Source organism: Amphiprion ocellaris, chromosome 19, assembly GCF_022539595.1.
Source record: "Amphiprion ocellaris isolate individual 3 ecotype Okinawa chromosome 19, ASM2253959v1, whole genome shotgun sequence".
In the NCBI taxonomy this organism is placed as follows: domain Eukaryota; kingdom Metazoa; phylum Chordata; class Actinopteri; family Pomacentridae; genus Amphiprion; species Amphiprion ocellaris.
In genome coordinates this window covers 12,058,852-12,203,030 of record NC_072784.1, presented here as the reverse complement: position 1 = coordinate 12,203,030, position 144,179 = coordinate 12,058,852, and the positions used below count along the sequence as shown (strand labels likewise).

Here is a 144,179-nt window from a genome sequence, read left to right as displayed (position 1 = left end):
GCTTCTTCTATACCTCCTGACTACTGCTGCAACTGTTTCCACAGTTTAATGAATTCTATTCCATCTTTGTGAAAGAACACAATCACATTCTTTTTTTAGGATTACTGCAAACACAATAAGATTATAACAGAATTTCACAAAACTGTTTTTGCAGGTTTCATTAAAATGGTCCTACAACACTAACTTTGAGATGGATTACATTCTTTGGTGGTACAGAACTTTTATCTCTTCTTTTTGTGACTATAAAAAACTATCTTCCAAAGTAATCAAAGTGATTTGTGTGTGGGCTGCGCTGGATAACAGAATGAAAATTATCTTTGGGCCATTCTGCCAATTAAACATAGTTTATCTCCGGCTGAGTTGGTCTTCACCTGCTGCTGGCTGCTCCTATCTACCCTGTTTCCTCCTTCTCCTCCTCCTTTCACCGCCTGATGCCTCCCTTTGTGTCACTTTGCCCACACGATGACAGGGGCCTTTTAAAAATAGCAGCGATCCACCCAGATTACAGCGTTTTAATTACAGTGCTGAAGAAGCAGTGGGGGTGTGGAGGCCTCTTCCATGACAGCGAGTTGGAAGGCAAAGCGGTACAGAGAACGTAAACTGTGCGCTAATTAGTGTCGTCTGCCATAATGAAGCTCTCAGACTGTAAGCGTCTATTAAACACACATTGTTGGCTGCGCTGCATTCCGAGTGAATCATAGTCGTACATCTGAGGCCACGTCGCAGTTGTTTTAAATATTAATGCTTGAAAATCACCTGTGGGGGGACTGGGAGCAATTTTAAACGAAGTATTACACTCAGCACCTGCAAAGCTAGTGATGATGCTCACACTGTGTGCTCACTGTCAAAATGTACTCTGAAAAGTCATTCAGAGGTCCTCTTATCACCACTTATTTAATTAAATGCATGGTTGCAACATAATTATTCTAATTTATTGATTTAAATAATCCTCTTAGGTTGCAAACATTGTCTTGATGAATTGTTTTCTCATAATAATGTTGATAATTACACCAATTTAATATTGTGTGTACTTCAATCAGAAGTTTCTGCATTAATTGATTTCAAACTAAATCAATTTAATTAAATTGGCTTAGTTTTTTCCAGCTTGAGTATTAGGGTTACAATGCCTTCAATTGTAGAGGAAAGACTAATTCGTAACACAGTTCATTGGTTGAACATATTTACACTGGAAGTTGTCAGAATTCAAAAACACTAATGAAAACTGTTGTCCATGTGTGAGAAAAACACCTACTTTTGATAAACACAGTTTCTGAAATTAAAACAGTTTTATAGCAATACTTTTTTGTGCAGCATAACCACTTTTGATCATTTGTTTTGCAGTTTTACAGAATGTTTTTTTTTTTAAAAAAAACATGTTTTCAAATGTCCTGATGGTGTGAATTTCACAATACATCTCTGATGTTTACATGCTGCCCTATTCTGATTTTTGTAGTGCTCAATGTAATAATTCACAGAAAATGCAGCACCAGAATATGTAACAAAATTTCAAATGATCCAAATTCAAAATGTCATAAAACCCAGTAATGTGAGAATTTGACAAATAATCTGCTGTAATGTCCAAAATCATGTCAGTTTGACCAGACTTCTAGACAGATGTAATTGCTCAATCACCCACACTGCCAGCTCTGTGCTTCACTGTCAGGACTATACATTCACTGTGGTAGTCCTTCCTAGCTTCACACCACATGTGTTAGACTCCATCTGAGCCACACAATTTTGTCTTGGTCTCATATGAACAAAAAATGCCTTTCCAGTATTCATCAGCTTTGTTTCATGTTATTTAGCACAAGTAAGTTAATTTAAACACAAGACGCTTGTGCTCCAAACAAGAAAGATGCAGACTCAATGAAGGACCTAGGATCCCTGACGCATCACTATACACACCAGTTAGCAGTGATTCCTAGCACATCTCTGGGGATCATCAGGTGGAAAGCTCCCTTCAACGGTGTTTTGTCTATTTAGTCCCACAACACCTCCAGGAGGCTAGGTGATGAACTCTGATTTCCCAGATTCAACAATGCTCCTACACAATCCAAACAGCACTGCCACATTCAACTGACCCAGGCCTGTTTAGGAGATGCTCCAGGTAGTGACCAGTGCCGATGCTACCAGTTAGTTAGTGCAACATGCTGAATACCTAGTGCCAACTGCTAAAAATGACAAAGAAACTATACATATAGACTCTCCAAACCTGCTAGTGCTAACTCTAAATGCTAATGCTAGCGGCAAGACTGCTACAATGTCCAAAGCAAACTTACCACTATACAAGCCAGCTCACCAAACTTGCTAGTGCTACATGCTAATGATAACTGCTAAAATACTAATAAAGTTATTTTTTCTTGCTTGAAATAGAGGTTAGTGTAGTCCAGTATCGTTCACACCGAATGAATCGCCAAAGAATCTAATGTTTTCTTTGACAACCCCTGTGCAAAGGCTAAAGACTGGTTTTCACAGCTAGGTTCTAAAAGTAGTTAATTGTCTGTGGAGTCATTTTCGGAGGACAACCCCTGCAGCCCTGATTAGTGGTACTACAACTCCTATACCTCCTGATTACTGCTGACAGTTTCTACTGACTTTTAGTTGATCTTCCTTTATTCTTTTGCATCTTTGTGGAGTCTCACAATCAGATCATTGAGGATCTCTGTTCAGTTCTTTCCCCTGTGGAGCCATGATGCAGACACAGATAGACGATCCATTGTTCTGGCGTTCACAGCTCATTTCACAACATTCATGCAGTTAAACTGATTTTTAAAAAAATCACATGTGGGCTCATTACATTATGCTTTGTTTCAGTGATCAAGGCTTTTCTAAAGTGTGTCAGCGCACAATGAAAGGAGTTCCTGCTATAGAGTCTGTTTTTATTATCGCCTTGCTAACATAGTTGTTTCTGACTGTTCATAAAAGAAAATACTTGACAAGTTAGAAGTAATGCAGTTATTGAGAGAAGATACAGTTGTGCGTTATTTGACAATTAGATGATATTTCACAGAAATGTGTTGCTGCTGTGGGCTGAATGTGTGCTTTTTACGGAGTCCAGACATGCCATTAGCACCTCTTCATAACATATGGAGGTCTGTGAAGCTATTTAGCATAAAACCAAACTAGTGATATGTACCATGTACCGTATATATCACACAAGTACACATGTAAATGATAAAAGTTAATGCCAGTTTATTTAAATTCCGATGGGCTTTTTTTCCCTGTTTCACGTGATTTGGTTGATCTTATTTTGTGGGTCTCACTCATGACAATCACTTCTTCGTTTTAACTGATTGTTGTCTCATGTTTAAACAAACTAATCTGCTTTCGTCTATGAACACCTATACTTATTTTTAATTCTTCATTTTATTTTAAGAGACGAATCACATCCACTGAGATTCACTGTTGTAAAACACAACACATTAAAAAAGCCCACACAGAGGGTGGATGCCTTTTATAGACCTTCGTCAGTTTTATTTCTTTAAATTACCAGCTGCTCTGCTTTCGGCTTCCAAATCGAGCTTAACTACACAAACAGCCTGTGTTGCACGTCGTGGGTCAACGCAGCAATCACAGACGGAGGGTTTGATGTGTTGTGTGGGTGACAGTGTGTGCACATATGTGTGTGTTTCTTGTGTTTTGGCACCTTGGCAACCTGCTACTGTGCTTCCTCAAACAGGTTAGAATTACACGCTGGGCGTCTCGTAAATAATATCAGCTGAAGCTCTCACATATGGCGAGGACAGAAGATATTTATCCACACTTTTAGCTGCATGAGCCACAGATATCAGATATTTCCTGTAAGAGCGCTTTCATTCAACTCGTGCTCGTCTGCAGCAGTATTTGTTAACTGAAGCTCTTTATCTTAAAGCAACAACTAACCTGCAGCTAAAAGCTCAGCTATCACTGATCTCAGGTCAGATATCATAACGCAGTCACTTCTATTAGCAGCAGAGATGCATTTAATGCTGTTTGGACAGATAATCTCTCAGTTTCTTTCTCCCTAGAGCTTCTCCTCCACTACACTCTAAAAAATATCACTGCATGACTTTGTATTTTAATAGAAATTAAATAATAAAGATGGAGATAAAACACATTTTCCTTTTAATTTAGTTACATATTTGAACAGAAATTTGAAAGATTATATAGGTCGTTTTTCACACAGATTTGTGTTAAAAAAATTTAAAGAAGAAAATTTTAAAGAAGTTTAGTAATTTGTAAAATATAATTTTTTTTTAAATGTACAGGTAATGAACCTCAAATTAGCAAAAAAAAAGATTTTATAAAACCTAAAACTGTATAAATTATATAAAAAAATTCTAAAAATAAATAATTACAGATACACCATTAAAATACACATTTTTAAAAATACTGATATACTGTTACTGTAACTATTAAAACAGGAAATGTTCTTTTTGTTTGTTTATTGTGGACACACTTTTAATGAACATATACATGCAAACATGCATGTGAACATATGAATGCACATGCAAATATACAAATGCACATCCAAGCATTCGAATGCATGTGTGAATGCAAATGCTAACATGCGAATGAACATAGGAACGCACATACGAATGCGCACACGTACAAACGCACGAACATCCATGCAAACTTTTGAATAAACATGAATGCACATTTGAACACACGCACATGCGAACATACATGCGAACATACAAATGCACATACGAATGTACGAATGCACATGCGACCGCACATACAAACGAACACACTCACACTTTTTTAATCATAATATTATTGCTGAGGCACCAGTAAATAGAGAAAACATGTTGTCATTGAAGGTACATCATTAAAAGGAAAATGTTCTTTTTTGATAATGTTTACAATTTTTTTCTCATTTTTCATAGCTCTTAGTACTTTGTTTCATGAATTAGTTTAGCACTTACAGTTCTTATTTAATATTTTACTGTAGATATATAATTAATGCCAAGTGTCTTGTGATTTTATTATAGATGCACCAGTTAATTATAGCAAATCATATTATCAGTTCTACCACTGTTACTGAACAGAATTTTTCATTTTTTAAGTTACAGGACAACATCTGCATATTGAGCTGCCATACTTTTTCCCTGTTATTTTATGGATTTATTTCTGAGTGTACAGGCAGATGCTGCATTTTATTCTCAGCCTGCAGGCAGGCAGCCTCATTACAGTCCGTCCTCAGCATCCTGATGCCTCCAGCTCCTTCCTTCCATTAGGCCGGTGGTCACGTCAAGGAGAGTACGGTAAACTGTCACCACACACAAACCGAATCTCCGGATTTCACCCTCGCAACTGTTCCTGCCTGTCTGTCACATTACCAGCTTGGTCGCAGGGACTCCAATATATTATTTATGGTCGACTCTTGAGCTCGGACAGTTGTATAAAATCTTGGTGCATGAGTTTGTGGGCGAGAACTTGTGGGGTAAAATCGTGTTCAAGAACTTGGGAGGCTGGTGAACAACTTATTGCAACTGGAAAGGAGTTTTGCAAGTCAGCTTTGTGTTAAGTTCAGAGGTTAGCCGCAATAAAATGTTCCAAAATGTCAAAGATATGTGGATTTTTGAGAAAAAGTTATATAAAATTGCACTGCAACTGGAAATTGTCATAGTCAACATCATAAATCATCTAACTTGACATATGGACTAAATTCTGTCTTCTCACTGGCTGGAAAAAGTGAACAGTTTATTTTGTCCACACTAAAATGTGGTTTCATCAACCACTACATTCCTCCTGGGTATCAACTACAAGCCTATAGGGTCCCAATTATTGGAAACTGGATGCTCTTCTTTGTTGCACTCGATGGCTGCTGTAATTGTCTCCATTGTACCATTAAATTTACCTGCACGTTAGCTGCCATGGTGACAGGTGTGCCAGTTTGTTTCGCTCGTTTTCTCTTATATGTCGAGGTAAAAATGTTGGGTTGTTATTATTAATGGAACCATCAGTGTTGCTGGATGTCAAAAACACAATTATTTTTATTTTGTGAAGGTATGAAAAGACACCGAAAATGATTTTTCTTCTTCCAAAATGTGACATTTTTACCACGGAGGATGCACAAAATGACAATGCGACAGAATTCAATCCACCTTTCATTACTGAGATTACAATCTTTTTATTTTTCCAATACTTCACGTGTCCATATTTATTTTGAAACAGACCCAATCCTCCTCGGCATGGATGATTACAAATCCCTGCAGAGATGTTCTGTCATTCTTCAGACTACTTTTTCAGCTGCTCTTTGATGAAAGGTTTGTGCTGTTCTACCTTTCTGGTTAAATATCCTAAAGGTGTTTTATTGAATTCAAATCAGGCAGCATACTTGTCCAGGTTGTAGTTTTTTTTTTACTTTGTTCTTCTTTAGCAACTCTTCTGATGTTGTTCTTTTGATGAATCTTATGCTGGAATGTTCCTCTTCTTCAAGCTTCTGCAGACTAGGAGTCATTTTGTCCACCAGTGTTTTGGTTTATCCATCTATAAATGTCATCACATCACCAGCTCTGTGCTTCACTGTCAGGACTATGCATTCACTGTGATAGTCCTGATAACATGCTGGACTATGTGAGCTGAGAAAATCCATCTTGATCTCATCTGACCACAGAATGCGTTCCCAACATTCATCTGACTTCTTTTCATCATGCAGTTTTGCACCGAAGAGTTAACTAGCATCTTTTTCTCGGATGCCGTCCATAGAGGTTGATGTTAGAAACTGTCTGATCTGCCACAGAAACTCTGATTTCCATTGATAACACCTGTGCCAAGTCAAAATCAGCTGCTGTCTGTTTTTCATAGCTAGACTGTGAAAGCAGGTCACTGTCTGTGGAGTCATTTTAGGAGGACGACCACTGAAGCCATGATTAGTGGTTTTATGGCTCCTTCTATACCTCCTGTTTACTGCTGCAGCTGTGTTTCCACTGATTTTTTTGCAGATATTCCTGGATCCTTTCCCATCTTTGAGAAGTCTTATAATCAGACTTTTCAGTCCTACTGGTAATTGTTTCTAATGTGGAGCCATGATGCAGGCATGCAGACAGACATGGCTCATATGTCTAAAACTGAGAAAGTTCTGGTGTTCATAGCTCATTTTACAACCATGTTCATGCAGTCAGACTGATTGGAAATCACAGGTGGACTCACTTTTGTTGCACTGAATTTACAATCACAGCATTTGTGCTATTATTTTGAAACATTTACATAATATTGCACACGAGTACCTCCTTCTTATATATAGTGTAAGAAAAGACCACACAGTCGTCTGTCATTCATGTGTCAGTCTGATCCCGCCCCACCAGCCATCAAATGTTTCAATAATTCATGTTCTTTGCATTAAAAGTTCCCAGACTTACATTAGCTGACATAATCACTGCATTATTTACCACAAAACATAACACTATGGAGTGTGATTCATTCCACATTTTGTGAAGCTACTGAATGTTGCATCATTGTGGCACCAGAAATCACTGGTGACCAGAGGCATCAATAATATTGCAAGCTTTAAATAAATATAAACACTTACAGTAAGTTTTCTGTCTACAGTGGAGTTATAGGAACTTGAGGAGACTTTCTTAAATCTCGGACAGGAAGTATAGTTATATATATATATATACATTTCATAAGAGGTGAGTCATTGTCGAATAAACTGAGTGACAAGGAGGTGAGAAAAGCGAACGTGGAACAGAACAATCGTCACCTCGGTTTGACACAACGTGGGTTAATCAGCGAGTCTCTGGGAGGGAAGAGGACCGAACAGCAGGTGATGAAACTGATAAGAAGATTGGGATGGAGACCAATACATACATGTGAGTAGTATTATCAATGAGCAGGCCTTGTAGCGCTGATGATGATGATCCAGGATGCAGCAGGTCATCACGTACAGCGTCACCATGTCGGTTCTTCATCAGGTCCTGAGGTGGGAAACAGAATTCATAAATCAGCTCAGATTTAAATACAGTACAACTGGCTTGAACTTGGGGTAACTCAACTTAAACTGGATCACCTTCCAGCCTGGTCACCATTTTGACAAGTTCGGCAATTAAAGAGGAATAAATGCTATTTTAAAGGACCCGTTTGTTGGATTTAGAGAAATCTATTCACAAAAAAATGGAATATATTATGTTTTAGCAATGATTTCACTCGTGCATAATCATCTGTAACCAGGAGTTGTTGTGTTTTCTTTAGCTGTAAATCTGTTCTTCATATATACAATGAGAGCCGATTGCGTTTCTGCAGAAGACCAGAACAAACCAACAAATTTTTGCTCTGAAGAGGGCCTTTGGGGTTTAAAAATGATTGTTGCAGCAGCTTTAACTTTTCAGTTAGAAGCTGCAGTCTGTAGCTTCACAACTAGATGTCACTGAATCCAACACTCTGGTCCTTTAATTTCACTTCCAAGTCAAATTATTCCAGTATACACTTACACAGCATCTACACATTTATGCATTGTAGAGTCTTAACCCTCTGAACTCCAAGTAGTTTCTGCTCCTGGCACATTTTCATTCACTGTGGGCTCATTTTTTACTGCAATATAAAATTCTGTACCTCTATGAAAATGTCTTCTGTGCAGTATGTCACAGTTCTAAAGCCATAAACCATTAAAATGGTGAAAAAAATAAATAAAATGGACAAAATTTAATTTTCTAGCATTTCTTGGGTCAGTATTCTGCTTTTTTAATCACACTAACAGCAAAACTGAGTTGTATAAGTGCTGCTAATTTGGAATTGGTTGAGTGCATGAGTAGGAGGATGAATCCACTGTACTGTTTTATTTTAAGATGCAACTTGAAATGTATTTTTGGTCCACAGAGACAAAAAGGTGAGAAAAAATAATTACATGTCAGTGGAAATTAAAATACCTGCAGTTTCCATTTTAGTGAGACTAAGCCCAAACTTTTCTTTTTCTTTTCTCTTGCACTGAGGATTGAAGCTGGACTTTTTTCCCTCCTTCTCCGTGTCTCAGAGGTCTCGTTATAATTCAGAGGAATGAGGTCGACCCACAGGTGTACCTGCTGCTGCCCTGTACCTGCTGCTGCCTCCGGCCACAAAGGACCACAAAGACAAATCCACCTTTTCTCCCCAACCCAGAGACGAGAGATCGGAGCTGCTCCATGTCCAGTATATTTCATATCTCCACTCATTACTGCTGGTGCTTAAAAGTTCGCAAATCGTTCAGTATCTTTAAGTTTTTGCATAAATACGACCTAAAACATCACACGAGTCCTAAACGATAGATAAAAGAGCTCAATTAAGCAAATAAATCAGCAAAATAATGGTATTTATTGAAAAAAATGACCAAGTTTTACATCTGAGTGGCAAAAATATATCATTGTGCAGCGATAAGTGCATCTACCGAAGAATTTGCGGTGACTGATGAAGATTTTGATCTCATTCCTGCACTTAGAACAACTTAAACTCTGGGTTTTATCACACAAGCTGCTCGCTTCAGGTCATTCCGGTGCATTTCTATTAGATTACAGTCGGGACTTTGGCTCATTTGTTCTTCTTTAGCTGTTCTTTGGAGCACTCAGGCTCATTCTCTTGCTGCATCTTGAGATTTATTTCACAGACACACTGGAAAAAGGGGAAATGTTGGACCAACTTGTGCAATTGAACCAAGTTTATCAACTTAAGTTAACCAGTAATATTAACACCACTGGTTTAAGTTAGATGAATCATTTGACTCCTTCTAAATGAGCATCACTGCAGCTTATTGTCATGAAAAGTAAACTTGGAATGTCCAACTTAAGTATTTTTTTTTTTAAATTGTAAAATAGAAAACATTTTGTTATTAGGCTTCGTTCTTTTCTTTCTTTTCTCAGATTTCAATGTGCAAAACTATGGCTGGGTTCTTAAAAATGGATCCTTGAAAGTATTTGAAATACACTCACTGGTCACTTTATTAGGTACAGCTTGCTAGTAAAAGACTGGACCTCACTTTTGCCTTCAGAACTTCCATAATTCTTCATGGCCACCTCATCCCAAAGGTGCTCTATTGGACTGAGATATGGTGACTGTGGAGGCCATTGGACTACAGTGAACTCATTGTCATGTTCAAGAAACCAGCTTCAGGTGATTGGAGCTTTGTGACGTGGTGCATTATCCTGCTTGGTAGCCATCAGAGGATGGTACACTGTGGACATGAAGTTATGGACATGGTTAGCAACAATACTCAGGTAGGCTGTGGTGCTTAAACGATCCTCAATTGGTACTAAGAGGCCCAAAGTGTGCCAAGAAAATATCCCCCACACCATTACACCACCACCACCAGTCTGAACCGTTGATACAAGGCAGGATGGATCCATGCTTTCATGCTGTTAATGCCAAATTCTGACCAAGTAGTTATTTGAGTTACTGTTGCCTTTCTATCATCTCCAACCAATCTGCCCAGTCTGACCTTTCACATAAACAAGGCATTTTCATCCAAACAACTGCCTCTCACTGGATATTTTCTCTTTTTCAGACCATTCTGTGTAAACCCTAGAGAATCCCAGTAGATCAGCAGTTTGTGAAATACTCAGACCAGCCCATCTGGCACCAACAACCATGCAACATTCAAAGTCACTTAAATCCTCTTCCTTCAATTTACTTCTCTGATTAAAGCAGCAGGTTGTTAAAAAAAAAAAAAAAATACAGAAATCATTACCTGAGTTTCTTTCTTGCAGCGGCCATCTTGTCCTGGAGGTAAAAGAGGAAACACACCTGGAAAGCAGCTTCTTTATTTGTTCCCTGAGTGGGCGGGACCTCAAATATGATTGGATTGGTTGAATGATAGATGCGTCCTGATTGGCCAGTTTAACCAGGAAGGAAATGCTTGCAAGTTGTCAAAGTTTGTAAATGTATTTCTCTTGCTATTTTTTTCTTCCTTTTGGAGATTTGTTTAAAAATTGCAAATAAACAGCTTCCATAATAACACTTTTTGCCAGCATGTTTGCCCTTCTCAAGCATCACAAGGCTTCCTGCACCCCTCCCTGCAACAAGATACCATTTTAAATATCCACAGTTTATGATTAGAAAAAATTTCAAGCAACTGAAAGACAATTTGAGGATGGAATAACCCTGATACGAAACCAACTCAGCCTCCTCTGTCAGTGTTGTGTGCAAAGCAAACTAAGGTGAAGCTTACTGCAGGTTCTGGCAGGTGAAGTCCCAACAAAAAACAATCCAGCCAGAGAGAAAACAACCAGATGAATCCAAAACTCAGGAGACAACTCAGAGACAAGCAGCACTGTAGGCAGGTGAACCGACAAACTGACAACAGGAGAAACTGGAGGCTGAATCCAGGTAATTGGGAGCAGGTGGAAACAATCAGGAAATCACAGAGATGGCAGCGAGACAAAGAAAAACCAACACAAAGGACAGGAAAACACAACAGAACAACAAGAGACCTGACAGCGGCTAAGACATCCAGACGGATCTTTGTTGGTCAAACACTGCTGGAGAATAACAACAGTGTTGACTTTGCTCCATTTGTGGTGTCAAAACTCTTTAAAGATGGTTTTATAACTTTTATTAAGCTTGAAAATGTCCTGTGGTGAACTTTTTACAGACTATTTGATAGATAGACAGATAGATAGATAGATAGAGAGATAGACAACTTTATTGTATGTTCCAAGTATAAACAGAAATTCATCTTTTGTCACGGCTGTAAGACAAAGTTTAAAAACCACACTCAAACATTGAAAGCACCTTCACACATTAAAAACACATTACAACAAATACAAACAAGTAAAGTCCACTAAAAACACAAATTTGGAATGGCAGCCACATTTTGCAGTTTTCACCTAAACCTGCGACGTCTTGCAGAGCTAAATGCGTTGTTGTGTGCCTTTCCATCTTCCTGCAGCTTCATCAGTGCATGTTTATCTGCATATATGCTCTTTTAAAAACTCCACAGCAGGCAAAGAAATAACAATTAAGAATTTGTAATCCATTTTTAAACCTATATATCGAATAAGACACTAAACTCAGTGTCAGCTCGTGGTTGTGTGGAATTATTTTGTCGCTTCACTTGCAATCATTTCTCATTCACATGAGGTAGCTAAAACCATCCAGTGTTCTGCTGCATATTAATTCAGGCCTGCTGTCCCTCCTGTTGGCCCAAACCGAGGGCCGCTGGGACTGCAGGAGTCTGCAGCAGGTACAAACCAACCACAGCAACACCCAGCCGGCAGCCAATTAACACGGTCGGCTGTGATGTCATCGCGGCCTCCATGACAGCGTGACAAAGAGGCGACAGCAGCGAGCATCAGCGTGATGAGGAGGAGGCCGCTTCTGTTTGTGATGATGGCAAACATTTGAGGAGACGAGCTAATCGGCTTTAGATCTGTGTAATGTTTCCTCTTTTGCTGTTTTCATAGAGAACAACAGAGGGGGATCGTTAATGTAGTCGCCAAATATGACTCCTAATGGGACACCAGCAGGGAGAAAAGATCCTTGAAAGACGATGATTCCACTCTAATGTTTGGTGTTTTCTCTCTTTTTTTTTTTTTTTACATTATTCTAGTTGTATACATTTTCTCATGTAAATAGCATTTTTATGTCTTCACATTGTTCAAGCTACAGTGTCTATAAAAAGCATTAACCCTGTTGCAAGATTTCCACTTTTAATGACTTTTTGGTAAGATTTTGCAAAAGAAAATCCACTTCCATGTCAATTGAAAACAGATTTCTTCAAAGTGATGGCAATTAATTAATGATTTAAAACGTAAATTAAGTGACTGCATAAGTATTAACCCGCTTCAAGGCAGCGTTTAGTAGATCCTGTGTTGGTTTCAATCAGTCTGAACATGTGGACGCTGCAGTTTTACCTCATTCTGCTTTGCAAAACTGCTCAACCTTTGTCAGGTTCCACAGGGATCATGAGTGAACAGAACTTTTCAAGTCCACACACTAATTCTCAGTTGGATTGAGGTCTGGACTCTGACTCGGCTTCCAGAACTTTCACCTTGTTGTCTTTAAACCATTTCTGTGGAGCTTCAGATGTTTGTTTCGACTCATTGTCTTGATGGAAAACAAATCTTCTCCAAGTCTCAGTTCTCTTCAGACTGCATCAGGTTGTCCTCCAGGATTTCTCTACACTTTGCTGCATTCATTTTACCCTCTACCTTTACAAGCCTTCAGGACCTGCTGCTGAGAAACATCATGATGCTGCCACCTCCATGCTACACAGTGGGGATGGCATGTTTGGGATGATGTTCAGTGTTTGGTGTCTTCCAAACATAGCATCTAGTCTGATGGACTAAAACCTCCATTCTGGTCTCCTCAGATCAAATAACCTTCTTCCAGCTGACTTCAGAGTCTCCACATGTCTTCTGGTGAACTCTAGTCCAGATTTAATATGAGCTTTTTCCATCAGTCTTTCTCTTTGTCTCCCATAAAGCTTTGACTGCTGAAGAACAGACAACAGTTGTTGTATGAACAGTCTCTCCCATCTCAGCTGCTGAAGCTTGGAACTCCTTCAGAGGAGTCATAGGTGTCTTGGTGGCCTCCCTCACTAGTCTCTTTCTTGCTCAGTCTCTCAGTTTTTGAGGACGTCCTGCTCTAGTCAGATTTACTCATGTTCCACATTCCTTCCATTTCTTAATGATGGATCAAACTGGACTGCAACAGATATTCAGTAACTTGGAAACTGTCTTGTATCATCTCCTGACTGATGCTTTTTAGTAATCTTTTTTTTTTTTAAATCTCTATGATGTAGTTCTATCCAGGAGAACTGATCCACCAGTGACTGGACCTTCCAGATACAAGAGTCTTTATACTACAATCACTGAGACACATTCACTGACCTCAGATGATCACCATTTCTTGGACTGTGTGACTTTTAGATGACTATTAGATGTGTTGAATTAGGCGACTCTCTTATGGAATTACTTATTTACATTGTATATTTTTAATTAATTAGTATTACTTTTTAGATATCTGTTTTTACTTTGACATGAATATGTCTATTTTTTGTAAATTCTTTTAAAAAATATTTAAATTGACCACGATTCAGTGTTGGAAAGCAATAAATGGAAAAAACTTACAATATTATTTCAAAACACTATAAATTACCCAGATTATCCAGTAGGGAGCAGCAGAAGCAGACGTTTTAAGTCGGATGGAGCAGGGATCACAAGTAAGATGCCTGTATGTAGTGTACTGTAAGTATTCACAGTGACGCTGCATGCTGCAGTCATGTATGTCCTTACATTGCATACCACTGCTGGTATGTATAGTACATGGCAAGAGTGTGACGACACTCAGATCTACAGCTGTGCAGCACTGTTCCATCTCATATTTACTGTCAACACCTGCAGGTGACAACGATAAAGCAACAAAAACTGGTGAAAAAGTGCATGAAAAATAAGTTTTCCACTCACTTTCAGGTTTGACGAAGCTTAACAGAGTGTGACCCAGTTTTTCAGCTTTACATTAACTTGCATGCAGTGGCTGTTGAGACAGCTGAGCGATAGGAAAGAATTTCAGAATCAATTCACAGGATTTGTCTGTGGCAACACACGCCATTGCAATACCCACATTCCTTGGCATCCCCTGGAAATAGTTTGGAGGTTCATTTGGAGTTTTAAACCTGGATTGTGCTGTGACAGTTCGGGCCGTGGAGCTCAGTGCTTCAGCTGCAGTGTGGGAGGGTAATTTTAAAGATAGGGAGTGAAGGCAGCACGCCCAAATCTCTGATAAAACACCAGGATTAAGGGCTCAAATGTGAAGAACGTGCCGATACGCCTGTCTCTCCACTGTCTCCAGGGCAATGCCAATGTTTACCCAGCTATTAATATCAGACCACGCGCATCGCCTATCACAAGTGAGAATGACGAGGGAGAGTGAAGGGAACAATGAGTCAGAAGGGTTAAACAGACAAATATATCCAGAGGAGAGATTTTCATTAGATGCAGGGCAGCTGATGGCAGAAGTAATAATTGATAAGTTAGGTTGAGTAAACTGTAGATTGAGGGAGTGAATCGAGACGAATGCATCCACTTCAGCTCTGCAGAGTACCAGGGAACAGTGTGTTCTGTGGAGAGCAAATACAGGAGGTGCAACATGAAAGATAGATGAAGGGTGAAGTGGGGTTCACAGTTATTTAGGGCAGATTTATCTTCTTCCTTTTAATGTCTTCATTCATTTATCTTCCTCACTGTTCTTTTTTCCATTCATTTTCACCTCCTATCCTTGTTTAGACTATAACTGTGGTTGCTGCACTTCAGTGTAGAATAGAAGTAAGTACACCCCTGTCAGAATGGTGTCTCCTCAATAACTGCCGAAGTTGAACAGTGGAACATTTATTCTTACAAACAATCATGAACAAATATTTTCAATATATTAGAATGAAAATACAGGCCGCTAAGAAGAGACTCAACGCAGCAAGAGTCCACTCATGTTGTCCATTCGGCCTAACTACTTGAACATTGTTATAAAATGAGCTGTGACCTGCAGAACTTTCTCAGTTTTGGGTGTATGGGCTACATGTCTTCATCATGGCTCCACATTGAAAAGAACTGAACAGAGGAACTGAAAAATCTGATTGTGAGGCTTTGCAAAGATGGAAAATGATACAAGAAGATCAACAAAAAAAAAAAAAACTCAGTGAAACACAGCTGCAGCAGTAATCAGGAGATATATATAGAGCCATAGTACCACTAATTATGGCTCCTCCTAAAATAACTCTACAGACGGTGACCTACTTTAAAAATCAAGCTCTGAAAAACACGGATAATACTTCAGAGGGATTATCAATGAAAATCAAAGTTTCTGTGAAGCTTAAACAATGCGAAGGACATCTCAGAACATCAACTTCTATGGACTGTATCCAAGAAAAAAAAAACTCTTGTTTGCGGTTTAGAGGAAAACTACAAAATGATGCTTTGATAAAAGACACATAAAGAAGCCTGATGAATGATAGGAGTTCAATATTTGGTCAGATGAAGCCAAAATAAATTTGTTCCACTCAGATGGAGTCCAGCATGTTGGTGTGAATCTGACCAGGACCACCACAGTGAATGCATAGTCCTGACAGTGAAGCACGGAGGTGGAAGTGTGATGATATGGGGCCGCATGAGTGAAAAATATGTTGGAAAGGCGACATTTATAAATGGAAAAAACAAAATACTGTCTGAGAATATCACTCCCAGTCTGCAGAAGCTTGACAAAGAGGAATATTCCAGCATGAGAACCATTCAAAGCACGAAATCACACAAGTTTCTAAAGAAGAAAAGTCGTAACTACGACATGGACAAGAACAAGTCGTAACTTGAATCCAACAGAGCATCTTTGGGGTGTTTTAAAGAGAAAGACAGAGCGACACAAGACAACATAAAGCAGCTGAAATAATAGAATGTCTCTGCAGAAACTAGCTATCCTCCATGCTGAGGAGGATTGAGTCTGTCATCTGTCATCTGCCACTGTGCACTGTTTCTTATTTTCTCTTTGATTTACAAAGTTGTTCTCAGCCTCCAGTCGGTCAGTGGTTGCTGTTGATGCACGACTGTTAAAATGATCCGTCTATTTACAGTAAAAGCAACAATTCTATGTGACCTTATTTATCAGAAATCTTTCTTTTTCTATTTTTTAGGAGCATTTGATGAACTAAAAGTACAGTTTACATGAATAAATTAAAACCTAATTAACAAAACTGGGGGCTGCACAGTGGCGTAGTGGTTAGCACTTTCGCCTTGCAGCGAGAAGATCCCTGGTTCGCGTCCCGGCTTTCCCGGGATCTTTCTGCATGGAGTTTGCATGTTCTCCCTGTGCATGCGTGGGTTTTCTCCGGGTACTCCGGCTTCCTCCCACAGTCCAAAAATATGCTGAGGTTAATTGATCATTCTAAATTGCCCGTAGGTGTGAATGTGAGAGTGATTGTTTGTCTTTGTATGTGGCCCTGCGACAGACTGGTGACCTGTCTAGGGTGTCCCCTGCCTTCACCTGAGTCAGCTGGGATAGGCTCCAGCCCCCCCCGCGACCCTAGTGAGGATTAAGCGGTGTATAGATAATGGATGGATGGATAACAAAACTGGTTAAACTAGTCATTTTGGCGCTGTCTAAAACCTCTTTGAGGAGCATGCACATGCCATGGATTCCTCTATGAAGAAAAAATCTATTGATGTCCAGTTTTCCTCTCCCCCAAACCCAGTAACCTCAGGCAGCTGCAGCTAAGCTCAGCTGTTATTGCTGTTGGTCCAAATCCTTGGAAACAATCTGCTCTGCTCAGGGTTTTATTTTATCATCATGTCTGCCTCCTCATTACCAAACCTTTAGTGTATCACAAAGCCTCTTTTACCCCCCTCAAAAAATGACATTTTTAACAGTTAAAGGCATCTATTTTTTATCAATTTAGTGCAATTACACAGATGTGCACTAGGAAAATCACAGAAAAAAAATATACATAAAGCTGTAAATAATGTCCCCATCAAGTCTGCATTAAAAAAAATGTTATTCTTATTTTTTATTTATTTATTTATTTATTTTTACAAATTTGTGCTTTTGCAGCATTTGGTTGGAAAATTCAAAATTCTTTTGCTGTAGTTTAAATCAGCCAAAATATAATTATTTCACAGATATTTGCTGTTATTCAAAAGAAAAATCACTCATACTAACAACTGAAAAATGGCAAATAATTTTTCAAATGTTAATATAACTAGATAATGTCAAGTTAAAACACAGAAAAAGCAGTATAAATGTATATCTTAACTGCAAAAAAATAAAAATGAAAACACAGGTCAAAACTGTACATAATGTAGATTTGAAAGATAAATTATGTACATTAAGTATTAATATAATTTGACAATGTAATTTAACACAACAACAGATTTGTTGTTGTGTTAAATTACGGATAATAACTAGCAAAATTATAGAAAAAAGGGGGTATTATTTATGCAACATGTGTGTGTGTGTGTGTGTGTGTGTGTGTGTGTGTGTGTGTGTGTGTGTGTGTGTGTGTGTGTGTGTGTGTGTGTGTGTGTGTGTATGCCAAGAACAGGACAAAACTGTACATAAAGTCCACATGTTACTAATTATTTTTGTATTTTAAAGATTTGTTATTTTGTTAATTTACATTTAATAACTAGTGAAATAGTAGAAAGAAAAGTATTAATTTACAATGTTAACCCTTAAAAATGACTGAGAACGGTCATTTTTCATCTGATTGTTTCAGATATCTACTACAACCACAGAAAATTTCTTTTTAAATGTACATATTGACAGTAAAAACAAACAGGTTATAACTGTCTATAATCTTCACATCAAAAATCTGTATATTTACAAATAGTAATTTGTTCTTTTACTATATGTGACTGTAAAATTATACTGTTTTACTGCAGTTAAATCAGACAAAAGTATTCTTATTTTACAAAATATGCTGTCAATTGAAAGAACACTCGTATATAAAGGACAGAAATAAGGTAAATGTTCCCTTTTTTGTTAAATTACAGAAAATATCTAGCGAAATTATAGAAAGAGGAATTAATTTACAGGTTATAAAATAAAACAAACAGGCCAAAACTGTCCATAAAGTCCATGTTTGTGTTTTTACATTATAAAATGTTTTGCCTGTTACCTTGCAATGTTTTACTGTATTTAAATCTGCTTAAAAAAAATCCTACTTTTACAGATTTTTGCCTCTATTTTCAATAGTTTAAACACTTTTGGAATGGTATAATTTTCCATGGTTTTAAAATAGTTTTTCTGACACTCTTGCTGCCAGATTTCCACATTTTTATTGCATTTGTTATTGTTTATTGCAAGTGAATAAAATCTAATTAAAAGATGTTTTGTGTCGCATTTGCCAAAGAAAATGAGAAAAAAAAACGATGACTTCAACAAGTTCAATTTTTATTAGTAAAAATAATAAATATCTAGGACAACAACAACAAAACATTTCAGCATCAATGCACACGATTTAAATTCATTTACATTCTCTCGGCTGCTACAGCATCGTCTCCTCTATGTGATATAAATGCCAGCAGATCAGTTATTACAGTAAACAATCAGCTTATTGGTTTTCCTACGAGTCCTTGTCTGATTGGAGCTCATGTTTTATGTACAGCTGCAGTGATCCTGCCAGAGCATTCTGTTCTCTCCACACCGATCCAGACTGGCAGGAGTTTCTGGAGATGTTTCTGACCCCGTCGACCCCTCAGCTTTCACCTTTCACCTTCCTCTTTCCATCCTTAGCTACACTCGGCAATCATTCACCATCTGTCAGCACATTTTAGGACACTTTCATCTACCTTACGAGGACATTTTGCACAAAAAAATGGTGCACCAGAGTGTCAGACGGCCTTCAAACAACCATTTCTGATACAAAAAAGTGATTCAGAGCTCCAACTGTTTCTATATACATCTGTGATCTTTCCTTCCCATCTGTCATCCTCTCCCTCTAACTTCCCCTCTTCTTCTTCTTCTTCTGTAATTCTTGTGCCTTTTCACCCCCTCTGGGCCTCCTGAGACATGGAGCGACCGAGGGCTTTGGGCGCTTTGGCGAACTCCATGAGGACAGGTTTGACTGGCGGCAGGTCCCTGGTGATCTCGTCCACGGTCCTCTTGCTGGGGCAGACGCCGTCCGGAGTGGGGAAAGGCTGGAGGTCCTCCTCGGTGTGGGGGGCTCCGCGGCCCAGCCGGACGCCCAGCTCGGCAGGGACGAAGATGGGCAGAGGGAGGGTGTTCCTCTTGGGCAGCAGCTGGTGCTCCCTCACCCCTCTCTCCACGGTGCCCACCCGGAAGACTCCAGAGGGGCAGGACTGGACCAGGGGCCGGGCCTGCCACTGCCGGGTCAGGGTCTCCCGGCGAGACTGGTCCTTCATGCTCATGGTCTGTCTGTGGAGGGTAGAGAGGAGGAGATTATGAGAAGATGTAGATAAGCTTCTCAGATGTTCTGTCGTGTTAGAGGTGGATGTGGTACCTGTCCTGAGGTTGGGTCTTGAGGCTGACGCTGTGCCAGTCGGCGCTGTAGCTCTCCCTCTGAGCTTTATTCTCCTCCCGGACGCTGCAGCTCAGCTCAGCTCCCAGCAGCACTCCATTCCTCTTCTCCATCACGGTGCAGATGGGCATCTTCTGGCCTTCAGGTGGATGTTCTGTGATGCTTCCGCTGGCTCTGTCTCTGGCTTCTGCCTCTGTCTGGCCGTCTACGCCGGAGCTGGAGGCTTTTATAGACGCTCTGCTGCTATTTCTGATCCATGTTGTCACTCTACAATCAGCGAGTGCCGACATCCGACACCGAGACCGACGTGTCTCGTTCCCGGACAGCTGGAGGAGGAGGCTTCAGGGCAACTGGGAAGGAAAAATCCCCCAGATTCTCAAAGTGTACGTCCAGTAACCTCCGTAATCGCTCCGGCCCAACACTTTCCTCACGGAGGGAGATTATGTAAACATGTAGGCGACAGGTTTGGTCTTAAGGGAGGAATCTTAATAAGATTTAGGTCTTGATAAACACGAGGGTGCGAGTGAGGCCTCCGCTAATGTGGAAAGATGCAGCTGTTTCCCAAACACAAAGGGAGTGTCAAAAAAACAAACAAACAAAAAAAAAAACAAGGGAAATGTAATTTAAATAGAATTACAACTTTAGACCTTTAGAAAATGTCTCTTAAATATACTAAAATTCAAATAATACAATATAAATATATGTGCACAATTTAAGTGTTGCTAAAAAAACAGCATAATGATTACAGTATATTGTCTCATTATACAGATTTCTTGAAGAAAATAAGGTAAATTTAAGTATATGTTCATTTTAACAACCTTTCAAAGCTTCTAAGTGAGATATTTCTATGTTTTTAGTTAGATTTTTTAAAATTTTGCTTTAATTACAACTAGCTCTAACTGTTAAATACAAGCTACATATTGCACTGTGAAAAAAATAAACACATAAATAAATTAATCTGTCATAAATGTAGAAAGTCTGACAGCAACGATGCCCGAAAAAAAGTTTAAAAAACTGTGGAATACAACAACTTTAAAAAACTAACATAAATTAATAAAATATAAATTAAAAAAACTAAAAAATGCTAAAAATTTCAACAAAGTATTTCAGAAATTGTGTCCTTAATTGATTTAAATACAGTAAAACTCTGTAATAATATGATCACACATAGTAAAAATTACCTAATGTTAGTAAAAATTGTAATTGATGATCATTTTATCATGTGCAGATTTGGGATTTTTTCTTTTGACAGTCAACCTGAAAATAAATGGGTTTTTTTAATCTGTGACTTTACAAGATATTTAAAAATAATATAACAAAAGAGAAAATATGTTTTTACAGTCAACATGTAAATTTTTCTAACTTTCTAACTGTAACTTGTCTAAATTTTGTGTGTAGTTTGTATAAATAAATGTACATTTTTCTGTGATAGACACAAAAAAGAGTTGTTTTCTTGCATTTTACAGATAGATTCTCTCAGAAAATACTTTTTTGTGGTAACTGCCTTTTGACACATATACAGTCAGGACTAAAACAGATGTCACTTGGAGATATAAAGTGAAAAGCCGGAGAACTTTATGGAGCCACTTTATTATCATCTGCTGCTTTTTTAAAATCCATAATAAAGTTCAGAAGGAGTTTATAGAACAGCTGGGCCTCCTGACAGCATCAGAGCTGCTCATTAGATGCCACCACGCTGTGCTGCTTCTTCCCCAGTGATTCATGACTTCAGTGACAGAACTCAGGTTACCGGCTCTGGACGGTTCTCTGCTGGTGTGATGTTACTGCAGATCCTCCTGCCAGTGACTCATTCATCCACAACTGGTCCTGAGATCATCACAGATCACGTATCACTCACACAGCGTCAGGAATAATGGGAGAATAATAGGAGAAAAAATTAATTACTGCCAGTTAAATATTGATTATTTTCTCTGTTTGTCATATCGAGAGACTTTATTTGTAAAATGCAGGAAATAGCCTTTTTTTGTTGATAAATCTGGTGTGAAAGTGCAAAAAAAATCTAAACAGAAATATTTGTCTATATTAATATTAATGTCATTTTAGTAAAACACACATAAATCAAAAAAGTTGATTTCTATTGTTTTCAATCTATATATACAAAAAAGAAAGACATAAAAATCTGGCAGCAAGGATGTAGGAAAAATTTTAGAATTCTGTAGCAGTCAAAAAATATGAAGGGCATTTAGTAGTAATTTAAAGAAAATATGAAAAAAATAGTTAAGCATTTTTTAAAGTTTAATAAAATCTGTGAATCATAAAAACATATATGGCAGATTGATTAAATCTATGAATAATTTGATGAAATAACATAATTATTCAGTTTTTTTAAAAGGTAGAAACTTTAAAAAAGGACAAAATAAACTAAAAATGTCATAAAATAAAATAAAAATAAAGATAAGATAAGATTAAATAAAATAAATTCAATAAAAATAAGATAAAATAAAACAGACAAGATAAAATAAAATTAAATTGAATTAAATAAGATGAAATAAGATAAGATAAAATAAAATACGATAAAATGAAATAAAAATTTTAAAGAGTCAATTTATTTAGTTTGTATATATGCATGTTATATTTAATTGATTTTATTATATTCAAGAGATAAGAAAATTTATAAATCTGCTTAAATGACATTACACAGAATCTGTAACCAGATAATTTACTGTAATTTTCCGTGAACTGTTTGGCAACTTTTGCATTAATTTTTTCCCTTTTCTTCTTTTTTGTTTTACAATATAGGATCAAGAGGTTTGATCAATCAGTCAGTCTTTTCAACATTCCTTTGAAATTTGTGCAAAATGATATTAAATCTGCAGCTGTTTAATTTCTTACCTCTGTTCTTTTCCTGTTCAGTGTATTTAAGGAAACAGGTTAAAGCTATTCTCACTTCGCTCGTCAGTTACTTTACTTTTCTTTCAGCAGCTTCTCAGCAGATTAACGCTGCATTTGTGAGATCGCTCAAAGTCTCACGGAGAAAAGACCGTTACGACATCCTGACAGCCACAGAGGACATTTCAGAAACTAGAGTTAAAAGTCATAGTGTCAAGATCATCGACACTGAAAATACAAATCTGTCTTCTTTATTTTACAGGTTTCTTTTCTGTATCTTTAGAATAGACAGTTCATGAATTCTAATGTATGGTGTAAAATAATTTTAAAAGGTTCTGTAGCTATAAGTAGCCATAAAATTTGTATTTTTCTAAAGAAAAGCGATTTGTTTTTGTTGGCATAAAACAATATTATAAAACTAATTTATCATATTTTCACAGATATTTCCATTTATTTATTAAGTGAAACAGGCTAATTTGAGTTCAGTTTGTGACTGAATCATTAACAGAAAAAGAAGCACTAATTCTGTAATATATTTATTATAACATTAAAATATTGATAATTTATATCTAATGTGAAATAACTTTAAGTTGTCTGTCTATTTGCTTTTACATAAAAAGACAGAATACAAATTTCTTGTAATTTCACAAAAAATCTTTTATTTTATTGAATTTATAAAATAAATAAAATTAAGTAAATAAATTTCTAAAATGAGGTGCAGTTAACAACCCATATCTGTAATAAAAAACATATTTTTTAATATCTTTTCAAGAAATTCTTTTTTTAAATAATAAATACAAATTAATTTCACAAATATTTAGTTTTTATTCTATAATGTAACTGCTATGTTTAAACTTAACACTGTACATGTGTTTGTATAATTAGACATAATTAATGAACATTTTCAGAGAAAGAGGTTTTATTTACGGAATTTGATTGTTTATTAAATGCAACATATTTTTGCATAACTATTCTATAATAATTATATAATATAATCACTAATATATACATCACCATAATTTTTTTTACTGTTATTATCATCATCATAATTTTTTTATTCTATTATTTAAAAAATACTTCAGTTTAATCTGTGATATACAGAATTATTTCTGTCAAATAGCTGTAAAAAAATGGTATTTTTTGTTGAATAATATACAATATAAACAGTCCAATTTTACAGTCAGATGTTCAAAACTGCAAAAACAATTAATTACAATATTTAACAATTATATTAATTAATTAATTAATTAATTAATTTGTTATTATTATTATTATTATTATTATTATTATTATTATTATTATTATTATTATTATTATTAATAATAATAATATTATTATTATCATTATTATTATTATTATTATTATTAGTAGTAGTAGTAGTAGTAGTAGTAGTAGTAGTAGTAGTAGTAGTAGTAGTAGTAGTATTAATAATAATATTATAACAATAATAATATAGGCAATTTTTTCACATGGAATTATGCTTCATTAAACATTAAATAGTCCAAAAATATGCAATGTCATGCATGTAAATTTAAGGCTAGTAATTGTATTGCAGTTAAAGAAATTGATTGTATTTCTTTCAGATGCTTGTTTCCATTATTTTATATTGTTTTCTGGCACCACAGCTGCTACAATATTACTTTTTTTAACAGTCAATTTCTCTAGCAGTGCACTTCCAATGAAAACCACAGTATAAAACACAGAGTGATGTTTGAAATCTGAAATTTTGCTTCATATTTGTGCATCCACAGAGTGTAAGTTCCCCTGGACATGAGCCGGCCTTCCCTCCGTGGTGTTTGGGGTGACTCATGCTATGCTAATGAAGCCAAGGCTGTGTGAAGGTGAGCGCTGATGAGGTGACAGTGATGGTCCCCCCAGCAGGACCAGGCTCGGCCCAGAGGAACTTTATGTTGCGTAACATTGAAGCCACAGCTGCTGCAAAGTGACATTTAAATGAGCTGCCAGCCACAAAGAGGCAGCGAGTGGGAAGGTGGAGGACGCGTGCAGGAGAAAGAAACCCCGTCAGGAGGACGTAAATATGGTAAAATATTGGAAGAGGAGAGTTGGAGGAGATTAGAATAATAAAAATGTGAATAAAAACCGACATCCAGAATTCTATAATGTTCAAAAACTGTAAATATGGTGAAAATAATTATGTAAAATAATGATATTTTAGCTAATTTAAAGGCAGTAACCTAATGTTTATGGTCACACTTTTTATAATAAAATACAGATGTTTGGTGTTAGTCACAGTTTTGGCCATTTTCTTTTTATAGTTAACATGTAAATTAATGCTTGTTTTCAGTTGTAATTTAAGTAAACATGAAAAATCTGTAAAAAGCAGTTGAAAAATTTTTTTCTACTTTAAAATCCTTAATATAGGTAATTTTTCTTAAAATAATCTTTTTATTAATTTAAAAACAGCAAAAATAACATAATTTTACTATATATATATATATATATATATATATATATATATATATATATATATATATATATATATATATAGTTTGATGTGGACATCATTATATATATATATAAACATATATATACATATATATATTTGTGATTTTGCTAGTTGTCTGTTACTTAAGAAAACTGTGAAAATCTTCAAAACGATTTAAAAAAATATTTTTTGCTGATTTTAATACAGTAAAAAAAGAAGTGTAATTTTACATTTAAATGTTCATAACTGTTAAAACAAAAAAAAAGAAATATAATTATAATAATTTTATCGAGCAAAATTTGAATATTTATGGTCAGATGGTCAATAACAGTTAAATTATTATTTTAACATTTTTTTTTTCAAACAACAAATACCTGTAAAATTATGGATTTTTGTTTCTTGTTTTTGTTCTTTGGTCATTTCAATGCATTTAAATGTTCAGAACTGTTAAAACAAAAAAAATGATATCATAAAATGGAAATAATTCTTTGGTCACATTAAAAGAAGAAATTAACATTTGTACAAAAAAGATTTTTTTACAGTTAGGATATTTCCAAATAACAAAAAATTGTAAAATTATGATTTTTTTTTGTTGTTTTAAACACAGTAAAAAATACTACAATTTTACAGTTTAATGTTCAATACTCTCTAAAAATTTTCTAAATTATAAAATGATGATAATTTGATACATAATAATGATTTTTTTTGTTCATCTGAATAAAGTTGAAATAGTATAATTTTACAGTCAAATGTTGTGGAAGAACATTTGTAAAGCTGCAGGTATTTGATTTTGGCATTATTTACAGTTTTAGCTCATTATTTTTACGGTCAGCATGTACACTAATGTCTTTTTTGTTGTGAATTGACTAGATTTAAATCTGTAATTTAACAAAACAGCAATTTGTTGCAAAAATTACAGTTTATACAACTTTTTTGCACTATGTGTGGGCACTTTTAGCCAAAAAATGAAGATAAAATCATTCAGATTAGCCGGAAACAAAGTGCTTTATTATCACTTCGGAGAATCTGAGGGAAAGTGAACTTCCTACTGAACCCTGGACATCATTTCTCTTCATATCTGCACAGTGGCGTCGAGTGTTTGCAGCTATTTATGTGTCTCCATCAGGCTGTTCTAGCATGTGCAGTGTCCCTCTTACATAACAACAACAACAACAAACAGCTGATCACCAAAAACACCGTCACCACCAGCCATGTTGCAACCCGGTCTGTTCCCAGAGGGACGCTGAGCTGCCGGACAGGCTGCACCAGAACAGGATTAGTAGACCGGAGCCATGAGAACACATCCGCTGGGCCACGTGAAGGAGCCAGAACATCCCTAAAGTCCATTTTTAAATAAAACCTGCTCCTGTGCCAAAGTAATCTTAAATTCAACACTGCAGAAGTTTCCTTCACAGACACTCATTTATTCCTTGTCAGCTGTGTAATTTTAGCATCACTTCTTGACATGCAGCAGCAACACGTGACAAAAAAACCCTTCAGGCCGGGACTTTATTTCATTTTCACACACAAACTTCCACAAACACGTGCACAACTTTCACATTTTCCAGAAAATCTCTGCTCGCCTGAAAAGTCAACTCAGCCACATGTCCGAATGGTTTAAAGGCTCGACGTACTGTTTCTTTTTTTTTGGAAGAATTTGAGGCCGAATGCAGATTTTAAAACGACACAAACGCTTTGTTATTTATTCGCTACGGATCGTGTGATCAAATGAGGCTGATAATCACAGGATGAAAATAAAGAGTGGCCCCGCTCAGGAGAACATCTGAACCCTGGAGGTTTGCAGCAGACAAACAATGAACAAGGAACACAAACACATCTGCAAATCTGGAAACCCAATGAACCCCTTTTGGATTTGAAACCAGAGGAAACAGGAAGGACTGAAGCTGTGGGGAGGAAAAGGAGAAACTTGGAGCATCTACAGATGCTTGGAGGCGGCAGAGCGACCGCTGCCTCCTGCCTGCCGTCTGGTGTCGCTGCAGGAGCTACAATCAATCAGTCATGTTCCCGTCGTCTCTCTCGCTCTCGTCCTCTTCGCCTCCTCCGTTCATGGCCTCCACCCGGGCCAGCAGCAGCGGCAGGTTGATGGCCAGGCCCGGCGTGTCCTCGTCCGAGTCGTCCCTCGGAGGGTAGAAACGCTTCGCCTTCGCCAAGAAGTCTTCTGCGATATCGAGGTACAGGAGGCGATCCTTTGGAGATCAGAGAGAAAGAAGTCAGAATGTGGGCAAAGTACTAGACTGAAAACAATCCTTTGAGGGAGGAAAGAAAGGAAATTTGACCTACAACTTACTGACTTGGCAGGGAACACATAAAACAGCAAAAAGAAAAGCTAATCTGGGTTTGTGCAATGAAGGACTGGAAGAGGATTAACTGAGGAAGCAAAAAGGAAACAGGAAAATAAACATGGCAGGAAGAGTACAAAAAAGGTTAAAAACAAAAAGATGGTACAAAATAATACCACTTAGTCTTTTCCTGGCACATATCTACCCTGAAAGTAGCACCAAAGTTCAGTTTTGTCAGTATGCGTAGAAAGAATGGCACTAAGTATGTGTAAGTTGGAGTTGTAAAGGGGATAAAATCTGGAAAAAATGAAAAGGGTGCCAGAAAAAAACACATTTAAAAAAGGTGGAATACTGTTCTTTTCAAAAACTGTTAAAAAAAACAATTTACATGTAAATTTATACTTTTTAACATTATTTTACTAGATATTATCTGTAAAAGAAAAAAAGAAAAAAAATCTATTAAGAAAAGCAGAAAATTGTTCCAAAAAATTACATTTTCATTTTTAACTGTGCATGATACAAATAAATCACATTTGATTATAACAATTACCAATAATGACTTGCCATTGTTAGGTCCTTAATATTAATTTTTCTTTCAAATTATGGAAAATATCTGTTTAAAAAAAGCATTATTTTATGGACACACGTTATAGAAAAACTAATTTGTAAAAATCCAGATTTCCAACATTCACTTGTAGCATGTAAATGTAATAGTTTTAATTATACTTTCAGTGACAAGTGTCTGGAAAATGAGGTTTTGTTGTTGTTGATTTACGTACACATCGGAGAAGAGAGAAGGAAGTCAGAATATCAGTGTTAAAGGAGAATAAATTCTTTCTGTTGCACCATAAAGTGCAAATTGGTGAACTGAAAACAATCCTTTGAAGGAAAAAAGGAGAGATAAAAAAGAATGGTGCTGCTTAAACAATGAAGTACAGCAACCCTGAAGTTAAAGCTAGAGATACGCAAGTCTAAAAGTGATTGCAATGTAAAAACAAATTCAGTTAAAATCTGGCAGCAATGATGCCAACAATACTGCAAAATTAAAAAAAAAAAAAAACTGTAAAAATGATTAGAATAACAGCAAATATCTGTAAAATAGTGATATTTTAAGCTGATTTAAATACAGTAAAACTGTAACTTAATGGTCATACATTGTAAGAGAACAAATTGCTATTTGTAAAAATACAGATTCCTAACATTATTTATAGTTTTAAGTCAAAATGTAGTATATATGCATATTTTTTTCTGATGATTTGGGGTATTTATCATCTATAATGTGTCAAAACAGGAAAAATCTGTAAACTAGCATTTAAATTTTTTTTTTTTTTTACTATTTTAAACCCTAAAATCTTAATATACATAATCTTTCTTTCAAACGACAACAAATATCTGTAAAATAATGTGCTTTTTTTCTACATTTACATACAGTAAATACAGTGTAATTTTGCAGTTAAGTGTTCAAAACTGTAAAGGCAACAAATTAGAACATTTTAAAATTATATTATAGAATTATTATTTACAGTCAGCATTTAAATGAAAGCTTTTTCTCTGTAATTTTACTAGTTACTATCTGTAATTTAACACATCTGGGAAAATATGTAAAACAATAGCTGAACATTTTTTTAACCATTTTTAAATCCTTATTATACAGATTTTTTTTCTTTCAAATAACATCAATAGCAGTAAAAATAATGATACATTTTGTTGATTGAAATGCTGTAAAATCATGTATTTTTACAGTTAAATGTTGTAAAAGAACTAATTACCACTTGTAAATTAATTATTTACAGTTTTTTTGTTTATACAGTTAATCTGTAATATGACAGAACTGGGGAAATCTGTAAAATAGCACTAAACTGTTTTTTTATGTTTAACTGTACAGTTAAAAGACATTTTTGCACTGTGTTTGAGCATTTGTAGCTAAAAAGAAGAGAAAAGTGAAAAAAACAAACACAGATTCGCTTCTTTTTTCCTGTTCTTTTAACTTATGATCCCCTCAGATTTATTTTGTGAAGCCGATATGGAACCACTGGACTATAAAAGTACCTCCACCAGCTTTGCACATTATTCTGGTCCATCCAAATTGAAGAATATGTCATTGTGAAGGCAAAATCCAGGCAAATAAATGACATTCAGTATTTGTAAGTGGAGTCAAACAGCTGTGGCGATCTATTATTATATGAGCTTTACTGGCCAAATTTGTCCCTTGCACCTTTCAGCCTGTAAAATCTGCTTCCCAGGGCGTGTGTTTGACCCTGAACTGCAGGTCAGAGGGTGAAATGTGCTATTTCAGGGTTCAGCTCAGAGTTCAAGGCTGCTGCAGTTGCCCCTGACACTCCCTCCTCACCAGGATGAACAGATATCTCTCCGGCGGCGGCTCTCTGCTGCTGAAGAGGGACGTCTCCGAGTGCAGGGTCTGCAGCATGGAACGTGCTGCCGTGGCGTTCCGCATCCGGTCGTGTGAGGCGCCGGCGGACACGTTCAGCAGGGTGTCAGCCTCGGCCATGAAGCCTGGAAGAGACGGAGAGCGACGTCACCGTCCGAAGTTCAGAACCAGTCGGACGTCTGACCTGTCCGGACTCACCTAAGTTCTCCAGGATGGTCTTCCATTTGTCTCGGACTTCTCGCCGTGTGTCTCTCATGGCCTCGATGTCGACGCTCAGACGACGATAACCCTGAATTAGAAAAAGGAGCGTTAACCTTCTGAACCCACGTTTTTACTCACCGTGGGCTGATTTTTCACTGCAATACAAAGTCCTGCACCTCTATGTAAAACAGAACAAACATGACTAAAAGTAGAAAGGATTCACAACTCTCTTCTGTGCAGTTAGAATGTCATAGATCATTTTTAAAAATCCCTAAAACAAAATTGAATTTTTTTGATTCATCATTTTACAAAAACAGAAAAAACTCGGACTCAGCATTTTAATCACTTTGCCCACAGGTGATAGCAATACTGGACAAAAAAGTACTGACTCCATGTACAATAGATACTTTATAACTTACGATTTTATCTGCTAAATGTTGCTTTTGAGCCATGCTGCATTTTTTAAAATTTTATTCTATTTTCCTCGCAATCTCTCCTCTTTGCTGTATGGAAACGCTGCCTGCAGCTCAGCCAAAAAAATCTCTCAATTTTTGTCACATGACTGTTGGTCACAATTGAGTCACAAAAAGCTTCACAATTGCACCAACTGTGAAGCTTTTTTGCACCAAAAGCAGCAGCAGATTTTATTTTTTTTTTGTGGAATGTAGTTACCCCAAACTGACAAAAAGTCAGACATTTTACTACATATGTTTTTACAAATATGGCGTTTTTCACACTGCTCTGAACATAAAAAAGACGTTTCACCATGCTGAATGTATCTTCCACAACTTGCTCCTCTGTTTACTGTTTTTGAGCCATGCTGTATTTTTTTTTTTTTTTTTTAATTCTATTTTCCTCGCCATCTCTTGTCGTTCCCTCTGTGCTCTATGGAAACACTGCCTGCAGTGCAGCCGAAAAAAAAAAATCGCTCAATTTTTGTCACACGACTGTTGGTCACAATTGAGTCACAAAAAGCTTTGCAGTTGTACCAAAAACAGCAGAATTTTTGTTTTTTTGCAGAATCTTCTTTGCAAGAATGATGTATTTTTGGTGAATTTTTACACTAAAACATGTAGAATGAAGAGATTTTGATAAAATATCATGCCTTTACAATGGACTTAAACTTTTTAAAATTATTCTGTTTAGGGTAAGTAACAGCAATTTTGCACCTTTTTTAGTAAGCATCAATCAATTTGCACTTTCATTGTATCTATCAGCAATTTTGGCTCCTTATTTCTTCAACTAAAACAATTTGCACATTTATTACATGTTTCATTGTAAGCGTAAATGAACTTTATTTTCTTGAACAAAGCTGCACATCACACATAATTTGTTCGATAAATGTTTCTTTTTTAAAATTTTTTTGTTTCTGGCTCTGATAAATGGTGTGGCTTTCTTTTAAAGAGCCATTTTGGTGTTCAGGGGGTTAAAATCAATATTCCTTTCATTCGTAAGAAAAGTTCCTGCTGTGTTCTCACTGGACAATCTGACCAATGACGACTACCTTTTGCACTTATTTAACATCACACCTCTTATGTAATCATCTCTTTGCATCAGTCGGCGTTACCTGTCAGTGCATGTAACTGATTTCCACCTTCAACTTTATCCAGATCCTGAGCCTCACATACCGTGGATCCCATGCGGGTCTTGTTTCTGGCCTGCAGCAGCTGGTAAAGCGCCCGGTCGTCCTCCCTCTCCGAGTGGCTGGGGTCTCCCGGTTCGCTCCACAGGTTGGTCTCTTCGTCCCGACGCTTCTGGACCTCACGGTTAAAATATTCCAGAGGGTCCTGACTGTGTGGATGACCAACAAACACAGTTACAACACATTTATACATCGGTTACAGGCATTTTCTGGAAGTTCTAGACATTCTCGTGCACTAAAAGCATCTTACGGTACTAAAGGCTGCTTCTCGTCGTCGTCGTCTTCATCACCGACGCAGCAGCAGCAGCAGCACTGCAGGCAGAACTTCCTAAAGCCCGAACCCATCTGTTAAGGTGTTAATGTCAGATAATCCAGAATGAAGGTGTGTTTTCGGGTTCTTTGGATGGTCTTCGTCGTGTCTTCGAATGATGATCTTCAATGATTCTTTAGAGATGGGACCTGATTCACAGCCCGTATTTCAAGAAAGGTTTGGTAAAACTGATCTAAGAGGAACAAATAAACAAATAAAAGTTGCAAAAAGTAATTTTCAGCTTCCCATTTTCCTCTCCACGTCCAGCAGAGGTTCGTCCTCCAGGGCCTGAGAAGCTCAGGCAGATGCAAGCCCAGAAACTGGAGCTTCTCATCAGCTGTGCATGGAGGACAATGAAGGCAGTGAACCGAACGCTTTCTCATCGATTATAAAAAACTCATATTCACACGCCCATCGTCTCAGAAGACAGTCACAGCACAATCATGTGAGCTGCTCTTTCCCTTGTTTTAAGTATTGTGTTTAGCCCCCAGGACAACACATCTCCTCGATAACAGCGAGTCTAATTAGAAACCCCGTACCCAATCCACCATGGCTGGATTGATTCAAGGATTATTTCATTTCATTCCGCGGTTATTGTGGTTACTGAATTGTGAATCTGTATTAATGTGTGAACAACAATCTTCAGAAGCTTTCATGTTTGTCTCTGAGGGAAAAGTCTGCTGAATCATCGTGAAAGTATGGGATAGCATGACGTGGCCTCCAGCAGCTAGCTTAGCTCTAAGGAGTTCAGTTGTAGCTTTCTTTTGCAGCAGTATGGCCGTCACGCATGTGACCAAGCCTGCGAGTCACAGGGTCTTACTGTTCATGACATAAATGCTCCCATGATTCAATGCAGGAAAGTACGAGTGTAGAAACCGCTGTGAATTGTTAACTAAGAGTCATTCAGTGTGGCTGAGTCAGTGGAGGAGAAAAAAAAAAAAGGTTTTACAACAAAAAAAATTATATAACTGAAGTGAGCACACTCTTATGAAATACCAGTTAAATGTCAAACAATTTGTTCAAGGAGCTCCACAAAGTTGAAAATCAGATGCTTTTTTTCTGTTTATATAGTTTCTGGCTCTGATAAATGGAGCTTATATCTAAGCTCAACAGACGAGTATTTCCACAAACAAACAACCAAAAACTACTTCAGGAGACTCCAGAGTTGAAACTTGACGCAACAAAAGTGAATACAGCTGTGATCGCTAACACACAGGTTAGAAAACCTAAAATCACTGAAACTTAACTGAGCACACCTGTGATTTCCAGTTGTTAAAAATGCGTAAACATGGTCCTTGAACTAGATGTGAACAGAAGGACTTTGTCAGTTTGGACCAACGGGCTATATCTATCATCAGGTCTGCAACATGGCTCCACATGGACAAGAACTGCCAGAAGAATCAGATTGTGAGACTTCACAAAGATGCAAGACAATCAACTAAAAATCAAGAGAAACACAGTTGCAGCAGTAATCAGGAGGTACAGAAGGAGCCGTAGTACCACTAATCACGGCTGCAGTGGTCGTCCTCCTACAATGACGCCACGGACAGTGAACCATTTTCATAATCTAGCTGTAAAAAACAGACGGCAGCTGCTTCAGACTTATCAGAATGCATAGAAAGAGCTATAGTACCACTAATCATGGCTGCAGCATCCATCCTCCTAAAATGAATCCACAGACAGTGAACTACTTTCACAATCTAGCTGTGAAAACTGCTTCAGATTTGGCACAGCAGTCAACAATAGAAATAAGAGTTTCTGTGAAGCCGACACAGCGTGAAGGTCAACTTCTACAAATGACGTCCAAGAAAAATGCCCCCTGCTTTCTGTTTGGTGTAAAATTGCGAGATGAAACTTTGCCAAAGAACATGAAAAGATGCCTGATGAATGTTGGAAGAACATTCTTTAGTGAGAAGAGACCAAGATAAAATTGTTCAGCTCAGATATAGAGTACCACATGGCTGAACCTGATCAGGACTACCACAGTGAATGCACAGTCCTGACAGTGAAGCACGGAGGTGGGAGTGTGATGGTGTGGGACTGCATGAGTGCAAAAGGTGATGAATGTCTGCGATGTACACTGCAGATACAAGAAATTTAGAGTAATGAAGCTAAATCTGTGACACTGTAAATTCATTTTTTATTAGACATAAGACACTGGTTAAGACTCAGTAAAAACTGTTGGTCAGTGGTGATGGCTTTAAATTAACATGTGACGAATGACTTACACTCAAAAACTACTAAAGAAAACGGTAACTTAAAAACTCTAAGCAGGCTTCATATGCATGTAGAACACCTTCATTTCAAGGCTTTAAGCACAGATTTAAGAGCATGTAATAAAGCAAAAGAAAAGGCTGATGTGTAATGTTAATGCGATAAAGGCACAGAACTATTGATATCATTAGTTATTTTCATCCGACATTCCTTCTGTACAGTGAGTAGATAAAATCAGTCCTGATAAATGATCCTGGTTATCTGTGTGTTTTGGGCTTAATGAAGACAAAAAATCCACAGGAAAAATTCCTCAAGGCCATGTGGATTTCGCAGCTAAAACACGGTCCTTTAAAGAATGAACCGAGTTCTCTTGGAAAGCACAAGAAAGGCCGACTGTCTCTACAGTAATTTGAACCACTTTGCGTTTATAAACCATGATTTTCTTGAGGTACATTGCGCTGATATGCAGAATTTAATACAAAACCTAAGCTGGAGGCATGATTTAAACTATGAAAGGCTCCATAAATGGAAGAAATGAAACCAAAACTTCATTCGGAGAAGCATGGCAGGGCCTGATTGGGGGCCAGTGTTGGAGATAATGGTAATTACATCAGTACAGTAATAGCGTTTGATGACAAATAATGAGCTCAGCTATTTTACCACAAGGCCACTTGAGGTTACTGGCACAAAAGAGAGCTTTTTGAAGCAAACCGCGTCCTAATTTATGAACATAATCATCAGGCTAATGTGCGTCCTGGTTCGATCTTCTGTCTGATCCCAAAGTGCAAAACAAAGCAGTATTTAAAACCCACAGTAATACTTGGTTAAATGGTAGATTTTTGCACCGAGGCCTCAAACCAGACGCTTTTTTCACTGTGAGGCTCAGTGGTGTCTTCCTCCAGTGGTGATCAGACAGCAGAGCGCCTCCTCCATCCATCACAGTGTAGTAGAGGAGAATAAACAGTGTGGTTACAGCTTTTACCCATTCAAATTAAAATATGGCTGTGAAGTGTGGGCAGGGCGGGTGCAGTGAAAACTCAAGAATACGTAATAATCTAAATGGAAAAGCAGCAGATCGGTGGCAGCGAGATAAGGCTCAGAGAAACAGCTGCTTCGGACGTGCAGTTTTTTTTTTGAAACGATTCAGACAGATGCTGCAGTCAGAAGTGGCTCCATTTTCATCCAAGTCTTCAATAAAGTTCTCACCGCAAAACAGATACAGGTCCAACGCGAAAATATGCACGTGATCTCGCTTTTAAAAAGTGTAGTTTCACGATAAGGAGGAAAGTCTTTTAGGATTCCTCGTCTCTTCTTGTCTGAAATGTGTCACGTCTCCTGCTCCGAGGAGTGCAGTCGTCTCTTCCCTTCAGCTGAGGAAGCATCAAGCGGCCGTTTTCGAGCATCCAAAACCAAAACCAAAACTAAAAAAAAACCAGTAGTGACACTTCCCAACCGGCTGCGGCACTGTTTAAAATCTCTTTAAACATGGTGGTGGTGGCGGGGGTGGTGGTGGGAGCGCAGAGAGGGACGCAGGTCGGCGATACGTTGGCGTAAATGCGACATGAATTCAAACATGGTGGCGGCCAGACTCTGGTGGATGAGGTAGCGAGGCAGGCGGCCCTGATGAGACACAACATACCAGCGTTAAATGTTGTCTGCCTTCTTTAACTACTATAAATGCATGTTTCGCTTGATGCAAAAAGCCTAATTTTGTAGTGTCATTATGCTCATACTTGTTATCTATACTGACGATATGTTCATCTACACACTGTTTGAGTTTTACTACTAGCTACATATGTAGTATATTTAATGCCAGAGCCGTACTCCATAACAATGAACTATGAATCTGTTTCATGTTGGCTTGTGCTTTGTATGTATCATCTATCTTATCATGCATGTGTCCAATTGTGTGTTATATGTTCCTTGTTCCCCCTCTACCTCTTCTGTCCCTTTCAACCCGCCGGCCAACAGCAGATGGGGCCCCACATAAAGAGCTGGGTTCTGCTCAAGGTTTCTTCCCATTAAAAGGGTGTTTTTCTTGCCACTGTCGCCTCAGGGCTTGCTCTGGGGGTTCAGGCTTATGGGTTCTGTAAAGCATCTTGAGACAATCTGACCTGTAATTGGCACTATATAAATAAAATTGAATTGAATTGAAGTGAATTGAGTTTGATCAAAAAGTTAAGTGACTGTTTCTGTTGTGCCACTGGGGCCACTGTGCTCTTAGGAAAAAAAGTTAGTCTGGAGCCCTGATTTTAATCTGAAAATACATTAATTTTGTCTCCAGTCTTTTCCTAACATGACTACAATAAATTGGGTGCTGGCTAAACTTCTCACTTCCTGAACATTTGTCATATTGACACTAATGTCACATTTGCTCAAGTGGAAGCCGAGCGTCTTTGGCCATTACGGTGTGGCCTTTCTTTTCTACATACGGAGCACATTTTAAACACCAATACCACAGTTGATCTTGTTCATTTATTGTGGGAAGCCAAAGCTGTAATTGCTGTTAACATCTGTTGAATTTTTTAGCTCCTGCATTGCATTCATCGGCAATACCAAATGTAATCAACTACGTTTAACTGCCTCAGAATGTACCTGCAGACCAGCAGACTGGATTGCTTCTCTCATCAGGCAGATGATCAAATGATCCTAATGATCATTGGGCACTTTCACAAAAGCGACCACATGAAATTTTAACTCGCATACTCTCAAAAAGCAGCAGCATATGTGACAGTTCTGTTCGCAGTCTGAAGCCCTGTCTACTGTAACTTCCTGAAGGACAATCAACGCAAACAACAACAACTGGGTGCGCCATCATGGCAACGTGCAGTTAAAATGCATGTGTTTTTGTGGTCATGACAACTGTGGCTCTTCGTCTGTCCGAATCAACAGCTTTAGATCAGTGCAACTTCTCCAAAAATGAAATTCAAGTCGAAGGTTGGGCATTTTGGTGGAGGGAATCTGTCAAACACTTAAGATGGTGCTTGAGGGGAACTTCCAGGAAGTTTTAGGAGCAAAGTATCGCTGCACAAAAAGTTTATTTTAAAAGGAGATCACAGCTAAATGTAAATCAGGTGCAGTGTTTTGCTTTTTTTTTTAAAACAGACTCCACTGAATTTTTTGGTCACACCTCACACATGAAACCTGTAATTATATTTGATTCCATTTGGTCTATTACCATTTAAATTTTATGCATTCTGTCACTACTTGCAGCTGCAACAACCCCTTTCTTTACTAAATGCTGATTATTCAAATTTGAGCAATTTTCATAACAATGTTCTATAAAAAGTAACTGCAGCATGTATTTTCTCACCTTCAAGTCTGTGTTGAGGACCCAGATGAAGGTGCAGATGGACGGGTTGCTGCTGGATTTGAGGACCACAAATCCTCCAGGTCCATTTTCTCCCCTGAGAGCAGCAATAAAAGCGAAGACAGGAAGTTAAACCAACACAACTGCCCTTTATCAGATCGATATGATGCTCTAATTTACTGGATCGGTGACAGGAGGTCCAGCTGGAGGCATGGCCTGACCTGACATAGCGGCCGCACGGAGGCTTGGCGTCATGGTCGGTTGCCATGCCAGCAGACAGGTAACAGTCTCGTTTGCGCTCCACTCGCCGAACGTTAACAAAGTCCCTAAAGGAAGAAAATCAATCCAGGAGTCAATTTACCTTATTTCAGACCTGAAGTCCTCAGAAAGAAGAGATAAAGACAAGACCAGAAGGAAAGATGACAGTCAGAGAAAGCCACATATTGAACGGAGTTGCTGGCGTACCTCGCAGACACAACTCCGCCTGCTGCACCAGAGGAAACATCATATGACACCAGAGTGTTGTCATCGATCCTCTGAAGGATCTGAGGCACAAAGCAATGGGAAGATTTAGCAGAGCGCAATTTAACTGAGAAAACTGTCCAAAAAGTGGCAGAAAGTCTTGTCACCTGGCAGACAGAAACAGTTTTGTTCCACTGAACCATCTTCTCTGGCTGAAGAATCACTTCCTGATACACGAGCTCAGCAGGACACTGCATTAAGGCCTGAAAAAACACAAAACAAGGCTGTAAGTTTATCTGGAAAGTCCGGTATGACCTGCAAAAAACAGAAAAGAAGTAGGAAATGTGCCAAATATGCATTTAGTACAAAACACCTTGATCTATTTCCCCATCGTGTTTATCAGAGATGATACTACGATTACCAGAACTGTTTTTTTCTCTGTTGTTCAGGTCACGACTCTGGAAGTTTTTACCTGTAATGGCTGTTTGAAAGCCAGCATGTCTTTATGGTTACAGTCCTGCTGGAAACTCCCTTGTCATGTTATACAGAATTTACTTCCACATCTTAACAAGGAGTCCATTGTTCAAAGACTTACTGGACTGCTGGACTAATGTTTACACACATAACTATAGTTCAGGAGTTTCCATGCACTCTATGATGACTGCAGCTCAATATATTATATTATCCAATCAGTCAAATCTGTATTCAGTCATTAGAAAAAAAAACATGAATAAATCAATAAAAGACTACACCATTTATCAGAACCAGAAATTGTAAACACAGAAAGAACTGGCAGATATTCAACTTTCCAAAGTTTTTTTGAACATACATAATATATGGTTTCACCCAGAAAAAAACAACCAAAATCAAAGGTTAAAATTTAGCCAACAAGTGGGAAATTTTGAGGAAAATAAAATAGGAAGTGGTTGGAAGATACATTCAGCATGGTCAGAGCTGCTATACAGAGTATTGTGAAAACACAGAGTTTGTAGAGGCTGTAAACGTTTAAATATCTATAGCATGCGGAGCCACAACTTCATTCTAGGGTCGGTATCTCCTGTGGACACTTGGACAACCTCATGCAACTTCAGGTCGCAGCTGTGCCACTGATGGCAGAATTTTGGGGATTTTACAGAATGTGATATCAACAAAAAGTACATTTTTGGTAAATTTATCAATAAGTCACGTAGAGAAAAACAGATTTCTATGAAATATCTTGATTTTGAGCTAAGATTTTGTTAACTTTCCTGATGGAAAAGCAAGTCTTAGATGAACAGTTCAAGGACCATTCAAAAGTTGAAAATTTAATAGTTTTCTAGGTTTTTCCGGTTTGTAGCTCTGACAAATTGTGTAATTATGGCAATTATTTCAAAGATAACATGCCTTGTAAACTTGCTGGTGGGTTTTGAGGTTCAGAAGGTTAAAAAAAAATAACAATACTCATCTGTATTGACCGAAATTACACTCAATAAAACTGAGGTGTTATGCGAACATTTTTAGCAAATAATTTGGCACTGCAAAGGGTTAATGAGGAAAGAAATGCCCACCAGGGCACATAACTCACACGTCACTTGCATAATATGCAAGACCAATGCCAAGCACATTCCAGACAGGAAAAAAACAAGACTGAAATAGGTTTCGCAATAACCTAAGTATGTCTGTAGGTCGAGGTCAGAGTCATCAATAACTTATAAACGCAGCAGAAGTGTGTCAACAACACAAAGTTAATCTGTGACTGCTGTGATGGTTTTGTGTCGGCCTGGTTTATCATCTCCAGCATTAAACCCACAAGATGCAGTTACAATCACTGAATAAAGAAACCTCCTCTAACAGCCTTTAATGTGTGAAATCCTTTAAAAAAGTCTCACTGGTTTCTAATTCCATTTAACACACATTATTTCACCACTGCTCCCTCTAGAGGTGGTTAAAATACATGCAGCTGCAAGAATACATGTAATTCCGTTATGGCAGAGTGCTAAGCAGTTGATTTAATGTGGCAGATGTAGTAAAATAAATCTGTCCAGAGAGGCTAAACACGCCAACAAAATCTGTATCAACGCACAAACATCAGCTATTACATAACCCGTCTAAACAATATGACAAAATTTAGTCTCATGAGTTGAAACATGACACTTCTGAGTCACTTCTGGAACACGCTATGTTATGTTGAGACACTGAATAATCGGAGGAATTTTTGTACCTTGAGAATGAAAGTCTTTCCGTGGTAGGGAATCTCCAGAGTGTACACAGAATCTCCCATGTCCTGTCATCAGACAAAAACAGTCAGGATCAGGAGACCGTTTCGCACCATTTCAGTCAAACAATAAAACGAGAGTACTAAGGTTTTTCTTTGGTAAATAAATATAGTAGCTCATATTTACTTTATTGACATTAAACGCTGACCTATAGATAAACTGAAACCACCCCTGTGGAGAAAAATGTTGCATGCCGAGTTTCATTGCAGCTTGGATCTGTTTCCAAGTTGCTAACAAACCTGCTAGTCTAGTAAATACCTGAATGAATATCTGCTTTGTTGTTTATATGCAAAAGATTTAATCAAAGCTGCAACAAAGACATGACTCAGATATATGGTAAAATTCATACTTTGCAGTAAATAAATTTGTCTCTCAGTGCTCTCTGGTGGAGAAACTGGTGGAGTTTATACTTTATCATTTGACACAAACACTGATATGTCTTGAATGAAACAGCACTGATTTCTATCGCTTTCAGATTTATCAAGTCACTATCAAACTCTCATATTACATACAGCAGGAGGTCAGCTGCATGAACTATATACTAGGCAGTTTAACGCTTTGATTTTCACTGGACACCCTACAAAAACATCTATGATGCAAAAAATGCTACTACAGTGTAGACAGCTGTACTGATTTAAACTAAAATCTGTAAAATATTAGACATATATGACCTAAAAACAAAATTTGAGCCTTTATGATGGGGCACAGTGGACTCTAAGTGATGTTTAGTCGTGTCAGCTAAAGTGTTTTTAACCCTGCAGCCATTCCAGAGGGAGAGATGAGAAAAATAGTAATAAAAAGGCAATAAAAGCAATGTGAGGAGAGGGCTATAATGACAAAAGGCTGCATTCTCTGTGGGCTTTTGTCCATTACTAAAAGACCTCAGGGTTCAAAGGAGGATAACACATCCGCTAAAGTTCCAAAATCCGTTCTAAAAGAGACAAACAGTCAGTGCAGAGCCTTTAAAATTGGTAGAATGAGTTGGTCTTTTTCTGGAGCTGAGTTTTGAAGCAGCTGAAGCAGATATTCATTCTAGAAACGGGAGCACTACAATGCCGCAGGTAACAAAAACATGCAGTAGTGTCTATGAGAGAGATGTTCTTCAAAGGATAAAATGCTGTCTTTGTTGTTGTTTTTAATGCTGCAGTTTCACATTAGCTTCCTGAGTTTCACGACTGATGACCAAGCCTTATGTTTTCATCCAGACAGAGCTGCAGAAAGCTCTCCGTGCTTCATAATTTCATATCTAAAATACATTTAAAGGAGATTCAATGATGTACAGCTGTGGTTCATCAGCATAGCTATGAAACTGATGCCTCCTGATGCTGTTTCCATGTGGCAGCATGTAAAAAGTGTCGTGTACTTACGCTGTTCTTTTCGAACTTCCAGTTTTCCTCCTGGGTGAGGATCTGTTCGACCACCGACATCGCCTCGCGGCCCTGTCTGACGTACTCCTTCTCCTAAAGCAAGGGCCAGAGGAGGAAACCGTGAAGAGGAAGCTAGAAAAGCAGCTAGCAGGGCTGATTTTAAAGACTCCTGATGCAGGTACCTGAGCAGTGACGGCTTTGCGACCGAGTCCCTCCTCGTCCAGATCCTCGTCAGACCCTGCAGACACAAGTTCAGGGATAAGACTCAATATGGGGCTCAAACAGGAAACATACTGGATAGGACGAGGTCGCTTACACCCCTCTTCAGACATGAAATACATAAGATTGATTATTTAAAGTGACAGCATTGTGTAATTCTAATAATTTACGTTAACATACGTCTGAGTTTCCTTCTACAACATTCAAATGGGACTATGTTGCAGGAGAAATGCTATTTTCTTATCTTTTTGCTGTTCAGATTATTTTTCTAAAACAGTAGATGGGATTAGATTATCTAAACTTTCATGTCAACCTCTACAAAATATATGACTGGTGTTGGAAAATACAACTATTATGTGAATTTGCTCAGCTTTCAGTAGAAAACCATAAAGTGTCATCACACTTGAACACTTTTCTCATCTTTCAAGGGAAACATCTTGGGCTGTTTCTGGGTTCAAGGTGACCAGAACCTGTTTTTGAAGTCAGGACAAAGATGAGAAAGAACAAGTTTGTGCCAGACTATGCAGGAAAGGCGTGTGGAGTTCTAGTTTACAAGTATAAAGGGGAGGTGTTTTCTCATTTGCAAAATTTGAATAAAACACTAAAAGATCAACCAAGAGTTGTGTTGTTTGCTGACAGATTTCCACCACAGATAACAGACTTGTATATCATATATTACAGTAGTTTAGTTACTCATAGTATTTATACTCTTGTAGTCGGTGGTGGAAGTAGATAATAGATCTTACTTGATCCGTCAAGGCTCCCACAATTGATATTAACATTATTACTGAACCACAATATGATACCTATGGTCCTAAATTAACCATCTGAACTCCAAAACCTACCAGGTTTGAAAGGCATGTTTTCATGAAATCAAAAAGAATCAATTCTCTTTTCAACTCTCCAAAGGCCCCCAAACATTTGTGACGTGCCGATCCATCGAGAAATCAATTCTAAGCTTAAAAATCATGATATTTTATCAAAACCCCTTCATTCTACATGTCTAATTTAAAATTCTGCAAAAACTAACAATGTGTTCAAAGCATATTGTGTAAAAAGCAAAGACACTCTGTTCTACTAAGCACAACCGTAAAGCAATTTGCAATGTCAATTACTGAAATAATGCAAGAGGTGACAATAAGACTAGGCAATATAGTTGAAATTTATCACAATATTTCAGTTTAATTTCAGTCAATCTAGACAATTTTTTTTTTTTAAACCATTTGGGCCCTAGACTCACTGGCAGGTTTGACAGACATGTTAGCTTTAAAAGAAATCATCAAAATGACACCATTTATCAGAGCCACAAACTGTCAAAACATAAACAACTGTTGGACTATCAACTTTCCCATGTTCCTTAAACTGCTCATCAGTGGCATGCCTTGCCATCCAGAAAATCAATTCATTCTAAGCTTAAAGTCATGATATTTTCGATGAAAAAACTTCATTTTTACGTTTAATTTAAAAATTCACCAAAAATAAACTGTTTTCTCAACCAAATTTTGTAAAAACAAAAAATTCTTGACCACTCTAGCATTAGTGACTCAAGTGTGACCAACAATCATGTGACAAAATGTCATTCTAACGGACTATGACTTTATGTTGCAGAGAAAAATGAGCCCACAGTGAGGTAAAATGCATTCAAACACTCAGAAACTGCCTGGGGTTCAGAGGTTAAGACACACACAGACTGTGCTTAAGGCTGGATGAAAAAGAATTAATTAGAGACTCTCACCTGCGACGGATTCAGGTGGAGAGTAGAATTGTCCGTCTGAAACAGCTCGAGGGTAGATCATCGGGGCCCGTTCGCAGGCTGCGTTCACCGCCGCCAAGTAGGCTGAGGTCAAAACAGACCAACGGTTACCAACAAAACAGAGATTTATTTGTCGTTTTTGAACATGTCAGACACTTTTATCTCACCTCTTTCATCGTCGGCCTCCTGAGTGAGAACCTTGAAGTCAAGGAACCAGGTTTCCAACCAGGCCACCACGAACGAGGTGATGGGTAGAACGTAGCCAAAGGCATTCTGGGACAGGAGCTGCTGGGAGAGAGAAACCATGGTACCATTAAAGGACCATTTTTACTGTAAAAACTTCTACAAAAGTAGCATTGCAAGTTGGTTTACTTCCTTATTGTTGAATGCAAAATGTTAATTGAGCTATTTGAAAGCAGCAGAGGTCAAAATGTGGAGAAAGGAGCGTTTGTTTGTTTGTTCCTGCTGCATAAAGCCGTAAAAATCTTATCAGTACCACAAAGCAGATTACTTTCACGAATGCAGAAGTAAAAAAGCTGAAGTGGTAACAACTGATATGCTGAACCAGTGTGAAAGCGTGAGAGCAGCAGAATCAGGACACTCACATTAGACACGATGACCTTAACAACGAGGAAGACGCTGGTCACCAGTGTTGTAACCTGCAGAGCAAAAAAACTAATAAATCCCAGCTATACATAATATCCTCTAATTGAATTATGAGATTTTACTGTATTTCAGAGCTTTACTGTAAGCAAGATGACTCACCGCGATGACCCACCAGTGCTTCAACCGAAAGGCAGCATAACCAACTTGCAGACACAGGAAACGAAACAAGGCGAGGAGCTGAGATGAGAAGGAAGAAGCAGAAAAAGAGACTCAGTGTGTTGACATTGGAAACAGTTGCCTGTCTTCTGCTGATAAATGCAGTTGTATGACCCATTTAGACAACACAATGCAGACAATAGAACAATGTAAGTCGGCAAAACAGAATGTGAAGATGAAATTCACTTCCAGTAAATTACATTTATATAGTGTCCAAGTTAACTGGTTGGTTGACTTGTTTTCATCTGACCCAATTCTCATTAGCTGGACAATCTCTGGTGTGATTATCACAAGGAGGAAAGCACCACTTCAACAGCTTTCCAGGATTAACTCATTATTTTTTACAACTTTAAACTTGCCAAACCTAATGTAGACTGCTAAATGTAAGTTATTTAACTGCTTGTACTCAGAGTCGGCTCCAAATTAACTGAAACCACGTCAAAGAGGTCTTCAGTTTAGCTGCAATTTGTTCAAGCAGACGTACAAACTCTGCAAACAGCAGTTTGTGTATCACAGCTTAACAACAGTAGCTAACTTGTATTCTCCTTGTTACACTCCTGAATAGTTCTTGTGCTGGGATCAACAGCTGACATAGTTTCTTTTTTTAGAAATGATAAGAATATAAACCGGTGCAGTCATTTCAGTGTAAAACAATCTAGTTAAAATGGTTTAGTATATGCTGCATATACAAGCTTTTTACATTTATTTATAATTCTTTTAAGGAAATATTGCTAGCAGGTATAGATAGATCTCATTTCAGCCTCAACAACTGAGTTCACTTACTAATAACTTGCACATTTTCTTTCCCTGCGACCAACCGATTGGTTAAGGAGTAGGTACAATTTCAGTCGACCAAGATTTTCTAGTCAACACTTAGCATACTTAGATTTAGACTTGACTTGATCGTCTTATAGAGTGAAATCTAAAACATTCAACGACAGCAAGCACTTTGCGACATGCTAGTACTAACCAGTTTTAAAACAGTCACTCAACATTAGTGTTAGATTGATTATAGGTTTGGTCGATTATCAGGTCTGATATTCAGCCTTTTTTCCAGTTATCTGCATTTTTAACTGATTTCCAATAAATTTAATTCATTCAAAATCATGCTACTTTGTTTTCTGATGCAGCCACTCTTTTCTATATGTGGTTGTCAATCTGTGGTCTCTGTGGGATGATCCGATTGGCAATTAACACTGCAAAATAAATGCTGAAAGCTCTATCTGTAATTGAACATGTAAAATTTAATTAGACACAGGCATTACAATGAAGTTTTGCGTCGGAGTTTGTTTGTTATTTGGAATTTTACCACCAAGACTTTTTTTCATATACTGCAAATGTATATCAGTTACTGATCATCTTGATTATTAATAATTCATATTGGTCAACCCCTATTCAACGCTTAACTCAAATGAAACATGCACAAAGTAGCATTGACCCACTTACAAAGATGTCGAAGAAGGAAGACCTGAAGTTGTAATGGACGACCTCATTTTCCAAGCTGTCCCAGATTGTGCTGGAGATCTGGAGGACGACAGAATGGATTCAAAGTGAGTCCTAACCATTTCTGCTGTAGGTAAGAAAGAATCAGCCACATCTCTTAACGTCCTCGAAATCAACACTCACGTTCAGCTCGATAATCCAGAGAAGCGAGATGAAGAGGAGGTCGAACGTGACGAAGAGGCAGAAGGTGCGGCGGACATCGGAGATGACCTTTCGCTCTGCAGGTGGCACCAGCATGTATGGCGAAGGGATGGACAGCGATGTGGAGTAGGAGGCGTTGAGGGAGGCGATGGCAGGGATGCTGCCCCCGAGCTCCCCGTACTCTCCACCTGGCATTCCTGCTGCTGGACAGGAAACTCCACCTGCAACCAGGAGAACGTTGGCTTTTTATCACAAGGCTTGTGTTTCCGCACAAACCAGGATGTAAAAGCATACTAACTCAATTTGAAGAGCATATTGCTTTTACATAAACCACCAAAATTACACCATTTATCAGGGCCAGAAGCTTACTGTCCTTGAATGTATTGCATGTTTAGCTGAAAAAATAAACAAATCTAAGCTGAAGGTTGTGATATTTAATCAAAATCACTTTTTTCTACATGTCTACGTTAAAAATTTGACAAAAATAAACTGTTTGCATGAGCCGAATTCTGTAAAAAAAAAAAATTCTGCACCACAACACAACTGAGAAGTTATTAGTCACATAAGCAAAATTCAGGGACTTTTTGGAAAAACCGCTGGCATTGTTTCCACAGAACAAACAGGAAACAAGTTTGGTAATTAATAAACAATGCAAACAGTAAAATAAGTATCTTCTATCGCATACGTTATAACCATTTTATCCCAGTGTTAACACCTGTGATCATCTGGAAAAAACACTGTTGACTCCAGGATTCATTAACTAAAAGAAGTAACTATAGAAACTATAACTATAGAAGTTATTATTTTTGATTTATGACATGACAATGGTGTCATTCTGCACAGAAAACATTTCTGAGTTCTCTCTCCTTATAGTCATCATAGTGTTGTTTTCATAAAAGTGCAGGATTTTATATTGCAGTAAAAATGAAGTCACACAGTGAGTTAAAATTGTGACAGGAGCAGAAAGCACCCAGAAAACGTTTGTTAAGACTGTGTTAAATAATAAATGTCAGCCATGCTACAGCAGACACTTATAAAAACAGGTTTAGACACTTCTGATTTGAGAAACAGAAACAGAAAGCTTAAAATCCAGATTCCTAAGATAAGCCTACAATACTTTTTTTCCATATGATACGACAGCATCATTCTAGAGCAGATATAACAACTTATATAGAGTATTCAGATTACAACATCTTTTTGGCCAGTATGTTTTAATAAGATATATGGAAACATTTGTTCTAGGAAACACGGTGTATTGTGAGCAAGTTTTGTTACATTCTTTCCCTTTCATGCACTTAAATCAAAGTGAACACTGTTCTGCTCCGTGCATGTGCGGCAGCAAAGTTGGAAACAGAAAAAAACAGCAGAGAATAACTCTCGCTCACTACTTCTAGAGTCTCATGACTTTCCTACCCTCACTGTGGTTTGGATAAACAGTTCATAAGGCAGAATTGTTAGCTTATTGCCTTTTTCTACATAAACACTTTTTTCGTCAAGCTGTCAGAAGTGCATTTAATATTTTCAAGAAGGACTACTTGTTTTGCCTCATGATGCAGGATTTTAACTTAATGCACGACTGTGATTTACAGATTAATTAAGCCAGACAATGTGCCTCCTGAAAATGCTAAAGCAGTGAATCATTTATTGAAAGATTCTTGCAGTGTGAGATCAGATTTTGGCAGAAAGACTGTTTCTAGGGTCAGACGACTGGACCATTGTTACCCCTGTGAATCACAATCACTGGGTGAGCTTCAATTATCTCCACATGCACACAGCGCACTTATTATTATGATCGACCAGACTGTCGTTAAATCTTTGCAGACCCTGATAAACTATAGACCCCATGACTCCTTTAACACTCACTTCTGCTAAAAAACAAACAACGCTGCTGGAGTTAGGTATGTGCTAGCATGCTAACTCTGTCGACTAGTGGTTAAAAACAGCAAAACAGGAGCAAAACAACAACCAGAATCGCTGTCTAGACTCACTTAAACGTTGTAAACAAGCTCACACCAGGTATTAATTAGCTAATTAGTTGCTACTGCTGCTAGCTACCCAGGTATATTAGCTTAAAGCCGCTAACTTACCTTCAAACAAGTTAGTTCCACTTGCTAGCACAGTGAATAAGCACGAAAACAAACATTTTGATGTAGGTAACCTACGACAGCAAGTAGCGGCAAGCAAGAGAGCAATATGTGCCACCTAAAACCACAGACAATTGCTGAATAAAACAGAAATCGAAAGCATTTAACTCACTTGTTTTACCGCAACATCGTCGCCTGGACAGTCTTCCGGGCTGACCGCTCAAAGATGAAGAACCGCAGCAAGATGTTCACTGCTGCGCTCCGACAATCACGGCTCAAATCAATGAGTGTTTGGAGATTAAATACGCCTCTAAATCAGCAGGAGGTGGTGTTAAAAGAAGGCACTGACGTTTCCAGAAGTTTTAAGTCTGTACTTGAAGTTACAGAAACTCACCAGTTTCTAGGAAAATACTAATTATATGCGTTTGTGCGCAGCTTCCGGTGTTGTTTGTTGTGGCAGGGTGGTCTCTTAAAATGCTGCACAATCTCTGTTCACGGTTGGATTGGATCAGATCAGATCGGACGTTAATAAGCTCAAAGAAAATTCGTTTGCGAGTGCAGTGCCTTATAGAAAATCAATGAAAACTCTTCTGTTGATTTTTTTTCTACTTTCGATATTTTTATTTTTATTTTATTTTACTTTCATTTCATACCCTAGCATTCTGTGTCTCATTGTTCACCCCTTTGCTGAATATCCATACCACTGTACCAACTTAATTTCCCTGGGGATTGATAAAGTCATCCAAGTCTAAGTCTAAAATAGGACTAAATGTAAGAAGTGACACTTGCAATGATACCAGTAATACAAGCAGTAAAGCAAAATTGCACATGGCAATGAAAAATTTGGACATGAAATTTGGAATATTGCTTATCACACTGAAATATTGTGTATGAAAATGACATATTCCATAACAGTTGCTAAACAATTTTTAAAAAGTAACATTGTAAATGGCGTCATTGTTCAGATTTATGCTTCTCATGCAGCTGTTTTAGATGGTTCGGTTCGTTTATGTGTGTATTTATTTGACTGGGACACTTTGTCAGTTATTTATCTAATTTTTGCCTGTTAGTTTATTCAAATTGTTGTAATGTTTATTATATTTACTTTGTAAATGCATGGTGGGCCTATGAGCACTTCAGTGTGCACCAAGGAGGGTTATTTGTATTCCTTATCAGAGTGAAAGAAGCAGCAGGCTGTGTGTTTTTGTATTTGCTTACTTTCACCAGATAAATAACCCCACAAAAATGTCTAGAATTTGCCTCCGTACACCAGTGACTCCTCTAAATGAAAAAGTAACTAAACACTGTAGGGTTTCATGTGATTCACTCCTGAGTGTTCGCTGTCATCCAGTGGTCACAGTGAGTTACTGCAATTCTGTCTGTTCTAAATGTATTTAAGGAGCAGAAAAGAAAGACAAACACACAAAAAAGTCACAAAGCACGTCTCCTGAGCAAAGTAAATTCATAATACCTTTAGGTAAACCTGACAATGCTTTAAAATGTGTTAGAAATACCCTCAAACTAACTTTACAAAGAGTAAATGCCAACACAAGAGCTTCTCACTAGTCCCGATCTATGAGTTGCAGTTTCCACATGTAAATTATGGTCTCCAATAAGAGATGTCTGATATTGGGATTTTTTTTTGCCAATAACTGATATGCCGATATTAAAAACATTCTCATTCAATTTTTTTATCATTGCATGCATGCAAGGGTTTAACTGATTCTGCAAATGAACATTTTGTTGTTAAACAGTTCATGTTTGTGGAGAATTTTGACAAAAAAAATAAAGTTAATACTATTTAACCTTAACCTCAATATAAAAATATGCTAACCATAACCAGATTTTCTCACTAAAATTGATTTTTATCTCAAGGACACAAACACGCAATACACACGCAAAGTGAAGGTCAAGTTAGGAGAAAAAGAAAATGAGTTTATTTCAATATCATAGAGTTGCTCACTTTAAAACAACCACATCACATTGAGAAACAAGAGAATGGAGAATAAAAGAAAAAGAAAGCATATAAGAGTCCATACATGTCTTTCAATGGCTGTTTTCTTCTGACCTGGAGGAGGAGGAGGAGGAGGAGGAGGAGGAGGAGGAGGTGAAAAAAGTTTCACAAAGTTTTATATACAAACAGCCCAGATGTTACAGATTTATTCATCCTGTGGCACAAAACCAGTCGGATCAGGTTTATTTTAGCTAAACCAGTAATTAAAGTAGACAGATGCTGATTGGAAATGAGTCCAAGAAGAGGAAGTGATGCGTTATCTGTGTTAAAAACAGTACAGAAAGTTTTGTGCAGTGAGAGTTTTGCTGAAAAGTCCGTCATACAGCAGCCGCGACGCCTTCTTTCAGGCTCTTGGTTCTGCAGCTACATGTGTGTTTGGATACATGCAGTAGAAGCAGGGCTTCGGATTAGAAAAATAGCTCTTAACAACAGACCCGAGACGTACAAATCATGAGGGAACAATTAAAAAGATGACGTTATAAAAGTGGTCATATACAAAAGGGAATCTGTGAGCACTGAGAAATCCCAAATGACTGGCGGAGGAAAATTTAGGGTTTTTTTTTAAATTCCCAAGACAATTTTGTCAGTTTTAAGATGTGTGGAGGCAGTTAACAGAGGGGTGTTTTGCAAAAAAAAAAAAAAAAAAATTAGAGGTAGCTTCGCCATTTAAAGATTAATTTCAAAAACACAAATCATTTAAAAGGAAAAAAAAACACACTCAGCAAGCTCGTGGATTTGAAATTAAAGACATTAAACATTTTGGTGCTGATCATTGAGTCATCCGTGGGTTTTAAAGTGATACTCCGAGCCAAAAAATGCTAACATTAATCCTTTTAAAGTAGATTATTTAGTGACTATACACTGATGGATAAATGCTACACATAAAAATCAAGAAAATAGGGGAAGATTATGACACAGAAATGATTTAAGAAGTTAATTCAAGTGTATTTATACTCATTTAAGCTCTGAAAATGTTTAATTAAACCTTCTGGCAAGTGTTAATTCATTCATTTCAAATTTGGCAACATACAGCTTGCAGTAAATTATGTTATTAATGTTATTATGGTGAAAAGTAAACGGTGAGGCTGATATTAATAAAATGACAAACAGTCAACTAAATAGTGATAAACTACAATATAGAGAAATAATTACTGGATACATGAAAAGACTGTTGCTGGATAGAGCATAAATAGCATCAAAAACAAGATTTAATATCATGAGAATATTCTGGATTAAAGGTCCCATACGGTGAAAATCCTTTTTTTTTATAAGTTGTGGTTATTATAAACTTGAGCGTGTGCATTAAAAATCGTTCTTTATTTCCACATTTTATGCAGTTTCTACATAAAAAAAACAATAATCATCAGCAAAGTTCATCAAATGTTGGCTGCATGAGTGAACACAACAGCCTTCATGCACTCCCAGCATCTGAAAAACTGAACACCCAGTGGTGGATTGCTGTTATTATCGGTGGTAATGTCCCCATAACAAAAGGGAAATCCTTAGTGTTTGCATGTTGTGCATTCATGGTGGAAACTTTAATTTACACCAATAAACAAGAGCTGGATGGGTTACTGTGTCTTAGTTTCTCTCCTGCTCTCTGTGCTCACATAAACTCCATTTTATGAAAGCTAAATTCACAATAAAGCTGTTCTCATATGCAGCTTTCTGCTGTCACACAGCAAAACAATAAAAAAAGTGATTGAAATACAGCTTATTAATCACTTAAAGTTGCTGTTTTGCAGCTAAAACTCACCAAATGTGTGAGCTAAAAACAACTGTGCTTTAAATTCAATGATATTTCCACTGAAAAAAATAATTTCGAGAGAAATTTAGGGCTCATTGAGCAACCCAGATTCCACAATATGGCATTTCTATACAATTAAGCTGCATTCTCGATTATGTTTTGAAGGGGGAGTAATTTAGTTTTGGAATAAATGTAATTTTTGATGGAAAACCAACAAGGTCCATGTTGGATTGTGCTACCAACCAGTGACCAGGCTTTTACCCACAAAACTCGATTTAAATTTCTTTTTCTGGTTTACTTTCAGTTTTCACTCACTTTCTTGTTTATGTTAGGCACCAAAATGATTTGGTTTGGGTTAAAATACGACCCTTTTAATACATATTTGAAGCTTTCTCTTCATTTTCTTGGTCACCAGGGTGACCAGTCCCACCTCATCTAATAAATCATTAATTAATACCAGTGAAGCAATAAAATATACGACAAAGTTGCATTGATTAGAAGTGTAGTATATCACAGACTGTAAATAAAAGATGGACATAGATTCTGGGGGAAAAGTGAAGCAAGAAGTGCCTTAAAATTGCATTTTTTCTAACAGCCAGCAGGGGGCGACTCTTCTGGTTGCAAAAAAAAGAGTCAGATTGTATAGAAGTCTATGAGAAAATGAGCCCTTCCTTGATTTTTTTCCAAATCAGTCGATAGTCTTAAGTCTTCTTCATTACAGCATGACATTAATCTTGCGTTATATGTTATAAAATAAGGCAGCAGAAAATGTTTTTCCCTCAAAACAGATTTCGGTTGTATCGGAACGAAATTTTGTGGAGACCAGTTTGGATAGAAAGTTGCAGAGAGTCTTCTTCCTGAAAGCGCATCTGAAATAGGACTAAAAGCTTTAAAACTTCCATTAATTGAAGAGGCACAATATGGGACCTTTAAACGGTTGATTGGAGCCGGAGTAGCACTTTAAACCTGCCGTTCCTACTTTCTACCACCAGATGGCAGCACAAGCAAAGGGCTAAACATTGCTGCAAATCAGAACAGCGCAGAAGGCCGGTTGGAGAATCAAGTGGAGCACATGTGCACACGTTTAAAGACCTTCAAGTGTGGTTTTTTTTTTATGTACCCGAGAACGTTTGTTTGCGTCGCTGAAGGAACATTTGTGTGCTTTAAGGAAGAAGGAGGTCCGGTCTGGCTGGGTTTTTATTTTTTGGTCTCGCTGACCTTGACCCCTCATTAGAAACAAAGGGACACTAAGGGCCAGTCTGCTCTGTCAGCACATCATCATCATCACCTGCCCATTACTAACACAATCCCCTCTTTGTCCTCTGTTTTAGACCCTTTGGAGGTGAAATCTCTGCCCACTCGCGCGTCTGATTTCATGAAAGCTTCATCCGTCTCCACACATTCAAACATCCACACAAATAAAAGAAGCACGCCACCCATATCCTCTGAGTTCTTCAGGTTCAAACCATCCCTCCCCTCTGAGCGTTTGCTCTCAGTTGCTTCCTCGGCTGTTCTCCTCCGTCGTCGCCTCGGTTTTGGTTCCCTCCTTGCCTTCGTCCTCCTCCTCATCTTCCTCCTGCGCCCACTGGATCCGCTTGGTCGACTCTCTGACGCCGGACAGCTTGTCGGTCTGTTCGGTGGATGCCGTCTCTTGGTGATCTGAAGAGACAAACACTGGAATCAGCACAACTAGTGTAGCTTTTTTTAAGCAAAATTTCCAGTAATTCCCTAATTCAAGTCCCTAAACTGAAAACCTTTGCTTTTGCCCTGCAGGACTGACACACTGTTGAAAAATAAATGGCGAAAATTTGGCAGCAAGGGTGACATAAAAATGTGCATTAAAAAAATATGAAGTGTCTTCACGTTTAAAACAGTGAAAATACTGATAAATATCTGTAAAATCATTTGTTTTTGCAGATTTAGATATTAATGTAAATATAGTAAATTAGTGTAACTTTATACAGTTTTCATATGGACATTATGTACAGTTTTGGCTGGTGTCTGTAAAATTATGATATTTAAACAGATTTAAATACGCTTTTCTTTTTTTTACATTCAAAATGTAAATTAATACATTTGTTTCTGTGATTTTTCTACATCTTTTCTGTAATTTTTCTTAAAAAAATCTGTAAAATTCCAGAAAATTATTAAAAAAGTTAAAAACTGAATTTATTTAATATAATTATTATTAAATAATTTGCCATTTTTCAGTACTTAATATATGTACATTTTCTTTAAAATGATGACAAATATCTGTGAAATAATCCTATGTTTTAGCAGATTTAAATATGGTTGAAAATAGTTTAATTTTAAGAATAACAACAAATTGTTATTTGTAAAAATACTGAGTTTTCATGTGGACTCTATGCACAGATTGGGCCTGGCTGTTTGTTTGTTTGTTTTTTACAGTGATAAAGTACATTTTTTCAATGTTGTATTCCCCTGTGATTTCACGACTTATTATCTGTAATTTAACAAAACAGGGGAAATCTGTAAAATAACAGAAAAATATTCAAAAAGTTACAAACTGTTAATTTAATTAGTATAATTATCATTAAATAATTTTTCAATTCTTAATAAATATTTTTTTCTTTAAAATGATGGCAAACATCAGTAAAATAATGATATGTTTCAGCAGATTTAAATATGGTTTAAAAATATAATTGTAATTTTAGGAACAAGAACAAATTATCATTTGTAAAAATTGAAGTTTTTGATGTGGACTATATGCACTGTTTTTTTTTTGTATATTTTTTACTCCTTTTTTAAAAACTACATATTATCTGTAATTTAACAAAACAGGGGAAATCTGTAAAATAATAGAAAGTTATCCAAGAACTTACAGTTAAAAATGTTCTTTTGTTTGTTTGTGTGTTGGTTTGATTGATTTTACAGTGCATCATTTGCTGTGAACAGATATTGAAAATCAGTGGATTTTTCACTCAATATCTGATGTTTGATCAATGACAGCTCATTTGGTGTTATTGATAAGCACTGACTGATTGATGTTGAGTTAAGGGAGGAATGCTAAAATATCTCAGAGATGCTTTGTAAAAGGAAAAACTGTCATATTTTTGGAGATTTTACATGCAGTTTGTGCTTTTTTGTTCCTTTATAATCTGAAAACTCACCTCAGAACTTCAGAAACACACTGATTTCTGCAAAGTTTTTCGTGTAATAAACAGATTTTCCCCTCGGATCTCAGTCATATGACCAACAGCTACCTGATCAAATAACTTCTTTCCTTGATTTGCCCTCTGTGTTAACTCGAACCGCGACTGAAAGAACAGATGAAGTGCAATCAGAGGAGCCAATCAGTGACATCCTGTTTGTGTACTTTGTGTTTCTACAGCTTCCATAAAGGGATTTACTGAGAGTCTGTCATTGGAGCAATAACTGCGCCGCTCTCATGTGACACAGTGCAGATCATGAACCTATAATTGTGCATCATAAAACAAAACACACTTGTTTATTATGAGCCAGTGAGCATGCAGAGGAGGTTTCGTGCAGAGTTTTGCAGTTCAGTTTTGTTGGAGATCAAATTTGCACAAACATCTGGGTGCAGTTTAGAACTCAGATCTGATCAGAATGTTTTAAATTTGGTAGAATATAGAAGCTTTGTTCCAGACATTGATCCCAGCTGGTCTTTCTGATGGATTGATGGATGGTGTTGATGCTGAAGCTAATATGACACTGAGGCTGTTATTCAGCACACCTGGAGTTTCACCTGGACTCTGAAAACAGCAGCAGGATTCTTCTACAGAGAACAGCAGCTCTATTCAGCCGGGAACTACACTAGGTTTTTATATTTTGATGTGGTATGTGAATGAATTATCCCAGAAAAAATTCCACTTTTTAAAGTGTAATTGTTTCAACAATTAACTGTTTTTTGTTTTTTTTTAGAATTTGCCTGTTTTGTTAGAAAGACATAAATAAACATGAAATTTATGTTAAATCACCAGAAATATTCCTATTTTTCATTTCTGTAGCTCATGCTTTATAATACTTTCTAATTACTAAATGAATTAAGAATCAAACTGGGTGCTTATCAATAATTTAATTTAAAAAAACAAAAAACAAATTAGCAATTCTGAACAAACCTTAATTAAATCAGTCTATTTTAAAGATGGACAAAATTTTAATTATCAATTAACATCTAATGAAGCACTGTTTTAAAAAATAAAATAAATAAAAAATTTTACTGTAATTTTAAAAAACATTTTAGTTATTTTACAGATTTTCCATGTTTTGTTAAATTACAAAGAATAACTTGCAAAATCACAGAAAAAAACAAGCCATAAATGTAAATAATGTCCACATTAAAATCTGTATTTTCACAAATAGCAATTTGTTTGTAATGTGTTTGATAGTAAAATGACACTATTTCATATGTGTGTGTGTGTGTGTGTGTGTGTGTGTGTGTGTGTGTGTGTGTGTGTGTGTGTGTGTGTGTGTGTGTGTGTGTGTATTTATTTATTTTTTCAGATGTTTGCTGTTATTTTACAGAAAAAATATGCATATAAGGATCAACAATGTGATACAAAAATGTTTTCACTGTTGTACAGACTGCCTCTGTTTTCTTAAATTACAGACAATATCTAGTAAAATAACAAGAAAAAAGGATTAATTTGTATTTACAAAAAATCTGTATGTTCATGAATAGTAATTCATTCTTTTAAAGCATGTGATAATAACATTATATGGTCTTACTGTATTTAAATCAGCTTTAATATTATTTTGCAGCTATTTCACTGGTATTTTCATAATTTTTACTGTTTTTTAACATCACTATTTCTGCTTAGATTTTAAGAAATCATCGCTGCAGATTCTCTTCATCACTTTGGCATTCATTTCAAGTAGAGCTCGACACTTCATTTTTATTAGCATTTTTTACTGTACACTTAATAGTTTCTTGTCTTTGTATGCAGATTAGTTTCACAGTCAGCACGTTATATTGGGTTTTATGGCCTGCAGTGTTAATTGTGCATCGCTTTGACCCAACCCTTGCTGTTTTAAAATGTTCTTTATATATAAATTTGACTTTGAAACACAGAATGAGGGAATATCCTCTGGAGGAATAGTAATAATCCCTCCAGTAGAGTTTCAGAAACTTGGAGAATCAATACCAAGGAGCTTTGAAGTTGTTCTAATGGCCAGAAATACTTTACTAAGCCACTTTATGTAGGATTTTCCTTTAATTTGTCCTCTGTCTGTGGTTAACAGGAACATTAGTGCCACATTTTACTGTTACTTCTGTTTTAACCTTTTTAACTTTTCTTTTAGCCATTTTATACTGCATGTAAGCAATTTGTTCTTTTGTGGTTTTAAAGTACAACCTGAATGGAGCCAAATATTTAGTTGCTGCCATAAAGAAATCTCAAATTTTTGGGAAAATTTTAGGTCTACCGAAATAAAAATAGACAATTTAGTGAAATACTAATATAAATAATCCTTAATAACATAGATTAAAGAGGCTTGGGCTTAAATTTTGTCGCAACAGATGATTTTTTAAATGTTCAGAGCTTTTTTTAAATTGCCGTTTGAGGAAGTCATAGCAACAATGTTTTTAAACACATGAAAAATAATCCCAAATTATGTAAAAATCAATGAAAGCGCAGGGGAAAATGGGAAATTGGGTCATTCATACAAAACTAGGAGGAAAAATACACCTTTAGACACTCTTACACAGCTAAATATTTCCAAATTTTCACTTAAAGTTTACACGTTCTGCAGATTTTAAGATTTTGCAATCTGGAGAACATTTGTTTTTCAGTAGAAAACCCAATTTGCAGCATTAAATGAATGTTCTTTTTGGACTGGAGCTGTGCTGGGTGACTTCACACTATTTACGAAAATAACCAAACCAAAAGGGGAAAATCCAGTCAAAGTGCCAGCGGTCGTGTTTTCGTCAGCTTTTAAGCGCCTGCAGGTGTATTTTTCCTCTACAAACACGGCGCTGTCCTTGCTGCCACGGTGTTGTTGTCGACGCAGAGCCTCCCTCTCACCAGCAGCTTTGGTGGGAGATGCTTCGCCTCCCTCCTGGTCCTCATCCTCCTCCTCCTCATCCTCCTCCCCTTCACAAGGGTCTTCCAGAGGAGGGTAGACCCCTAGGTTCTGCATATGGGCTTCAGCCATCTTCTGAACAGCTACACACAGGCGAACAAACACAAACACACAACAGGACCACACCGACACATGGGATAGAGGGATATGTTGTTTTTGGTTTTACCACGCTTCAACACTGTCACTTCTTATCGAGGGTTTTTGAACGCATGCCAGGCAGGCAGCAGGCAGGACGCCAGTCAGACACATGCAGACAGACAGACAGACAGACAGACAGACAGACGGACTGATTTTATAGTTGTTTCCCCATCTGTTTGTTTGTATCCTCGTCTTTCCTCCACTGATATTATCTCGCTTCCTCGAGGTCACCTTCATTCTTTCACACCCTCACATACACTGTTTTTGTTGTTGTTTTTTTTAGTAGCTTATGCAACTGGAAATGATTCTAGTTTCAAGGGCACATTTCTGAAATCCCACATAGATGAAACTCTGCTGACAAATCCTTGAGACACAAAAGAAGAAAGCTTGTGCATGTTTTGTTTTGTTTTTTCTCCACTCAGGCCTACATACGTGTGTGTGTGTTCATGCTTCTATGTGTGTGTGCGTGTCACAGCTGTATACACAACTGGCTGTAATCCTGGATGATCCAGACTTTCCTCAACTCACACTCAGTGTCTCACAGCTGTCACGCTCTAATCTCTCCATGCTGATATATGGGTCCTGCTGCTGAGCGTATAAGAGCAGAAACACATAGAAAACACGCCTATGCATGTTAGAAATGCGCATGCACGGAGAAAGTTTTTTAAAAAAAGAAAGACATAAAGCCCTTTTATTGCACATCTACCCATCTGTCGCATGCAAAAGAGGGGGGAATTGATGGCAGCGAAGCTCGGTAAAACAAAAAAATAAACACGAGGGTGAATCACGACACACAACCACCACCTGTAGAAGAAAAGCTGCTGACCTTTGAGTGATGGAGGCTGGTACACGTTTGGATTAACACGCTTTGGTTTGAGCACTCCGTTCTCCCCTACGACCCACTGTGGACAACAAAAAAATACAAGTATTAAAACTGATTCTCTCCTTAAACGTCACCTCCAAACCCTGACGAACATGCTTTTCTACAAAAACAAGTTAAATTTAATGACATTTATTAACAGTAAACTTCAATTTTAGTTCCAGGGTGGAGAAATAATCATCTCTAAACACATACTAATGTGCTTTCCTGCTACAACAAGCTAAAGTCTTTGAAATTTCTTAACATTAAACTTAGATTTTAGTTCCAGGATGCAGAAAAAATCACCTCAAAATACAAACTAATATGCTTTTCTGCAAAACCAAGCTAAATTTTAAGACATATTTATTAACATTAAACTTCAATTTTGGTTCAGAGTGTAGAAAAAATCACCTCTAAACACATACTAATGTGCTTTCCTGCTAAAACAAGTTAAATTCTTTGAAATGTCTTGACATTAAATTCTAATTTTAGTTCCAGGTTGCAGAAAAAAATCACCTCCACACACTTATTGATATGATTTTCTGCAAAAACAAGTTAAATTTAATGACATTCATTAACATTAAACTTCAATTTTAGTTCCAGAATGCAGAAGAAATCACCTCTAAACACATAGTAATATGCTTTTCTGCTGAAACAAGTTAAATTCTATACATTCTTAGCATAAAATTTTAATTTTAGTTTCAGAATGCGAAACAAATCACCTCTGAACACATATAAATATGCTTTTCTACAAAAACAAGTTCAATTTTATGACATTTATTAACATGAAACTTCAATTTTGGTTCTGAATGGAGAAAAAAGAATCACCTCTAAACACAGACTAATATGCTTTTCTGCAAAAACAAGTTCAATTTTATGACATTTATTGACATGAAACTTCAATTTTAGTTCCAGGATGCAGAAAAAATCACCTCGAAACACATATTGATATGCTTTCCTTCAAAAACAGGTTAAATTCTATCAATTTCTTAACAATAAACTTAAATTTTAGTTCCAGGATACAGAAAAAAATCTAATCCAAACACATATTAATATTCTTGCTGCAAAAACAAGTTAAGGTCAATCAATTTACTAACATTACACTTTAATTTTAGTTCCAAGATGTAGCAAAAATACTGTGGCTTCAGAGCAAGTTGTGGCACCAAAAAATGGAGATTCTATGCATACACCATAAACTTATATTGAATGCAAGCTCATACAAACCTTCTACTTTCAGCAGAAGTGAAAGAACAAAAAGCAAAACATATTTTCTACTGTAGGAACTTGCATGATTGTGCATGGTCTGACCACAAGAACTGTAACTGTAGAGCCTATTTCAGAGTCATTTGTGGGTAGAAAAAAGCATTTACTTTAGGGTAGATACTTTTGAAAAACTGCTGGACAAAAGTCGATGCGAACTGGTAAAACTTGGAGAACACAAATGCATGAAGTTTGCTTTTTCTGCCTTTGACGTCATGGTCAAACACAGGTAAACAAAACAAACCTCCGCTGTTCTATTTCCTTCATAAAACCGGAATTACATCCTGAAACTATTATTTTTCAGTGTTTTTCTGCACTCAGAGTTAAAGTTCAATCAAAGCTGATGGATTCTGCACCATAATGGAAACTGGTGTGACGTTTTAATGCTGTAGGAGTGAATGTCCTCCTAAAGGTCGACGCTGCTGTTTCTAAGGTCAAGAATGAACCTTGAAGGCTAAAGAATTTAAAATTAAAACTAAAAAGTTCTTGGGTTTGAACAATGACTCACCACAGAACATGAGGAATGGAAACATCACAGGGTCGCATGGGGTTAAAAAATCTTTGGAGTTCTGGAGGAGGATGCACGAGGATTCACGGACACCTAGTATATAAGATCGTTTTGACTTCACCTTTACCTGATGGGTGGACTGATCGTCCTCAGGAGACGATTGGTCGGCGACTCTGAACAGCGTGGCAGGTGTGGGCCTCCTGCGACGGATCTACAAACAAACACAAACAAAGGGCAGCCATAAATACATAAATAATTAAGATGTAGCTGGCTCTGTATTATTAATAAGACTCAGTACAAAGACGTGTCAATCAGATGGAAAACACTCATGGCGCAAAACTGACTTTATAGTCAAACACAGTGCAGAGAAATTCCTGTGGTCCAACTTCTAAGCTTCTGATGCAGGATTCAGTCGAAATAAATGACCTTTTACATGCATTTCAGCCTCACATACAGAAAGTCCATGGAAAAAGGGAACATTTGGAACCAAATGAACCCAGCCAGACACTCCCATCCACTGTTGGACCTCCACACTGCCTCTTGGAGGTTCGGATCAGGTAGCTGAAGGCATAAAAGTGCAGTCAAGGCCGGATGAACTGTACAAACTGCTGTATACAGTGAATTCTCTGTTTGTGGGAACAAACGTCCAGCTGTGGCCGTGAAGCCCTGCAGGATCGAGACCTGCCGGCGGGAACGAAACCCTCAGAAGAGCTGATTGTGCCCGAGATAAAATTCATTTTGAGTATGAAACACTTGCCACTTGTAGGTTTCTAGATTACAAACACACAGAGTCCTGCATGGAAGCAGAAGATGTGTATCTGGGTGTATTTTTGCAAAACACATTTGTGACTTAGCAGTGCAGTAGATTTGTCAATTAATTAATTAATTAGGAAAACATTAATGGACAACTATTCTGATAAACAGTTAAACATCTGAACCTAAAACTCATCAGAAGACTGAAAAGACATGATTTCTTTTTTTTAATTACCAAAAATACACAGTTTATCAGAGCCAGAAACTGTAAAAACTGAAAAATTCTCCAGGTTTTTATCTTTTTAAATAGTTTTTGAACTAGCTATCTAGGATGTACTGTTTACTGGAAAAATTAACAAATCTAAGCCTAAAATTATAATATTTCATCAAAAGTTTTAAAAAAAATCAAAAAAATTAACCGTTTCCATTAACCAGATTCTGTAAAGAAAAAAATAAACAACAAAAAAATAAATAAAAGTTTTAAGCTCCTTGGTGCAACTACGACTTTCTGATGGTCCCTGAGTGCGTCATGTGTGATGTCCAGTTCCATCAGGAAAAATAATCAAATCTAAGCTTAAAATCATCATATTTCATCAAAATCACTTTATTCTACATGTCTTGTTTTTAAAAATTCATAAAAATTAAACAGTTTATACCAGAATTTGTCAAAAACAACAATTTTATGCTAATTGGCAAAACTAAAAAGCCATGTTTGACCAACAGAGAGTTTTTGGTTGAACTGCAGGCAGTGTTTCTACAGAGCAGAGAGGAGGCGACAAAATAGACTCAGAGGAACATTTTTTTACAGCTGATGTACAGAGAGTACAGAGAAAAAATTCACAGTGGACATAAAAAATATAAAAATTTAAAGATCTATTGCACGTTTTTGCCAGTATTGGTAATACCTGTGCTCATATATATTAGTATACGTGTGTCATACTGCATATTTCTAAGTTCCTTCTAGTTGTGGCGATGGTTGTACTGTTTCCATAGAAGTACATGACTTCATGTTGCAGTGAAAAAATCCACAGTGAGAAAAAATATCCACATGCAGAAGTGTCCTTGGGCAACACAGTGAACCTTAAGTTGGGTCAAAAAGGTCAAAAACTTCTGTATAAGGACAGATTTTTAGTTTTAGACTATTTGGTGTTTGGGTTTTGGAATTCTGATGCACATTTTCTGATCTAAATTATTGATCATTTCATCAGAAAACTGTAATTTGTGGTAGAAACAGCCATTAGTTGCCACCTTAACAGACTTAAAGCACCAGTGGTTTAAGGTTTTTTTTCCCCTTCATCACTCAAATTTAACACAGTTCCTGTTCAAACCATAAAACTTTAACACCCTGCCTTTCAGGCAAACAGGACGTGACTGTTTGATCCCCAACAGATAAGTTCAGGGTGGAGTTTGAGGCCTTTACAAAGAGAAAACTGAACATGCAGAGCTCAGTGGTTTGGCTCTGGACCCCAGAATTTTGCAGAATGACTCGCTGACATCTATAAAACTAACTTTTGGAAGAAACGTCGGGTAAAATGAGAACACCGGCAGTGCAGTTACTGTAAGTGGACCTGGCCGGAGACACAAACGAGGCATTCAGTGTCCTCTGAGCTGCAGGAAAACCTTGAACACGACGTGAACCTGAGCGCCGCTGTTTACGGCTCCACACAGCATCACAGCTTACGAGCATCCTGGCTCTATTTCGCATACTGGCGGTTGTGTTTGTGTTCGTTGTGTTGAGCTGTGCGTCATCGCAGCGAGGCAGCATGTTGTCAAAGCAGAGCTTTTGACGAGACCCCTGCTGGAAATCTGCTGCTGTCCGATTGGGAGTAATCAGGCGTAGATTTCACCCATATTTATGACACCAGGCACAAGTTTTAATCTCATCATGCAACTTCCAGCTTGTAATATCACTTTTCAATAGTTTAGCAATATTAGTTTCATTTCATGTGCAATATATAATGGGCAATTTCATTTCATTTCTCAGGTGTAATATTTCAGTTTAGTGTGCAATATTTCATTTTCATTTCACTTTTCAGGTGCAATATAATATTTTATTTCTTCTTTATTCTTATTTTAGCTCAATAATTTCAGCAATGTACCAGGCTTATATCGTATCCCTTTTTACTTCTACAAACAAGGCACAAAATGAGAACAAATGAGAAAGAGTAGCAAAAATGAGAAACAAACTAAGACGCAACATGACAAAAATGGGGTGGAAAAACAACAGTAAGAAGACATAGTTGTCATGATTTAGACAAGAATGACAAATGACACACAAAATGACACACACAAGACACAAAGAAAGAAGAAGAAAGATAAAATAAAAACAAGGCACAAAATGACACAAAGCAACAAATAATGAGACATAAAATGTGACATGAGACACAACACGTGACACATGACAAAAATTAGACACAAAATAATAAAATAATGAGAAAATAATAAGAAAATAAAAAATGAGAAATAAAAACGTGGCACAAAACAAGACAAATTAAACACACTGACAGCAATTAGACACGACACAAGCGAGATTAAAAAATTAGACACAACACAACAAAAATGAGACAAGGTAGAGAAAGAAAATGACACAAAATGAGACACAATGTGACAGAGATGAGATACAAAACGTGACTGAGGGACACAAGTGAGATTTTAAAAAAAAACAAAAAACGACAAAATCACAAAAATGAGAAACGAAAATGAGCACAAAATGAGACAAATGAGACAAAATGACAAAAATGAGAAACAAAAATGAGGCACAAAATGAAACAAATGACACAACAACCCAAGAAAAGCAAAAAGACACAAAATTACAAAAATGAGCTTCAAAGAAAGAAAAACCAACACAAGCTAGAGACAAAAAAATGAGACAAAATGAAGAACACAAATAAGAAACAAAGAAAGAAGAAGAAACAACACAAGGGATGTACAACAAAAATGAGACAGAGATGAGACACAAAAGAAGACATAAGTGAGATAACGATACACAAAATGACAGAAAGGAGACTAAACTGTCACAAAACAACACAAACGAGACATTAAACAACAGCTTTAGCTAATGCTGATTCCAGTGGAAACACAATATAAATGCAGTAGGTCACTGGAAAGTCTAGTTTCACTTTTGTGTTGAACTCGCATCTTTTTGCTTTTTACTTTCAGACGCTGCTGCATTTCTTTTGTTGTGTCATTTGTGTTTTATGATCTTATTTCTATCCCTCATTCCTGAGCTAAAATCTCGTTCTTCTCCATTTGTTTGCCGACTTGTTTTATCCTCATTTGATCTCGGCGGCAGCGAACGTCCTCCATGTTTCCCCAGGCGAGGTGAGGAGGCTGAGACCTCCATCACCTCCATCCCTCCTGACACCTGCTACCAGCCAGAGGAGCTTCAGACACCAGATGTTACCACGACCGAGTCCGGAGGATTTAAAGGATGAAAACCAGCAGCTCTGAAGTTTGTCTGCTGAGGTCAATGTGGAGGTAAAAGAGCCGACCTGACGGACCATAAAGCTGATAGAATTACTCAAATAATTGACTAGTTAGGATGTGAGCTCAAGCTAAAATGCTCCAGATCCCCAAATGGCTCATTGGCTGATATGATGTGCTGCGTTTTTGTGTGTTTTATATCATGATTAACTGAATGTCTGTGGATTTGAACTGGGACATTTTGCCAAACACAGAAAAAAAATTAACAATTTCTGGTCATTTAAATATTTTTTAAATCAAATTACATTTTAACTGCAAACAAAACAGCAAATAGTCTGTAAAAAAATCTGTATTTTTTATAAGGTAATTCTTTCATATAACATTTGACCTTAGAATTAGAATCTATTTTTTACAGTATTCAAATCGGGGAAAAAAATTGTATTTTACAAAGTTTTGATGGTTTCTAGAAGAAAAAAGATGTCTATTGAGGATTGAAAAAACATTTTTAAACTACTATTTTTTAAAAAGATTTTCTGTGTGTTGTTAAATTACAGTAAATAAAGCAAAAAAAAATTTGTAAAATTGTTTCTTGATTATTTCAGATCCTCCAGCTGTAAAGTTGCATCATATCTATCAAATTTTATCAACTAAATGGACCCAGCTATTTTTTTTTAACAGATATTTGGTTTTATATTAAAGAAAAAAACTCCAGTCAAAGAATTCAATGATTAAAAAAATAAGAAAAGAAAAATCCTGATTTTAAATTTATTAATTGCATAATTGCATTTGACATGTTCAATTATGATCTATTCATTTCAAAAACACTGAATAAGACAAAATGTCCACATTTTAACAAATGTTACTTAACATGTTACTTTTTTATAGTTAAAAAATTAAAATGTACAGACATTTGCTGTTATTTTAAAGGAACAAATCTATAGAAAGGGCTTAACAGTGTTTTAATCATTACTTTGAAAATCTTTAACCTCATAATTACATTTATTTTGTGTTTAAATAAATTGCTTTTAGCTGTAACGTCTTCTCCTTTAGTGGTTTTTGAGATACAGTTATGTTCTTACGGAAAATGTTTATGAATAATTCCACAAGGTCTGTTCCTTTTCATAACTATCCGACAAAAAACACCTCTCAGCTGCACATCAAGTGCAAATTTTCAAAGTAAATCAATGCAACGCTCCAGCTGGTATCTTTATCTCATGTTTTCTCTGTAGTCAAACCGTCTAAAGTCCGTTTCATGACCCCAAAGTGGTTCAAAGGTGTCGCTGACAGACAGAGATGCAGAATGATTGCAGGAATAGATTCATAGTCGAGTTTAATTTGTTCGAACTGTGATATAAATAGCTGCAGTGAGATAAATGGGAGATAATAATGATTCGGTGGATAATTGAGGTCAGTGAGAAGCTTAATCTGATGATCTATTTACCTGCTCACATGCAGAGAGGCTGGACAGGCTGTCAGCTCTGCATACACTGTACAAATTCACGTTTTTAATAGTTTTAACTGTATTTATTTAACAATTTACTGTTATTTTCCGGATTTCTCTGTTTAGTTAAATTAGACATAATAACTAGTAAAATTATTGAAAAAAATGGAAATTTTAGCAGATCATCACATCAAAAATCTGCATTTTTACAACAATAATTCCACCTTTTACAACGTTTGACTGCAAAATTATTGTATTAAAGTTAATTTATTTAAATCAGCAAAAAAAAATTACACATTCATTTTATTGGTATTTGTGGGTATTTTAAAGAAACATTTTGAACAGCTATTTTACAGATTTATATTATTTGGAACAAAAAAATGGTGAATTAATTATTAAACACATAACAATTTAGTCTCATTTTTTATGACCAATAATTACCTAATGATGCAATTTTAAAAAAAAACATTTTTGACACTTTTTCAATGTAAATTTGTTGAAAAGTTTGCTGTTATTTTAGAGATTTATATTTTGAGGATTGAAAAGGGACAAATTAATTATTAAAAATATAACAATTTAATTTTCATTACCAATTAGGTACTAATGAATATAAAAAATAAACATTTTTAACAGTTTTAAATGGCCCTAAAAAAAAGAATTTACTGCCATTTTGCAATTTACAGAAATCAAGTAAAATTACAGAAAGAAAATATTACCTTACATATTGACAGTCAAAAACAAAACAAACAAAAACATACTTAAAAAAAAAACAGGACAAATACTCTTTTTTGCTGTATTTATTCCTGCTAAAAAAATCATTCATTTATAGATATTTGACAGCATTTAATTTAATTTTATTTTATTTTTACAGGTTTTGTATTTGACCATTTTTTAAACATATTTTTCTGGCATTATTTCTGCCAGATTTTTCAGTTTTTTATGGGATTTTTTTTACAGTGTAAACAGGATGAGATAATAATGACTGTGGGATAATTGAGGTCAGCGAGAAGCTTAATCCGCTGATCTATTTACCTGCTCACATGCAGTGTTTCATCTTTACATAATAATTCCACTGTGAAATGTCAAGAAATGACCCAATTTTCATTTAACAAGTGAACTGCAACTCAGTTATTGCTCACTTAATAACATAAAAACACTACAATCATGGCGTTGGTGGATATAAATGTATTCTCAGGCGTTTCTTTAACGTTCAGCCTGCTGCTGCTGTGACACAAACATACATGGTGACTCTGGTAATTTTCCAGCCTTAAACCTCCCTCGCTGCTTCGGTTACATAACATGTGATGTGACTTCCTCATTGACGGCAGCAGCGTGTGAGATTACTCCAGCTATGTTTTATCCCTCCTCTATAAACCCCCTCGACCCTCCTCCAGCAGCAGACGTAGTTTCAGCTCCGTGGAGGGTTTTTCACCTTTCAGCGGCTCCACAGGTGGAAGCCTGCAGGCCTCCCCAGAGCCGCTGCACCTCGCTGGGCTCCACAAAGAGCCGAGGAGTCGATAAAAACACCAGCTCACAGAGCCAAGAGGAATATTTATCTAAAGCTGGAGAGGGAATTCAAAATATGTGCTGAGTCTGCAGTCTGAAGGATGGCACAGCAAACTATCGGGCTGAGCAAAATGATTCAAAATACACCTTAAACGCCACATGTGGGTACATTTATTTATGTTTATTATGTGCAATATCCTGGTTTTAGAATTTTGGTATGTTTTATTTTACCATCTGAATTCTAAATAGCATGATTGTTTTTAAAAATCACCAAAATCACCACATTTTTCAGAACCAGAAACTATAAAAACAGAACCAAAATGATCAAATTTCCAACTTTTCGTCACTCCTTGAACTACCCATCTATGATGTTCCACTTTGTTGCAAAATGTAAACAAATCCAAGTTTAAAATCATACATTTCATTTAAAAATTCACCAAAAATAAAGAAGGTCCTGAAACCCGATTCTGTAAAAAATTAAAAATTCTCCAGTCTTTGGCACAACTTTTAAGCCATGAGTTGTTCAGCTGTGGCCAACATTTATACAACAAAAATCCACAGACTTTTTGGCTGAGATGCAGGACGTGTTTACACAAAACTCATATGCTGTAATAAATGCAGCTAAATTCCAACAGCAGTGTTTTGGTTTTTTCAAAATACAGTTAAATACTGTAAAATCTTGTATATATTGTTTTTTTGTTAATTTTTTCTTTCTATATTAAATTAAATTAAATAACATTTTATTTTATTTTATTTTGCACTTTATACCTGACCCTAATATTCTGTGTTGTCGTGTTTTTACCCCCTTGTTGTTGAACACCCAGCTGCTGTAACAAAAGAATTTCCCTCTGGGGATAAATAAAGTCTGTCTAAGTCTAAGTCTAAAATCCGATGCTTCAATTGGTGCTAAAAGCAAGAATGACTGCGTGACAGCAGGATACCTTAAAAACCGACGGTGTGAACTGAACAAAGGATTTGGCACAGCACAACCTAAAAGGACACAAAACAGCAAGAGTGACACACAAAACTATATAAATGAGACGCAAACAAAACGTGAAAAATGAGACACAAAAGAAAAACAAGATAAAAATGAAATAAAAGAGACACAAAGTGTCAAAAATGAGACACAAAATGACAGAAAACAACAGAGACATAAACTAAACATCATGATTAAGACACAAAAGACAAACAAGACACAAACATAACACAAATAAGGTTCGTAAAATAAATAATCAAAGAAATTTAGCTTTCTCTTTCTCATGATTTTTGATATAATTGTGTCATACTGCACAAAAGACATTTTTGAGTTCTTTTTACTTCTAGCCGTAGTTGATGAGTTTCCAATGAGGTGCAGGACTTTATATGGAAACTATAAATTGCAATATTTATATTATTACTATTATCATATTTTGAACTTTTTGTGTCATTTTTATTTGTTTATGTTTTGCAATTTTTGTATTATTTTTGCATTTTTGGTGTCGGTGTGACATTTTTGTTTGTTATTTTTGCATATTTGCATCAATATTAGACATTTCTGAGCTCTCACCCAGTTTGCGTCCACATCTTTGTTTGTTTTTGCATCTTTTGTGTCATTATTGCATGTTATTTGTGCATATTCTTGTGTAATTTTTGCATCATTTAGTGTCTTCGTGTGGGATTTCTTTGTCTTTCTGTCATCTGTGCATCTTTTGTGTGTTTTGTATCATTCTTGCCTGTTTTTTACATTTTTTAATGTCATTTAGTTTCACTTTTGTGACATTTTAATTGCATCATACTGCACAGAAGACATTTCTGAGTTCTCGCTCCTTCATGGTTGTTCTGTTTCCATTGAGGTGCAGGACTTTATATGGAAAATATAAATTGCAATATTTATATTACTACTATTATTATATTTTGAACTTTTCTCTACATCTTATGTAATTTTTACTTCTTTTTTTGCAATATTTGGATCATTTTTGTATTTTTGGTATCTGTGTGACATTTTTGTTTTATTTTTGTATCAATATTACTGTATCATACTGCACAGGAGACATTTTTCAGTTCTCATCCAGTTTGCATCCACATCTTTGTTCATTTTTGCAGCTTTTGTGACATTTTTGCACGTTGTTTATGCATATTTTTGTGTCTTTGTGTCATTATTACATTTGTTTTATGTTTTGTGCAATTTTTGTCTGTGATTTTTGCCTCTTTCTGTGTCATTTAGTGGCATTTCTATGTTATTTTTCCCTGTCATTTTTGCGCGTTTTGGATAATTCTTGCCTGAGAAGACATTTCTCTTTCTTTCTTCGTGGTTGTTCTGTTTCCATAGAGGTGCAGGACTTTATATTGCAGAGAGAAACGATTCCACAGTGAAGTTCAGAGAGTTAAACCTCTCTATAGAACATTTTCTGAGCCCTGCCATGTGAATAAAAACCTTCTCAACAAGCTGTGTGTTTAGAAGTTTGTCAGGTTTAATTGGAGGTGAAGCAGGAAGGACTGACTCCATGTTGGACTCTGTGTTTGGGAACATGAGTCACTGTTGACTTTGCATGTTTCTGCGCTCCATGTGTGTGTTGGCTTCAGATGGGCTGATGTGGGTCTGTTCCCTGGAGGCCGTCCTCTGAGCTGGTGCTCTCTAACTGGGCCTATAAAAAGCAGCAGCAGTAGGACAGCGTAAACTAGATCTGGAGGGTCTCCGGGGAGCTCGGAGGGATGAGACGGGACGGTTCTGAGCAGATCTGAAGCCGGCACACCTCAGATCTGCTTCCCCTCCATCCCAAGTGTTCAGCAGCTTCATTACATCAGGTCACCCCATCCTCATCATCCTCCTCTGTGACAGATGTCTGAGCATCACTCAGGTCTATATGAAGCCCTATGGTGCACCGCTGCAACCTGCTCCAGATGGATGGATATGGATTCACACACTATTGATTTACAGTTATGGCATCTGCCTGCAGGCGCGACACTACATCACTACAAAATGAGCTCGAGCGTATGTGCAGAGCATACAGGGGACACATTCGATTAAAAGTTAGGCCACAAACTATATGGAATTCTGTCAATATCTGTCACATTTCTACTCACTGTGGATTCATTTCTCTCTGCAATATAAAGTCCTGCACCTCTATGGAAACAGAACAACCATGACTAGATGTTGAGAGAACTCAGAATAGTCTTTTATGCAGTATGACACGGTTAGAATGCCAAAAAGATGACAGCAAATTCAATAATAACGTACACAAATGACACACATAGATGTATAAACAACAAGACTGCAGCTAAAATGACACCAAAAGGTGCAAAATAACAGAAAAATAATCACATAGACACACAAAGAGCAATATTATCACAAAGATGCAAAACTGAGAGGCAGAAATGACACAAATAGATCTATAAGTGACAAGAATGACAAAAAGTGACAGAAATGACATAAAAAGGACACACAAATATGCAAAAATGAGACGAGAAATGCAAAACAACAAGCAAGAATTATACAAAACACACAAAAGGATGCAAAAATGATGCAATCAGACACAAAAACATGCAAACAAAGAACAAATAAAATTGACACAAAGACAAACAATACAATAACGGCAAAGAAAAGCAAAATCAGATGGAAAAATGACACAAAAAGATTAGAGAGAGAAATGTCTCTTGTGCTGTATGACTGAGTATTACTGTCACAAAGATGCCAAACTAAGAGGCAAAAATGGCACAAATAGATGCAAAAAGACACAAAAACATGCAAAGAAAGAACAAAGAAAAATGTCACAAAGACAAATAATGCAATAATGGCAAAGAAAAGCACATACAGATGCAAAAATGACACAAAAAGATGTAAAAAATAAAGAGAAATAATATGAAAGATGCAAAGGTAATGGAGAAATATGACACAAAGACACAAAAAACCCACAGAAAGACAAAAGATACAAATGACACAAAGTAAAAATGACATAGAAAGACACAAATGTGTAGAAGTAGAGAGAATAAAGAAATGTCTTTTATGCTGTATGACACAAAGATGCCAAAGTGACAGAGCAAATGCAAAAATAACAGGCACAAATGACACACATAGATGTATTAAATGCAAAAAATTACATCAAAATGTGCAAAAATGACAGAAAATAATGACAGAAAGACACAAAAAGATGTAGAAATGACACAAAATATGGAAAAAAAATGCAAAATGATGTAGATGCAGAGAACTCAGGAATGTCTCCTGTGCAGTTTGGCATGGAAATATTAACACAGATATGCAAAAATGACATAGAAATCATAAAAATACCAGCCATAAAAGACACACATAAATGTTGAAAATACAAGATGCAAAAACGATAGGTCAAAAGGACAAAAAAAAACACACACACACACACACAAATATGCACAAATGACACAAAAACATTTGAAAACAACATAAAACGATGCAAAAATAACAGAAAAATGACAGAACGAAACAAAAACACACAAAAAGGAGAGAAAATTCAGAAATGTCTCATGATGCCATAAATCATTAAAAAAAATAAAAATTGAAACTTAAATTTCCTTAACATTAGGTTCCATTTGATGTTTTTGAACATCACATCATGCATGATACATTTAAGGACCATCGGAAAGTTGAACATCCAGTGATTATTCCTGCTTTTACAGTTTTACAGCTCTAATGAATGATTTCATTTGCACATTTTTTAAAAAGAAAGCATGTTTTGTTTTGAGTTTCTGGGAATTAGGTGCTAATTCTAATTCTGTTAATTGACTAATCCTCTGCACTGCATCCATAAGTTTGCAAAAAGACGCTGAAATTAACATCTTCTGTTGGCATGCAGGATCCTGTGTGTTAGTTTTTTCTTTTTTACTGAACCTCATGAGAGAAAACTGTTTATTTTGGCACATTTTTGAATGACACGAGCAGAATAAAGTGATTTTTCATGAAATATGTTTTGAGCTCAGATTTTTGATTGAATTTCCTGATGGAACAATACGTCAAACACGATGCGTTCAAGGACCAATGGAAAGTTATAAATCTGATGATTCTGTCTGTTCTGACAGTTTCTGGCTCTGATGAATGGTGTCATTTGGGCTTTTTATTTTATTTTTTTAATATAAATAAAACACATCTTTGTTCAGTGACTTAACTGTTATTTTGTTTAGAACCTGGTAAAGAAAACTGTTTGTTTTGGCTTTTATTTTTTGAATGACACACAGAATAAAATGATTTTTAATAAAATATGACAGTTTTGAGCTCAGATTTGATTTGATTTCCTGGTGGAACAGGAGCAGGAGAATATATGATGCATTCAAGGACTGCTGGAAAGTTGGAAATCTGATGATTGTGTCTGTTTTTACAGTTAATGACAAATAAAAGGCAACATTTTGGCAGCTTTTTAAAAAAGAAAACACATGCTTTTATTGAGGACAATGTCTGTCTTTCATACTCATGCAGGACACTGTGTGTTAGTTATTTAGATAGTAGTAAACTTTTCAGAGAAACTGTTTACTAAATAAATACTGAATAATGTGATTTTGATGAAATATGAGTCTTCAGCCCAGATGTAATTCAATTTTCTGATGGAACCTTACATCACACATGATGCATTCAAGAACCATTGGTAAGTTACGTATTCTGTCTGCTTTTACAGAGTTTTGCTCTGATAAACAGCGTAATTTTGGTGATTTAAAAAAAAGAAAACATTCTATTCGAACTCATCATCAGGTTTTGTACTTTAGAAGATTAAATAAGTGCAAAGAAACGAAAGGTCACGAATCAGACAATAAATATCGTAATGTTGAATAAAAATCACTTTAGACTACATGTTTTATTCAAAAAATGGCCAAAATAAACAGTTTTCTTTGACAAGATTTTGTCAAAAATTATGAGGAAATATGACAAAGTTTACAGGAGGACATAGGTGTGACTTAATTGCATTTATCACTTCAGTTTCTTAATATTAATTTCTGAGTTTTACTTTGGAATTCTGAGTCTAGTTTTGTGATTAAAACTCTGACATTTTGAACAAAGGAATGAATGATGGCAAATTAATTATTAAAAATATAGCTTTTTAGTTTAATTTAGTTTTCATGTGCAATTAGGAATTAATGATGAAATGTAAAAAAACAAATAAACAAATAAATAAATTGAAAAAAACACTTCACACTTTTTTTTTACAGATTCATATTTTGAGGATTGAAAAATGACAAATTTTTAAAAATATAACAATTTAATTAAATTTTCATCACCAATTAGGAACTAATGACGCGAAAAAATGAAGAAAAAAGATTTTTTTAAATGTAATTTGGAAAAAATTGCTGTTATTTTGCAGATTTATGGAAAATCTATTAAAATAACAGAAAGAAAATATCCATTTTCTTGCTGACTGTTAAAAACTAAATAAAACTAAATAAAAAAATTTTTAAAAACAGTCTAAACTGCTTTTACTGTATTTATTAATGATATTTAAGCTATTATTGAATTGAATTGAATTTTATTTTATTTTTAGTTTAGTTTCTGCTTCTCCAGCTCATTGCTCTCTGCTGTTTTTCCTTCTTTAGTGAGTCTTTAAGCGCCTCCTCCATGAGGCCTTTGCTTACATCTGCTGAATCTGGGGGTTAGGTTTGTTCTGCTGCTGTTTTATTCCGTCTCTGCTGCTCTGATCTTTAGCTGGACTGAAATCACAAGACAAACTCGCTTAAACAAAGACCCGAGTCGCCTCTTTTTCTCTGATCCAGCCCCCGTCGAGCCTTTTAAAGAGAAGTGACAGAATCCCATGCTGAGCTCTAAGTGCAATCTGGGACCGAGTTCAATACATTCAGGTGAAAAATGATCCGTCTCACTATGAGCTCAGTGTTTTTTTTCCTCTCATACGTTTCTCCAGCAGCACTCAGGTTAAAATGCTGCACAAGCTCAGTCACAGTGGAACTACAGAGAATTAAAGGGAAACATCGCAGGTTTAACTATTCAAAGCAGATTTGAACTCTTATATTAAATGATTTTTGGGGAAAAAGTATAATATATGGAGGTTAAATGAAAATTCTAACAGGTTTTACACAAGTTACTGTGAACAGAAGAAGTTAGAATGTGTTGGTAGGAGGCAATAGGAAATGATTTTCTTTTAAGTTATGTTTGGTATTAAACCACTAAAGAGCAACGATCAGATCATGTGACAAACAGCTTTGTCAGAAAAATACAGTTTAAATGGAGCTTTCCTTTTGAATTTTTAGATTTTGTTCCTGTATTTTTGAAAAACACAGAAATATTGATAAAATTACAAAAAAATTAACTACGAATGCCAATAACTGATGTAAAACAACATTATATACATGTCATATCTTTGTAAATTTATCACAATTTCAGAAGTATTTCCTCTTAAATTAATAGATAAAACTGTTAAATTCAAGTTTTGGGAATAAATATAGCAAATATATTGAACAATAATCTTTCTCTCTGTGATAAAACAGGTTTTAAGTCTGAAATTTTCAGTTTAAAAAAAATACTTTTTGCTTATTCACAATACGTTTTTTGTTAATATTGTACTTTGGACATGTAAATTCAGTCTATTTCTGTCATTCTGTTGATATATATACACATCATTTCATTGTTTTCATGTGTAAATATTCTGTCATCAAAATTTAAAAAAACAAAAAACACACAGGATCTTTGGAAATCTTTTAAAATTAAGTCTATAGAACGTATTTTAATGATGGAAAATTACTGTATTTTGATGAAATGGTTATTTTTTTCCACTGTGCACTCATGTTTTATTACTATATACATGAGTTATCATTACATGTATATCAAATTTTAGGAATTTTTTAAATTAATATTACTACTAATATGAAATTTCTGTGTTTTTACACATGTAAATGTCCTTTAATAAATATTTAAAGCCAAAAAAATACACTATTAGGTCTATGAACTTAATTCTATTTATTGGAAAATTACTGTATTTTGACGAAATATTTATTTTACAGTATATTGGTGCCTCTCCTGCCAATATATTACATTTCTTGAATTGTTTTTTCAACTGTGCACTCAAGTTATTGTCACTAAACAGCTTTAACTCAGCCGCCCGTTGAGTTTCAGTCATTTCTAAGAAGGTCAAGGACAAACTTCAGCCTGTTCCATTAGATCTCATTCCTATTCAGACGCCTCATATCACTGAACTCCCAGAAGGCCGAGGGGCTGCATGTTCACCCAACACTCTGGTGGCGACCTTTGACCCCGCCGCTGGCTAACTGAGTAAACAGATGGACCGGAGGGGCTCCGATGACCCCGAATAGGAAAATGTAATTACGCTGCAGCCGCTGGTGGAATGATGTCACCCTCAGACGACACCCTTCTCACTCTGCTGCACCTCCAGCGTTGGTGCAGTTAGCCGCTGATCGCCGTTTGTCCTGTTGCTGCAGAGAGAATAAAGCAGAAAACCTCCTGCAGGGCCTCAGAGAAGAACCGAGGAGCTGCCAGTCAAAGCTTCCACAGAGACGAAGGCTCGAACAACAGCTTGCTCTGATAATTCTGAGTGTTTGAGACGCAGGCCGACTCCAGAGGTCAACAGGAGGCACAAACAGAGGACACAGTAGCCATAGTTACTCATCTGCTAGCCACCAGGGATAAACGACAAAAAGGTTGCTGCTGATAGTTGCTATGCAGCTCGAAATGCCCTGAAGTGATGCATTTTAATGTCACTTAAGATTGGAGCCAAAATTAGTAGCAGGTTTGAAATATTTATCAGAAAAACACCTCTGAGACCCAAAACCAGCCTGCAGGGTTGGAAAGAATATGTTTTTGTAAAAAAATTTAAAATCTACAAAATGACACCATTTATCAGCCAGAATCATCAAATTATCAACTTTCCAATGGCCCTTGAACTATTCATCTGTGACGTTTGGTTCCATCAGGAAAATGACACATCATCGTTCAAAAATTCATCAAAAATAGTCAATTTGCAATAACTAGATTCTGTAAAAATTGAAAATTTCTGCAAAGGTCACTGCACCTGATAATCCCTTGATGACTCAGCTGTGACCAACAGTCACATGGCAAAAATTCAGGGAACTTTTTTCGGCTGAATTGCAGGCAGTGTTTCCACAGAGCAGATAGGAGACAAATATAAAAAAATAAATAGAAATATTTATAGTATGTAGAGCCACCATTTTTATCCAGTATTGCTAAGAGCTGCGAGCTCTTAATAAATGTTGCACATGTTGATGCTTTTAGAATTAAATTTTGCATTATAGATCATGATTTTACAGAAAATGGATTGAACTGCAGGCAGTGTCTCCACAGAGCAGAGAGGAGGTGAGTATGAAAAAGTATAGAAAGTATGGAAAACAGTAAGGAAAAATTACAAGCTGTAAAATATCTTCGGTATTTAATGCCACTATTTCATTTTTCCAGTGTTGGTAACACCCGTGAACACTTGGAAAAATGTTGTATATACTGATTCCAGCTTTTTTCAATGAAAAAGAAAATACATAATTAAAAAAATCTAAGGAATTCAACATTCGTTTTATTTATTTTTTAATATTTAGGTCATTCGTGTCATTCTGCACAGAAGACATTTCTGACTTTTCTCTACTTCTAATCATGGTTCTTCTGCGTCCATCGAGTTGCAGGACTTTATATTGAGATATTTATATTTATACAGACATTTCTGAGTTCTTTCTACATCTTTTTTTTTGTCTTTTCATGTAATTTTTGTCTCTTTGTACAATATAACTGTCATTCTGCACAGAAGACATCTGAGTTCTGTCTTCGTTTCCACTGAGGTGCAAGACTTTATATTGATAAATATTTCATTTAATATTAGAATATTTTAGAGTTTTCTCTACATCTTTTTGTGCTGTTTTGCGTCATTTTTACATTTTTGTGCTTTTGCATCTATTTTTGCATCATTTGTACCATTTTTACCTGTTATTTTAAACATTTTTATGTCTTTTTTTCATTTTGGTGACATTTTAACTGCATCTTTCTGCACAGAAGACATTTCTGAGTTCTCTCTACTGCTAGTTATGTAAGGGAGATTTGAAGAATACACTTGGTTTTAGCGCTGGTTATCTTTGTTCTGTTTCCATAGAGGTGCAGGACTTTAAATTGTAGTGAAAAATGAGTCCACAGTGAGTAAAAATGTGACAGGAGCAAAAGAAAATGCCCAGAAATCTGTATGCCAGTGACCTGAACCCAACAAGCTAGCTGATTGTAGAGTTTAATCTGTACATTTACTACAAATCCATTTAAAGGCAACATTTTATTTTAATTTCTACATTTAGCAGGTAGATGCCCTGTAATTCTTTCTAAATTAACTTTTTAAAATTCTTTAATACTAAATTTAATACCTGTATGTTGTATGATGGACATAATGCCACAGTTCATCAGTTTTATACAGCAGTCAGACAAGCTCTTCCATATTTGTTTCCCTCCTGAACACACTGAAGATGACCTGCTGTGCAGATCATTAAGTTTCAGGCAGATAAACGCTGGAAAAAAAACATCCCAACGACTACGCTGAAAATCGGAGATTACAACAATAACATAATGCCGCGTCTACGGTGTGTTGATGAAACAGGGATTGAGAACAATCTCGTTTGTTCTGAGTCACGCTCCAGCTGCTCTGACCCTCCGGTGGCTCTTTAACGAGGAAACCGGCCTCCAGCGACCCTGACAGTCCAACCGGTTCAGGTCCAGACGTCACTGGGTGATAACTCCTGATCACATTCTGCTCTGATCCTCCAACAGCTCTGTCCTGCTGCTGCCCTTTAATCCTCAGATTCTTCTCTCACAGATAACTATTGTCTCTGCAGGTTAAAGAGCTGCAGATGATTTCCCTGCTCCACTACAGATAGAAACAATGTAGAGATAGAAATGAAGGGAATGTGCAGAAGTGTACTTTGAAAGATACCTGTTTTTAACTATTTTTTAAATTATATTTTTTTAAAATTGGAGTTTTTTTTTGTTTTTGTTCTTTTTTTTTTTTTTTTTTTTACAGATTTTCCCTGTTTCAATTACAGAAAATATGAAGCAATGAATTTAAAATGTAAATAACACCCACATCAATAATTTGTATTTTTATGAATACTAATCCATTCTTTCACAAAATCACTTTTTTTCTGTATCTAAATCACTTTTTTAAAATTAGATTTTATTTTACATACATTTGCTGTGTGTTTAAAAGAAGCATTCTGTATATTGAGGACTGAAAAATGTTAAATATATTTTTTTATGTTACAGATTTTCTCTGTTTAGTTAAACTACTGAAAATAATTAGCAAAATCACAGAAAAAAAACTATTTAAAATGTTAAAAAAAAATCCATATTGAAAATCTGTATTATTAAAAATAATGATCAACTCTTTTACAAAATCACATTTTTCATATTTAAATTACAATATCTATCTATCTATATCTATCTATCTATCTATCTATCTATCTATCTATCTATCTATCTATCTATCTATCTATCTATCTATCTATCTATCTATCTATCTATCTATCTATATATATATATATATATATATATATATAGTAGAAACATTCTGTATATTGAGCAAAGAAAAACGGCAAATATTTTTATTTTATTTCACAGATTTTCTCTGTTTAGTTAAATTATGATTAAAAAGTTACTGTCCACAAATGGTAATTTATTCTTTTACAACATTTGACATAAAAAATAATTTTTTTTCTTATTGTATATAAATCAGCCAAAATACATTCAAAACAAGAAGTACAGGAAGTACAAAAAAAACACACTACAAGAGTAATAATATATAAAACGCAAAAATACGAGAAATAAATATTGTACTATTTTTTTTTTTTTTTTTTTAATTTCACCATTTTCTTACTGTTTTTAAATGCATATTTCTAGACGCATGCTGCCAGATTTCCTCGGTTTTTATGGGATCTGTGTTTTAGTGTTTTACAGTGTTGGAGGCTGCAGCTCTGCAGGCTTCTATCAGCTGGTGTTTTGGCTGTAGATGCCTGAGGAGCAGCATTACGGCACATCTTCAGCTCGCTGTGTACAGTGTCATCAGGTGACAAATCACTCCGCCCGGCCTCAATATTTATGCTTCTCCTCAGCTGTTTACACATCACACCTCCGAGCACACCGCAGCCAAGAGGAGCTGATGGACCGTTTGGATCGTAGAGGTAGATTTTCAGAATAAAAGACACATTTTCTTTGCTCTGTTGGAATGAAATGGGGGGGAAAAAACAACGAGGGGAAACTTCTCTGAGCAGATATAGACCACAAACATGTTGGTCCAGAGTCACTCACTAATCAAAACTGTCAGAAACAGGGAGGAACAAACACATACATAACCCTCAGAACACAGAGAACCATTGATTGTGTCCAAACTGCAGTTACAATGTTGCGGTTTCAGCGCTTTCATAATTTCTTTCCCAATTAGTTTTCAGCCACCCCAAATATCAACAGACTGCCTTTTTTATGCATCACATCATCGGACGGACTGAGTCAGAGTTCTACGAGGACGTTCCTAAACCGTGCAGGGAGATGTTCTCCATGTTGACAGTCCCCCAGACGGCTAATGTTTACCCACAAACACTCGCTGCACCAAAGGTTGCTGTTTGATGTTTAAGCCACGGGATGACGGGAGGATGGCGGGGCGGAGCGACGGGTGGTGGAGGTGGGAGGACGATGAGGGAACGCTGGTGAAGGAGAACCTGAACCGTGACCTCCACGACCCCATTAGTTCTAACATACATCAACGTGGAGCGACCTGCCCGCCAACATTACCTACAAGTTCTAATGACGATTTCAAGAAAACATGTCATTCTAATGTTTAAAGAACATTTTGAGGTTGATATTTAGGTAGATGTGAAGAAAATGTTTGCATGATGACAACAAAGTAATAAAGTTCTCATACCTAAATGTTATCGAGGCTGTTTTGTTTGTTTAATTGTTTAAGTAATGCTATGTATTAATTGTTAAGATACTTCGAGGATATTGTTGAAGTACATTATTCCATAAAACATTCTCACAATGTTACATGATAAAGGAAGGACCTTCTCGATGCAATGTTCGCAAAGTGTTTGAGAACATTTTTTAGGAGAACTTCATCCTTTCTTTAAGAAGAACAATTTGGAAGTAACAGAAACTGCCTACTGAGAACGTCCCCAGAACTTTGTTCAAACTTTCTTAGAACGTCTTTGGAGAATTTTATCCCGTCTTTAAGAAGAACATTCTGGACACAAAAAGAAGTTTCTCACTGAAAGCATCACCAGAACTTGTAGAACTTTCTCAGAACAGTTTTAGAACGTCTTTAGAGAACTTTATCCCGTCCTTAAGAAGAACATACGAGGACTAAATGAACTGAAAATATCACCAGAATTTTGCAGAACTTTCTCCAGACATTTTTAAAATGTCTTTAGAGAACTTTATGCTGTCTTTACGAAGACCATTTGAGGACTAAATGAACTGAAAACATCACCAGAACTTTGTAGAACTTTCTCAGAGCAGTTTTAGAACGGCTTTAGTCATCAGGCCTTTGAGAGGAACATTCTGGAAACGAAAGGAAAACTTCCAGCTGAAAATATCACCAGAACTTTGTATAACTTCCTCGGAACAGTTTTAGAATGTCTTTAGAGCACTTGATGCTGTCTTTAAGCAGAACATTCTGAGAACTAAAAAGAAAAATAAGCTGACCACAAAAAACTTTTCAGAACTTTCTCACCAAAAACAACAACAAAACATAACAAAACAAAAAAACCCAACTTTGGTTAAGTTCTAGTAATGTTGTAAAGAAAACATTTTATTCTAATGTTCAAAGAACGTTTCAAGGATAGCTATCATTTCTATCAACTAGATATCAACAGTGTTCCTATGAGGCCAGAAAATGAACTAAGACAAAATAATTAATTAGCACATAGTAAATTAGCTAATTAGAACATTTGGAAAATGTTTGAAGAACCTTCTCAAACCAACGTTCAAAGAACATTTCCAGATTAAATCAAGGCCTTCTTTAACAAAACGTTCCCGTCATGTGATAAATTAACAAAGGTGGAACATTTTGCTGCAATGTTCTGGAGATGTTTTTTGGGGACGTTGCTGAAGAACACTTCTTAGACCATTATTCCATTACAAACAGTCTCACAGGTTCTCAATGCAACTTAGGGAAAATGTTTTAGGAACATTTTTACAATGTCTTTAGAGAATTTTAAGGAGGACATTCTTACAGTTAAAAGTCAAAAACAACTGAAAACATCACCAGAACATTGCAGAATTTTCTTAGTGCATTTTTAGAACAAAAGAATCATGTCTGGGTTCCTTCTGTATTCTGAGGTTCTGTCTATAAAAGGTGAAACATGGAGGGAACATTCCCACAACGCTGGCTGACACTATCTACAAGTTCTACTAATGTTTAAAAATTTAAATCAATGTTCAAAGAACGTTTTAAGGCTATTTATCATTTCAAATAATGCTCTTATGAAGCTAAACGTAGAAAAAAAAAACAGTCAAAGGATATTTGGAGGAGTCCACTATTGTGATTTATTAACTAAAATGGAACATTTTGTCCCAGTACTGTGAAATATTAACAAAACATTTAACCTGTGATTCTTCTATTCAACCTTCTGGAAACTAAAGGAAAGCTTCCAGCTGAAAACATCACCAAAACTTTGCAGAACTACACAGAATTAGTGCTTGTCGATGGTAAACATAGCACAGAATGTTCGTTCTAACATCTTAACGTGAAGAAAACTAGAGAATAACGACGTTAAAAAGTTGTTTGTGAAAGATGTGAAGGAGATACTTGGACGGCAGCCACAGCTATAAAATACACCAGAGATGTTGGTGGAAAACAAAAAAAAGGTGTTTCTGGAGTCTTAAAAATACCAGTTGAGGACGTTGAGGCTTTAAGGAGAAGCTTTAATCGTAAAGTAACAGTGATGTAATGAAGCAGTCGGTCAAACTAGTCGATGAAGTGAGAAAATTTAACCCCAGTCCAACATTTGAATGGACTAACACCCTGGATAATATATGGAGTAAAATGTTCTAATGTTTGTAAAAAGAAGTGCTTGGGATCACTGCACTGGAAAACACACAAAAAATGAATGTTTAATATTGTAGTTTTTTTAAAACATTTCACTGTTATTGTTATTGTGATTGTAAAATTACACTATTTTTACTGTATTTAAATGAGGAAAAAATATTGTTATAAATAATATCCACAAATAGGAGATGTTATTTTTTGCCTCCTGTTCCTCTCGCAGAGCTCCTTGCATCCCTTCAGAGCAAACATTCAGGTGAGAAAACATTCGCTAAGATGATTTTTACACCTTGGAGCACAAACAGCTGCTGTTTTTTCTCCCACATTACCGTACGTTTCCCCGAGTGGGAGGCACGCGGAGGAGGATTCACCTAAACACGTAGCAGCACGTATGCAAACAGCCTCTCAACCGTCCATTAAAGTCGACCTTTCAGGCGCTTTTTGGCGGCATAGCTGTGCAGCCCGTCTCCATAGCAACAAGGCCTCAGTCAGGCGGCTTCGGGGGTTTAAATGCCGTCGAAGGACAATGAGGAGCCGCCAATGCAAAGAACAATAAGTTGCTGTTGTGCAACAGGTTCCGAAGAATGTTATAGTCGTTGCAGCTCATCAGCGGAGACCCATGGACTTGTGGGTGATGGTAATTGCTGCGATGGGAGGGGAAGGGAAGGCCGTAAATCGTTACCCTTGCCCACCCACTCGTCCCCCGAGGATCTGAAGAGATGCAATCTGCCGTCAAACACACATAAACACATCCTCTCTCGAACGTTTCCCAGACTCCCCCTCAGCGCTTCATCCACCTGCAATGTGAAGCTGCAGAGTTTAACGTTCAAACGTGTGATTGCAGAAGCTTCATTCTGCAGGTGAAGCTGCTGCTGGAGGAAGTCCAGCCTAAAAATAGTCCGATTGAGCAATAAGGTCTTTAAAAACAACAACTGAGGAGCAGCTCACATATGGTAGATTGATATCCTGTGGTTTCTTGGAAGAGACGATAGGATCAGAGCGCAGTGACAGGGCACAGAAATACAGAAAAATACCAGGGGGGAGGAAGATGCACTGTAAATAATTCAGTCTATGGAAACAACTGTGAAAAAGTACATTCAAACTGCTGATATCTGTAAAATAAGGATTTTTTTTTGCTCTTTTTTTGTCGCTTTCATCATGTAAATTAATATTTTTTTCTGTAATAAATATGGGGAAAATTTGTTTAAAAAAAACAGTAAAAATATTTAAGTTTTTTTTTATCTACAATAAAAAAACAATACATGTCATATCAGCAAGTATCTGTAAAATAATGTTGTTTTTTTTCTAATTTAAACACGGGGAAAAATGTAAGTGTGTTTACAGTCTTTACAGTTTTCAGTCAAATGTTGGAAAAGAATTAATACCAATTATAAAACAAATACTGATTTTTTTAATATGAAGATTATTTATAGTGACATTTTTTGTTTGTTTTTAAAATCGTCACTGTGTAAACTAATTATTTTTTCTGCAACTTAACAAAACGGAAAATCTGTAAAAGAAGAGGAAAAATATTTTTCTTAATATTTTTTAGCAGACTTAAATAAAAACAAAGTTTAATTTTACAGACATGCTTTGTAAATGAACAAAATACTGTTTTAAAATAAAAAAAAGAAGTGGATGTCATTTACCATTTTAACAACTTACTTTCTTTCTTTTTTTTAACAGTCAACGTGTAAACTATCAGTGTTTTTTTTTTATTATACCAAAACAGGAAATAGATTATAAAATATTATAATAATTATTCATGTTTTTTTTAGCCATAAAATATTCCATTGCATATGTTTTTTTCTTTCAAATCAGGGCAATATCTGCAAAATGCCTTTTTAGAAAAAAAAATTTAAATAGATTTTTTTTAAGTGTAATTAAAAAAAAGACTTGAGGTGGACATTATTTTTGGCATGTTTTTGCTTTTTATGGTCATCGTGTAAGTTAATTTTTTTTTTAATTATGATTTTTCTAGGTATTATCTGTAATTTACCAAACCAGAAAAAATCTCTTAGATAACATTTAAAAATATTCACCATTTTTCAATCATTAATACACCTATTTTTTCTTTAAAATAATGGCAAATATCTGTAAATTAATATTTTTGGCTGATTTAAATAATGTTAAAATTGTGTAAGAACAAGAAAATATTAAACATAACAACAAGTTTTGGACTGTTTTATTTACATTAATCATAAAAAATAGTCAATTTTCTGTGATTTCACTACATATCTGTAATTTAACAAAATTGGGGAAAAAAATTTAAAATGACAGTTTAAAAAATTATTTACCATTTTTCAGTCCTTAAAATACACATTTTCAACAGCAAATATGTGAAATATATATATATATATATATATATATATATATATATATATATATATATATATATATATATATATATATATATATGTATGTGTGTGTGTGTGTGTGTGTGTGTGTGTGTGTGTGTGTGTGTGTGTGTGTGTGTGTTTATGTTATTATTATATTATGTATGTATGTATGTATGTATGTATGTATGTATGTATGTATGTATATATATATATATGTATATATATGTATATATATATATGTATATATATGTATATGTGTTTATGTTATTATTTATTATTTACAGTTACATTTGTTTTTTAAATTCATTCCTCTTTCTGTAATTTACCAAAACAGGGAAAATCTGTAAATTAACAGGAAAATATTTTCATATTTGTTTTAATCTTTAACATAAGCACTATAGGTCTTTCAAGTAACAGAATGTATTTGTAAAATAATGTTTTTTTTTAATTAAATACAAGATAGAACAATGTGTAATATTACAGTTATATTTTTGCAATTAAAATAAATAAAAAATGTAAAAAAAGATGTTAAGATTAGTTATAGTCATATTTTTTGCTTGCTTTTTAAATAGGCACCATGTAAATTAATTATTTTTTCTGTAATTTTACAAAACAGGGACTATCTGTAAAGTAATGGTAGATTGCTAGAAGCTGAAACTGTTAAAAATGTCCTTTTTTCATTTTAGTGTAGCAGCATTTTTCTGTGGAAATGTGAGTGGAAGTCTCGTGAAGCGTTGCAAACAATTTCCATTTCAGCGAGTCACTCAGTCTCTTATTCAGTGTTTTAGTCAGAAATGAGAACAGGACATGAAGCAACTTGTTTGGTGCCGAGAATAGTTTTCAAACCGGCAACTTCTCTGGAGGAAACTTCAAAAACCTCGACTCTAAGAAACTTTTTATGAGCGTAAATGAGGCAGGAAGGGGACGGAGCGGCGTCTCGGGTCATTTTTGCTCATTAAATCCTGTTTTATGCAAACTGAGAAACGAGGACAGGTGCTGAGGGATGCGACCTCAGACAGGTGAAGCCCAGAGATCAGCTTTTCGCATCTTTGTCTCTCTGCTTTCCTTCACATCTGCTCTGCTTGTCCATCTCTGGAGGATCGAGCTACTGGCCTCGATCGGCTCTGGCCCACTTTATCCTCCCCCCCGATCTAAAATAAGAGCTCGCTGGGCATCGGAGCCAAAAAGAAAGATCAGAGTTGTCCTACCAGAAATCACAGATGCTGAGTCACACACAAAAAGACAGAGCTGATAAAAAAAAAGCTCAACGTGGAGGTCAGAGAGTGAAAAGCAGCCAAAAAAAGAGGAGTAATTATTAACAGTTTTGCGCTTGCAAAATGTCAAGGACTTTTTTTTTTTTTTTTGCTGTTGCAGCTACAAAAAGAACAAGATAATGAGTTTTGTGTTGGAGAGGTCAAGATGACAAGATAATCTCATGAGGAAACATGCAGTAGGGGAAATGTCATCAGAGTTTCTCAACACACGAGTGAAATTCAGCACTAGAAACCTGCCCAAAAGCACTCCACAAACACACAACCTTTTTCTGTGCAGGAGGTCAACTCAGAATGGGAGCTAAAAAGTGAGATTTTTTGGACGTTCTCTGCTCACCATCTCCACCTGCCGGGGGTCCAGGTTGGTGGGCGCCGAGGATGGCACTGCAAAGTGGATCTTCTTCCTCTCCTTGGGCTCCCCCTCGACCTCGGTGGGCTCCATGGTTGTGGTCCTGGTGGGGGGTTCTGACTCCCAGCTGAGAGGAGGAGGAGGAAGCAGCTGAAAGTGTCTCTAACCTCCCACTGCTGGGTAGTCCCACTCCTCAGTCACTTCTTCTTCTTCTCCTTCTTCTGGTCTGGGAGTAAAGCTACAAAAATAAGAGCCTCCCAATGTTCTCCTGCAGCTCTCTGGTTCTGCTTCTGTTCTGGTTTTGTTGCCCTGCCTTTAAAAGCCGAGCAGCCGGAGTGAATGAGGCTCAGATGTGGCTACCAAAGGGGGAGAAGTGGGAGGAGGCTGTGGAGGAGGGGAGGAGACACCGGGGGTGAGGGAGGAGTCGGGGCGAGGAGGGGATGGAGATGGATGGAGGAGGAGGAGGAGGAGGGTTTGTGTTTTCCTACCTATCTAAGCTGAAGTTGATTTGTAATCAGAGAGAGAGAAAAAAAAATTATAATCTCATCACATCAGCTGAGCCTCTTTTGGCCTCTATTTGTGAATGAGAGATTTGTGCTGAGGGAGGAGGAGGCAGATAAACAAGAGATGTGGAGTGAAAAGGGATCTACAGCAGTAAGCTCACGCCACCGACATTAACACACTGTAAAAATGGATGTTTTTAACAGGTTTCAGCTGTCATTTATTGAGCAATTTACTGGTGCTTTACATATTTTTACTGCCTTGTTACATTAGAGGACAAAACTAGTAAAAGCACAGAAAATTAAACAAAGAATCTGTATTTTTATTTTTAGAAATGTTAATTTTTTTTTACCACATTTAACTGTAAAATACACAATGTTTTAATTGTACTTAAATCAGCAAATAGACATTTGTTGCTTGTTATAAGGATTTAAAAGTGGTTGTTAGTTTGCTGATTGTCCTTGTATAATTTTTAAAAATTAGTAAAGTCAAGAAAAATGGACAAATTTACACATCGACTGCAATAAATAAATAAATAAAATAAGCCAAAATTGTCAAAAGCATCCAAATTATATATATCTAGTTTATTTATTTATTTATTTTACAAATGGCAGCTCGTTTTTTTACAGTGTTTGACCCTAAAATTACACTTTTTCCCAGAAAAACAAGAAAAATGTTTTCTGTAATAATAGGGACCAAAAAAAGTCAACAAATTTTTTTACTTGTCATTTTAAAGATTTTATCAGTTTTTTCAATTACAGATAACCAATAAAAATGTAAATCTGACTATAAAATCACACTGTTTTTGCTTAAAATGTTTTAAGTCATCAAAAAATAATTTTTTGACAGATATTTGCTCTTATTCAAATGAAAAATTCAGTTTCTTAAAGACTGAAAAAAGTAAATTGTAACCTTTTTTAAAAAAAATTGTACTTGTTTTGTTAAATTAAAGAAAACATTTGGTAAAATCACAGAAAAACTAAATATGAATTTACATGTTGACTATAAAAAACTAACCAATGTCCAAAATCTGTATTTTTACAAATATTAATTTGCTCTTTGACAGTGTGTGACCATAAAATTCCACTGTTTCTGTCCAAATAAGCAAAAAATACGATTATTTCATAGCTATTTATGAGAAAGAAAAATTCTGTATATAAAGAATTGAAAAATCGGAAATAAATGAACTAAAAATACTGTACAGAGCTCCACCTTTTTGTTAAATTACGGAAATTAAGTACTGACATTAGAGAAAAAAAGTTTATTACTTACAAAATTAAAAAGCAGTCTAAAACTCAGCAAATCAGATAAAAATGCCATTATTTTACAGATATTTGCTGTTATTTTACAGTTTTTCCTAGATTCTTCTCCTTACATATTTACATGTTGACTGATGAAATCAAGGCCAAACTGTATTTTTCAAATAGTAATGTCTTTGCTTTTTACAACTTGACTGTAAAATTAATTCACTATTTTTACTGTATTTACCTCGGCAAAGAAAAATATGAATATTTTACAAATTTTTCTTTTATTTGAAAGAAAAATATATTCTGCATTTTGCGCCCTAAAAATTGTAAATAATATCTTAAAGTTGGAATTATACAGATTTTTTTCCTGTTTTGTTAAATTACAAATAATATTGAGTAAAATCACATAAAAACTAAATATTTATTTATACACTGACAGTAAAAACAAGCCAAAACTTAAAATAATGTCCATATCAAAAATTGTATCTCCACAAAAGGTAATTTACCTTTGTAAGTCATCTAAAAAATGTGACCATTTTTCAGATTTTTGTTCCTATTTTTACGCTTAATTTTTTACAGTTTAACATAAAAAATTAATTGTCCTGGGACCATTCTTGCCAGAAGTGCAGTTTTGTTCCAGGATTATTTTTTTCAGTGCTGATTTATGAGTGACAGTGTGATGCTGTCACCAGTGGCTGTCGGTGTTATCATCTTCACAGAGCAACACTCAGGGTGTTTTTCTGTCAAATACCTGAACTTGATGACAAACAAAAGGGCTAAAAGTTTTTTGTACATTAAAACAAAAGGAGGACCAGTCTGAAATGGGACACTAAGCCTCTCTGCAGGGCACGAAGGTCTAAATGAGGCAGATTGTTGATGGCGACATAAAGTGAACGGAGCTTCGGTGCTATTTTCAGGGCCTCGCTGTTATTTCACTCACATGGCAGAGGGATTTGGACAGTGGAGAGCAGCGGATTTGGCCTCGGGGCAGCGCTGAGCTTTGGCATGAGCCAGAATGAAGGAGATAGTGGTGGTTGATGGGTAGGAGGAGGAAGAGGAGAATAGGTGGCTAGAGGGGCCTCCGGGGCAGAACCAAGAAGGTCAGGGTATGTGTGGTACTGAGACGGTCCAGAAACACATTAAACAAGTGTTTATCCCGCCGGTAACATGCCACAGTGTTATTTATTCAGTTGAAGAGCGGGGGCAGATGAAGGGGGCTGATCTTTCTGCCACAAAGCCACTCCTATCCGGAGAAAAAAACAAACACAAACCAGCTCTGGATGCCTGCAGGTGGAAGCTCATTATTGCATCTCTGCACATGCATGAAGCCTGAACGGTTTGTTAAAAACTAAACACTCAGCCGCTCGCTGCTCGGTTGCATAACTTCTGGGAATTGAGCAATTTTTCAGGAGGAATGTGTAATAAGCTCTGGTGAGCTACAAGCCGCAGAATGCCAGCCTTTAATGAAACCACAGGTTGAGTAATTTCCATCAGCCAATAGAGCGATGATTAATGTGAGGGGGAAGCCTGTTTTTATGAATCAGGAGCCTCTTAAAGGGAATGTAATAAACACAGGTGCACCTCGGCGCCTTTGTTCTCGTCACAACAAATAAGATACAGATTTGAGAGCCGAATATGCCGAACACGTGTTTGGTTTGAGGGCAAGTTGTGATCAGCTGGTGTCAAGACAAAAGGCTGAATATGAGAGAGGAAAGCCTCCTGATCGCATCTCTCAGAGCGGTTTAAAGTGTTTCTGCCACTTTATTAGTCGGCAGCTTTGTAGAACATCTTTCAGGATAAAAACAAGGGGATGCTGGAAACTACACGTTTTGAAAGAATCCAGTGACGCTGGCGACCACATGTGCAAACACAAAGAGGCTAAAACTAGATAAAAACAGACTGGAAGAGGTAGAAAGTCGGTTTCACCTCTGTTGAACCTGTAAATGCACCTTTAGATTGACCTCATGCTGCGTGTTGTGCATCACTGCAACAGACTTTTGAGTCACTTTTCCAAGAAATCCTTCATGCAATCAGCAGTTTTCTTGCTGAATTCATTCCCCAGATGTGTTTTGCTGGTGAGGATACCCATTCTACGTGCTGTTTGTTTAAGATGCGTCGCAAGTTTTGTCAAGAGTGACAGGAAACAGAGGTGGATTGGTGCAGCGAAAGCAGTAATTTGGGCGTTTTACCAACTGTTGTGGTGAACAGGACGTTGAGCCAGAAGGTGAAGCTCTTGATTTACCAGTTGGTCCAAGTTCCAACTCTCATCTATGGTCATGAAGTCTAGGTAATGACCAAAAGACTGAGATTGTGGATACAAGCAAACAAAATGGGATTTTCTCCTCAAGATGGCCGAAACTGTGTAAGGAGACATCCTTTGGAGATTGTCCAGCTAAGGTGGTTCAACGGATTTTTGGAGTCAGAGTTGGTTTAAAAGATTACAACTAAGACATACAAGAAGCCAGTCTAATCTAATGTAAAATGCAACATCATGAAGAATTAGAGCTGCCAAGCTGACAATATTTAACCAGCCTCAGCTGAACACATCTGAAAGTTCTGTTCTTGTCCTTCTTTCTGTACGTTTTGGTCTAAAATGTCTAAATCCATGCCTGAGATAATGAGCAAATCTGCAGAACACAAAGTTCTGATAAGACTTTGTAGCTTTTGTGAGTCTGCTGCTGCTGCACAGTTCTGTACCCGTTTGCTCGTCTTGTTCCTTTGTGCAAAAAAAGTTGCAGATAAAGTTCATGAAATAGATATTTTCTTGGGTTTGCTCTGCATATAGTCCATTCTGTTTTGCTTTCGTTTGTGTAACCGACACCTGGAAGGACAAACCGAGATAAAAACCAAACAGACTGAACAAGCAAAGAAAGCGGAGGATCAGCTGTGATCTGAAACTTCACTATAAGATGAGGCATTTAAAAAAGTGAAAATAACTACAGTTCTCTGGCAGAATAAGACAGGATTAGGTGAGGAATTTATGTGCAAATAAATATAAAATGAGATAAAATAAAGAAAAGCTCAACTGCAGAAAGAGAGAATTAAAGAAAATCAGTGATGGTGATTCAAATTAGTCTCTGAGACAATGCAAACTTGTATTATTAATAATAATAATGATAGTAGATGAGCTAAAAACTGAATGCTTTCACAGTATATTTAGTTTTTACTAAAGGTCAACTGAGAACAGAGACATCGTGCTGCATAATAAATACCGGCTGGATTAGAGCACCAGAAAATCAGATTTAGGGCACCACTAAATCTGATTTTTAAAAAAAAAAAAAAAAAAAAAAAATCCAACCACACATTCTGTTCTTGGGCAAATCCAGCAAAACTCACCCCTCGGGGGGCTTCGACAGGGGCAGCTGGAGTTATGTTGGATTAAAAATTGAAATATGGAGACGCGCTGACAAATGTCAAAGAGATAAAATGCATCAAATGTTGCACTACGAACACCGGCGTCCCTCCTCGTTCATTTTCACTTTTTCATTTATTTATTTTTTGGATTGCTAGAGAGACAATTTGTCAGGTAAGCCGTCCAATCTATGGCAGCGAAGTGTCAGAGCAGCCAGGCGTCATGAAATCCTCGGGCCATCTGTCACGTTAACCAAATTATCGCTGACACACTGACAACAAATCGCTCTAATTGGAAACCGAATGGATGTTTGTCGGTTTATCAACTAATTTGGGCATAAAAGGATCACTAACTTTTCATTTCTGTTCTGTTTTTTTGGGATTCTGAGCCTTTTGAACTGATGTGACCTCTGTTATTTAACAACCTGCAGGGTGGTGTTATGAATTTTTCAATGCATTTTTTTTAATGTCTTAAAAATTACAAAAATAGACAGTAAATGTTTGTGTCTGAAGTAAAATAACCTGAAAAATAAGATCTTTAATAAAAACAGTATTTTAAAAAATTGATTTAAAAATTGATTAAGACTAATATTATTAAAAATGAATTATAATTTACATGCTCATGAAAAAATTAATTAACTAAATAAAATTTAAAAAATGAACAAACAAAGAAAGAAACATACAGGCCAAAACTGGACATAATGTCCACATAATAAAGTCTGTATTTCTTTAATAATGTTTGATTGTAAGATATTTTATTCTAGTTTTTTAAACAGGTTTTTAAATCAGACACAAACATTTAACAGCTATGTTTCATTATTTGAAGAAAATTTACAAGTCTAATGTAAAGAAGCATATATATGGATATATATATATATATATATATATATATATATATATATATATATATATATATATATATATATATATATATATATATATATATATATATATATATATATATATATATATATATGGTCTGTTTTAACAGTCAATATGTATATTACTGTTTTTTGATTTGACTAGATATTATCTGTAATTTAACAAACATGTAACATCTGTTAAAAAAAGGTAATTTATTGTTTTTTAATCCTTAATATACATATTTTTCATCGAAATAACAAAATATCAAAAACCTTTAAAATAACGCTTTTGTTGCTGATTTAAATAAATATTTTTATATTTAAAAAATGTGTAATTATACTTTCCAATGTTACTTTTAAGAAAACCTTTTTTAAATTTTTGTAATACATGAAAATATCAATTAAAACGACAAAAAGTTGAATGTGAATTTACATGTCTAATGTAAAATACCATTTAAAAAAATGACATTTTTAACATTGAAGGTGTCAAATACACAAGATTTATCTGTAAAGATGCTTCTAAACACTCATATTACACTTTATCTCATCTAAAAGCACAATTTTATAGTAGATTCTAGCAATTTGACACTGAATTACTGGTTTTACAGAAGTATTTGACATTTTTATTACTATTTTTTTAACATTAAAACATATAGTGAAATCCACCTGAAATGTGTCTGTTACTGTTAATACCTCTGCTGGTTGTATTTCCTAACTCTGGTTAAACTCTTCTATATGTGGACTCCTCGTGCCTCTATTTTTATTGCACCTCGCTGTGTTTATATGTTACGTTTCAGGCGTGTCATTAAATCAGCGTTTTGGCAGAAGCAAAGGAAAAAGCCTCTGAAGATAGATGGCACTCGCAGGCTGAGAACGCAGAGCGTGATAATAACGCCAGCAGGACACACTGTACTAAATGTGGGATGTTGCACACAAACACACACAACCTGGACAGAATCCAAAGACAGATTGGAGGAAAGAGTGTAACGCTATCTGGGCATCTTCAACCATGTGACAGTCGGTCAGCAGGACAAAAACCTCCCTGTTATGAAAGTCATTCTCAGGAACCTCGGATCCCCTGCAGACGACACCTGACCTGCTGCAGGCCAGATGCATTCTGGGTCTGGATTCTGAATGAAGATTCAAGCATCAAGTAAAATCTAAGTGCGATATGTCATCTACCAGATAATTGTGTCTTTGGTGCAGCCTGATTCTGCAGCTAGTAAAAACATATTTTTTTTTAAAAAGTTTGTTTTTTTTTTTTACATGATTTGCAGCCTTTTTACTTTACAGTTAACATGTAAATTAATATTTTTTCCTGGAATTTTACCAGATATTATCTGTAATTTAAAATCTGTAACAAAAAAACTAATTAAATTTTTCTTTACTATTTTTCAAACATTAATGTACATAATTTAGGTGCTTTTTTTTAATGCCTCAGGAGATATATTTATACGTGTAAAAATAACGAAATGAACTATAAATAATGTTGAATATTGTTGAGACATACAAAACAAACAATCATGTTTAAAACTGCAGAAAAATCTCATTATTAGTTGGGGTTTATTATACAATTTTAATGCAAAATATCTTGTAAAAATGTCAGTTGTGTCAGTATTATGATATTACTCAGCCATACTTACATATAATTTAATGTTTTTTACACATGTAGATATCTTGTATTAGACATTAAAACACCAGAAACTAAAATCTGTGTATTTTAATTGAGAAAGTTATTGTATTTTAATTAAACAGTTACTTTTAATAATTTTACAGTATTTTTTTTTCTCCAGCTGCCAGAATATTGCTGTTTGTTTTACAGTGTAATAAGCTGATAGATTCTCTGGGGATTTACAGACAAACACGATTGTAAAAGGTGAAATATTCCATTAGTTGGGATCACAGAGAGGCTTTGTTCATCGTAAATCTGCTGAACAGAGAAACTCTCACTGGACGTCAATCAACACTGGACTCATCCCACCAGGTCCAGTTATATAACAAACAAGAACACAATGAACAGTCAGATACACCTGCAGGGAAAAACTGAACCTCCCAACAGGTGAGGCTGCAATAAAATGCATGAGCACCACCTGCTGGTCTGAAGCTGCAAGTACAACTTCCTAAAATCCCAGCAAATGGAGAACGTTCTACCAAAACTCAGTAAATGCACAATTGCAATGTGAAAAATCCAATTTTACCTCATTTAATAAACTATTCAACCTGCAAACATTATTATAATTGGACATACAAATGTTGGTAGTCACATCAACTTAATACTGTGCATAATTTAAACTCAAATTTCTGCATTAGTTGGCTTAAAATGAAATTCAAGTTGAGGTAACAAACTGGGTGAGGATGCTTTAATAAAAGAAAAATATAGCAATAAAGTGAAGCTTTACATTTTCACAAACTCTAAGACACAATTTTCAGTCTCATTTTTGTATTTTCTTGTCTCCCTCCTGTCATTTTGTGTTTGTTTTTGCAATTTTTGTGTCACATTTTGATCATTTTATGTTTCTGTAGAACAGTTTTGTCACTTGTGTTGCTTGTTTTTGCCATTTTTCACCTTGCTTTGTCTTTTTGCGTCTCGTTATTGTCATTTTTCCTCCACTATCGATTAAAATATGCCTGAACAATTTCAGACGGTTCATTTAAAATTCTGTTGTGGAGTGTTTATGAGGAAACAAGTGCAGCAGTGGGGAGGTAAAAGGAAATTAAATCAAACAAAAGCTACTTACAGAGTCGGTGAGCAAACACAGGATGGCAGGAAACCAAACAAATGACGACTGGAAGTCCTGAAAAAAAGAGTAAAAGTCCAACTTATAATCAAAACTAACAAATCTGGAGAAAAGCAAAAAACACAAACTAGAAAGAGAATCAAAGGTGAAGAGGTGAAAATAACTGGAGCAGTCAGAAATAGAGCAGGTGAGAGGAGCTTCAGGAGAATAAAACTTCTTGAAATAATAAAGTAGCTCATACAAATTGTTCATTAAGTTTAACACCAATGTGGAAGGTTGCAGAGAAAATAAGAGTTTGCTTCACAAACAGCAGCTTAAAGACCAGCAAAGCCACAAGTGGAGTTGACAGAAGAAGTTCAGTGAGATCAGGAATATATGGATCACTCCAGAATTGGAGGACATTTTACGTCCCACCCATCAAATTCAAATAATCCATGTACAAAATACTAAAACATGCAGTTGTTGTGTAGATGTACTTGTCCTGAGACCAAATCTAAAAATACTAGAAGAAAAGAATGTTTGAAAATATTTTTAAAAATACCAAATAAGTCTGGAGTTCCCAATAAAATGACGTTTTTCTCTTGTCCCACCCCCCTGATGACCAAACTGGATCTGTTTCCCCCAGTGTTGGTAACACCTGTGGACACTTGGAAAATTGTTGCACACGTTTATTTTTTTTCAATCATTGTAAAAGAAATAATCAAATAACTTAACCAAATCTGAGCTTAAAATCGGCATATTTAATCAAAATCACTCCATTCTACATGTCTCATTTTAAACATTTGCCACAATTAAACCGTTTGCTCGAATTAGATTCTTTAAAAAAATTTAAATTCTGCAATCCACTGCACAACTTGCAAGTTACTGGGGCTTTAACTGCTACTAATGGTTACACAGCAAAAATTCTGAAATGTTTTGGTTGAACTACAGGCTGTGTTTATACAGAACAGATAAAAGAGTACAAACTATGTAAAGTCACCATTTTTGCCAGGATTGGTATCTAATCTGGGTACTTGAAAAATGCTGTACATGTTGACTTTTTTCTTATTATTATTATTATTATTGTTATTAGTAGTAGTATTGTTATTATTATTATTATTATTATTAGTAGTAGTAGTAGTAGTAGTAGTAACCCTTCAGTGTAAAAAATGCTCATACATTTTACAGTGAAAAATTGTCAAACCATGACGGTAAAAATCTGCAAACTCTAAGCGTTTGATGGCATTTATATAACACTGAATTACCGTAAATAGGTTAATCAGGAGAAAAGTGTGTTTTTTTAGATTTTTTTCTCTTGAAAAAATACATTTCCTGACTCCTGCACAGTTTTTCATGGAAAAATGCAGTAATATGTGTAACAATACTGTAATTTTTGCATTTAATTCTCGAAAAGAATACAGTTTTTCCCAGTAAAATGTACAGCAGAAATAAATGAACGTTGCTCAGCTGTCTGGTGGTGAAACTGCACTAAATAATGCAAAATCCTACAACATGAAAAAAAAAATGTCTCTCCGGCTTCATGACTTTTCTGTTTAACCCTCCTGTTGTCCTCATTTATGGGCACCAAATAAAAATTGTTTCCTTGTCTGAAAAAATACAAAATTTCTGCAAAAAAATCCCCCAAATTTCTGAAAATTTGCAAAACCTTCAGGTAGAAAATTCCAATAATTCCTGAAAAGTTTCCATTAACAGTTTTATTTTAAAAATCCCCCAAATTTGGCAAGAAAATTCTTATAAATATTTTCCAAAAATGAGTAAAAATCTTGCAAAAAATTCTAAAAATATCTAAAGTGATTACATATATATCAGTAAAACTTCTAATATTTTCTTTAAGGACATTCACAAAAAAATCTACCAAAATCCAGCGAAATTCGCTGGATTTTGGTTGATTTTTTTGTGAATGTTCTTAAGAAACATTTTTAACATTTCTTTTTTTCCACCAAAAAATGTTCCCAAAAATGTTGAAAATGTGGAAATCAGAAGTTTCACTGTGAAAATATATTTTTTCCACATTTTCAAACTTTAAAACAGGTCAATTTTGACCTGCATGACAGCACGAGGGTTAAATAAAGGTGTAGGACTTTAGACTGCAGTTAAAAATGAGCCCACAGTGAGTAAAACTACAACAGTTGTGAGTATTTTCCAGTAGATGGCGGCCTTCTGTCACATTAAACAGGCGGAGGATAAAGGGTTTCCCTAATGGGGGCTGAAATTGAAACTGAGGTGCTCATTTAGAACAAAATTTAAAACCACCGAGGGGCTTTTTATTTCTGATGGACAAATAAATCACTCACTATCACTATCAGGTTTTCTACAACTGAAGATTCCTGCAAAGGTGAGGGTGATTTTTGAACACTTTGATGTGGACAAAGACACAAATGCAAGCATGTTCAGAGAGAGAGGGATTTTCTATATATTTAGGTGAGGGTGTGACACTGGAGATGTAGCAGGTGGAAGACATGGTGCAGGCTGAGACAGAGGAGGACATGATGGCAGTAGGGCAGTGATTTAATTAGCACCCTCTACCCCCTCCAGCCCTTCACTCATAGCATCAATAATGCATGGCCCCTTGTTTCCACTGCCATAATTAATCCTCTCTTACTATAATTAAAAGCCAAAAAATCCCACAAGATGGTTCGGGCTCGGGCCAGGCTGGGAGAGGGGTAGAGGGTTGGCACGGGAATTGATGAGAGAGGGAAAAAAAAAACTCCAGAGGCTTGTGGACAGAATAAAAGACAGACAGGAAGACATGTTGACAGAGAGATCAGGAGTCCAATCAGAGGTGGTGAGGATGAAATGCAGGGAAATGTGACACGAAGTAGATTAAATGACAAAAATGGGCTCCTTTTTTCAATGAAAATGAGGCGAAATCAAGGCAGTTTTTTTTTAAAGGACAGATACTTACAGGAGGCTCCAAGATGAATATTTTATTTTCATTTATTTATTTATTTTATTTTTTTTTTTTTACAGATGTGTGCTATTATTATTTGAAAGAGATACTCTTTACGTTAAGGATGGATTTTTAAAATACTTTTTATTTTACAGATTTTTCCTGTTCTAAATTACAGATAATAACAAGTAAAATCACAGAAAATTATTTTAAATATTTACACAATAAAAGTAAAACACAAAAATAAGTTTTTACAATTAGTACTTTGTTCCTTTACAACATTTGGCTTTAAAATGACACAATTTTCCCGTTAACTTCAAATCAGCAAAAAAATATAAATTTGCAGATGTTATTATTTAGAAGAGAAATTCTTCACATTAAAGATGGAATTTTTAAAAAACAATAATTTTACCCATTATTATAGAAATTTTTCCTGTTTTGGTATTTTTTTTAAACCAAAATTGTCAAACAGAAAATAACTAGTAAAATCACAGAAAAATACATTAAAAAAGTTACACAATAAAAGTATAAAAAAAAGTAATATTTTACATTCTGACTGTAAAAACAAAACAAAAAACACTTCCTACTTCCTTAATTCCCTATTCTGAATAAATTTACTTTTAAGTAGTATTAAATCACTTTCTGCTGTATTTAAATCAATAATAGACATATTATTTTATAGATATTGGCTATTATTTGAAAGACAGATGCTTTAAGGATGGAGTTTTAAAAAATAATTTAACCTGTTACCTGAAAGATAATTTTTTTATTTTTATTTTTTTTTACCTGTTATTTGACAGTTTTTTTTTTCCTGTTTTGGTAAATCGCAGATACTAAAGAAAATGACAGAAAAAAATTTAAGAAAAATTTACACAATAAACTTTTTATGATGACCATAAATAAAACTGTATAAAACTTTAAATAATGTTGAATATTTTTTCAAATGTTCTTTAAAAACATTAGGCTGTAAAATGGCACAATTTTTACATTATTTAAATCAGCAAAAAATTTTAATTTACAGATATTTGCCATTATTTGAAACAGGCAGAAAAAAAGGAAAAAGTAATATTTTACATGTTGACTGTAAAAGAAAAAAACAAGCCAACACTCCCTAATTTACTTCACAATTTAGATTAATCTTTTTTAAGCATTATTAAATCCCCTGGTTTTTTTTTAATGAGTAGTATATAAATATATTATTTTAAAATTGTCCTTGTTTTGGTAAATACTAATAACTAGTAAAATCAAACTATTTTTTTTAATTTACACAATTAATTTTTATGATGACCATGCATAAAGCAGGAAATATACTTTAAATAATGCTTAATATTTTTTATAAATAGTACTTTAAAGTTATACTATTCTCATTCTTTAAATCAGCAAAAAAAAAATTTACATATCTTTGCCATTATTTGAAAGAAAAATAGGTTCATAAAAAAAGCCAACATTGCTAATATAATTTGAAATTTTGAAGTATTATTATTAAATCATCTTTTACTGTATTTAAATCAGTGATATATATCATTTTACAGTTATTTGCCTTTCTTTGAAAAATGGTAAATAAGAAGAAAAATTTTTTTAAAAAAGTAATTCTTTTACAGATAATTAAATTGCACTGTTTTGACATCTGAAATTTATTGCTTTTTTCACAATTTTTACACATCACAGTTTTCCACCCCAATCTAGTCTTGCATCCTTGCTGTCAGATTTGTACTTTTATTTATTTATTTTGATAGATTTGTTTTACAAGGTGTTTTTTTTTTTCCTCAGCCGGAGCCAGAACGAGGAGGGAGAAGGTGGAGCTTCCTGATGCTGCAATTAGGACCACACTGTCTGGGCGAGCAAACGGGAATGAATATTTCAGTCCGGAGATCTCGGTGGGCACCTATACGTGGCAAGGGCCTGGCACACCTTCCAGGATTATTCACATGCCACAATTATCGCATCAGTATCGTAAACGCTGCCAACTGTTATGCTCATTGTACTATTGAGTATAAATATGCATCAGTGTGCGGCTCCGGGTTTTTACTCTTTTTTTTTCCCTGAAAATGGGAGCATCCAGGCTTGGAAAGGTGCCAGAGAGAGGCACAGTTGGCGGAGCAGAGGTCACTCCTCCACCTCTGGGTTTTTTTTTTCATACCTTTCAGCATTTTCCTGAAACCTCTCCCTCCTCTTCTTCTTCCTCTTCTCGTGGTACAGTAGCAGCTCCCACCGGTTCATTGTGGATGCAGCAGCCCTCCTCCTGCCCCCCATCTCCACTTGATTTATCGCCCTAAAATACCACTGCACTAATTAGTCAAGTAATTAATTAATAGGCATTTGCATTTGTGCATATGCAATTAGGGGGCTGGAGAGAGGAGAGTGCAGATGGGGTCCGGGAGTCTGGTGGAGGGGGTGGAGGGGTTGGATGCTTGTATTTCATATTTTGTGCCAGCAGAAGTTTCTTCCAGAAAGACGAGGAGTGAAGTGCAGGTCGTCACCTTGCGTGTCTGGAAGCAGGCTGGGAGGAAGATAAAGGTGGGGAGGTGACTTTCAGAGACATCCGAGGGGGAAACCAGTGATGGAGGGTTTGATGTCTTAAAGGGAAAGGAGGGTTTTTTTTAAATAACAATAATGATAGTAATAGTAAAGCACAGCAGGTGGTCCTTGCTTAAGACTAATCCGAGTACAAACCGCAAGCAAAGTCAAGTTAAACAACATGATTCCAAACAAGCTCTCCAGCCCTCCCTATAACTGGAGCCCCTCTGCTGACATTTATTTTGGCAAGGTGACCTGAAGGTCGTTGGGGACTTGTTGAGATTTGGCCGGAGCCGGACGCCTCCTGCAACAAACACACAGTCTGGTTCCGGGTTGGTTCTCTGCCAGCTGATCCCAGAAGGGACATTTAGTGGATGCGGCGGCGGTGACCTCCTGCGGTGACCTCTAGCAGGCTCGGGAGGTGCGATCCGGATCCCAAGGACGCGAGGATGAGCCTCTATCAGCTCTTTCTGGGCCTCCGGGTCTTCGCTCCCTGCAGCCTCTTTGTGCCAACTTGGACTCTGCTGGTCATCGAGCTCATTTCTCCCACATTAACTCCACTAATGCCTCCTAAATAGAGAGATCTCACAATGCAGCGAATCAGGATGTTGCTGCTGCTGGTGGCATCTCCAAAGCAACCTCCTGCTTCCTGCTCGTTTTTCATCCATCCCCGGTGAGATGTGCACACCTGGGTCTCTCCTGAAACACCAGCAAACATTCAGACACAGCAGCCAGCGAACGTTGCACGAAGAAGCGACATTTATATTTTGATTTATTTGCAGTTCTGGCAACTGGGTCTGCTGCTGTTGTTGCTGCTTTTGTTGTTGTTGTTGTTGTGGGAGAGCAGAGTCAGAACAAATCACAATTGGTTTCGCTTCTTTCTGAATACATCGAAGCATAACTTGATCCAATTAGGTAAATAAATAAACAATATGCCTTCTGTTCCACGGCCTTAATGCACTTATAATGCAGCCCCATCCCCCCCATCGACGCCCACTCACAGCGGTGCTGGTTTTCAGGGTAAACCAGACCATTACACCCAGTTTACACACTGAACTGGTGCGTTTTTATAATAGGCTTTATGCCGTGTTATAGTATTATCTGCTCACACTGATGAACCTGCATGGGAGGTGGGGGTTTAAAGGGATAATTGATTGTTTGATTATCTGTTATTTGTCACTTAATGTAAATTATATTTTCAGCTGCTTCACTATGATCCTGACGAGCACTGCACTGTAAAAAAATGAACATATTTTACATGAGGTGCAAAGTCACACTGTATTTTTGTGTTTCATTTTATTTAAACGTTCGCGTATTTCGAAGATTGTGGATTCTGTAAAATTATCGATTTTTACTAACCAAACTGTAAAATAAAGAACATTTTTTAAATAATTGACTGCAATTTTACAGGTTTTTCTTTTTTGGTTGAATTTCCCAATAATAATCAGTGAAACCACAGGGAAAAAAAAGGATTAACTTACATGTTGACAGTAAAAAATAAAAACACTCCCTAATTTAACTCCCAATTTTTAACCAGTTTTATTTTTTGTATTTTATTCATTTAAACCAAATATATATGTTATTTAGCATGTTTGTTGTGATTTGAAAGAGAAATTCTTTACATTAAGGATGGAATTTTTAAAAACTTATTTTACAGATTTCCCCAGTTTCATTGAATTACCAAAATACTAAAACTGCAGAAAAAGTAAAAGCAAAAACTTAATATTTTACATGCTGTTAAAAAAACACATCCAAATTTAATTCACAATTGTGATTAAAAAATGTACTTTTAAAAAACATTATTAAATTACTTTCTACTGTATGTAAATCAATACTATATATATTATTTTTTGTGTATATCGTGTCATTTTACAGCCAAATATTGCAAAAGAACATTTTATATATATATATATATATATATATATATATATATATATGTGCTGTAAAATGACACAATTTTCACATTATTTGAATCAGCAAAAAAATATTAATTTACAGATATTTGTAATTATTTGAAAGAAAAAAATAGGCTTATTAATAACTAAAAATGGTAAATATGCAGAAAAAAATTAAAAGTAATATTTTACATGGTGACTGGAAAAAAATGTCCACATCAATTTAAAAAAATTTATTAAAAACTAATTTATCTTTGACAGATAATTAAATCACACTGTTTTGACATATGACATATATTTCCTGTTTTTTTTCACCATTTTTACACTTTTTGAAAGTTTTTTGAAGGTTGGATTTTCCATTCCAACCTTTTCTTCCATCCTTGCTGTCAGATATTGATCTTTTTTGACAGATTTGTTTTACAGTGTGATAAATGATCATTTAATGCAGATGTAATATTTTTAGACGCTTATCCTACTCCACTTTTCTCCCCCCTTAGATTTACTACAAAACTCACCCGTTTGACTGGGGGTAAAAGTCATGTCTTGAAGCAGCAGCTCAGGTCAACAATGATGAGTTTTGTTGTTCCTCCATTTTATTTCCTCCCTCTCTCTTCTGTTTTTTCCTCCTTTTTTTCTGGCTGTGTGAGCGCTAGCGCGGTGACAGATGGCGGAGCCCTCCTCCTCCTCCTCCACCACCACCACCACCACCACCTCCACCTCCTCCTTCACTCTCCCTCTCTCTCTTTCTCTCCGTGTGTCTCTCTCTTTCCCCCGGGAGGCCAAATCTCTCCGAATGCGGGCGCATGTCAATCACCGGGCTCTCATGTGATGGCTCTTGCCGGTGACGTGCCAGCCATATGGGCGCTGGCATCACAGCCTTAGCTGGTATGTAACCCCGTCCCCGGTAGCTCACGGTTGCCACACACACTCACACACACACACATGCACGAGGCACACATGCATGCACTCGCTCAGTCGCTCGCACATATACACAAACCGACGCGCCAAGACGCACAAGCTCCGGTTCTTTTCGCGCACTAGGGAGCGGAGCAGCACCGAGCATCATCAGCATCAGCAGCATCAGCAGCAGCCTCCCGCACCTCCACGCTGACGGACGGAGAGCGGAGCACGTTTGGGTCCCTGAAGATGGTGTGAAACTCGAGCGCGTCTCTTTTTTTTATTTTTTATTTTTGTTTTTTTTCTTCTTCTTCTTCTTGTGCCTCACATCCCCTGCGAAGAGCCCGAGCCGAGGTAAGTTCCTGCTCTTAAAAAAAAAAAAAGAGAGAAAAAACACACAAAAAAGAAACAAAAAAAGGCAGGAGATTCAATGTGTTTTACGCACGGATCGGTTATATTTTCGTGCGTAAAGGGGGCATTTTTTGGCACGAATCCATATGGAAATTCACTGTGACTTTTTTCCCCTCTTTCTTGTATCGATCCAGATCATGTCGCCTCATTGACACACGTTTAAACAACACGTATCATTTCCGTGTTTGTCAGTTTATCGGATTTGTCTCGTGCAAAACGGCTCCTCTCCCGTCCTTCAACTTCTGACACCAAAATCTACCTGGATTATCAAAGCTAAGATCAGATAACAAGTCAGAAAACGAAGGCATCCGAGACTCCACTCGTGCAGGATCCTGTGCACGGAGGCTGTAAATAGATCATATCGGACACTAATTTGATTTTACACATTCCTGCGTCTGGACCTCGAATCTGCACAAGACAATGAGAAAATGAGAATCTCTGCGGAGGATTTTTGGTTTTTTTTGGTCTCGATTTGGGCTCTGCTGCGAAGGACGTCCTCGGGCTTTTAAACGGGAGATTTATTGACGATTTTGTCGATGATTTGCACGTTCAGTCTCGGAGCAAACGGAAGGGTGGGACAGCGCCATTGGCTGTGACAGCAGGCGCTCTGCAGCCTGATTTATCTCTGTTTGTCCACTTTTATCTCCATCAATCCATCCTCGAATTAACGGGGCTGAGATTTTCTTTTTATATATTTAACGAGGGCTAAAAGGACACAAGCTTCTCCAATTTGAAAGAAAAGTGCCCAGAAATGGTGCACCCGTGCATACTGAATTAGGTGTGAAATGTATTTCGTGTAAAGCTGCATGCTCTGGTAATTGTTGTGTTTTTTTTTTCTCGCTTCTAATTGAGCAAACCTCCTGAGCCTGAGATTTAAAAACTAGATTTCGCCCCTGGCACACCCCCAGAGATAATTAACCAACCATCACTGCCTATCTAAGACCGAGCAAGTGTGTCTGCTGCTGTAAGAATAGCTGTAAAGGAGGCTTTTTATTCAGTCACATCTCGGATTCCTTTTTATTCTCTGATGGGACGAATCGAGTGGATTCATTTTCAGGTGATAGTTGTTCTGTTCTGTGTTTTTAATTGTATTATTCAATTAGTCTAGCTGATTTAGCCTTAAAAAGTTAGGTTTCTTTGCAATGTTTCCAAAAATTTCTTCGCTAATTCGTCGATTTCCACATAAATAACACTGCCCTCCATTTGAGATTTGTGTTTTGGTTTAATAATGGAAAGGACTTTAAAAGCTGCGTTTAAAGACTATCGATTAAATAAAAATAAAAAACAACGACCCCCCTTTTCTTGCACGGCTCAGAGGTGCGCGGTGCCCCGGTGTGGATGAATAGTGCTGGAATGCAGCCAGGAGCTCATATATATATGGGCGTCAGGAGGAGCGAAAGTGGGGGCCCCCATGGGACCTGTAATGTGGCCCCTGCCGCTGGGACCCGCTGCGAGAGGACGCGACAGGGCACACGGATGACAGCAGGGAATTAAATGGGGATCCGTCTGGCTGCAGCCCAGCGAGAAGCTTGGAGGGGAACGATTCCTGCGCCTAGAATTTTACGCGTTTTGTCCTTTGGGGCAAAAACAATGAATTGGTTTGGAGCTTTAAACAAACGTGTGACGATTCTGCAGGGTGTTTACGGAGAAATGCGCTTAAGTGAGTGGTTTTTTTCCCATCTGCACCAATTAGGGCCTAATTCTACCCCTTTTCTGTCCCCGCAGAGCCACGATGTTGACTCGGCTGTTCAGTGACCCCTCGCTGCTTCCAGACGTCCAGAAGTACTCCGCCTGGGCGGAGGACAGCGACAGCGAGGAACCCAAGCTCAAAGACGAAGAGCAGGACCCGCAGGACGACATGGAGGCCTCCAAGCTGCGCGGAGGCAGCCGGACTCACTCCGAGCACGCCGGAGAGGACGACGAGGACGACGAGGTGGAGGAGGAGGACGACGGCGAGGACACGGAGGGCGACAGGCCCAAGAAGAGGGGCCCCAAGAAGCGCAAAATGACGCAGGCCCGTGTCGAGCGCTCCAAGATGCGGCGGGTTAAGGCCAACGCTCGGGAGCGGACCCGCATGCACGACCTGAACTCTGCGCTCGACAATCTGCGTAAAGTGGTGCCGTGCTACTCCAAAACGCAAAAACTGTCCAAAATCGAGACGCTGCGTTTGGCCAAGAACTATATCTGGGCGCTGTCGGAGATTCTGCGCTCCGGCAAAAGGCCCGACCTGGTGTCGTACGTGCAGACGCTGTGCAAGGGGCTCTCCCAGCCCACCACCAACCTGGTGGCCGGCTGCCTGCAGCTCAACTCCCGCAACTTCCTCACCGAGCAGCAGTGCCAGGAGGGCGGCAGGTACGGCTCCGGCTCCTTCTCCATGCACTCGTACCCGTACCAGTGCGCGCGTCTGTCCAGCCCCCACTGCCAGCCGGGCTCGAACTCGCACCCGCTGAGGACGCACGGCTACTGCTCGGCCTACGACTCTCTGTACGGCGGCAGCGGCTCCCCGGAGTACAACAGCCCCGAGTACGAGGGGCCCCTCAGCCCGCCGCTGTGCATCAACGGCAACTTTTCCCTGAAGCACCAGGGCTCCGCGTCCCCCGACACCGAGAAAGGGTACCACTATTCTATGCATTATTCCGGCCTGCCTGGCTCCAGACCCGCCGGGGCCCACAATCTGGTGTTTGGCTCCTCGGGGTCCCGGAGCGGCATTCACTCGGAAAACGTCCTGCCTTACCACGACATGCACTTACACCACGACCGGGCCCCGGTGTACGACGAACTCAACGCGTTTTTTCACAACTGAAGCCCGTCGTGGGTGCGTCCCTCCCTGCCCGTCTTTGCAATCAAACAATCTCTCCACGGCACTCCTGCTTTCTGGACCGGATTTAGGCATCCTGGAAGAATCTCTCACTCGTTGTCATTAGTGTGTTTTTATTCCTTTTCATTTCTCTCAAATGTGCTTCAGTCGGGGATGTGGTGGAGGATAAATCCACCCAAAATCTGATTTTACGCAACAGAATTCATCCGTAAGAAGGAATCAGATCTGTGACGGGAATATAAAGTGTTCATATTTTATTTTGAATGCGTGATTTGTGTTTGTATTTTGGTGGTTGTTTGCATTTTAAAGGCTGGAAAGTCAAAGTTTATTCGCCACTACATCTCTGGCTGCAGCTGAAATGACATCCGGCTGATGCACGTCGACATTTTACGCGAGATTTTTTTAAAGTGGGGAAACAATGAAATCAATGAAATCTGAAGGGGAAAATGCAGGAAATAAAACGAGTTGGGTTGTTTTCGTTGCTTTTTTCCCCCTTTGGTTCTCCAGCAAATCAATCGTTTCGCATCTATGCAAAACCCAACGAGCCCACAGAACGAAGCAGAGAGGCCCACGAACACGCCGTTTGTCTCATTAGCACTGTTGCTGCTGCACGCACGGGTGCGCGCAGACACACACACACACGCACACACACACACGCACACACACACACACACACACACACACACACACACACACACACACACACACACACACACACACACACACACACACACTTAAATCAACACACATGTAGTCTGACAGTGGGTTGGCCAAGATGTTCAACTTCTAAAAGAAAAAGAATTCATGAAATTCACTGAAATCAGACATTTTTTTCTGTTGATTTTTTTACTCCTATTTATTCTTCTAATTGAGTCATTGCACTGTATTTTGATTTTTAAATTTTTTTGGTTCAATCTTTTTATTTATTTATTTATTTGCAATCTGCTATGATGAATCAGTTGATTATTATTATTATTGCACGTATTTATTGTGTTGTTTTTTTGTAATTACTGTTAATAGTCTGGAAATGAAGGGAACCCTGTGTTGCTGAGCATTGTTTTGTTTTCTTTTTTGTTTTTTTTCATAAAATTCAAGACTTTCAACTTTGTATTCAACCAACTGTGTGGTAAAACTAATAAAATGACGATAAACGAGACTGTGCAACTTGATTTTTTTTCCCCTCCAACTCTTCACTTCCACTTTCATGCACCATGTGCACACTTTACATCGAACTGAGGTGAATTTATGGAGGATAACTGCAGAAAAACGCAGCTTGCATGGCTGTTTGTGCACACTGAGTATGCGCAGGCCTGGTGCCACAACCTGCAGGAGTTCCTCGGAGCCTCGGGGCCTGTATCTTATAAAATAGGACAGTGGGGAGAGAGAGCAGAGCTGCCATCCAAAATGGTGCCAAAGAGCTCAAAAATTCGTCAAAGCAGCCTTTAAATAAATGCACACAATGGTCGGATTTGACCTCAACAGATGTGCTGTGGACATTTGGATTTAACGAGAATCCAGCAGCTGATTAGAGCCTGGACACCTTACAGGAAAAACACACATTAAACGGTGCTAAGTGCTGCGTTCAAGGTCATAGGGGCGGTAATGGTGCTCGTGGTGGACGTGGGGGGTCTCCTTCGTGTATTCTTCGCTGAGATATGAGGAAGAATTCAGCTTCAGCACCGCGGAGAGCTCCGGCTCCTGCAGTTTTTAGATTTTAATGCAAAAATAATGAGCTTTAAAAGCTGCTTAATGCACCTCAGGAGTTAAATTTAGATCCAATCCCAACATGACAAACACATTCTGCAGGTTATTTTGGGGCCACACTGGATTTAACATCACCAAGACTTCAAATAAAACACACCTTTAGTGATTTAGTGCATTTTTTTCGATGCCTTGGACGCACATTAGTGGAAATCTTTTATCTTTTTCTTAATACTGTGAGGAAAATGAGGAAGTTTGCAGGACTGACACGAAAAAATGCAAATTATTTCACACCTTTCTCTGACTTTCCTCCACATATAAATGATGATTCCTTCAAACAAGGTCACGTCTTGCAACTTTAAAGTCACATCTCATATTTACGAAGCACATTTTTAAGAGTCTACATACTGCAACATGAATATGTTATTTTTAGACAAATGAACTAAACTGAATGTACCACACTCGTATGTGATTCATTTATAAGCTTTCTTAAATATACATAATTGTGTTTTCGAAGAATCTCGTGTCCACACACTGCGACGCACACATGGTGCCGGGGGCAGCCGTTGCCACCCCGGCTGGGTTTGGAGCGCTGCCCCGGGACCCATATGTTCCCCAAAATGTCCTGGGTGCTCTCTGCTGTCAGGACACCGCAGGCTGAGCGACATCAATACCAGTATCGATACCTGCAGCAGCTTAAATCAACTTACTTGAAATAAAAGTGAGGTTTTTGGCGCAGGGAGGCGTCAATTTGGAGAAATATGACATAAAAAACGCCATTTTAAAAGGGGAAAAGCAGAAAAGGAAGATTTTTTCGGGAGCAACTGATTAAATTATTTGCTATTAATTCGCTGTCAGTCATCAGTGCTTCTTCCAAAAGCTTGTGTGTAGGAATTTAATCGTTTAATATATGCAAGGTTCAAAGTTAGGATGAAAACGAGGGACGAGGGAATGCAGCAAAACGCTTGTGTAAATAATTATTTTGAATTAGGTTCTTTAAAAAAATAAAATTAAACACAATTAAAAAGTAAGTTAAAGCAAATATCTGGGTAATTTTAACCAATAGATTAAAGGTTTTCTTTAATTAACATTGAATTATAATTTAAAAATCAGCCTGTAGCATGTTTGGAACGAAAAAAAATCAAGCTATTAATGTCTCTAAAATAAGAAACGGAACAGATTTGTTAATAAAAATAATTAAAATGTGTAGAAAAAGGTTGAAAAATCTCGCAGGTTTATGTTGCAGCAGGTTTTGATTTTGTAAAGCAGAAAACAAATAGGATATTTTGTAGATCGTGGAGGGACTTTTGTCTGCGTAAAATATTTAAATGGGGCGTAATCGGTGGAGAAAATCGGATTTCGTGTATATTAAATCTAACACTAAAGCTTTATAATACGCACAGCCTGTTCAGTGTGACTACAGCAACGAGTGTCCCTTTTGGGAATCAAACCACAGGTGAAACTCCTGCTGGTTTTAAGGAGGTTACACTCTTTGCGTTACTTTTAGGCCCCATATATTCTATTTGGCTGCATCAGCAAAGAAAAAAAAAGAAGCTGCATGAATTTCTGGAGGAGCCAAAATCCCAAAAAATAAATAAATAAATAAAAATAAAAAAAAGTGAAGCCAGCCAGCAGTGGGAGAGGGCATCTATCAAAATACTCCGCCACCTCTTCCTCCACAGTCCGGTGAGAGGGAGGCTGGCAGGCTGGCGGAGGAGAACCGTGCCAAGTCCCTTAATGTTCCCCAGCAGCAGCACCGGGAGCTCCGGAGAGGACAACCCGGCGTGCGCGCCACTGTGCCAGTTCACCGGGCCAAAGTGGCACTGCTGGGAGGAGTCGATGTTTCTTTCCTAATTTTTGCAGCATCTGTTCATTATCCAGGACGTTTAAAAACGAGAGCGCTCATCCCGAGTAACCCTCCGCCACACACACACACACGCACACACACACACACACACACGGACTCACAAACACACACAACAGCAGTGAGGCTTGTTTTTTTTGTGTGAAGAGTTTGGCCCCATGAATATGCAGATACTCCTCTCTAATGTTATGTTCCTGCACTGAAAGGAGGCTGTGTTGCATCCTCGGAATTTAGTTGTTAACACTCCTGAGCTACACGTGGTAACCTTGCAGCACATTAGCGTGATGCTGCACACACACACAAACACACACGGTTTGTAAAGAAAGCCAGATTTTTCAAGGTTTTGCGTTAAAGTTTGCACAAAAAATAGCTTTAAAATGACTTGAATTATTCCTGCAGTGGAATCATTTATGGCCTCTGCATATGTGAGTGTGTGTGAGATCCATAAGAGAAAATTCAGACATATTTCATTATGAATACACATTTTCTTTTAGAAAATACCAAATTGAGATTACGTGTTGCATTGGAGATAATACAAATATAAAGAAACTCGCAGGTTCTGCAGGAAAATGTGAGTAAATCCCTTGGGTTTTTTTGCACATTCCCACAATTCATTTTTCTTTTGTGTGTGTGATTTAATCTTTTTTTTCTTTTTAACAAATAAAAGTCTGACAAACTTGCATTTGCAGCCAGTCTGACTTAAAAAAAAAAAAAAAAAAAAAAACTTCCAGTGACACTCTGTGCTCCACTCAGGATGAAAAGTGAGTGAATGAATCTCGCTGTTTAAATTATCATGTTCATGCCCACTCGTTTTCTCACTCAACTTGGTGGAAGGAGGGGAAAAAATTGTCCGACATAACAGTCAATAGTGCGATTATCGAAATGTCACAAGTACTATGGTGTGAATTCCAATTAGCTAAAATAATAACCGGGTGCTTTTTAATTTTTTGTATTTTTGCAAATATGCACACGAGATGATGAGACGCAGAGAATTTACGCAGAGAAGGATAATCTGGAGATTGTGCGCATTTGCAATCTGTCAGTGATTAAAAACTAAATATGAAGCGATGCAGCTCAAACATTTTCAATAATTTATGTGCACAAAAAAACGTATGAATTGTTGACTTCTCTGGCACCTGGAGGTTAGAAATGTTCCACATGTGGAGGCGAACAATCGTGCAGACTTCGGCCAAGCTCTTTGCCAGACTCGGTGCCAGTGCGCGCCCCCTCCCCAAAACCAAACCACACCACCACGGCGGTGACAGACACGGAAGCGCGCCCGTCACTGGCAAAGTCCATTCAGAGGAAATTCCACAACATCTGTTTGTTATCACACAATGGGGCGCGCTGCGGAGAGGGCAGTGGGGCAGAAGACGCGGCAGAAGCTCTGACAGTGCGCTGGAGGTTCTGCCAAAGGAGAAACGAGGAGCAGGAGGAGGAGGTGGTGGTGCGGGAAGGAGGAGAGGTAGGGGGGTGAAGGGGGCAGGAAGAGCCGCTGTGGGGGTGAAACAGACAGAGGTGGAGATCCGGGTGCAGCGCCAGGTAGGTTCGGGCCTGTTGGCGGGCGGCCAGGTAGGCTTTCATGGAGGTGCCAGATGTTCAGGTGGATGAGATGTTTTTCTGACCTGCCCAACACTTCTCCTTCAGCCTGACCGGGGCCCGGTGTCCGGTGTCCGGGGAGGCGCGGGGCGTGGCTGGCCCCAGTTTAGGAGGTTAAGTAGGAGCGTGCGCGCAACTGGATCAGGAGGGGAGGAGGTTTGGAGAGGCAAAAGGGAGGGAGAAGGAGGAGGAGGTGGAGGAGGGGGTCTGCACAGATGGCATGTGCACGCGCGTGGGGGGCGTGCGCGTGTGTTATGATAGGGTTGGATGATGCCCTGGTCACATGGGCAGCAGTAATTGGCCTCCATATTGACCAGTTTGCAGCGCTGGGGGGCGGGCGGGCTCCCAGCTGGACCTGTCAGATGGCATCGCATCCAGCTCACTGATCACCCCCCGGACGACCTCCGCTCCGCTCCCCGCTCCTCCTTTCATCTCCCTCCGTCTCCTTCAGCCCTTCATCTCCAGCTCCACCGTCACCTTTAATCTCACGTTGCCCGCCTCATCTTCTGCCGTCAACCGGGACGAGCTGCTCCGACACCGAGCAGCCTCCAAACTCCAAACTTTACCATCACCTGCAAGAACTGTGCTGAAGATGATCTCTCTCAGCATAAATATCGACTTACTGGGCGATTAAAAAAAAAAAAGTGATTTGCATGTTTTACACTCTAGAAAATACTGTTTGGACTCAACATACAACAATAAGGCAACAGTTTGCATCAATCTTTCTGAGCTGTGACAACTTAATGAAACTATTGAATTTTCTGCTAAGGTATATGTGAAATAGCCACTTGTGGCCTTTTAGCATTAATACAAGTAAGCAAGTAAAAATGATCTTGCTCCAACTAATTTTTCTGTCTTATTTATATGAATTTTTGAGTCTTATGTACCTGATTACGGTAATTAGAATTTAAAATAATAAGTTGCTCCAGTGTTATGTAGATTTAAAATCCTGACCTCGAGGTGAAGATTAATTACCTTATCAATCCAATTCTATTAAGTTACATCAACCTGAATTTAGTTTTAATTCAACAAATGCAGAAATTTGACTTCAAATTACACACAATATTAAGTTGACGCAACATTATTATATCAACCTTTCAAAGTCATGTGGGCAACTTAAAAGGTTTCTCTAAATCAGTAAATTATATCTTTTTTTTACAACTTTGCAATCATGCATGTAATGTATAATTGAGTATGCAATAAAAAGTGATTTCTGACCTTGAACCAAATTCAAAAATATACCAGTAAGTTGATATTACAGCATTTTCTATAGTGCAGCGAGCTCCCATCACTTAATTAAATACATAGTTAGAGGATAAAAATGAAAATGTACTTATTTAGACAAAACATTTCATCACAAACATGATTCTGTGGGGTTTTATTGACATAATAATGTTGCATCAACTGAACATTATGTGTAATTTAAACTCAAATTTCTTTGTTATTTGAATTAAAACTAAATTCAAGTTAATGCAACTTAATGAAAATGGCTTGACAACAAGTCTCAATTTAAACACATTATGGTAATTAGGTACGTAACACTTGAATTCAGTTTTTAATATTGTAAAAATACTAATTAAGCAACCTAATTTTTATGAGTTATCAATGTCAGAACTTATGTTTATGCAATTAATCATTAAGTAATTAAAATACCTTTAATTGTAGTCGAAATGCTAATTCCTCTGCACATATTTACATTAGAAATTGTATTAACTCAGAGGATCTTTACTGTCTCAGTGCAGTGAAATTCTCGGCACACTGTGTCTCTGCAGTGATGAACCTATTTAAAGGATGCACTCGTCCCTCGCATTGACTCACACTGAGCCAGACTAATATGAAAGAGGAAAAAATATGTGCAATATTTATAGTGCAGAAGGTCGAGATTTGCATTTACTGAGTGCCATTCGTGGACAGTTTTGAATTTCGAAAATACATGGCTCAGTGAGCTATTTTTGCACTTGGACTAAAATTTTGACTCACAAATGGGCAAAGACTGAGTTTAAATCAGCAGAACTTGTCAGGAGAATTCAAAAGAAGGATTTCAATGTTTTTCTGACCATTTTGGAAAGAGGCCAGATCATTCAAGAGCAAAAAAAAATCATTTGATTTCATGAAATTCGAACCAAAACATGCACTGAGTTAGATCAACCTATTTATTTGAATGCATTTGAAACATTTTTTTGAGGTTTCTTTGCAAACAGACCTCTGAGGATCTGTCTGCCTTTCAGTGTGGCATCACCCTCCCGCCCAGAGCAGCCCTGGTGTGTGTTTTCGCTGCGAGATGCCCGACTGTGAGGAGTTAACGCTATAGAAAGGATTTCATCCCGGGCTTGGCAGGGGAGGGTCTCTGGGTAGGTAGAGAACAATCGTCTCTCCTTCGGTCCTGTCAGCCAGAAAACACAGAGAGCTGGCAGCCGCTCAGTGGGAAAAAAAGAGCGGGAAGTGACAAGGGGGATGGACACACATGTATATATACAGATCCTCTCCTAGCAAAATGGGTTCTGATGATGCCACCAGGGATTGTGGGCCGATTCTGCAAAGTGGAAGGGAGGACCTCATGAAAATAGTCTGCAAAATGACCACAGTGTGAGTAGACAGACAGACAGACAGGAAACAGAGACAGGAAGAGCCTGGCAGAGCAACACAATGTCTGCCATGCATGAACCTCTGCCAGGGAACGCTCACATGTTAGATATACGCTCATGTGGACCGGCGTTTTTTGCTGTTTCGTTCATGCATGTGGATGCAGCGTGCGGGATGCATGTGGGCCTTTATGCCTGAGCAGGAATGAGGAGGAGGAGGGTGAAGTGTTTGCAGGAGGTGGATGAGGAGGAGGAGGGGAGGTGGTTTAAATTCTGTGACATCTGTTCATTACAACTAGAGTGTGTTTATTTTTATACAGCCAGCCACAAGCAGAGAGCTCGACTGGCACCGCTGGTTAATGTACCAGCCTGCTAAGACGGCAGAGCAAATGAAATATTAACCGGCAGACGGGGGAAAAGAAAGAAAAAAAAAGAAAAGAAAGAAATGAAGGCGAGGACAAAGAGAGAGAAAAGAGGAAAAATGATAAGATAATATGTGACAAAAATGCACACGCACAGCGTCTCCACTCACGCACACAGAGTCCTCGTTCTGATCTAATTAAGGAGACAAACACCGTCAGCGACTCGCAAAGCAAAAGGCCCAGAAAAGCTGCGAGGAGGAAGAGGGGGAAAAAAAAAGAACATAAAAACGGTTCAAAACAGGTGGTGCTTTATGGAAACATGTGCCATACATGAAGATGTTTGTGTGCTCGTCTTTTTTCAAAACCTGAAATCACGGCGTGCAGCGGTGGAAATGGGCTGTAGTGCAAACTGGAAGCATGAAATATGTGTTGAAGCTCCAGAAGACACTGCAAAAAAAAAAAAACAAAGAACCAGGAGGAGAGTTCAAACCATGCTTCAAGATGAACTCTTATGTGTTTTTAGTAGCTTAAAAAGATGCTTCGCAGAACATTGAAGACGTTTCGTGTCAACAGCCATGAAACCTATGACCACTATCCAAGTATTTTTGATATTCTATGTATTTTCCTACATCTGACATTTGGCTTTCTTTCAAATGTATCACATATTCCATTGACCCTTTATAAAAAGCACCACTTGCATTGTTCTTACACCAGTCAATAAAACAGTTAAAGCTGCTAATATGATGACTAAGGGTTCACCTGAGAGCAGTGTTCTTGGAATATGTTACTATGTGCTAGTACATTGTTCAAATAGAATACAACTAAAGTCAGTAAAATTGTGCGATATCGCTTAAATGTCAAATGATTCAAAACTGAATCACCTTCCGCGCTCAATGGCAGAGTATTTCATCTTAGGAACAATCAAAAAAAATTCTTTTGAAAGACTATACTGAAAATTCAGGCCACTAAGAAACTTAGCGCAGCAAAAATGAGTACATCTGTGACTTCCAATCAACCGAAATGCGTTAACATGGCTCTAAAATGAGCTGCGAACAGCAGAACTCTCTCAGTTATGGACCTATGGGCTGTTTCATGTCTTCATCATGGCTCCACATGGAAAAGAACTGCCAGAGGAACTGACAAATCTGATTGTGAGACTTAACAAAAGTGGAAAAGAATACAGGAAAATCGATGATAATGAATGGAAAATTCAGTTGCAGCATTAATCAGGAGGTGTAGAAGGAGCCATAGTACCACTAATCAGCGCTACAATCTGCCACAGACAGTGAACTACTTTTTATTTGGACAAAACTACAAAGCTAAAATTTGTTGGAATCAGATGGAGTCCAGCATGGTTGGCTTGAACCTGACCAGGACTATCACAGTGAATGCATAGTCGTGACAGTGAAGCACGGAGGTGGGAGTGTGATGATATGGGGCTGCATGAGTGAAAAAGTGTTGGAGAGATGACAGTTACAGTCCATTATGTATCATTCTTTCCATACATGCTAATAAATCAGACCTGATCAGGACTATCACAGTGAATGCATAGTCCTGACAGTGAAGCGCACAGGCAGAAATGTGATGATATGGGGCTGCATGGGTGCAAAAGGTGTTGGGAAGATGACAGTTATAGTCCGTTATATACCATTCTTTCCATATCAGACCTGATCAGGACTACCGCAGTGAATGCATAGTCCTGACAGTGAAGGACACTGGCGGTAGTGTGATGATTTGGGGCTGCATGAGTGCAAAAAGTGTCGGGGAGAAGACAGCTATAGGCCATTATATATCATTCTTTCTAGTCATGCTAACAAACCAGACGTTTGCATCAACAAGCCTCCCCCTTCCACATCCCTCCAACCTCCCCCACACCCACCCACCGCCCGGCCGGCCCCACTTCTGCTGCTCCCCTGGGAGTTCCTGCTCTGGAATGCCGCTCATGGGGAAGAATCTCGCTGCAGGCGCTCAATATGTCACATGTGTCTCTGGGACGGAGGCAGGACGACAGACAGAAGGAGGTGGGACAGGTATGAGCTTCTAGGAGGCGGTGGCACGTTTGTCTGCACCGACCGTACAAGTGTGTTTGTGAAAAAGATTCCCAGATTAAAGGTTTAAAGGGTTCAGATTAACAGGCTCAGGACACAGTGCCGCCTGCGCTCTGAGCAAAAGGGAATTAGGATGGCATTAGCATCTCCTCTGCACCAGCACATTAGCCATTCATTACCGTGTGGTTGCACAATCAGCACCAGGCCGCCCCTCGTTCCCCTCCGTGTTATTGCATTCATGACAATGTTAACATGTCTGGCCGCTTTGTTATTCATCAGGCCATTAGCAGAAGTATTATTTAACTGTCACTAATCATCAGCCTGGTAAATGTCACCTGTCCTATATTTCAAACACATCTTCTATAATTTAAAAAATCCCTAACTGTTGCTGTACTACACTGTAAAAAATTTACATTTTTTTCCCTCTAAGTTCTGGACCAATTCACTGCTATTTTACAGATTTTTGCAGTTTTGTTAAATTACACATAATATCCAGTCAAATTACAGAATTGAAGTATTAATGTACATGTTAACGATTGAAAAACTACCTATTTCTGAACTGTTGATCTACAGATTTTCCTAATTTTGTCTGTTTTGTAAAATTGTAGAAAAAAATAATTTTACAAAATAATATTACTATTTTACAGATATATCCTGTATTCAAAAACAATTATTACGTACAAAAATTGCCAAACAATTATTAACACATTGACGGTAAAAAAAAAAGGAAAAACTATCACACTATTGTATTTCAAAGATTCACTGTAACAATACACCCTTTTTTGCTGTATTTTAATCATCAAAAATATTGTTATTTGACAGATATATACATTAAAAATGTGCTGTGAAAATCACAGAAAAATATTTTCTATAAAAAACAAACATTAAAATCAAAGTTTTTTTTACAGTGTAGCATATTTAGTTTACCACCTTGCAACGGTTTCATACACAGTGGTGTTGAGTATGCAAACGAATTGGAGGTTTATGATTCTACTATACACTAATCTCTCTTCACTATTATATCAATTTAAAGTGTGTTCAATGGCTCAAAATAGATCAAAAAGCTTGTTAGCCTCAGCTGGCCTCCATACAACACTGAACTCTGGATACCAGCATGTCAGAAACCTGCAGTGTGTTCAGGGTAGGGTTGGATCTGGGGGTTAGAGAGTCACCAGTCCTGGGAAATCTACTAACTTCAGCTATTTTTCCATGGTAGAAAAGGCAGAGCACAATCACACAGCAGAAATATCTGTGTATAGTGCTGGACTCGAATGGAACGAGTCTCCATTGCCAATTAAAAATACAATGAGCCAGAGAAAAGCTGAGTGGATCTGTGAGATATTGGATGTAAAAGCGTTGGGTTTTAGCACTAATACAGCAGAGTCTACTGAAGAGCACTGGATTCATTCTGTATTTGACAATGGATAACATGCTTGCATTACATCTACTTTTTAAAGCTACACTAAAACAAAAGCAACAAAAATCTTCTACCATCAATTAAAGCAAATACAGTTGCATACCAAACAATGCCGCTTTTCAGTTAGGGCCGTAACCAGGCATTCAAATGTCCACAAATACACCAAATCATCTTAGACAGCTCTGAATGCCTGACAACGTGATACAGTCTCCAGAAAATGTCCATCAACTTCACCGAGCTCTTCTGGAAGACCAGGACAACGTTTCACAAGCAGCATCAACATTGTTGTCCTGGTCTTCCTGCAGGACTTGGTTAGGTTGATGGACATTTTTGGTAAACTAGATCTCATTGTAAGACATCCAGAGCGGTCCAGGATGTCCAACATTGTGATCCTGTCTCCAAAAAATGTCTGTCAACATCACCGAGTCCTTCAGGATAAGCTGGACAACATTTCACAAGCAACATCAATAACCTCATTATGAAACGTTCTCTCGTTCTTTCTAAAGGGTTTAGTGAAGTTTATGAACATTTTTAGGAGTCTGGTTGAAGTTGTCAGACATCCAGAGGTGTCCAGGATGTATGACAATGTGAGCCTGTCTCCCAAAAATGTCCATCAAAGTAACCAAGCCCTTCAGGAAGAACGGGACAGCGGTTCATGACAGCTTTGACAACCTCATTGTGAAATGTCCTGGTCTTCTTCAAGGACTCGTTGATGGACATTTTTGGGAGACAGTCAGACATCTAGAACTGTCTACAACGTCTGACAACAAGATCCTGTCCCCTAAAAAATGCCCATCAACGTCGTCAAACCCATTAGAAAGAGTGGCACAACATTTCCTAAGCAGTATCAACAACCAGTGTGAAACATTGCCCCGTTCTTCCTAAAGGACTTTGCAAAGTTGATGGACATTTCTGAAGACAGGATGATGTTGTCAGACATTCAGAGCTGTCCAGGGTGTTCGACAAAATCATCCTGCCCCCCAAAAATGTCCATCAATTTCAACCAAAACCATTAGAAAGAGAGGGGCAACATTACACAAGCATCATTGACAACCTTATTGTGGAACATAATGTTTCCAACTCTTCCTAAAGGACACGGTGAACCTGATGGACATTTTTGTCAAACTGGGTGATGTTGTCAGACATTCAGAGCTGATTGAGACAATTTCTAAGATGACACATGGTGGAGTTGAGGACATTGTTGAGTGCCTTGTTTTTTCATCAGTCAACTAAAGACAGCAACAATATTTCTTTGACTTTAACAGAGATCTGCGCTCCTATGTTTCAATCAATTGTCCAACAATAAGTACACCTTTTTGTCATTTAATATATGCGTTTGTGACACGTTTTTGTGCACTTTGACGCTGATGAAGATGCTGTCATGTTGACAGTTAAAAGCTGTAAATCAATTGGCATACTACAGCTCCTATTTTGTACTCTTAAAATTTGCAGAATCACCTGATTCAGCTGCATGTTGACGAAGTTGCGCATAAAACCCTGTTTTTACAGTTGGAAAATAGCAGTTGAATATATAGTGGGGTATTTAGCAGGAAAGTAATCAGGTGTTTCCCTTAAGAATAAGAGAAGACCAAACTTAGAGCTAAAAAAAGAGTGAATTTTGGTCTTCAATTCACATAGCCTGAAACACAGCTTGAAATCATTGCCACATTATCTTAAATGTTAAGTTCAAAAGCAACTACAAGTAAATAAACAGTAGTATCATAATAGCATTAGATGCAATGGGTGTACTGGAAATCCGGTTTTAAATTTGCTTTCTAGTGTGAAGTACAGGCTACAAATCTCCACAGTTGCCTCATTTTATGATCATAAATCAATATATTCATGTTTAAAAAGTTTAGAAACGACACCAGAACAAGTCGTCTGATTCATTAAGGCGCCACTCAAACTTTTCCATGTTTTTTTCCGTTCGCCTCGGCATGCCAAGAGAGATGTGAAGACACGGATTGACACGCCATCCCTCCTCCAAAGCCTTCCTCCTCAGCAGCGCCAGATTAAGGGATTAGCAGGCAAGGCGAGCGCTAAAGCTGGCTAATTCTCACCCAAGCACAGGGAGCTCAGGATACCCAGAGCCCCGCCGAGCCTCCTTCTCTTCAGAGCAGCTGTGAGGTGGAGAGAAGGGACGACCAGGAACCAGAGGAATCACAAAGCATCACTCGTGTGGTTTCATGGAAAGGCTCTGAAGACTTTTTGTTAATTAGCACAGCCCATTGGTAGACTTTCTGTTTATAATTATCGTTGTTTATCTCCACATGTAAAGTTTTTAATACATTATTTGCAGTTTCAGATCTGCAGCATCTAATATTTCTGTCAGTTCAGTGTTTTCTATGTTTAAAATCCTTGTTGGAGGAGGCTGAATGTTGAAGTTTGACCAATTAGAAGCAATGTATATTTAAAACTATGACAATTTGCATTCATTTGAAAGAAATTAAAGGTAATATTTAAAGTATGTACAGGTTAATGTATATAGTTTGTAACAATTTTTTTTAACAACTGATTGTTATTTTTAAATTTTTTCCTGTTTCGTTAAATTACAGATAATATATACTGTAGTAAAATTACAGGAGAAAGGTATTAATTTACATTCACTTAAAAAATAAACATGAGGAAAAACTGATTTTTTATGTGGAATTTAGGTATAGTTTGCCCTGTTTTTTCACAGTCGACATGTGAGTTAAATACAATAAAAATAGTCTGTTTTTACCACCAAATTGTAAAACAATAAATTACAATTTTATAAAAAGATAGCTTTTTGATGTGGACTTTATGTACAGTTTTGGCCTGATTTTCTTTTCTTTTTTCCTTTTTTACAGTCAACATGTAAATAATTAGTATTTTTTAAAATTTTACTAAATATTATTAGTAATTTAACAAAACAAGAAAAATCTGTACAATAACTGTTTTTTAGACAGTGAACACGTGAGTTAAATACAATAAAAATACTGTCATTTTACCACCAAATTGTGAAGCAGTCAACATGTAAGGTCATACTTTTTGTTGATTGCTTGATTTGGTGACTATTACCTGTAATCAACAAAATTCTACAAAACAAGAAAAGCAATCAGAGAGCACAGTACTCCACCAAGGCTGCTCAGTCACTGCATCATTTCTCACAGCTGAAATCTTGAAAAAAATTTGTGGCAGAAATCACAGCACCATAGAATGTGGCCATTTAATATTGATGTACCCACAAACAAAATGACATTGCAGTGAACACAGGCGTGTGTTATGGCTGTGTACATTACGTACGGATACTGAGTCGTGTGACCTAAATATGTCACAGGTGGCAGGAATTGATGGGACTCAGAAACACCCCCACAATTTAATCAATTGCTTCTTGTATCATTTCTGACAGATAAGTCCTGGTAAGTCTGCAGCGGTTGATTTTCAGTAGGATCGCAATCATGTGATCGTCAGCAGGCAGCTGATGTAGTGTTCACTTGTTGTCATAGTTACAGTGACTCCATGCCACTATCTCGCAATGATACAGAAATCTTTAACAAATCCATGGATGCAGACTATAAGCCACATCACTGCCAAAATCTAATCACTTGGTCCTTGTGCCATTTCTGACCTTCCCTGACAATTTCATCCAAATCCGTCAGTCTGTTTGTGAGTAAAGTCACGAACAGACAGACAGACAGACAGACAGACAGACAAATGTACACTGATCGTCCCATAACTCTGCCAGTCCTTGGTGGAGTAAAAACAGTAAATTGTTCAAGAAATTACAGCTAAAAACCAATAAAAAATATTTTTTTACAGTGCAGATGAGGTTTTGCATGTAAATTCTGGCTTGAATTTGAACTAGATGCAACACCATTCACTACTTGGGCCTGATGAAGGTTGGACAAGTTGTCGGGACACAAAAAGGCAGACAAAGAGTCTCGGGAACCAGATTTCCCAACAGTGTTCCATCACAAACACACAACCATCCATCTAAAGTTTGGTGCACTACGGAGACCTGAAGCCCAAGCAAACCGCATTTATCTCTTCCGGTGTTCGGTAAACAAGAGGAAAGGCGTTGAAGACGAGGGTCGGCGGTGGGTTCGGGCTCTCCAGCGGGCAGAGGAGGACAATGCAGAACTGGCAGAGCTGCTGCCCGGTGCCGGGGGGAATAGATGCCACATGGTGCCCCCTTCTGAGCAGCCTGGAGGGGGGACGACGGGGCGAACAATGCATGGATGTCTGCTTTTGTGCGAACGCGAGAAAAGGTGCAGAGGCGAAGAAGAGGTTGCAAGTTTCAGGTGTAATGTATGCAAATTCATGTGGAGCTGGGTTTGTGTGTGTGCAGCAAGGTGGGGCGTGGAGGGTGAGGAGGGGTGAGGAGGGGGGAGTCCCAGTTCCCCTTCTGCATCTTAAATTCCTCAACATCTGTTCGAGCAGCAGCAGCAGCAGCAGCGGCGGGTTTTTTCCGTGTTAGTGTGTGTCTGCATGCTCTGCTGAAGGTGCTGCTTGTTACCTTAATTAGAAGGAATCTCTTTTTTTTTTCTGCAACACTCGGTGAATGCAAAGCTGCACAATAAAGGCTGCGACTCCCCATTCGCCGGTTCGATGCCTTTGATCAGGAACGAGGCCGCGGCAGGACAAACACCAACTAGGTCAACCCGGCTGACCCGCGTTTCTAGCACAGATTCGTCTGCCGCAGATGTGGGTTACGTGCACGTCTGAATGCGAAATGACAAAGATTTCTGGGATGAAATATTTATCTGCCGAGTGCCGCCTCCTGAGCGAAGGCGACACGAGTTTCAGAGCGTAAACACAAACAGCTCGGAGGCCAGAAAGCTGCAGTAAAGCGCATGTTTTTGTGGTGTTTATATCCAAGTTAGCTTGTAGATTGAGATGCCATTTTGAAATTTCGATGCACTACTTTATACTAAGTTACCTCAAGGTTTATAAGATAATAATGAATTTTTAAAGGGAGCATGTAGAATAAGGTGACTTTCATGAAATAGCACCATTTAAGCTTAGATTTGGTTAAATTTCCATAAGTAACCCAATGTTACACGTGATTAATCATCCGAAAGTTGGGAGATCTGACTGTTCTTTCTGTTTTTACAGTTTCAGACTCAGACAAATGGCCTCGTTTGGTGAGTTTTTAATAAAGAACAGTGACTTTTTTAAATGAAACATGCAGAATAATGTGAGTTTGGTGAAATATCACCATTTTAAGCTCAGATTTGGTTAAGTTTTCAGTCAGAAGTACTTGTTATGAATGACTAACTGGCTGAAAGTTGAAAATTCTGTCAAATCTTTCTTTTTACAGTTTCTTTCTCTGATAAATGTCATTTTGGCAATTAAAAAAACAACAGTGAATTTTTGAAAATGAAACCTGCAGAATGTGAGTTTGATAAAACATCACCATTTTAAGCTCAGATTTGGTTACATTTCCAGATGTAACTGCATGTTACACATGATTAACCATCTAAAAGTTGAGAAATCTGTTTTTTTCTGTTTTTACAATTTCAGACTAATAAATAGTGTGGTTTTGGTGATTTTTTTAAGGATAATAGGAATTTTTAAGCGAGGCACGTAGAATAAAGTGACTTTCATGAGATCTCACCATTTAAAACAGATTTGGTTACATTTTCAGTCAGAAGTGCTTGTTAGAAATGGTTAATTCTCTGTAAAGTTGAAAATTCTATCAACTTTTTTCTTCCTGTTTTTCCAGGTTTTAACTGTGACAAATTGTGTAATTACCTCAAGATACATACATCAAGATTGACTTGAGGCATCTTTAATTAAACTGTATGATACACTTAGAGTGATATAAATCATTGCAAAATTTTTAAAAATCAGATTATTTCAAATTTTAAAAAAGGGAATATCCAACATTTTTCCAACTGTCCAAGTTTTCCACAGGGGTTATTTAACTATTTTCAGCATCTACAAATGTCCAATATCACTTAAAATGTGTTTAAAATGACAATTTTGAGTCATTTTGCACAAATTTTAACTTATTTTGAATAACATTTTCAATAATTTTGGATCAGTGTATCAGATTTTTGGCGATTTTCTATTCCCTTTCAAGAAATTTCTGTCACTTTTGTCAAATTTTGACTCATCTCAAATAATCTTTTTGATAATTTTGAACAAGTCTGTGTCATTTTGGACAATTGTTAAGTAATTTTGGACATAAATATTTCCATGTTTCCTCTCCAGACTTTTCTCTCTACTCTGCTCATCAGCTGTACAAAGATGTTTCACCATTCTGAAAGTATCTTCAACAACTTTCTCCTCTGTTCACTGTTTTTGAGCACATTTTTCCAACAGGTATTATCATTACTCAAGAAATACATACCCTAGATATTTTACTACTTCATTTTTTGATTTTTTCCATATTTGTTTCCTCCCTACACTGCCTGCATTTCAGTTGAGGACATCACATATGACATGTTCAGGGACTGCAGTGACTAGAATAAACTAAGTAAGCTTAGATTTGGTTCAATTTTTCAGCATCACACAGATTAACCATTTGAAAGTTGGCAATTCTGTCCATTCTTTCAACTTTTCCAGTTTATGACAATAAAAAAAATTGTCATTTTGGTATTTATTACGTGAGACATCATCATTTAAAACACAGATTTGGTTAAATATTCAGTTGGAAGTGCTTGTTAGAAATTATTAACTGCCTGACAGTTGAAAATTCGGTCGATTCTTTCAGTTTTTACTGTTTCTGTCTCTGATAAATGGTGTGCTATTGGCAATTTAAAAAGGACTATTTAATTTTCAAAGGAAGCACGTACAATAAAATCAGTGTGATGAAATATCACGATTTTAAGCTCAGATTTGGTTAAATTTTCACATGTAGCCATCTAGAAGTTGAGAAATCTGACGATTCTTTCTGTTTTTCCAGGTTTCAACTCTGGCAAACTGTGTTGTGTTGGTGATTTTTAAAAATAACTGATATTTTAAAATGAAACTTGCAGAATAAAGTGATTTTAATGAAATATCACCATTTATATCTTAGATATGGTTAAGTTTTCATATGTAACTATCTGAAAGTTGAGAAATCTGACTATTTTTTTCTGTTTTTACACTTTCAGACTCTAAACAACAGTGACTTTTTGAAATGAAACATGTAGAACAGTGTGAATTTGATGAAATATCACCATTTTAAGCTCAGGTTTGGTTAAAGTTTCTCATGTAACCATCTGAAAGTTGAGAAATCTGACTCTTTTTCACAGTTTTTCTAGGTTTTAACTCTGATAATTGTTGTCATTTTGGTGATTTTTTAAACATAACACACTGTTCACACCCACTGGTTGGTCTTGTGGTTGCGAGGGTGAAATGTTGGATGTAAACTCTTCTTCCATCTGTACTAAAGGTGGGTCTATGAAGCAGAGTTCAGCCTCCCGTCCACCTCCTCCCTGACAGACTCTGTCCCTCACTAACCCGCTGCCAGTCCAACGCCACCTTGACACCAAAGCTGCCAAACTTATGTCATATCAGAGCGGCCCCTGTGTCAACTCCTCACGGTACATATGCCAACCCGATGCCCTCCGCATGCCAGCCTCACGCTACATCCTCCTCCGAAGGGAGGGCAGGGCTGTATGGAAGGAAGGGAGAGGAGAAAGGTCAGAAGTCGGCGGCGCTGAATTACGCTTCAAAGACGGAGAAATCTGTCGTTTTGGTTCTTCTTCAGTGGATGCAATTAGTGGCGAAATCCGGCTGCTTAAGCTCTAATCTGAGAGTCTGCCTGTCTACCAGCCTGCCTCCCACCGAAGCCCCTCACCTCTGCCTCCCCTCCTGATGCCTGCTGGCACTTTGGGAGCCTCCAATCCTCCCCCATCCTCCCCCTCCATCCTCCCCTCCATCCTCCATCCTCCTCCTCCTCCTCCTCTGGATGCCAGCCGACGGCCCTCACAGTGTGGCACGCCATCTGCTGCCGCCCGCCCCGGCAACCCATCCACCTCCTCCACTCCCCCCACCCCCCTTACCCCTGCAGACAGCCGCTACCCACAATCCCCCTCTGCATCAGCCGCCCGGCGCATAGAACAGGAGGCTTTCGCACAGATCACTTCACCCCCCGATGCCCTCGCCATAAAGGAGGAAGCTGGGGAAGGAGTGTGTTTGTGTGGAGGTGGTGGTGGAGGGGGGTTTAGGTTTTAGCTGCACGTGTTCACGAAAACACACAATAAATGTACACACGCACATGCAAAAACTACACAACGCATGCTGCTTCGTGTCTGGACATTCACATACACTGAACCAGTTTTTAAAGTTTACTTTTTGTGGTTTAACGGAGGCACATCAAATATTACCACCTACACTGTAAAAAATTATGTTTTTAGCTGTAATTGTTTGAAGAATCTGCTGCTGTTTCACAGATTAAATCCTGTTTTGTTAAATTACAGAAAACAAACAGTAAAAATCACCAAAAAAAAACTATCAATTTACATGTTAACAGTAAAAAAGCAAGTAGTTATGTGATTATTTTAGAGATATTTACATTTAATATAACTTAGTTTTTTCCCCATTTTGTTTAATTATAGATGATAAACAGAAAGTAGAAAAAGTATTAATTTACATGCAATTTTAAAAAAAAAAAAAGATAATTTCATGGTTGACCAATAATTATTTTTACAGTATGTAAATCAGCCAAAATGTAAATATTTTACATATATGTCATTATTTTTTTTATGTGTCTATTAAGGATGGAAAAATAGTCATCAGTGTCATGTCCTTTTATTGTTATTTTACATATTTTCTGTTTTGTTAAATTGTATTTAACTAGTAAAAATCACAAAAAACATGAATTTACACTGTAAAAACTAACTGTAAAAAAAAAAAAAAGAAAAAAGAAGAAAAAAATCGACAAAACATCAAAAATCTGCCTCTAAACAAATGGTAATAGATTTTTTTATGGTTAAAAAATAAATTACACTATTTTCTACATTTGTTCCGCATGAAAAATCAGCTAAAAATACATAATTATTTACAAGATTTTGATGTAATTTTTTAGATTTTTTTTTTTTTTTTTTTTTTACAGTTTTGGACATTTATTGTTTTGATTTTAATTTATTTATTTTTTACGTGTGTTTATTTTATATGTAAGTGATATTGTAAAATCACTGTAAAGCACTGCCCGCCAGAATTTTGCCCGCCAGAATTTTACCTTCAAGAATCGGTTCTTCTTGGTGGCATCACTGCAAGTGCCACCAAGTATTTTCAAGAGCCATCTTGAAAATGGTTCCTTAAAGAACCTATTGTTGCTAAAGTTATTTGGAACTTCATTTATTGTGCCAATGGAGCCATTTTTGATGATTCTTTAAGGCACATTCAAGGGATTTCTTCCAGAAGATTTGATTTTTTAGCTTAAAAAATACTTCAAGGATTATCAAAACAGAATCAGGTGTTTCCCCAAAGAACTAGCCTCAAAATGGTACTTTAAAGAACTTATTTTTGCTCAACTTCTTTAGAGAATCATTTATGGTGTCTGAAGCACCTTTGGGGGGTTTTCTTGCTTACAGGTTCTTTGTTGAACTAAAAGGGTTTTGCTTTGATATCTAATCGTCACCTTTCACAGATCAGCTGACTATCTTTCAAGAACCATCTTGAAAATGGTTCCTTAAAGAACCTGTCTTTGCTAAAGTTCTTTGGCGCATCATTTATGGTGTCTAAACAATGTGTTTTTTTAATGTCTTTTTGAAGCACCTTTGGGATTTTTGTTGGAAAAGTATTTCTTGCTTAAAGGTTCTTTGTGGAACTAAAAATTGTTCTTCTATGGCATCACCGCTAAAAGACACCTTTCCACAGATCAGCTGACTATCTTTCAAGAACCACCTTGAATATGGATCCTTAAGAACCTATTTTTGCTTAAGTTCTTTGGAGCATCATTTATGTCTAAACAAAGTAGTTTTACATGTCTTTTTGGAGCACTATTTGAGTTTTTCTTGCTAAAAAAGTTCTTTGTGGAACTAAAAATTGTTCTTCTATGGCATCACTGCTAAAACACACACAGGTCAGCTGACTATTTTTTAAAGAACTTATTTTTGCTAAAGTTCTTTGGAGCATTATTTATGGTAAGTAAAGTACGTGTTTCTGAAGCACCTTTGGGTTTTTTTGTAAAAGAATTTCTTGCTAAAAGGCTCTTTGTTGAGCTAAAAGGTTTTTTTTATGCAGACACCATAACACAGGTCAGCTGGCTGTCTTTTCAAGAACCATCTTGAACATGGATCCTTAAAGAACCTGTTTTTGCTAAAGTTTATTGGAGCATCGTTTATGTCTACATTCGGTGTTATTGATGTGTTTTGAAGCACCTTTGGGGGTCTTCTTTAAGAATTTCTTGACAAAATGTTCTTTGTGGAACTAAAAATTGTTCTTCTATGATGTCACTGCTAACAGACCTCTTTCCATACACCACCTTGAGAGTGGTTCTCTTAAGAACCTATTGTTGCTAAAGTTCACAGGAGCATCATTTATGGTGTCTAATCGAGTTGTTTTTGATGTGTTTTTGAAGCACCTTTGGGGGGTTTCTTCAAAGAATTTTTTAATACAAAATTCTTTATGAAACTAAAAATGCTTTTTCATGGCAAAAGACACAAATCAGCTGACGATCTTTTCAGGAACCTATTTCTGCTAAAGTTCTTTGGAGCATCATTCATGGTGGAGTCCAATTGAAGTGTTTTGATGTGTTTTTGAGGCACCTTTGAGGGCTTTTTTTTTTTTTTTTTTTTTTTAAAGATTTTCTTGCTAAAAGGCTTTTTGTTGGGCTAATGTCTTCTATGGAAACAGACACATATTCTACAGATCAGATGACACGAGGCCGAATCCCAGAACCTCCCTGTGGATCCACATGTTCGGGATCTGACGCCGTCTTTGTGGCTGTGATCAGCGTTTGGCTTTGAAAGAAGAGACGCTAAATAAGACGAGAGGCATCAAACTAAAGTCGGCAGACAGAGAGGGAGAGGAGAGCTTCATCCATCTTGTGAGAGTATGGAGCTGCTTCCTGGCACTCTATCCATCAATGAGCGCAACATTAACTCTCTGGATCAGAACCAACATCCCCAGATCTCTTCCCCATCTCTCTTCCCCTCCCCTCAGCATTAGTATTCCACCGCCATCCGTGGAAAAAAAAAAAAGAAAAAAAACCCTCCACCTCTCTAGTAGAAATCTCCCACTCAGCTGCAGGGTATTTTTATATTTTGCTGTTTGCTTTCACCTCTTTGCGGCACCAGATAACCTCCTCGGCACCTCGTTCACCTCCTCGATGCTCTCGTTTCTTTGTCTCCCTCCCGGTTGGTGTTAATAATTTAACTAGTGAGCTGCTGCAGAGCTGGCGGCCGTCCAGGCCTCCGATTGGCACTGTCTGTCTATTTATGACACTGTGTGGCAGCGCACATGTGTGGGATGTGCAAGAGTGAGAGGAGGATTGTGTGTTGTTTTTGTGTGTGTGTGTGTGGGTGAAGACGTGCACGAGTTTCCCTATTAGACTTCAGCCAACAGCAAATTAGCCTCCAAAGACACGAGACTGTCACCTACAGTGAAGTTAGGAAGAGATGCAACGCAACCAAAACCCGATTCTGCCTCCGGAGTGGATGATTTAACGTTTGTGTGGGACTCCTATTATCTTATTGTGTGCCGGATCTGCAGGTTATGCTCAGTGTGAGGAGTGGGAGGGATGTTATTTATACTCGGACCCCTCAGAAAAACACTCTGAATGCAGCAATGCAAGATGAAAAATCGAATTTGCTGATTTAAATTAACTATTTTTATTGATATAATAATGTTGGTAACTTCATATTGCCTGATCTGTACATTTGAAAAGCCAAAGCCAGGGAATTGTGGCTATTTTTGTTTAATAAATCACTTAAATAATTCATTAAAATACCAAATATTAGAGTGTGCAATGTTAAAAATGGCTAGAAGATTGTAAGAAGACAAATTTATTGATTTAGATAAACAATTTAAGGCTATTTGTTGTTCATAAAATGTTGGGAAAATGACCATCACAATTTCCCAGAGCCTATGACTTTCAAACTGCTTGTTTTTCTGACAAAAAAAATAAATAATTGCATTCATATAAAACAGATTTGCTGATTTAGATAAGATTCAGGTTGACAAAATAATATTGGTGGCTGTATGAACTTAATATTGTGTGTCATTTAAAGTTAAATGTCTGCATTAGTTGACTACTTTTCACACTGAACACTCGACTGTTGCTCTATAAAATACTGAAAAAATGCCTACTACATCAAACACATATGGCATAAACATAGGAAAAGTGAACATGATTGTTTTAAAACCTCAAAATTCCTTTTAATTTTATTCAGAATGAAATTAAAGAAGTATTTAGATATTTAAGATACTAAGTCCTGCCCCCAAAACATTAAGTAAAAATATGTAGGTTAACTATTATTTTTTATATTTTTAGATTGTTGTCTGTCATGTATCCATCATGTAAAAGTAGGATTTTACTGCAGTAGATGTTAAAGTGAAGCTGACGTTAAACTTTTACATGCAAATAATGATTCTCTTCAATCTGGATTTATGGGCTGATTCATTTTTTATTAATCAAAGAGAAATACAGTGATAATGCTTCATACGATTAGCAGAATATAGTAGCTTTTGATTTTCAGTGAGCTGATTAATCAAATTTAAGACTGAAATGTTCCTTGGTTTAATCCACAAAACAACTGAACCAGGTCCAAGTTCCTGCATGTAAAGCAATTTGCCAGAAAAGGTAAGTGCAAGGTGTCATATCACGAAAAGTTTGCTTAAAAATACGATGGAAATGACTGAAACTGATCCCTGAGTGCAGTGAGCAGCTTAAAATAAACCTACAGCTTCTTGAACCACAAACACACTGAAGGAAGCTCTACTATGCCCTGATTTTTATAAAGTTTAGTGTTTTATTACTAATCTTTAAAAGCCTGAAGATAACAAATTATTCAGTGTTTTTGATTTGTGGCATTTTAGCTTGAACTCTTGTTTTAATTTACAACTTCTATGGCATCAGACCTGCACAACAGAAGGCAAAATGAGAGTGACGAGGTTGGAAAATTAAAATACAAGTACTTCAGATTTGTGTCTAAGTGAAAGTACTTAACTACTTTGCACAACTGGATTCATTTCATGGTTTTGGTTAAGATTTAATTGGAGTTATGTTCGTTTCTGTTTTTACTCCTTAACCTGATAGATGAAGTGGAATTGGAGGACTTTTGGTGGATTAATAAACCATTTTTAATTTCAAAAAACTTCCAAGACATTAAAAAAAGACGGATAGTACTTTTTTTCTCAAACTTGTTTAAAAAAGCACAAATTTCTACAAATTTGCATGAAATCCTGCAGTCATAAATCATACAAAGAAGTGGAAAGAGCATAAATGCACATCTATGGGAGCTGAACATACAGAACGTGGAGTGTTAAGGTGCAATCTGTAACCTGGAAAATCCAAAAATCCAGACTCCAGAGACATGTAAAGGAAAGGAGGAGTTTAGAAAGGTTTTCATTATATCTCAGGGGAGAAAAAATCCCCTGAATTAAGAAAAAGCATAAAAACTGACCTTTTTTCCCAAAAGCAAAAAAGTGGATCTTAACACTGAACCCTCTGCATGTCTTTGGTACTCACTTTCCATAGATGTGCATGTGTTTTACTTTCCACTGCGTTTTGTGGTTTGTGACTGCAGGATTTCAAGCAAGTTGGTAGAAATTTTTTTAATCTAGTTTGAGGCAAAAAAAAAAAAACTTTCTATTTTTTTGGTGTCTTTTGGCAGTATTTTTGGAAACAAAAATGGTTTAAGTTATTTTTTTCATGCCAAAAGTCCCCCAGTTCCACTTCATCTATCAGGTTAAAGAGTGAACACAGAACAGAATCAAAACCATGAAATGAATCCAGTTGTGGAAAGTAATTAAGTACTTTTACTTAGACACAAATCTGAGGTACTTGTACTTTCCTCGAGTCCTTTCTTTTCATACAACTTTCTACTTCTATTTCACCACATCTCTAAAAGTTTTGCACTTTTTGCTTCACTACATCTACCTGACAGCTTTAGTTACTTTACAGATGAAGATTTTTTGCACACAAAACATACAAAATGTGATATTTTGCTACAGTTCATACAAGTACACCTGAAAAGATCTGTAACTTTTAAAGACTGAAAGTGTCACTGAGAAGCTCGCAGCTGTGCAGAGTGTCAGAGAGACGTCAAAGGTGCTATACTGTCCCATTTTATCCACCCATCATCTATACACCCCTTAATCCTCATTAGTTTCATGGAGGGGCTGGAGCCTATCCCAGCTATTAGAGTGAAGGCAGAGGACAGGTCACCAGTCTATCACAGGGCTACATATAGAGACAAACAATCACACATGTCACACCTACAGACAATTTAGAATCACCAATTAACCTGAGCATATTTTTGGACTGTAGGAGGAAGCCGGAGAACCCAGAGAAAACCCACGCATGCACAGGGAGAACATGCAAACTCCATGCAGAAAGATCCCAGGAAGGCCGTGACGTGAACCGGGGATCTTCTGGCTGCAAGGCGACAGTGCTAACCACCGAGCCACTGTGCAGCCCTGTTCCATTTTATGTATATTTTAACTAGAGAACAAATTCTCCAAACTCTGCTTCCTACCTGAAAACACTCGACACGCTACGGATTCAGCTGAACTGGAAAAAAAAAAAAGGGTGACATTTCCAAAGCAAGTGTGTGACACGGTGTGAACATCGCCTCCTACACCTCTCACCCTCCTACAGTCCGTCCACCAGCTCTGCAGCTCACGACTCATTTATTCATCAGTCAGGCAGCAGTCGGTTGTCATGTGCTGCAGTGGAACGCATTGTTCGTGTTTTACATTTTTCTTGCTTTAATTTGCACCTTTACACTTGACTTTAACTTCTGGTGTCATTTGCAAATGTCAAATATCTGCTTAAACCTGCCAAAGCTGCAGCACCATCGAGGCCTTCTGCAGGGATTCACAGTATCTCAGAAAGGCCTTTCACACTTGTTGGGAAACATAAACACACAGGACTTGAAATAAATCCTTAAAATTGAAGTTATCCAGCCAATTTAATTCGTTTGCTACAATTGTATTCAGTTTTAAATCAATTCATGCAGAAATGTGGGATTAATTACACTCAATTGTAGGTTGATGCAACAATATTGTATCAACAAAGCTCTTCAAATTAACGTTTGCAGCTTTAAAGCTTTATATAATTTAAAAAATCAGTTTTTGTCCTGAAACCATAATTAAATGGCCATAACAGGTCTATTAAATTACTTTTAGTTTAGTACTGCTACAATCAAAAGTATTTTAAATTACTTAATAACTTAGAGCATCAAGACAAGTTTTTAAGTTTTTAAGGATTTGAAATCCTAACATTTAACTTATTAGTCTAATTTAGTTAATTTACTACAACTTCGCGTTTTAATTCAACCGATGGAGAAATTTGGGTTTGAATTATACACAACTTTAAGTTGATGCAACAATATTATGTCAACACAGCTTTTCAAAAAAACATTTGCAACTTTTAACAACTTAATATAAATCAGTAAATCTGAATTTTTATCTTGTTTTTAAGGACTCAAGATGAAGTCAGCGAAACTCAAAACGGTGTTTCGGACTTTACCTAAATTTATAAATCTGCATTCTTATCACGAAACAATAATAAAGTGGCAATAACCGAGCTAGTTATTTTCTACAGCATAATTATGACGACTTCTGAAATGACGTTCAACCAACAAACTATATTAACTTTGCACAATTAGATTCTCCTTTAGAGTCAAAACTATTTATAAATTACTTGATGACAGGTGGCAAAAAATATTTTTTTTGTAAAAAGTTTTTAAGGACTTAAAAACATGGAAATTAAGTTGTCAGTAATTTACTACAATTTCAATTTAGCTTTGATTCATTTAACATAGACATTTGAGTTCAAATTACACACAAAAATAAGTTGATGCAACCTTATTTCAACACAGCTCTTCAAAATAAAGTTTAATAAAGCTGTGACAACTTTTTTTGAAAATTATGTTCAATCAACAAACTTAGGTAGCGGCAAGCTTAGTTAGCAGAATTAGCTTTTCCTCTACAATTGCTGTTAACATAAAGATCTTAAGGACTTGAAAACCTGAATATTAAGTCATCAGTCAACAATAAGAAAACAAGATAAGTCAGGAAAAAAATCTGCAGGATAAATGCGTGCAACATAAAATTGTACTGTTTTCTTTCAGTATGATATACTGGATAGTTTAAGCTCTTAAATACAAATTATGATGGAACACAACCTGACCTCCTCTACAATCAAAAGTATTTTTAATTACTTAATATTTTGTGTTATAAAGATAAGTGTTTAGATTTTTGCCCTGGATTTGAAACTGAACTCAAGGTGAAGAAAATTAAGTTATCAAGCCTATTTAAATGTATTATGGCAACTTAAATGTTGTTTTAAATCATTTATGCAGAAACTTGAGCTTAAATTACACAAAAAAATAAGTAGATACAATTATTAAAAATATTATAGCAACACAACTCAAGACAATGTTTCCAACTTAAAAAGTTTAACTGAAATAGTAAATCTGAATTCTTATCTTGCAACCATAATTATGTGGTGATAACAGGTCTAATATATAACTTTTTAGAGTGTAGTTATGACAATTTCTAAGAAATTATGTTCAACCAACAAACTACATTGAGTTGGCAGAATTTGATTTTCCACTACAATCAAAAATATTGAGAATGACTTAATAATTGGTAACATAAGGGGAAGTTCTGGGACTGAATTGAAAAAATGATCAAGCCTACTTAAATAGATTACTGCAACTTCAAATTATCTTTAAATCAACTAATGCAGAAATTTCAGTTTAAACTACACAAAATATTAAGCTGATGGAATTACTAGCATTACTATGGCAACACAACTCAAAACAACTTATAAAGTTCACCTCCAATAGTAAACCTGAATTCTTATCTTGCAACCAGAACAAAGCGGTTTCCAGATATTAAGTTGATGCAACACAAGAGCATCACAATAATGTTTATTTACATCTTTACACTTGATTTTAACTTCCGGTATGTTTAGCAAATGTCACATATCTGCTTCCCCTGCAGAGCTGATGTGGTGGAGGCTTTTGCAGGATTGGTAGTAAACAGACATATGCGAGGCCGCCCACCGCTCCACCTTCTCTAAATTTGATATCTCATAAGGGCCTTTCACACTTGTCGGGAAACATAAACACGCGACGAGCGGCGGCGTGCACACGGAAGCTGCACTGTCATTAATTCCAGAGACGGAGGGAGGTCAGCGCGGCAGACGGCGTTTGTGTGTCTGTGTGCAAGCATGTGTGCAGGCTCGCATGTATGTTGCGGTGGGGGAGGAAACACGCGTGTGCGCACACAAACGTGCAGCAGCGCCGGTGTTGACAGGTGGCTGCGGTAAAGAGGTGGTCCCTGAGCTGGGGTCTGCTGTCTCTGGCTGAGAGAGAGAGGAATAAAAAGCTCCCAGCAGCTGTCGCCCTAATTCCTCTAACACGGTGCTTGTGCTCTGATTAGAAAACAGATCTGGCCTCTAATTTACTCCTGACACCAACTAATGCTCTATATCTCAATCCGCTCCGTCCTCAGCTCGCCACTGGCCCGCCTGGCCGGACACACCGGCCTCGAAAAAGTACGAAAAACAGCATCGCCACCTCGATGTATCTCTGAGATTCACTGCATTGTTCTTCTCTTCCACCAGTAAAACAAGATTGACATGCAAAATCCCTGCATGTAAGCCAGTTTGTTATAGAACTGTAAATGCAAACTGCAAAACAATCAGAATCTTGCAGGAAAATATGACTTAAATGACTCAGAATGTTCCCAAAGTGCAGTAGAGCATGCAAAGATGAAAGAAAAAACAGAAACTGTCAATGTCATGTCAGCATGAAACAGATTTGAGTCAAGAGTCTGGTGCAAAATCCCTGCCTGTAAACCAATTTGCTACAGAAAACTGCAAAAATGATCTGAATATTGCAGAAAAAATGTTCGCGAAATGACTCAAAATGCTCTCTGAGTGCAATGACCTCTTTAAAATCAAGCTTGCAAAGGTGCAAAGACTGAACCTGAAGATGTCAAATTATTCAACAGCATTAATTACAGCTTCTATAGCATCAAACATGCATGGCAGAACCCCTGCATGTAAACCAGTTTGTTACACAAACTGCAGATGCAAGTTGCAAAAATAATCTGAAAATTGCAGAAAAATGTGAGATAAATGACTTGAAATGTTCCTAGAGTGCAGTAAAACTTGCAGAGGTGCACAGACTGACCAGGATGACAGCAGCGCCTTAAGATGTCAAATTATTCAGCAGCTATTCATTAAGTTGATTAATCAAATAAGTGAGAATGGATGGTTCTTCTCTTCAAGCAGAAAAACAAAAAAAAACAGGTGTGAGTCAAGAGTCTGGTGCAAAATCCCTGCTCATAAATCTATTTGTTATAGAAAATGCAAATGCAAGCTGCAAAAAGATTTACTGCAAAATCTGGATTTTGCAGTAAATCTGGATGTAAATGACTCAGAATGTTCCCCCAAGTGTAAAAAAGCTTGCAAAGGTACAAAAGAAATCCCTGAAAATGTCAAATTATTCAGCAGCATTTCAGCATGACCTTTTAGTTTTTATCTACAACTTTTGTGGCATCAAACCTGCACCGATGAGGTTGTATGTCAGAGTAGGAGTGGAAGTCAAATTGTGTGACTCTTGGACACCCTGGTAGCTCAACATAAACAAGGGCTGTAGAACCCAATGCAGTGGCCATGGGTTTAAATCCAGATCATGGCCATTTGCTGCAGGTCCTTCTCCTACCTTCCTGTCTTCCTCTCTACTATCCTGTCTAACAGAAATTTAAAAAAATATATATGTGGCTCTTGTCCAATTTATTCCAAATTGCAGGTCAAATCATTTAAGATGCTATTAATGCTGCAGATCATGTTTTTCATCCTACTGCCAAAATGAAGATATTCCACCAGAAGGTTAAGATGCTCTGAGGGGTACATAAGATGTATTTAAGTGGAGTAAAATATGTAAACAATAAAAATAATACGAAAAGTCAAGGAGACACTCTTCAGCATAAACATGCAATATGTAAAACTGATCTTTTCTTCCTGTGATATACTGGAATTTTTTTTTCCATTTAGATGTCTAAGATTCTAAAATAATGACACAAAAATGTGTTCATTTTTTTCCCCAAATCAAACAGTATGGGATTGGAATCTAAGTTAGTTGAAGTTATAACCTCTAAAAACAAATGCGTTGGCTCAGTTTGCATCAGTGTTTCAGTGTTGAGAATGAAATTATGTTCAGTCAACAAACAAGTTAATCTACGGTCAGTGGTATTTTAAATGGCCAATAACTAAATAACTGGTAACTAACAGTAAATAAAGTTTTTAAGCTTTTAAAGACTTACAATCCTATAAATTATGTAATAAAGGCAACTAAGTAATTTCCTGTAGAGTGTAGTTATGACTAAATAATGAAATTATGTTCAATTAACAAACTATGTTGAGTTAGCAGATTTAATGTCTCCTCAATCAAAGGTATTTCAAATTACTTCATATTTAGCAGCGTAAAGATAACTTTTGAAGTTTTTAAGGACTTGAAAACCTAAAAATGAAGTCATTGAGCAGATTTTCTTAATTTCCTACAACTTGAATTCAGGTTTAAATCAATTAACGCAGAAATATGAGTTCAAACTACACAGAATATTTAAGTTGGTGTAACAACCACACATTGTTCGAACACATTTCTAAACAATGTCTGCAAACTTAAAAGTCTTACCTAAATTAGTACATTTCATTTACTTTTTTGAGTGCTATAGATCCATATTGTGAGTTGGGGGTCACTGCCAAGGAGACTGGAGGTATTTTAAAATATTCTAACCGTCTTTTGGTGCAAAATTCCTGCATGGAAACCAATTTGACACAGAAAAATGCAAATGCAAGCTGCAAAAATAATCTGAATTTCGCAGTAAATCTGATTACATTTTTGCCAATCTGCCACATTGTGAGTCGGAGTCACCGCCAAGGAGACTGGAGGTATTTTAAAATATTCCACCATCTTTTAAAGAGTGAGAAAGTGAGAAAGACACAGTTACCGAGTTTCCTGTTGAGTTTGTGGCTAGTTGACTTTGAGGTCTGATGCCAGTGGAGGAGGATGATGATGATGAGGATGGAGGAGGATGGAGGAGGATGGAGGAGGATGGAGGAGGATGGAGGAGGATGGAGGGTGTCTGGGTGTCGTGGCGGGTTCGGCCCAGCAGGGGGCAGAGGTGTGACCAGGCAGTGGGAGGTGGCAGCTCGGTGTCACCTCACCAGGCTGAAAGAAGAGGAGACGAGGAAGAGAAAGTGGACGAAGAGGTGAGAGATCTGCTGCAGTCTGTGTTGGCTTCACTTCGAGCTTCAGTCTGTCATCTCTCACTGCAACATGAAGTCCTGCACAGCATCTATAGACACAAGATAAACATGAAGAAGGAGAGAGAACTATAATGCCAAACATCCTGAATACAAAAACGGAAAAAACATGGAAGTAAAATGCACAGGATTGGAAGAAAATGGTGCCTCTACACGCTATTTTACTACTTACATTTTTAATTTGTTTACACGTTTTTCACCGATCTGCTGTTATCAGTTCAGCTGAAAACACAAATGGCTTCACAGCTGCACCAAAAGACACAGAATTTGTTGCAGCAAACAACTTATTTTGATCATTTTTGATGGAATATAACAGTTAGAGGTGTTTAAGTTTCTTGGACAAACAGCACATTGCAGATGAGTAGTTCAAGGACTGTCCAAGAGGATGTGAAACTGAAAATTCTTTGTGCTTTTACAGTTTCTGGCTTTGATAAATGGTGTCAGACAAGATGCTTTACACAGTATACATACTTTACTATTTACAGTTTTTGCAAACTCCTCGATTTTCACATTTCTGCGTGCATCAACTACATATTTCACCATGCAGAATGTATCTTCAAACAACTTTGCTGACAAATTGCTTCTCTTCAAGTGTCATTTCTGCACATTTTAAGCATTTCCTGTATCATTTCAATGAGTTGATTTCAAGGTTTATTTCTCCTGACTTTAAAGAATGGTGATTAGAATAAAGTGTAATGAAGTGATTTCTAATAAAATATTACAATCTTAAGCTGAAATTTGGCAGTTTTACCTAATAGAACCACATGTCGCTTATGATATGTTCAAGAACTGTTGGAAGGTGTAAATTCTGGTGATTCTTTTTCTCTTTTTTATGATTTCTGGCTCTGAAAAATGGTTACATGTTTGCAGATTTCTTTAAAAGATGACATGCTTTACGTACTATACACATTTTACTATCTGTATTTTCTCTTCACTCACATCAGCTGTAGAAAGATGCTTCACCGTGCTGAATGAATCATCCACAATGTGTTGAAATAACACGTAAAATGGCTCATTTTACGGTTTATTTTTGGAGAATTTTTAGTGAAATGTAGAAAAAATTATTTTGATCAAAAATAGAACAATTTTAAGCATAGATTTGTTTAACTTTCTTGACTGAATGGCATTTTTTCAGGAAATTTCCAACATTTTTTTCCGTTTTTACAGTGTCTGGCGGTGATAAATGGTGGTATTTTTTTTAAAAGGTAACATCATTTGCACAATTTACTATTTATGTTTTCACATTAACGCCAGAAACATGTTTCACCATGCTGAATGTACCTTCCACACCCCTTCTAACATATTTTACGTCTAATTTCAAAGCATGTTAAGCTTTTTGCATGTAATTTTAAAGGATGAAAATAACACAATCGGTTAATTTGATGTTTTTTGATGAATATTCAAATGAAACACGTAGAAGAAAGTGGTTTATGATGAAATATGTCAATTTTAAACTCATATTTGGATAATTTTTGCTCCAAATCTGAAATTTTCTTCTGATTTTACAGCTTCTACCTCTTATAAATTGTGTAATTTTGTAAATTTTTTTGAAGACAACATACTTCATATATTATACATATTTCACAATTTATATTTTCACAATTTTGAGGCACTAAAGTAACACATGAAATGTTTTCACTAGTGCTGTCAAACGACTACAATTTTTAATCGGATTAATTACATGGTTGCTGTGGATTAATTTCCATTAATCACAATTAAATATCATTCACTGTTAATCTAAATTAATTGTGTTTCATTCTGCATGAGCAAACAGACAAGTAAGAAGAGAATATATATGCACTTAAGGTGTTTATTAAACACCTTTAAAGGTTCATGTTAGAATCCCAGACTAACGCATGCTTCCCATTAATTCTTAATTAATGCTTCCCATTTTAGTCCTTCAACGTATACAACAACAAATATATGAATTACAGGCAGAACATTTGACTGATTTACAACACTTTGTCCTTTAGTATTTGTTTAACTTTACAACAGAGAGGAATTTTCAAGTACAAAAACATGTAACAAAGCATTAAACCTCTGGGAAATTATATAACTTCAAAAAAGAGTCAATCTATAAAAGAGTTATGAAACACATTTTGTCTTGTACTTCTTGTTCCTGCAAATTAGAGGTACGTTATAAGCAACATAATGAGTGAAGCCAAAACATTATTTCTGCAGCCCTCTGATGCCCTTTAACGTTAAATCACATTTTCTCTACTCCATTATTTTCTTTGCCATGAACTGGACTCATATGAACCAAAATAAAAACCAGAGATTCCTTTCTCAGATGTAAAACATGTCATCTTTGAAAGAGTTTCATTTTAAATATATAATGGTCACCAACAGTCCGACACTAACATTCCTCCATAACAACACACACAGTGAGTTGTTGTTACAGCCTGGGTCACCTTATAGTATTTCCTGATAAAGTAAAACTAAGAGTGACATGACGACGGTTGCTGAAGGCAGATAGTCATGCTAATCATTTGAACTGAATAAACCTCCTCCTCTCTGAGTTCACATCGCTCCTCCTTAATACGCCTCAACAGCAGCTGACTGAGTGATGAACGGTCATTCTGTGCTCTCAAATATTTTGTACATTTACATTATTTCTGCAGTTACTTACTGGCTTTTAAGTTGTTAGCTAACGCTATGCTAGCATAACTACAGCGAAGTTACTGCTAACATAAACAAACAGGCAGTGACTTAAGCTAGGTTAGCACAACTTTAGCAATACGACTTCAATAAAAAGAATGACAACACTCATCATGACACATGGCAAAGAGAGTTTCACTGAAACGGGAGACGTGTTGAGTCATTATTAATTTCACAACGTCATAACAAACTTACCTGTCGGCTCAGCCCACTCCTGTAACGTTGCCTGGCTGTAGCTTACTGCTGTATTACTGAGAAAACAGCGGTGAGGACTGAATGGAGTCAGAGCTCCATGCATTGGACAAACGGACATCATTCTGCGCAACTCCGACACTTAACAGCATTTACTGTTTTATGAGAAATTAAGAATATGTCGGCGTTTAATCGGCAAAAGTCCGGCAGATGACGATTATTCTGAAAAGGGCTATAGTGGCCGATAGATGAGTTGGGCCCTACTGCTTACCGTCATCCATTTCGAGTTTTTTTTTTTTTTTTTTTTTTTGTAGAAACCTTTATTTAAAAAAGCAATGCAGTACAGCGCAACACAAAGACAATCGCCAGCGGGCTACAAACATTCAGGGGCAGCACTCAGAACATTACACAACACAAATATATTAAAAAGAGCACACAAATCCAGAGTCTTAATGGCTTTCATATTAGTGGAATGTCTAATAGTTTTAATATATTGTTTGACCCTATTGTCAAAGACAGAAAGAAGTGGTTTCTTATTAGTTCATCGACATTTGTGGATATGCCATTTGGCTAAATATATAATAAGATTAATGATAAAAATTTGGGTTTTTTTGGCAGATGGATAGTCAGTGAAATCAGTAGAAATCAAGTTGAAAATATCTTCCCATAATTTGGTGGAGAAGGGGCAAAATAAATGAAATACGTCTTCAGGGCACAGAAAGAGCAAATTACATCTACCGTATGTTGTGAGTAAACCAAAAAGGATAAAATAAGGATTTCTTTCTGTATATGATGTCTTTATTGTTCCATATGTAGTAGCTATGTGGGGGAAAATTATGTTTGTAGATTAATGACCAAAAGAGAAGCATCTGTTTATGAAAGTTGGACAGTTTTGAGGGGATTTTTTCAACACTGTAGTTACAAAATAAAAGGAAATTCAGGCCTCCTAATTTAGAGAAAATAAAATTTGGTATTAAGTTCCAAATTGAAAATGGGTTTGTAATGAATATAATTTAAGCAAATTTATTCTGGAAGTATTATTTAAAGTGTAAAAGTCCAAAAAGTTAAGGCTGCCCTTATCATATGAGTTTATTACTGATTTTTTTTTAATATAGTGGTTTTTGTTCCTCCATATGAAGTTATATAACATCTTGTCAATATCTTTTAAGACCCTTTTGTTAACATCAAGAGATAAAGCAGCATATGTAAGATGTGATATTCCCTCAGCTTTGGTTAGCAAAATTCTGCCTTTCAATGACAAATCTCTTTGTAGCCATTGGTTCAATTTTTCTGGGTTTTGTCAATAATGAAGTCAAAGTTCTGATTGCATCTGGCTTCTCTATCTTTAGTAATGATTCCCAAGTACATAATAGTGTCTTTTACAGGTATATTGCAAATAGAAGGGATGTCACAATATCTGAGAGCAAGTAATTCACATTTCTTTATGTTCAAGCAAAGTCCATTCTTCCATTGAGTTGCATGGTCCTGCCACTATCGGATCAACTGCCCGTTTGCCCATGTGCGACGGCAAGTCTACTTGGACAAACTGCCCGAAACGTGTTGCCAGAGACGTTTCAGTGATTTTGAGTCATTCTGCACTGCAGATGCGTTTATTGCATTAAAATTTTTAATCAGATTAATCATGACGATGGATTGCATTAATGCATTAATTTTGACAGCCCTAGTTTTCACTGTGTATTTTTGGAGGATTTTTAAATGACACATGTACAGTGAAGTGACTTTAGATGATATATGTCAATTTTAAGCTCAAATTTGGTTCATTTTCTTGAACCCGAAGACAAATTCTTTGTATGTTGTGCACCATTAGAGATGATTCTGATTCTGATGTCACTGATGATATGCTCAAGACAATTTTTCTGCTTTCTACAGATTCCTGATAACGGTTGTCATTTTGCGGATTTTATCAAAGAAAACATGACCTTTAAACCTGCTGGCTGGTTTTTTGAGGCCTTGTAGTCAGAAGTGAATTCAGGCTTAGCGTCGCTGTGATGAGGATGTAACACCTGAGATGATCTGAGAGATCATTTTCATCACACAGAGCCTCTTTAAAAAGCTTTTCTTAAACGTGAGCGAGTGTGTCGCTTCGCACTCGGCCAGTTCTCTTTGTGTAACTGACTCTGAGTGTGTGTGTGTGTGCATGTGCGTGTGAAATCCCTTTTATTTCCTCTTTCTTCTCTCTCTGTCCCCTATATCTGTCTCCAGGGACTCACTTGGCATCTCTCCCTACTTTTAATTCTTGCTCCACAAACTGCTGCTGTCTGAACACAAGCTGGCATCACACACACACACACACACACACACACACACACACACACACACACACACACACACACACACACACACACACACACACACACACACACACACACACACACAC

The 144,179-nt window shown here is 37.0% G+C and overlaps 5 protein-coding genes and 1 long non-coding RNA gene across 11 annotated transcripts; 1 reads left to right on the top strand and 5 right to left on the bottom strand.

Moving 5' to 3' along the window:
• Window positions 1-18,805: 18,805 nt before the first annotated feature.
• On the bottom strand, window positions 18,806-20,115 carry tcap (titin-cap (telethonin)). Its single transcript, XM_023294249.3, has 2 exons — window positions 19,892-20,115; window positions 18,806-19,806 (listed from the first exon to the last, which is right to left on the bottom strand). The coding sequence occupies exons 1-2, from the start codon at window positions 20,038-20,040 to the stop codon at window positions 19,416-19,418; spliced, it is 540 nt and encodes a 179-aa protein (XP_023150017.1). The 5' UTR covers window positions 20,041-20,115; the 3' UTR covers window positions 18,806-19,415.
• A 6,076-nt stretch (window positions 20,116-26,191) lies between these two features.
• mreg (melanoregulin) lies at window positions 26,192-34,021 on the bottom strand. Its single transcript, XM_023294248.3, has 5 exons — window positions 31,988-34,021; window positions 31,724-31,886; window positions 30,093-30,183; window positions 29,856-30,019; window positions 26,192-27,412 (listed from the first exon to the last, which is right to left on the bottom strand). Exons 1-5 carry the CDS (start codon window positions 32,080-32,082, stop codon window positions 27,215-27,217), a joined length of 711 nt encoding a protein of 236 aa, XP_023150016.1. The 5' UTR covers window positions 32,083-34,021; the 3' UTR covers window positions 26,192-27,214.
• Window positions 34,022-34,167: 146 nt separating this feature from the next.
• On the bottom strand, window positions 34,168-48,549 carry stard3 (StAR-related lipid transfer (START) domain containing 3). 3 transcript variants are annotated; one of them, XM_023294238.3, is made up of 15 exons: window positions 48,350-48,549; window positions 46,076-46,314; window positions 45,896-45,973; window positions 44,393-44,470; window positions 44,233-44,286; window positions 43,795-43,915; window positions 43,610-43,711; window positions 41,838-41,893; window positions 41,656-41,748; window positions 40,234-40,296; window positions 38,201-38,296; window positions 38,037-38,116; window positions 37,793-37,897; window positions 37,575-37,668; window positions 34,168-35,881 (listed from the first exon to the last, which is right to left on the bottom strand). In XM_023294238.3, the coding sequence occupies exons 2-15, from the start codon at window positions 46,286-46,288 to the stop codon at window positions 35,741-35,743; spliced, it is 1,374 nt and encodes a 457-aa protein (XP_023150006.2). In that variant the 5' UTR covers window positions 46,289-46,314; window positions 48,350-48,549; the 3' UTR covers window positions 34,168-35,740. The 3 variants fall into 3 exon arrangements, with proteins under 3 accessions (XP_023150006.2, XP_023150008.2, XP_023150007.2); XM_023294240.3 differs by having other exon boundaries at window positions 43,795-43,912; window positions 48,350-48,545; XM_023294239.3 differs by lacking the exon at window positions 48,350-48,549 and adding an exon at window positions 48,181-48,324.
• Window positions 48,550-50,080: 1,531 nt separating this feature from the next.
• ppp1r1b (protein phosphatase 1, regulatory (inhibitor) subunit 1B) lies at window positions 50,081-87,169 on the bottom strand. 2 transcript variants are annotated; one of them, XM_055005310.1, is made up of 5 exons: window positions 86,809-87,169; window positions 60,888-60,977; window positions 58,966-59,041; window positions 57,944-58,084; window positions 50,081-53,597 (listed from the first exon to the last, which is right to left on the bottom strand). In XM_055005310.1, the coding sequence occupies exons 1-5, from the start codon at window positions 86,911-86,913 to the stop codon at window positions 53,431-53,433; spliced, it is 579 nt and encodes a 192-aa protein (XP_054861285.1). In that variant the 5' UTR covers window positions 86,914-87,169; the 3' UTR covers window positions 50,081-53,430. The 2 variants fall into 2 exon arrangements, with proteins under 2 accessions (XP_054861285.1, XP_054861286.1); XM_055005311.1 differs by having other exon boundaries at window positions 60,894-60,977; window positions 86,809-87,165.
• Window positions 87,170-95,438: 8,269 nt separating this feature from the next.
• LOC129347664 (uncharacterized) lies at window positions 95,439-143,235 on the bottom strand. Its single transcript, XR_008599865.1, has 3 exons — window positions 141,785-143,235; window positions 138,616-138,963; window positions 95,439-95,577 (listed from the first exon to the last, which is right to left on the bottom strand). It is a non-coding gene; the product is annotated as an uncharacterized LOC129347664 (long non-coding RNA).
• LOC111580730 (neurogenic differentiation factor 2-like) lies at window positions 103,574-108,104 on the top strand. Of its 3 annotated transcripts, none has more exons than XM_035956593.2 (2): window positions 103,574-103,707; window positions 105,856-108,104. In XM_035956593.2, the coding sequence occupies exon 2, from the start codon at window positions 105,863-105,865 to the stop codon at window positions 106,931-106,933; it is 1,071 nt and encodes a 356-aa protein (XP_035812486.1). In that variant the 5' UTR covers window positions 103,574-103,707; window positions 105,856-105,862; the 3' UTR covers window positions 106,934-108,104. The 3 variants fall into 3 exon arrangements, with proteins under 3 accessions (XP_035812486.1, XP_023144370.1, XP_023144378.1); XM_023288602.3 differs by lacking the exon at window positions 103,574-103,707 and adding an exon at window positions 103,721-104,073; XM_023288610.3 differs by lacking the exon at window positions 103,574-103,707 and adding an exon at window positions 104,126-105,187.
• Window positions 143,236-144,179: the final 944 nt, after the last annotated feature.

Excerpts from the sequence above, each read along its gene's own strand:
- LOC111580730 (XM_035956593.2), top strand. The coding sequence starts at position 105,863 with ATGTTGACTCGGCTGTTCAGTGACCCCTCGCTGCTTCCAGACGTCCAG.
- ppp1r1b (XM_055005310.1), bottom strand. The coding sequence starts at position 86,913 with ATGGAGCCCACCGAGGTCGAGGGGGAGCCCAAGGAGAGGAAGAAGATC. Across the intron at positions 60,978-86,808 it reads ACCCCCGGCAGGTGGAGATG|ATCCGTCGCAGGAGGCCCAC; the intron begins GTGAGCAGAGAA and ends GTTTGTTTGTAG. Across the intron at positions 59,042-60,887 it reads AGTCCACCCATCAGGTAAAG|TGGGTCGTAGGGGAGAACGG; the intron begins GTGAAGTCAAAA and ends TGTTGTCCACAG.
- tcap (XM_023294249.3), bottom strand. The coding sequence starts at position 20,040 with ATGCCCATCTGCACCGTGATGGAGAAGAGGAATGGAGTGCTGCTGGGA. Across the intron at positions 19,807-19,891 it reads AAGACCCAACCTCAGGACAG|ACAGACCATGAGCATGAAGG; the intron begins GTACCACATCCA and ends TACCCTCCACAG.
- stard3 (XM_023294238.3), bottom strand. The coding sequence starts at position 46,288 with ATGCCAGGTGGAGAGTACGGGGAGCTCGGGGGCAGCATCCCTGCCATC. Across the intron at positions 45,974-46,075 it reads TCTGGATTATCGAGCTGAAC|ATCTCCAGCACAATCTGGGA; the intron begins GTGAGTGTTGAT and ends GTCGTCCTCCAG. Across the intron at positions 41,749-41,837 it reads GCAAAGCCGTCACTGCTCAG|GAGAAGGAGTACGTCAGACA; the intron begins GTACCTGCATCA and ends CCCTTGCTTTAG.
- mreg (XM_023294248.3), bottom strand. The coding sequence starts at position 32,082 with ATGGGTTCGGGCTTTAGGAAGTTCTGCCTGCAGTGCTGCTGCTGCTGC. Across the intron at positions 31,887-31,987 it reads GAGAAGCAGCCTTTAGTACC|TCAGGACCCTCTGGAATATT; the intron begins GTAAGATGCTTT and ends TCATCCACACAG. Across the intron at positions 30,020-30,092 it reads GACCATCCTGGAGAACTTAG|GCTTCATGGCCGAGGCTGAC; the intron begins GTGAGTCCGGAC and ends CGTCTCTTCCAG.